Source organism: Falco rusticolus, chromosome 1, assembly GCF_015220075.1.
Source record: "Falco rusticolus isolate bFalRus1 chromosome 1, bFalRus1.pri, whole genome shotgun sequence".
NCBI classification, from domain to species: Eukaryota; Metazoa; Chordata; class Aves; order Falconiformes; family Falconidae; genus Falco; species Falco rusticolus.
The window spans coordinates 61635947-61780125 of NC_051187.1; the positions used below are offsets into that span (position 1 = coordinate 61635947).

The following is a 144179-nucleotide window of genomic DNA, read 5'->3' on the forward strand; positions in this document are numbered from 1 at the left end:
ACCATCACATGCCTCAAATAATGAAAGTTAATAACATCAGGAATAGCACAATTTGCACTGATCGAATTCAAACAAGAATGAAAATTCTCACCTGCAGATCTGTAAATATGTTATTTATTGTCAATGACATTAAAAGACTGATCCAGCAATCTATGAAGATTCCTTTGGGCCTCTTCATCACCAGGAGCATCTCCTCAGGCTTCTTCCATGCTGCAGTCCAACAGCTGTCTTTTACAGCATATCCTGACTTGTCATCACATTTGAGCTCTGCATCACACTGTACTTATTTTGGTAGAGAAGTAGGTGTGTGTTTGTGTGTGACAGGGGCTGGGGGCGGAGGTTTCACTTTGTACTTCTTGCAGATAGACTTACTGTGCCTGTTTGTTGACTTTGCTTATTTCTCTTATATCTCTTGGGGATAAAATAAGCACCAGCTTTAGATTTGATTTGCACTGTGAATTTGATTCTAATTGGCACCACCCACACCAAGGTTTAAAGTCAGCATTTTCAGTCTTCAAAGCCAGAGGGATAAAGCCAGGCTACTAGAATGAGATTTTAAACAGCAGGAAAAACTCCATTGCTGTGATAGTCTGTGATAGTCAGTGGCAAAAATGTCTGCAGGGACAAGGTGGGCACTGGAGATCTTTGAGCCCTGCTTGCGAGGTGTTCCCTGGAGTCTCCCTTCTCACAGCCTCTGAAGGATGTAGCCTGAGGCTTGGAACTTTTGGCCATGTAATGTTACCATTATGCAGCTCACAGGGTCAGAAAGGCTGCCACCCTTTGCTGAGGAGCCCTGCCAGTATAGCCAAAGGGAAGGAACATGGCTATGTATCACTTCTGCCCTGCCCCTTAGCTCTGGTGAGGTCTAGTTCTGACTTCAGTATTATTTAAAGCTGTTTTAGGATTGCTTCATGTTACAGAATCAGTGCACTCTCCTTTTGCGCCTTTCTATCCTGTCCATTACTTATTTGTTAAGAGATTTAGCTTCAAGAGAGAAAATATAAGTGCCCAAGTAGTTTTTGTAGTAATACTACAGAGCTTTTTTCTAAGTGGCTTTCTTGAGAGTATGTACAAGTAGATAGAATGCTTTCAATTGATGTTAAGGTTGCTAAGGTAGACATGTGCAGGCAAAGAAACCCCAGAGGATCATGCTTTTTTTTTTATTTTTTTTTTTTCCATGCAGCCTTTATAAACAGTGTTTGGGAATAATGTATCAAATTCCACATACTATATGCTGCATTCTTAGCTCTACGTTCTTAATTTCTAGCAGCCAGGCTTGCATGCTTAGATTTCTGTTATGCTTCAGGAATGAGTTCTAGTTGTTACTAATATAATACAGATAACAAAATCAAACCAAATATTTAAAAGCATTAGCCCCCCAAATAATCTGGTAAACTTGTTCCTACACTCTCAGCCAGATAAAGCTAGGAGCCAGGCAAATTACTGTTAGTGTTTTTCCAAATGAGTACATTGTACCAGGTTCTTAAATCCTTCCTGTGACAGCTCAGTAAAAAGAGACTGAAAGCACAGCTGCCCTGCTGCCTGGCTCTGAAAACACTCGATCCCAGATTGAAACGGGAAAATGCAGAGCAGTGCTGCTTAGATCAAGTGCAGGAACAGGCATATGGGCTACACAGCTACTGAACTACTGTTTCCATCTTCACCTGGCTTATAAAACTCCGAGAAGGGGTCTGACTTTCCAAACAGGTCCTTTTTATCCAGTTTTCTGCGGGCCATGCTCAGAGTAATCACCCTGTTTTCAGAGAGCTCTTGGGCAGCTATTGTTATCATCCCTTTCCCAGTCAGGAAAGGAGAGAGACCATGGGCCATGGTATGTACCACATACATACTGGTTCAGACCTCCTTTAGCAAGGGAACGCCACTGCTGGTTTGCAACGCAGTTGAGTCCTTACTTGGTCTCAGTGTCTCCTTCCCCAGCAAAATGCATGGCAGAATTTCAAAAAATGGGACACTGAAGTGAGTATGTGTGTGACCTTGGGAATCTGCTTTGCTTTAGGCTGCATGACCTGTGGTACTGAACCCCACATACTTTGGGGTCTGGAGTCTTTTTGTCTTGGGGGTGTTGTTCAGTTCTTTGGCATTCATGAAGCTGGTGGGAAAGTAATAACCCTGCTTCCACCAAGCGTTTGAAGTGTCCAAGATAAAAAAGCCATGTGTGAGGGGCTGCTAACAAGCATCTGGACTGATAGAGATCACCCTCCGTTGCTGACTTAACAGCTGACATTCTGCAGACTGAAAGGAGATGACCAGTTTTGTGGGGAAGGAGGAGTACAAAACATGACCAAAGATGAAAAGGAACTTCAGAAGCACCTTAAGGACCCAGCTGAGATCTTATGAAATCCCTTTGTGCCAGGCTGTCTGCAAAATGCACAGTGCAAGAGAGCATCACGCAGAGAAGACTCTCTTCACGTGGGACGGGAAGGGAAAAGCAGGAAAAACAGCAGTTCCCTAATGTCTCACAGGAAATCAGCGTCATAAACAGAAACTGAATGCTAAGTCATAGTCTCTGCTGTTTTTCATGACCTGCACAGGTTGATGCTTTTTTCAAGATACTGTATTAGATAAGGGTGCAAAAATCCACTACAGGTGTCACTTTTGTTGTGAAAATATCAGCAGTTCAGTTAACCAGAAACGATGGCCCTGCTGCATGCTTTGGGGGGAGGCATTCCCTCCCTCCTGGAAAAAGTGCCTTTCAGAAGGATGGCTTAACAAAATGTCTGCCCGTCTGCAAAGTGGTTCGTGTCAGCCAAGTGTCAAGTGAGGAGAGGAGGTAGAGCCACAGTTTGAGAAGAGTTATGCCCATCCTCACAGCCCGTCAAAAATACTGGCCCCTTATATGGCAGGAAATCCAGTGCGAGCTGAAGTTGTCAGAGATGATTCAATTCTTGCTGAGTGCTCTTTGACTCTTCTCAGAGTCCCAGAATGAAGCTGAGGTCAGGGACTCAGTGACTGCTGGCTACTAGCCCTGCCACAGCTCTGGGAACAGCAGCCTGTACCCATCTAATGTGGATCTGTAGATCTCACCATAGGACTGGCTGACTGCTTGCCCCCAGGTGCTGAGACTCCCCATCTCCAGTGTCGGGGACTGAGATGAGGTACATGTAACTGCATTGGAAGGGAGGATGTGCCTTCTGTCCAGTAATGAATATTTCCCTTCCATGTACGCTCCTACATAGAATGGGCTGAATTATTTCACATTGAGCCAGAACATCTAAACCCATTGATGACATTTCAAGCAAGTGCAGCACTTGTCACATTAATGGCAAAAGCTCCACTACTTTTATGTGTCTCCCCTTTAAGGCTCAGGTTATCAGCTGTAACTCTACCTCTGATTATTTTTGGTAGAGTAGCTCTCACCCACCTTATATGCAAGTAATATGTTTGCTGTAGACATGGTGCTGCAGTCTAATCCTAGACCCATAATTTAAATATAGTAAGGAAAGGGCCAGCCACCTTCAGGGAAGCCTTGCTTGTTTATATCAGGAAAGTATTTGGCTCTGTAAAGACTGTTGTTTATCAAAATTTTGAAATTGCATATGATTATCTTAGATTAAAAAATAAATTATTTTGTAAGCATTTTCTTGGAATTGGTTCAGATATTCAAATTTTCATTGGTCAGTAATAAAATTCTGATAATTTAAATGTCTGCAGTAAATCAAGCTTTTTTTCAGAAGCTACAGTTCAGACATTGTAATTTTAAATAGTTGTAAATATACCCACAGTAACGACTGCAACACCAGTTCCTTATACATAGAAATTAGCCATGATGATCAATATTATTCTTTATTGCTTTTGAATTGATATCAATTTAGAAATTTATTAATATATACTGTTACAGCTCACTGATTCATAGATTTTACAGCTAAAAGGGGACGTTATACCAGTTTGTCTCATCTCTTGTACAGCAGTTTTATACGGTTTCCTTATAGTAGTCTGTTCAAATAAGTGAATCTCACACTTGGAACTTAGGACCTGTGTGTTCTGTTGTCTTTACCTGGCTGTTTTTAACAAGCCCCTTACAATTAGCCAACAATTCGTCACTCAGTGCTCCGACTAGCTCACAACAATATTTTTGCTTGCTATATTGACACAACTAAGACGATGATTCCTTGCATACCTTCCATCTAAACTCAGAGACAGGTGTATTTTGATCACAATATAATCTTGTTCAAGTCTAACATTTTTTTTCTTTAGGTGCTGACTTGGTTTGCATCAATGGCAAGACACTAACTGATTTCAGCAGAGCCAAAATTTAATCCTTGTTTGTATTAGGTTACCAATATTACTATCCATCTGCATTCCTGCAGTCAGGGCTTTTCGCTAACAAAGCCAGTGAAAGCATTCAAAGGCTGCGTGACTGCAGTTTATTGTTATCAACAAGTAACAGGGATTTTTCTTTCAAACTTGAGCTACACACAGAAGTTTGTTATGTCATGTGGACATAAAGCATCTTAGTTATAAGCTGGGGTTAGCCTGTTTAGTCAGAACAACTGGCTAAAGAATTATAAATAAATTAGACTAGCTCTTGGTATTGGAAGTATTTTGTCCTGTTACCACTGAGCTCAGACCCATTCATGAGTTCAGCCCCTGCTAATTTACTGTTTCCTTTTCCTGTTTGTAAGCAGGGCACATCTCATGGATGCAGGCTTGATTCTTCAGAACTTAGAACTTGACGTAGCATGGATTACTCCATCAACAACAACTATATAGCTCATATATGTGAAGATGGGCATTATCTGTGAATACTATCTGGAGGGGAGCCTTGGTTTGGAAATGGCTTCTTTGGGTGTCCCCCTCACTCTCATTTTTAATTATTGCAACAATTTATCAATTAGTTTCTCCATTATTTCATAGAGCTTCTTGTCATGTGTCACTAGACAAGATGTGGTGGCCACTAAATTTTCTGCAAGTTATAGCAGAAAAGAAAAGAGACCTGTTCTGTTCCCACCCTGCCTCCCAGAGCGGGTATTAGCTGCAGGGTCACTTTTATCTTGTGAAACTTTTTTTTACCTGATTAAATTTCCTTAGCGTAGCAAACCTATATGACTTTTGTAAACGTGATTGTAGTTTCCTTGAGGTTTTATGTAAAAATGTATTCAGAACTTACTCTGTCTCCACTGGAAAGAGTTGTCTGCAGAAGTCTGTGGTGCCCTTATAACACTGTAATCCCAGGCAGCTCAGGGAAATTGAAGGAGAATGTCAGGATGGAAAAGCGCAGCTAGTTCTATTAAATCCTATTAAAAAATCATATGAGGAAAAATGAGGTTTAAGCCAGGCTTGGGGAAGCCGTTTTAGAGAAAATTTGTTTTAAATAATCCTTATTTTTACCATTAAGACTACCTCTGTTTTGCTGCAGAGTTGCACTGTGAAAATTTTCAGGAAAGAATAAGAAAATAGTAAAATGATCTGAACTCTGAATTAGTGCCTTTATGGTTATAATTTCCTTTACTTCAGTTGAGTTTCCCTGGCAGAGCTGCAAGGAAAACTCTACCCCATTAAATAACAGAGTCCACAGTACTAAATACAAGCAGGTATAAGTTCTCTCTCTATTTGCAAGCAATCCCTAAATTTTGTTGTTGAACTCCTGGCTTTTTGTGAGTAAATATTTCTAGAAAAGACGGCATCTCACATAATTTTGTAGATTATGCTAAGGGTGCATACATACACTACCACCCCCACCCCCACCCCCAATAGATGTATATGTGGACACCTTTAAACATCTGTCTCGGGAGGTAACAGTGGAATTTGGTGCATTCATTCCTGATTACTCTGGGGCTCTGGAATTTCAGGATCTGACTCCTTCTAATAGGGAATCTCTAGCTGTGTCGTTTGAAATGGTGGTTTAAATAAAAAAAAAAAAGCAGCAGCAATACAGCACATCACAATAGCAAGTTAAATATAGACAAGGATTACAGAGCCATTGTTTTCACTTCTGCTAAATAAGACAGTACTCTTAAAATGGAACACCACTTGACCTTTCAAGTCTCATCAGTCTGTGATTGTATTTAACTGTGCGGGGAGGAAACATATTCCCCCTGGAACTGTCCCCTATTGATATGACGATCACTACTGCTGGGTCACACCATGCACAGCAGGCAGAAACCCAGTGCTCCAGAACACAAGAGGAATCTTGCAGCGCATGGAGGAGCTCTGTCCATGTCCCACAATGACACACGCTCTTTTTTCAACTTCTCTCAGCTTGTGCTCTCTGCTGGCCATCTCAAATCACCACCAGTGCTCAAACATTCAAAAATCACTTACTTTGAAGTGGAAATTCTTGATGTGCAAAGCAAGAAGCAGATCTGCATTGTGGACAAGGTGAGTGTGTTATTCCAGCATGCTGGGGACGTGCCTGGTTTACACGGTGCCAGTTCAGGGACTCTGTTTTTACTCTGTTGTGGTCTTACTCTGTAATGGAAATGCTTTCATTCTTTTCTCTGGGGGATACTCAGAACTTCTTGTTAGTTGCAATCCTTGGCTAATGTTGTCCAAGATTTTTACAAATAATCCCAAACTAGTTTCTTTTAGATCTCCTGGCTGCTCTGTGGATTCTAGATATGTCCTCAGGCTGTCTCTTGACACTCAGATTACAGTGTTTATTTCAGAGCATGATACTTAAACATCTGCTTCAGAATGGATATTAAGTTTTAATACATTTGTAAAGCTTAGCATCTCTGTGATCCTATAGGTTGTTGTTATCTAAATGTACTCAACTGCACCCTACTTACCAGACTGGGCAGGAACCTGACAATTTTTTAAAAGACCCTATTTTTTAAAAAAAAGGCCTTAGCTTAAAGAGGTGGCTTTTTTTTTTTTTTTTTTTTTTTTTTTTTTTGTAACGTGAACCACAAAAAAATAAACTACAGTCAAATTGTATAACTAGGACGAGAGGACTGGGTAGGAAGGAAGTTTACAATGCAGTAAACAACAACTGAAAAAATGCTTCATAAATATTTTCATCACAGTTTCTGTGATTCATTGTCCCTCAGCTGAAGAGCTGGTCTCTTGCGTGCCGTGAAAATGAGAATCCTAATCTATTTTGACTATATGATTTGTCAGTAATGTAGTAGAGTTTTGAGACTTACTGTTTCACTAGAAGAAAAAAATAAAAATAAAAATATAAAATAAAACCCTCTCTTATTCTCAACTGGCAACAGCTGGGATCACTGGTTAAGTTTGCTTCAAGTGTTTAATTTAATGCCTTTGAAATATGCAGGGTGGAATACTACCAGAATTCTAGTGTTCTTGATCATTTTAAGGGTGTTTTTGCAATTTGTATGCCTAGTTAAAGGTACATGTCTCACTTGTTCATTCTTAACCGGGCAAAATATTTTTTTTTGAGATTTTTTAAAATCTAGCCAAAGGGGAAACATGTACAAAATAGTCAAACAAATATGATGACTATTAACGCAGTTCTACTGAAAGTGTTTGCTGTATTTAATTTACTGAGTGACTTTTATGCAGTTATTAAAAAGGGTTATCTAAATACTATACTGAATAAGGTTTCAATCCAAAGAAAGATTGAGTCTTTTTTCCTATAGTGTCATTAAAAGAAATACATTAACAGAAACAGAATTAGGTGAAGAGCCACATTTCAGTAATCCTTCCATGATGTATGGAAGAACTGTGGTCTGCTAGGACAATAGCAGACCTGTGTTTTAATTTTAATCCTGAATTTTGATGAGCCTGAACATTTTCTACACCTTCTCCAAACATGGACTCTGCCCCTGTAGAGGTGGAAAGAGAGTTATGAGTGGTGATTGCAAAGTACTCTGTCTCTCTATAGGGATAAAATACACTCAGAGGAGCAGTAACAACTGTAAACTGAAACTGTTGGCTCAGAAATCTATGTTCAATTTACATGGCCATGGCCAGCAGTACAAACCTTTTTTTTTGGCACAGACTGCCTAAAGAATTGGGATTTTGAATGTGCATTCACCTGGCTAAATCCGTTAATTTGCTGTGATAATCCCTTCCTAAGGCAACCCTGAAAGTAGAGAAGGCGAGTTCCTTAATCCCATGAACACTTGTTCGTATTGGTGAACTTCATTTCTGTTGATTATTGGAGCAAACAAGCAACCATTTTACTGGACTAGACTATCTTCTGCTTAATCAGATATAATATTGATACAGACCCAACATAACACTTCTAATGCCTGTTTTCTATTTGAAAGATGATTACGATTAGCTTAATTTCTTGGGGTTGCATGTAATTATTACCTGTCAGAATTTATAATAGGAGAGAATAGGAACCACAGATTTTTAAATGCATGTATTTACACTTTTACTTCATATTGTTAGTAGTTCACATTATTATGATTTAGCAACTGCGTTTGTAATACTCACAGATTAATAAATCTAAAGGGACAAGCTCTATTGTAATGGCAGAGAGAAGACCCCTTTCTTTCTCCACCTAATAGAAACCCAGGCAGAGTGATTAGATGATTAATACTATGTGGTTAAATACCAGTCACTGCTTCCAGAGGTTTAGTTTCTGTGAGACACTTGCACATGCATATGAATCCTATTCAGATTAGTGGGAGCTTTGTAAAGTCTGCAAAATAATTCTACATCTAACTAGTTTCAGTACTTAGAAAAAAAAGATATCTTGTACTCAATGCGGTGTCAGGGATTTAGAAGAGGTGTGTTTGGCTGTGTGATTTCGAGCAATCGATTGAAATCAATAGGCTTTGGATCCAGCATAAGTAACAGTGAATTAATTCTCCATCTGTAAAATAAAATAACGTTATTTCCTTTGGCTTTCTTACCCATCTTATACTTTGGGGAAGGATCAATCACATATTAAGTGAACTGAGTGGTTACTAGAAGGTCTTGATCGTCTTTAAGACTGGCTTAGAGAAACAGAATAAATACATATTTACCTGGTTTTTAAGCCTGTAAGATACATTCACATCATGCTGCAGGCTTTTACACAGTCAGGAAAGGCAGAAAAAAATATTGAAAGAAAGTAGAAGAGGAAAACCCCAGACATTTTGTCTATAGTCATCCCCTCCAGGAGCTGGGTCTTGAAGAAAAATACATAATCTTGCAAAACTTGAAGTAAATTCACAAGAGTCAGGAACACTAGCAGTTCATTTTGCACATGCGTACTTTGAACATAATATTCTTTATAGGAGTGTAATTTCTTTTATTGAATATTGACAACTTGCCCCAGGGACTTCCCCTACTATGGATATGACATTACTGCCAGTAGTTTGGTGTACACGAGCTTTTCCAGTGAGTTACTTAAAGAATTTAAAAGAGAAATAATAATGTGAGATCTTTTTCCCCGGATTTACTCTTGGTACAGAAATTAATTCTGAGGTGAGAAGTCATGGAGAAGAGGCCTCAGATTTTAGGGGTGGGGAGAGAGGGAAGGAAACACAGACCTGTCTCAAAATTGTTTTCCAGTTATTCCACAAAATGTCCTCAAACTACTTCTAACAAAACAGCAGGCACCAGTGATTTACAGAAAAATGGGGGCTACCTTGGACATCTGGAAAAAGGCTTCAAAAGGGAGCTGGCAGGGAAAACTAATTTAAACCTAGGCTATAACCCCATCCGTCTGTCACTAAAAGCAATATATAAATGCTCAGATACCCTGGGACTGTACTCACATGACCAGAGGTATCCACAGTCTGATGTGATGGCAGCAGGGGAACAAAAGCCAGTGACGTTTTGAGGAGATGTATGGGTGACCTCCCGCTCTGCGCACTGCCCACGAGAGGGCAAGGGTCCAGGCGTGTGGGTCAGCTTGAATGAGAGTCCTGGGTCTGTCTTCCTTCCTTCCTTCCTTCCTTCCTTCCTTCCTTCCTTCCTCCCTCCTTCCTTCCCTCCCTCCCTTCCCTCCTTCCCTCCCTCCCTCCTTCCTTCCCTCCTTGCTCCCTCCCTCCTTCCTTCCCTCCCTCTCTTCCCTCCTTCCCTCCCTCCCTTCCCTCCTTCCTTCTCCCTCCTTCCCTCCCTCCCTCCTCCCTCCTTCCCTCCCTCTCTTCCCTCCTCCCTCCCTCCCTCCTTCCCTCCCTCCCTCCCTCTCTCCTCCCTTCCCTGCTCCCCAGGGAGGCAGGCCAGTGTCCTCACGCACAACATGGCTTGGCTGCAGCAGAGCATCTTGCCTGACCCGAGATCCCTCTACAGCTGGGGCAGGATTTCGTAGAACAGAAAGGTGTTTACACAAGCAGGCAAAGGCCCTGCAAAGCTGGTGGCTGAAAGTCACAATTAGGCAACCTTAGCCAGGAAATTCAGCCCATATTTTGACAGTCAGTCGGGGTTGATAAATAAAGTTTGGGCATCTTGTGAGTGAATCTTCAGTCTCTTCAACATGCAAATCAAGACTGATTTTTTTTAAGGTGTTCTGTAGTTGAAACATGAGTCACACAGGTTTCTTGCTCAGGGAGTGAAAGAAGTATTCAGCAAGGAATAAATCTCTTCTTTGGCCAGTGTAAAACAGCAGGTGAGCCTAGGTGATCACAAGTCCCTTTTTTCCTCACAATTTATTAATTTCTGTGGACGAAATTCCTTCCTGTCTGTAAAGAGGAGAGGACATGTAATTAGTGATTTAGTTTTAGAAATATTTTCAGGGGAAAAAGTCCCCAAAAGTCTAAGGATTCTGGCTCCTATATTACTTCCAAAAAGCTACGCAAAACAACACAACATGCAAAATTCATCATGTCTTAAAAATGAAAGAAAATAATTCCTGTTTGCATTTTTTAACAAATAATCCACATTTCTCATCGTCAGCCACAACTTATGAAAAATACATAGGTACTCAAAAACTGTTTTACTTGTACATTATTCCAAAAGCCTGATGTAGGTTAGTTTTAAAGTTATCGATGTGCAGTGATTTGATTTATAAATGCTGTTAAGGCAACTCATAACTGTTTCTGTTATAGCATTCATTGTATAATATTTTTTTTCTTCAAATTAACTTGTAGTAAAATGTATTTTCCCACAAACATAATGCAATGCCATTAATTTTGCATGAGTTGCTTTTAAGGCAGAAAGTGTTACACAATACAGTTTTTACAGAATAAATCACCTTTGGGGAAACCAGCAGAGAAAGCTTTTTCCCCACTGAAAGCCTCAGAGCTCAGTAGTTTCGTGCTATATGATTTTGCAAGTCAGCTATAAGCAGAGGTGCAAACTCAGGTTTTGGCTGCTATGCAATGTCCCTCCCTTGCAGAGAACTTCTTAAGGCCTACAGAAGAGAGCTTGCTTCTTAAGGCATGCAGGAAGAGCCTCTTTTCTTGGTGTGCTGCAAAGATGATGGAAGCTACTTTCCTACTGTTCCTTAAACCAGCACTCCCTGCACCCAGTGCCCTCTCCCACTGAAATCTCTTTGGAAAACCCAGTTACTGATAGTTAAATGTTTGTGGTTAACGATATATACTGTAGGAACACTTAACTGTATTTTTGTGAGTGTAGACATACCATGCAATGCCGACAATGAAAATCACGTGAACATTGTTATTTTTCTTAAATTAAAGGACTCTTGCATAGGGCTTGTCCTTTTGTTACACAGTTTTGTTGTGCCCAGCATAACACAAGTCTATGCATCAATCCAGTCACTTACATCATAGAATCTTTTAGGTTGCAAAAGACTTTTAAGATCATCAAGTCCAACCACTAACCCAGGACTGGCAAGTCCATAGCTAAACCATGTCCCTAAGCACTGCATCTATGTGTTTTTAAACGCTTTCAGTGATGGCAATTCCACCACCTCCCTGGGCAGCCTACACAACTCTTCTTGCTGTTAAATATTGCACAGTATATGTATTATTACTAAAAGATGAATTAGGGCTTATTCTGATTACTCTGAAAGGCTTGCCTGTCTCTGAAGGACTTCACAAGCATTTTTGTTTGTAAAGCACCTAAAACAATAGTGTCCTTTTATCTGCACACTATGGCTTAACAATACAATGGATTTATACTGGCACAACAGCAAAACCAGATACATGCAGAAATGGTACCTCCAGTATCAGAAATCTATTACTTCTGCCTGCGGGTTGCAGCTCTGTCACAGAAAGTGAGCAGCCAAGAACTGTCATCACCAGTTCTCTTTTGCATAGTCATCTCTAGCAAATAAAAATAACTTCTCACATCATGACTTGGAGGTTAGAGATACCACATTCATTTTAGGTAAGCAAATGCAATCATTAAATAGGCAATGAAACTCTGAAAAGGAACTCTTTGCAGTACCAGGACATTGTCTTTAACATCAGGCTCTCCTCATTTGCTTCATTCTAGGGAAGTATAGTAAAGAAGTCCTTTCCCAGGAAAGAAGATTAATATTTTCATCACCTTGTGTAGTGATGTATTTATAGTATATATTTTTTCCCCTAAACCTTGCCATTGTAGTATTTCACGTCACAGGACTCTATATTCTTTCTTGTAGAGAATAAGTAAAACCTGTGCGTTTCCACAGCAGCCTCATGTCTTGCATAGGATTTTTAAGATTATCATCTTTCTCATTCAAGCATTCTATCATTACAGATGTCCTGCTTCTGGTGCCAAAAATGCCCAGAGGGATTGAATAACTAGCTATGTCGGAAGAGGGGGCTTCCATGGCAAGACCACATGCTGATGCTGAGTCCCACAAACTATGGATTCCCACAGCAATACGGATGAAGGAACCCAGACAAAAAACTGGCTGGACATAGGCTCATTGCTGTGGAAGTCCTCTTTTATACTTCCTTTTGGAAGGAGGATTTCATGGTGTCTTGTGTCATTACTATATGTTTTCACAGCATCCAGCACAATGGGGATCTGGTCCCTGCTGGGAGGCATGATGAGTAAATACATTACATTTACAAACATATTACAAAGTCTATACATTTTCTTGCCCATAAGAATTGAATCTTACACCTACCCCCTGGTGCTGGAGGTGATGACAGTAGTATTTTCTTCCTCAGTTATTAGTTACAGTTGGCAAAGTAGGTAAACATATTCAAATTCCGTTGAAGCAATGCACTACACTCATTTCTTACTGCTCTACTAGAAATTCACATAATTTTAATGTCAATATAGTTTCAAACGAAAAGAGGCAACTAGACATATTAATTTCTGCTTGCTCTTTGCTGTCACTTTTCTTGTTTCAATAGGGCTTTTAAAATAGAATACCTGGAGAAATGGCCTTTGATTTATCTGGAAGAGAGAGACTGGGGAGGGGAGAAGCTGGTAACTTTAGGGCATTTAGCATTTGTAAAGGGATAATTTAAAGAATTACAGAAGCTACTACAAAAGACTAATGCTCCAGCTGATACTAATTTTCAGAGTAGTGTAGTGCCTTTAAATGACATGTTTTATACATCTTTTATTTTAGATAGAAAAGTCTAAGCCTAGGGAGAAGAAAGAAAGGGTGAAATATAATAAATGATCCAAAAAATTAAACCTGATTCAAAGTTCAGCAAAACCAAGAGAATGAATTCTTGAGACACCAGTGGTTTTCTAGCTCTTCATGAGCATAAGCCATTCTGGCCAAAAGGAAAAGCTATGCTACCTAAAGCAATGAATATTGCCAAAAGTGTATCATCTCTAGAGACAGATTCCCAGCCAGTGTGAAAATGTTCTCTTTCCCCAAAAAACTTTACAACATTTTACCCCAGCTGTACATTTGCCTTATTGTATCAAAGGTAATTCACAGATTATTGCAAATTATGAATGTACTAGAGCTGTAGGTGTTTTGTTAGTCTAATAGTTAATCAGCACAACCCACGATGGAAATTTAGGTGTATAATGGCATCTCATATAGGCATTATTGTAGCATTAAAATGCTCCTGCTCATGATTTATTGGTCCATCAGAACATGCTTGAGGTTCTTTCTTAAATCAGACCTGTGATTTTTCACAAAATACCTGAGCCATGTAGTAATGGATCTATAAATATCTAGCAGTATATATGAATGCTATTGCTATAATATATCTGTCTATGTTTAAAAAAACCTGGATTTTTAAAAGTCCTTAAAATGCAAGCTTTCCTTTTTTAATTTATACAGCTCTTGTGCTCCAAGAGAAGTGGCAGTCAGAGAATCTGTACCAGAAGTACAGCAAGCATCTTCATTGCACTTGGTGTTGTGAAAAGTACTTAGTTTTCTAACTGACCTGATGATCTTTAATTGTTCTCATATGTGACCCTGATTTCCCATTCCTTCCTGCTTCCCCTCATGGACCACAGGGTGCTTGCCTTCTCTCCATCTTTCCCTGCCTGCTCTCCCCAACAGAACTTTGGACATACTGGCCAAATTTAAATACAACTGTGAAAAAAAAAAAAAGAAAAGAAAAAAAAAGGCTCAAAAGATTACTTAGTTCCTGCTTGTCTAATGAAGCTGGCGGCTGGGGAGTGCAGTATTTGTGAGCAGGGAGCCCGGGCAGAGCTCAGCCTTCACCCCTGCTCTACACCAGTAGCCAGCTCAACATGCACATTCCAACTGGGCGATCAGCAAGTGCGTGGCAGCAAAACAGCCCCAGTTTCTTGCCCAGTGGAAATGTCATAGGAGACAGGGAAGGGATATAGGGCAGCTGGAAAAGGCTTGGAAGTCCTTTATTAGTAGAAATTAAGGCTTTATTAGTCCTGCTACTCATAGAACCATTTGTTTTGCCAGTACGTGGTTTCCTATGAATTTTCTTCTGAGTTGCCTGACCTCACTCTTGCTTTCTGTTTTCATACAGTCCCCCAAATAGTCTGTGACCATTCCATGGTAAATATGGGTTGAGTTTCTTTGGGTGCACTGCTTGATTTTAAATGTTAGTAGTCTGCATAGGTATAAAAAGCAAACATAAATCTCTACAGCCATTTGATAGAAAAGGGAAGACAAATTTAGAGAGATTTCACAGCTAAGCTACTTAATCCATGCTAGGACTGGCAATCAAAATCCAAACAAAACCCTAAGCCTCATTTTATTCCTGAAAAGAATTGGTCAAAATTAGGTTTGAGCTTTTTTTTGTTTATTTTTGTTAAGTGTCTATCCCAAATGCTGTTTTCTTTGCAAATTACAGTGAAAAAAAAAAAAAGAGTCTTGAATTTGTGATGAGGTAGAATTTGGGAAAGATCGTATTACAAATTAATTTTGAATATTTCAATATATTATGACACAATAAGTATTTCAAGTACAATTTATTTTACAATTTAATAGTGTATTTATTTGAATGTTATTTCCTGTTGGGTTATTTTCCATGGCATGAGAAGCATAAGTTATATTATTTTACACTATCATGATTGATGTGTCATAAAATAATGCAAAAGTAATGAAAGTTCCATACCGATGAGGAATAAAAAGAAATGAAAATGACAAAACAAAATGAATTTTTAGCATGTTCCTGAAGCAGGATTTTTTTTTTTTACAAAAACATTTTCTATTTAATTTTCAAAATTTGAAGTCAATACAAATTTACACATCCAGAGTTGTGCCAGAACAATTCCAGTTCCCCAGCAGAAGTGTTGTGACAGAGGCTTCCAGACTGGTACTGTTAAGCTCTCAAAGGTGTATACAGCAACCTTACTCAGCTACTTACCTAACAAAAGGCTGAAAGGCATGGAGATGCACCAATTCTAGTCAGATTTGCTCAGAAATAGGTGAACATGGTGAATTCAGTAAACTGAGGGATAGCCTGCATGCCTTCTGTTTGCTGGTGGATTGCATTCTCTTTACTTCCACTCTCATCTTTATAAAAGGGAGAAAAAGCTGTTTCTGGTGTCTGACACTTTTTCAGAAAATTTCTTCTAAAGGGAGAGTATTTTTTTTTAATGTAAATACACAGCTAGCAGTGCAAAACCAATATAACATGTTTAGAGACAAACTTGGCTAGTGTAAATTGACATGACTGCACCGGGCAAGCATGTGTTTATGTGTATTCTTAGATAATTTGACCCATAATTACTGGAAATATTAGTCAGTTGGATTATTTCATATGCCAGAATTCATCTAGGAGATTGCTAAGTGATACAGCCCTCTCTACTCACGTATACTGGAACTGACCTGAGGTAAAACCATAGTTCTGAATATCTCCAGTTTCTGGAAAGACTGGCTTTAGATCAGAGCTAGCTGTTGGTAGGCAGTTCACTGCAGTTTACCAAGTGAAATATTACATTCTGTATAAAGCCTTTGTGTAGTTGCTGACAACACTTATCTATATGTAGTTATTTCTATGTTATTACCATGGTGAGCTCATCCATTTATATCTCGTTAGACATGACCAGCACACTGGTTTACCAAGCTAACAAGAGAGCAGTATGGGACACACTGAGAGAAGCTACAGTAAAACAGTACCCAGTTTTTAATATTGTCTTTGAAAATTCACAATAAGAAAAACTAATCTGATCTAGAAGCCAAATTCATAAAATATGGAGATCGATTTGAACAGGTGTTTCCCTGATAAACTTTCTGTGAAATTCTGTTTCTAATAATACAGCATGGTCTCAAAGTAAGGACAGGGTGCAAAAACATTAATGATGAAGTATTTCTTTAGTGCTGAATTTGGAAATTACCTGGCTTTCTCATTAGCTGGTTAACTGTTTTGGGGTCAGATCCTTGGCTGCAATAATCTGATGTCACGCTTTTGAACAACTTTACCCTGGCTGAAGATGGGGCTGTCTGTGATTAATGAGCAGCTGGAGTGGCAGAATTTCTGAATTTCTGCAATTATGGAAAATTACTGCCCGTGGGAAAGTAGGTGACTCAGCAGTGCAGTGGTACTGACTTGTCCCAAAGAGAAAAAACATTCAAAGGGAAATGTTGAATGAAAGATCACGTATTTGCTAAAATTCTATTATTCAAATTCTTATTGATATTCTGCTAACCTTTAACCTCTAAAAAATGCTTTAGTGGAAGAACTGTGTGATGCAATTACATACAGATCACCAGATGTGTTATAATTCCTTGAGTTATAAATGTGAAAGAGGTACAAAAGTGGATAACTATCTGATTAGCTTGCACTTACAAAAGGCAGTATTAAGTTCCCATAATGTCTTCCACTTATGCTATGACTCAAGGAAAAGCACTAAGTTACTAATACAGTATTTTAAATCTTAAAAAGAAATGTGATGCTTTGTGCGTTGCTGCATAAAGGAAGGACAGAACTGGAATGGATGACCCAGAAGGTTCTTCCGCTTTTGAATTCCTGAAAAATGAAAAGTTGCCTCAAATGGAAAAGTAAAAGTATTTTGGCTGTGAAGGTATAGGAAAAACAGGATTTGAAGTTTTTAAGTTGTCCTTTTCTGAATGAAAAGTGTAATGAATACAACCCACACCTGTAAAATCTGCATTTCTTCATAACATTTTTTGTGAAGAAAAAGTAGTCTTGAACCTTACACATGATAGCAACTTACTAGAAAGTTAACTATATTTAAAATCTGGTGTTAAACTGCAAGTCTAAGAAGCTGGAGGGAAAACTGGCTTGACCATCACACATGGAAGGTATTGTGCCAATCGAGAGCTGTTTTTACAATGAAATCTGTCTTGTTTTAAATAAACTAAGGGTGGTCTTTCACTGTTTTCCCTTTGAAAAGTGCTGAAATAGAGGAAAAGGAAGGTTATAACACTTCAGAAATACTTTAAAAGAATAAAAGGCGAGTAAGACTAATAATTGCAGTGAAATGTTCCAGGGTGGTTTATTCAGTTAGCACAAAGGGTAATAAGAGCAGATGCTGTTCCAGTCCTTACAATTCTTTAGCTTGTATTGACGTACAATGAAAAGAACAAAAGATAATTAATGGTCTATGAAGAGGACACTCTTAGTAGTAAGCTCATGTCTCAGCATCCATCTTCGCGTTGATCAATATTAGAAACTATAACTTCAACAGTTGTTTTATGAGGCCTTTAAAAAAAAGGACACAGAATTATCAAGATCATAAAAAAATGTATTTCATTCTTTTGTGACTATAGCCTCATTATTCTGCCTGCGAAAGGACACTGCAATTCTTCTATGTCATAGCCCATCCTGAAGGGGAAGGTATTTGTGTTATTTTTCAACTTGCCGTCTGTGTAGTTTGTCTCAAGTGCAAGGGTCCTTCTTTAAGCCAGCTGGCCCATAAAACAAATGCCTCCCTGCCCTCCTGGCTGGCTGTGTGCTCCAGGCGTTCCCTGGGCACACGCAGCCTGGGCAGTGTGGTGCCATGCAGCGCTGCCAGACTGCAGCCAACAACCAAGTACATGCCCTGCCTGGGACTGAGCTGGCAGGACTTAAACCAGCTCTAGCCTAAAGCAGCTTGGATGCGCTCGGGCACAGCAGTGCTCTTGCTAACAAGCTCTGCCTCTCTCATAGGTGTCATACAGAGCACATTCCCCTCCCCCCTCCCACCCCCCAGCTGCAGCTACAGGGTTCAAGCACCAGCTTTGGAGGTAGGGGAGATGGTATGTGGTGGTTCACATCACACCGCGTGGATATGCTCACGGTTTCCTCTGCCACAGCAGGCCATCGTAAGCACAGATCCTGGCAGGCACTTCGTAACTCTTAAACACCTAAGGCATGTGAATAGTTCTGTAGGTAGACCTAAAACACAAGCTTAAACTATTTTTTCCATACCTAAAGTCAGGTGATACAAATCCAACGGTTGGCATAGCAGGATTTGGAGGGGAGAAAGCACTAAAAGCCTCAGAACGATAAATGGGAGAGGGATGTAGAAGTAGAGCTGCTGAGAAGGGCTGGACTAGAAATTTTGCACTGATTGAAAGCAACGCTGCCTTGAAGTTGACATACAGATCATAGAATCATTTAGGGTGGGAAAGACCTTCAAGATGATCAAGTCCAACCGTTTCTCAGAAGTGCAAGATATGGAGACCATGAGTTCTGTTTTGAGCTAGTTCTGCTCTGTGACTGTGCTAAGCTTAACAGTCTTTCAGCTTCCCTTGACTTCATCAGATGATCAGCTCTCCAGAGCATGGGTTGGCCCTGGCTACTCTTTCCCAGAACCCAGCATGATAAGATGCTGACCTCTTGTAGGGATGCAGGCCCTGCAGAAATGTGGCTTATACTGTATTTAGACAGGCAGATCATCCTCCATCACATCGGAAAAGATCATCCCATCCTTGAGCTGGCAATGCCAGCTCTGAAAACCCGTACACTTGCCCTGTGCTAGGACACATGAAAGATTTCGATCTGCTGTCATGTGTGCTGTAAAGTCGTTGCCAGCTAACAGCACTTGCATCCATATCTGATGGATTCTGGGCTCCAGACCTCACAGGTGTAAGAAAGCAATTTCAGATATTTTCAGAGTTTTTGAAAACACAAAAAAACCCCTATCCGCCATATTCATGTCCACAGTGGTTGTACGCATTACAAGAAAAGACTCTTGCAGGCTATGGGAGATGTGCTGTTCTACTGGATGTTGCATAGAATGGCTTAAGTGCAATGAATACAGATAAAATGTTTTATTTTCTTTTTGAACTGAGAAAGATGAGATGGGTCCTTCTATTGTTCCCTGTAGCTAGGAAGGAAAGGGGCACAGCTGGCATCAGGAACTGCGAGGGCTATGTCCCTTTCCTGGCCTGGTACAGTTCAACACGGTTTGAGTGCAACAGAGACCTTGATGATGTTGGGGAAGGGGAAAGGGTACATCCTTGGTTTCAGGGAGTCCAGTCCCATCGCACTGGAATTGGCATCGCTTAGCAGGCACATCAGAGAGACAAGTCAGGGTTTAAGTAGAGATTCACTTACAGCACTTTTTGCAAATAGGGACTTTGCCAGTGCCCAGTAAAACACTCTGTAACTGTGGAAAAGAAAGTGTTCTCATCTAAACCCAAAGAAAAAGCTAGAAAAATCTGAACTTTACATACCATTTAGCACAGATATAATTTTACAGCTTTAGATTATTGAAATCTGTACTGAGCTCTCTGTCTGTTCATATTATTGCTAGAAACAAGTTGACTAACTCCTAAGCATTAGTGGCATGTATATTGTATATTTCTGTGGGGTGTCAGATTGTATAAGAGGAAAACTTTTCTTTCTATACTGATTTGTTGTCTTTGAGTCAACAGTTTTATTTTCTTGAATCAGTATTTCTCCAAACTCGGCCTTTTCAGTGAAACAGCAGGTGCTGACTGATCTCTACTAGCAGAATTTCTTGTGTTCTTCTCTATGATTTTTTTGTATGGTTATTGTCAAAATTCAGTAATATCACTAATAAGTAAAATAGATAAATATCACTAATAACATTTGGAAGAAGTGGGGCTACAGTCTAAAGATGGTGCCAGGTTCCAAGCAAGGCTCAGTAAGTCAATTAACTTAAGTGTAGAGTCCTAACTAATGCAATGAAACAGCAACTGGATTGCCCAGCAAACCCCATATAAATCTTTGGGTGGGAAGAGACAGACAAACTTCTGCAGAGCAGAACCTGTGTAACTGCCAAGGAGGCTACATCAGGAAACTGCCACATTCTGGTTAGACTGAGAGAACCTGGAGATGGGGTAAAAAAGACAATGGATGCCCAGCCAGGCAAAATGGTGCCATGGCTGTTTGTCTACCTCAACCCAAAGAAATTCTGCTGCTCCTCAAGATTTTGCTGTATGTCACCACCACTTCACACTGGTATTAGCCTATGCTGCACAGGTCCCTAAAGTCTCCAGGGAAGGTGGTTTTCTGCATTCTGCTGACTGCAGCGATGAGGTATCTCGCTAGAGCTGAAGCAGATACCCATAGTAAAGACACAGTTTAATTTAATTCTTAGTCTCTGTGCTTAAATGAACAATACAGAATCAGTGTCAGCTGCAAGGGGACGGTCTTGTTAACACCAGACCCTCATTTCTTGCCACCTCAATCTCAAGCTCAATGTACTACTTCCTGAAGGGTTCCATTGCTTTTCCTTGTAAAAGCAAGGTACTTCTAAGTTTTTGCTGTAGTAAATTCTGTCTTTGTACAGAGTGTATTAAGAAATCAATATACATAATAAAATAGAGCCTAAAAGGCCTCCAGACTACCATCTAACACTGCGACACTTGAATTGCTTCAGTGCACATAAGCAACAGCGTACAGAAGGAAACTAATTCCAGGCAGAAAGGACAGAACATGCCATCTTTGCTACTGGCCCCTCAAGAAGATGCTTTCCTGTCTGTAACAGACATGCACCAGCATGCTTCAACCTAACTTTAAAGCTAACCCTTCAAGTTTTCCCACTGGTTTGATCTTGAAGGCAGTTATTGCTTCAAGCAGCACAAGCAGCTTTCCCTCGAATCCTGGGATTATACCCTTCCACTGGCCAAACAGAGGTGGTCCAGGTAATGTATAAATCAAATGTGGACAACCCTTAATAACATATCAACATCTGAAAGCAAATTTTCTGATTTGCTTTATTCTTGCCTAAGGAACTTGCAGACAAATGGAATAATCTCTTCATTAGAGGAGGCCAGAAGGGATCCAAGAGTGAAGATGACAAAAACATTAATCTGCATGCATTTTGTTTTCTTTTCCAGGTACCTCCATCATCCACCCTTCTCGATGTGAAACACAAATTTCACAAAGCATGTAAGTACTATGGCTAGCAGACTAGAGGCATGGTTAGAGGCCTTTCAGCTTGGAGAGACTGCCAAATTTATTTTTCATGAAATCTCACACAAAAGCTGAGACTGGCTTGACAGCTCCAGTGCTAAATAAGAGCAGTGTTTGGACTAAGGTTCTACTGTAGCTATAGCAGACGTGAGAGCCTGGAAGAAGACTGCATAATTTATCACTGCCAGCCCATGAGGGGCAATACTTTACTGCTTTTTTTAGCATTACACATTGTCAATTGAAGACCACAACCGCATTTGCCCTCATAGTGTTACATTAGATAAGTTTCAATAACATTAGACTCCTGCAAGCTGGCCATAAACAGACCATGCAGACCAAACAACTACTCTAGTGGGGAACTCGAGCACAGATGACTAAATGACTTATCTGGGCTTGTGCAGGCAATCTGAGAGACTTCTCAACTGACTCAGCCACGTCCAGTTCCTTAAAGGTTAGGGCAACCTCCCTTTCTTCTAGCACCACTTTTTTTTATTTTTCATATCCCAGGGAGGGGGGTGGTGTGGTAGGGAAATAGCAGGGGAGAGGGCAATTTTTCACACGTACAGACTGTATATATGGACCTTGTACCTGAGAAGAAATAAGAGCAATCACACTCCAAAAAATCCCTCTTTTCTCCCTGCCAGAGAACAGAACAGTTTTGCTGGATACTTCCTTTCTGCCACCTCCTAGCCACATGCCTCCAGCTCTTACTAGAGGGAGGTGGTTGGAAAGGTGGGGGAAAGAGCAATGAAAGCAGCTAAATGCCAAAATCTGATGGCATTTACCTCTATCCACTGAATTTCTGCTCAGGATTTGGGGGAGTGAGGCCAAATATACCTGAAACCTCCAGAATATACATGTGCGTATAGTGTGCCTTGAGTTCTGAAATGCTAAAATGCTGCTGTATCTGTGTTTGTAGGGGTCCTAACTGTGCCACCCTTGCTCCTAGACTGAAAGATGTTTCTCCTAGCCCTGCCTGTGGGAAGTAATATGCTACTTGTGATGAGGACTGTTAACCCCAAGTGTCACCCACGTTTGAGATGTGTGGGTCTGTGCAAGGCCTATTAACTTGAACTAAACTTCTTAGAACTGCAGTTATTTAGTTGAGCAGAAGGTGCAACAAGAATTGAGGGTTAGAAGTGAAGGCCAGAGGAACTCAAATTAGGAACATGTTATTTGGTTCCAAGAGGCAGGATGGTTTACTGTTGGAGTAAGCATCTTAGATGATGGGCTTTCATTATTTAAAAAAAAAAAAAAAGAAAAAAGAAAAAAGAAAAAAAAGAGAGTATATTCAACCAAAGGCTGGATGTCTTCTAAAAAAAAAAAAAAAAAGACAAGGTTTAGTCAGACATTAATACTCAGACTTCAGAGTAGGATAAGTAGAAGAAATGTTATGCTTCCTCTCTATCCACAGAATTTTATAAAACACTAAAGCTGAAGGATTCTGTGGTTGCACAAAGGTTCAGTTGATGAAGCAAAAGGCTGTTGACCTGACTGCTCTAAAAACACTTGTTTTCACTCCCTTTAAGGACTTGCAAAATGCAAAATGGTAAAAGTTCAGAAAACCCACAGCTGAATATGAAAAGACTGAACGTGTAAGCTTTAATATTTCAATAAGAGGATGTCCTCCCATCAGTTTGTGAAATGCAGTGCATTTCTGCCTAGACTCTCTCTAAGTCAATTGAAACTGGATTTATATATTGATGCAGCTTAAATAGTTGAAGATCACTGGGGCAAACGTTTATGCCAATTTCACTGTAATGAGGTTTGTAATGGATTTGGGCTAAAATGGTGCAAGTATGTGTGTAAGCCATTTTAGTGGCATCTGTTTTCATATTTAGAGGTAGCTTATTCCTCAGATACTCTCAGTGATGTGAGCATAAAGGAAGACAGCAAGCAATACAGCAAAGCACGATGTGAATTGTGAACTGAAACTCTGACAGTGCAGCGTTCTACAGCACATGGAAGGGCTGGCATGTGCCTTCAATGCTTTTTCAGTTCTCAAGTTTTTATGTCAAATCCTCCCATTCCTGGGAGTACACTATATCAGTGTCCTGTATCCTCTCTTCCCATTCCAGCTCATTGCTTTGATCTCTCTTTTCCAGTTCAGCCTGGATGTTGCTGTCTCATGAGGTTCCCCCCTCCTCCTCCTTTCCCACTTACAAAGAACAAACCTTCCCTTTTTTCTCTTCATATAATTTGGCATATGACAGCTAATAGAATACAGTTCCTTCAGGCCGGAACTGAGAAGGGGCTGAAGCTGATCTGTGGATGCTTTTGGTTAGCATGCTATTTTGTAGTAGCTCATGCATTCATTTCTTTCATTTTGTGAGTGCCAGACTCACATGTTCCCCTATAATGTCTTGCTAAAACACACTCCTACGCACACCCCTTTACAGTCTCTCTGTCTTCATACATTCTCCTTTGATCGCCCATGCAATTAAGCTTTCTCCTCAGCTGGTATCTTGTCAGCCCTTCAGTGAGAGGAACCCCTGTGCAGCAATTTCAAGGCATCATCCCTGTCACTGATCAGTTTTTGCTGCCTGATTCAAGACAGGAGGAAAAAGACTAAATTATGAATTGCAGCACAGGAGGCTGTTAATTGTTAAAACAAAAGAAATGGGATGCAAGTGACACATAACATGTTCTTGCTAAGTAGTTCCTAAGTCAGTCAAACATTAGTTTGGATCTTTATTTATACAAAAGGCAGAATATGGACTTGGAAGTCCAGGAACAAATACTGAAATACTCCTCGGCCCTCACTTCAGCAAAATTGTCTCCACTGAAACAACCCCAGCAAAGCCCAATCCTGTTCTTTCTGTGTCCCTGAGTTCAGGGGGGTAATTCCAGTATTATCATTGGAGATTCGGGGATTTATGAGCTCTTACTGGTGAATAACAATTTAAGATAAACTGCCATTTCCATGAAAATTCAAAGGCTTTCTCTAGACTGAAGGCAGCTGTTTTGAATCAGCCCCTGACCACTGTATCCACTGCCCCTGACAGGGACCAGAGACACCAGCCAGGGTCAGCACAGAACAGCAGTTTCCCTGTTGCAGCCTTCTAGCCATCAGCTCTAGGGGCTTTCTGTAGCAGATGTTAGATCCAGGCTGCCACGCTTAATAGCAAACATCACACCTGCCCACCATGAATCTGTCTAATCCTCTTTAAAACTACTCACAGTTTTGACCTCAGCAAAACCCTCTAGGAAGGAGTTCTACAATATAAGGATGTTGTGGACAAATGTCTACGCTTCTGCTGCTTGATACTTTCTGCCTGAAATTGAGTGGCAGCTGAGTGCCTGGGTCTTACTGGCCATCACACTGTATTATCTAAGGTATGGTCAAAGAAGCCTCAATCAAATTGGTGCTATGCACTAAGTGACTTTACCAAGCCAAAAACCTGTTTAAGAAGGAAGCCTCTTGTCCCATTTTCTCAGTTTCTTATAATGAGTTAGGTGCCTGGCATTTTCTTTATATATAAAGATTATATTTTCAATGGAGAAAAAAATACTTTGTAGGCTAAACTTTGCAAGCTCTTGCCCTTGGCAATAATTCTTCACCTTTAATTTATTTTTATCTTTGCAAAATGTATTGGACTGCTGGGGGAGGAAATCTTATAGATAGGAAATGAAAAACTGTAATAATAATGCTAATTCAAGTATCACATAACTAAAATAAAATACCTCTAGAACAGGTAATATAGTGGAGTCAGTGATCATTAAATATGTTCAAGGTTACTGCTCAAAAGTTGCTGAAAAAGCTCTTGAAAGAAGAGGGGGAAAAAGATCTCAGCAATACTGTAACAAACTCATGAATGCAGCCTCCTGCCCCAGGAGGCAGCACACCTAGAGCTACCCTTTGAAGTCAGAAGAGTGAACTTGGGGAGGCCAGAAATTGCCCCCTAGGTGGAAGAAACAGGCAAGGAAGGAAGGGCAGGTGGAAGGGAGCATGGTGACAGGTGGGATGGAAGCTGAAGAGAGAACCGAAAACATCACGTGCATAGTATCCTGGTCTGCGGAGGGGAAGGAGGTGCTCAAGGAATAAGGAACATTACAAGCTGCCAGCTGTCCCAATAAAATACTGACTCTTATTCAGCTCCAAAATTGCAGGCCCCTCCATCTAAGCTAACAGATGTTACATAGGACATTTAAAATAAGCAATATCAATGAAATAAATTATTAAGAAAGAAATTGTCAGTAGATGGCACTCAAGAATAAACAGCATCATTTCCAGACACTGAAACTTTAGAAGTCTGCTATACCATCTTACAACTGCTTCAGACAGGCATTTCTGTAGCAATCCTGAGAGCTATGTTCCCTAGAAAACCACTGAGATATTTTCTAATGCTTTTCTGTAGAGAAAGGACAAAGAGAAAGACAGTGCAATTCCTTCTTCATGGTGGGGACTAGTCTCTCTTTTAGCCGCCTCCTTACAGGTTTAGGGCAGTGTGTTAGGATACATTCATCTGCCAGGTTTTACCTACTGCTCTCATCATGCATGTTCCCTAGAAGTCAGAGGAGAACAGCTAGCCCCTTAGATGTCATCACCCTGCGGACCACCTGGTCAGAGCATAATCTGACTCCCTGCACAAAAGCAAGGTCAGAGGCTCCTGTGCAGGCCCTTCCAACATGCCATTTCACTGAGTCTATCAAACACTCCCACTGACTTCCAAGTGCCTTGCATAAGGTCTTTATCACCTAATGCAAAGACATACCTTCCCATTTAAGAGGATAAACATAAGCAAAAGTACCATATCACAGAATTCTTTTCCAGCTGCATGGGAGGCCTGTGCATATTCTCCCTCCTTCCCTTTTCAAAATTACCTGTTACTGCCTCCAGCTCACTTCTCCTCCCAGTTGCCTGCCAGTAGTGCTCAGCTCAGCCAGGGCTGAACAACTGGAAGGACAGTGCAAGCAGGTTCTTGTTCACCCAGAACCCTAAAGCACATCTTCAAAACACAGAACAGCAGAAGCCAAGTTAGCCTGGTGAAGAGCAAGAAGGATCTCTCATTGCTTAGAAAACACAAGGTGAGCCTTATGAGAGGAGCTTAAGGCAGATGAGGTATTAAAACTAATCCTGTAGTGGAGGAGGTCCTCTTTTCTCCTTTCCAAAAAGTCTGCTAAGGGTTTTCACGCTCTGAATCTGAAACTTTCCTGTTTTTAATGACATCTGAGAGCTAGTAGCATGATTCCCAGAGCAAGAGCTTAAGCAATAACTCTGTATTTTGCCAGGCCTGTACTAAACACAAGAGCTGGATGCAGAGCTGTTGCTGGAAAGGATGACTGTTTGTACTGCATCACATAATTCCCTTCTAGAGGCTGGCTGTGATGTTAAACTGCAAGGCTCAGAGAGGTGAGAAAGGATGCTTTGGGGATTAGTCATTAAGAGCAGTACCAGGGAGAACGGTGACTGCTAAGCCAGTGCCTTGCCTAGCGGCTCTGTATAATCAGGACTGTCTGATAACACAGTCTTGCTGAGAACCTGCAGTTCCTCTGATTTCTCCTCACTGTCTGTTACAGCTGGATTCTCAGGTTGAAGAAAGTTAATGAAATCTGTCAATTTTGATGCCTGGAGAGACTCATGTGCCCAATGAATACACCTGCTGGGGACTCAGAGAGGCTGAATTATGCTATTTACAGCTCTTGCAGGCTGATTTCATAGCCTTGGCCTGTCAATCAACCTGGAACCCTTCATGTGTCTCACAAACTGAAGAGACCCAAATAAGTTATATCTAGGGCATAGAGCCTTCCAGAAGGATATTTCTTCTGTCCTGTATTAGATCAGGCTTGGAAAAAGCCAAAATTGTTGAAAGGCGGCCACAATCTGATCCTGCCATGAATTCCTTTGTGCTGGATGCACTCCCAGACAGAAAGACAGCTACAAAGTCTGTGGCTTTTAACAAATCTCCAGTTCCTTCCTCCTGATTTTTATGCTAAGTAGCTCACACTAGCCCAGAGTAGCATTTCAAATCCATACATGAATGAGTTTTCAAAGGGACAGGCACTATCTTGCTGTGCATGCTGCCTGGCTGCAGAGCTCATATGCCCAGCATTACTTCCCCAGCTCAGATTCATAGAGCGCACTGGGCTGGCAATCATATCCAACCCTTGTTTTAAATAAATTTTCTCCTCTCTACATTCATAACAACTCAATCGGAAATTAACAATGAAGGTGAATCACTAGGGATGGACAGTTATTTCAAATGGGCACTAAGAAGTACGGTGATTTCATCTGGGTAAATTGCTCATTCATCTGTGTTGACTTTGTAAATGAAAATGACTAGATTAGGAGGAAACACAATGATATTTATTTCATCTTATATTTATAATTTATTTTTATTTAGTCACTCAGCAGATAGCGATAGAAGACTGGTTTATGACAAATTTCAGTATCCCTCAAATGACAGAATTCTAAGCTCTTTATACTTTTCTATGCCTGTCAACACAACTTAGTTTATTAGAAACTCCTTGAATTTATTGTTACTGCCACAGTGAGGCTTGTAACTACTTAAATTCTTTACTTCTTGTTTCGCAAGGCTAAGCACAAGGTAAGGAACAGCTCCTGCCACAGAACGCAAACTAGTCACTACCATCTTCCTCCTCAGCTCACAATCAAGAGATCTAATCCATGAGGAAATTTCTTCCTGCCTCTGCAGGGTGTGCACGTCAGAACAGAGACCTAAATTCTTGCCTTGGCACGCTGCTTTAACCACGAGGCCAGCCTGTCCGGTAGGCTTCATTTCTGATCTGCACAGAAAGAAGTGTCAGGAGGATGACCTCCTCTCAGCTTATTTGTGGCATAGATTTCTCTATACAAAATACAAGAGTCTGTCTGCTGGTACAGATTTGTGTAACTTCAATTTATGGCTTAGCTGTCAAAATAATTGAAGCACACCTGTGAAAGCTGGGAATACTTCATTTCCTCCACAGTAGCCAGTCAGCAAATGAGAATGACATCATTGACCTAACACGATTGAAAGAAGAAGCTAAACTGAGTTATCCTCATGATTTTCATCTTCAAAGAGACTAAAAATTTACCTTATACTTAGACTCCAAATCTCCCCTCTGTTCTGTGTTGGAATTGCGGAAAACCAATTCTGGCCAATTTTCAAAAGGGGCAGACAATGCATGGAGTGTTCCAGGTGAAATCACAGCGGTGTAGCCCTCCACCAGGTAGCTCTCCAGAAGGTGTGCACTTGTGCACTTCACAAACACTATTTTGCATCCTGAGCTGTGATCATAACCCTCCCATTTGAGCTCTGACTCATGTGTCTCTTGTTGACACTGCTAAAGTCCAGAACTTATAGTTGGACGTTTCTAGCTGGGCTGCTGATGTCTAACTTCTTGTTCCTGATTTAATCGGACTTAATAATGAGATCCCGCACCAGACTAGGCACCTGCAGTTCACTTTTGCTAAGCACTTGAATTTCATTATAAGTTGTGGATAAAGAGATATTAACTCAGTCTGAAAAGCATCTGATCAGATATCACTGGAGTTCTGCTTTCTGAAATGTACATGTGGTTACAAAGAATATTTTCATTATGTACTGAATTAGGAAAAGATGGTTGAGGTTTGGCTCACCCAGCTGGTTTAAAAGCAGCGCACTTAGTAACACAGGACCTTAAGTAAGACATTTAGGGTCAGATTTTAAAGCATTTTGGTTTTCTAAAATAAAAATAAAACCAAAAGGGCAACTGGGATTTTTGAAGTTTCCTGATTCACTGAAATGAATGTGATGTTTAAAACTTAGGTCTTTAAGACATGATTCAAAACCAATGAGAGTCGTGTTATTGACTGGGGTGAGTTGTGTGCTAGACACTTTCTCCCTTTTGAGCTTCATTTTCTCATCTATAAAATAAGAATAATTAACCTACCTTTCATCCACTTCAGGATCTTTTGTCTGTTTTGGCTGTGATCCCACAAGAAACATTTGGGACAAAGAATGACTTAAATATATGCCTAAGGACCTACTGAACCAGAGGGAGTAAGGTGTCTGAAACACAAAACCCAGGCTATCCATTAAACGCTTCTAGAAATAAGATGACCTTCAGAAAAAAAGTGATATTTAAACCAGCAACAGAAAAAGTTAAGATCAACTCAAAAACTTTAATGGAAACGCACATTATTTCTCTTTTTTTGGCAGCTGCTGCATCTGATGTTATTGCATTTCATTAGCAGGATTACAGATATCATTTCAGATGAATATCATAATAAAAGAAAAGGGAGCACATCTATTGAGGTGTAGCTTGAAGCAGAACTGGTCCTCTCTGCTCTCTGGGATGTTGTTCCCAGCTGAGATTTACAGGGCTCTAACAATGCATCACAAATGACATCCTATGTAAACAATCAGAAAACAAATGTGAGATGCTATTTAAATGCCTCATTAAGAAAAGAAATTTCATAGCTAGATTCTTTGCTTTTTTTGCCTTTGCAGTAGATTTAATTGACAGACCTAGACGAGAAACAACAAAATTTGTTTACCAGAATTGCCTCTTATTAGTTACAATCTGTCTTATATTGGTGCCTATGGCTCAGCTGAGAAAAGGACAGTGCAAGGCCCTGTAGAAGTAATCCAGGCCCTAGCAAACATCTAGTCTCATGTAAAATGAAGAATTACAGCCTTCTGAACTGTTAATAGAAGATGCCAAAGTAGTTTTGGTTTTTAAAGAGCTCCTACATTGATTTAAACTCATGTATTACATTTTTTGTCTGAAGAACAGATGGACTTGCAGTGTTAATCTGGTGTCCACGAACAGATTCATGTGTGATTAATGTTCATTCAAAGAACTCTAGATACTAAAAGCCCCAGAGGGTCTTCATGATTGCGAAAAGAATCTAATGCCCCTTAATAAGGTAGATGCCTGTTGATTATGGCAGGGTGAAGATCTGAAGATCACTTCAGGCCTGGAAATGTACTCTGCATCTACATCAGGTTTTTCATAGGAGTCCCTGTGCTTTTGGACACCAGGGTTGGGCAGATGGCTTTACAGAAAGATCCAACAGGTTTTCTTACAAGAAGCTGCATGGAATGGGTCTGCACGAAATGTCCCAGGGACTTACTGTGAAAAAGAGCCAACAGGCACTGGATGACACAAAAGGAAGTGAATCTCCCATGCCAGAATGAGAGGACCCTACCTCCTTCTTGGAAATTTTGGGAGAGCATGAGAAAAAAATGACAAGGACCATGGTGTCACCTCTATTAGACAGGTTAGAGAAGAAGCAGAAGCTTCAGCTGCTAAGTTCCAACTTTTTGTTTTTTCTGCCTCATGGCTTCCCTGGCTATGCTTCCGCAGCTCCTGCCTTCCACAGGGCCAAGAGGAGGTGTGACATAACAAGTAGCTGCAGTTCTGGGGGTAGGATCAGGTGAGCAGGGCAAGAACAAGGGAGGCTGTTCAGACCTGAATGTGAAGGATGTCACTCTGTGATGACTTGTTTTGCATTTGGTTGCACATGCTCTGTCTCTCATGTTTGTAACTTGTTTGTTTATTTAATTTCCTGGGGCATGGGGTGGGGGGAGAAACCCTAAGAACAACCAAAATAAGGAATCTTTCAAACAAAACTTGATATCTGCCACTGTTTCAAGTTAATGAAAGCAATGCATCAAGGACAAGAAGCTGGACAAATAATTCACAATAAAGATAATGTAGTAGAGTGAAGTTCTGCCCCTTTCTAAATTTTCCCCGAATTGCAATGATATTGAATATATTTGCTGTTGGAAATTATTCAGCGTTGAAACAATTGATGTGCAAGTTATACTGGATCTCATTCACAAGCTGGGCTGATGTAAAGTGTGGGCTGACCTTGCCCACTGGCTGGCTTTTGTTGCTTCTGATGGATGTTAAGTGCCTTTGTTCATCTACCTCTATGTTCCAGTCTAGCATTTAGTTATTTCCAGTCCCTCAACCATGCTCTACCAACTGCCGTTGTTTTCAGTGAAGGACCCAAATACCTCATCTCATATCTGGGGAAACAGGGGTACAGGCACCTCTCAATCCTTCAAAAGGTTCTGGAAAGAGAAGCCAGGCTCTGAGACTATCTGATGTTTCACCTACTACCTTCCCTTTCTCATTATTTTAATCTCTTTTTTTAATGTTTGAAAACGAGCAAACACATTCACAAATAGATGAGGCCTCTGAAAGTGTAGAAGGTTTATCAGTCTAGCTAAAAGCAGATGGGGACTTATCTGGAATATACTAATCTTTAGGAAAGCAAGCCAGGTTTTCCTGGAGATAACCCTGGTTTAAGGCAGCAATCTAGATACTAGCCTGTTTTCCATGCACACTTACATTTTTACTTGCTTTTTGGGTAGTATGGCTTATACTTTTGATTTCCCATAAAAATGAACATAGGAGGTACCATGTTTTCCAGTCAAGACTTCCAGCTCAGAAAGGTAAGTCATGCCTGGCTTCAGTTAATGAGACTGGATTTTCTTCTTAAGATTGGCAGACTTCAGAGCCTGCCAACCAGAAGCTGCCAAAACTTCAGACAAAGAAAAGAAAATTTATAGTATAAATTATTCCATAAATGTGATTGGAAAGAAAATCTGGAGGTAGAGTAAAAAGAGAACTGTACATGGAAAATCACAGGCTTGAAAAAGAACCAGTAAGCCAGTCACTGAACACAAGACTGTTTTTTTCTGGGTTTGAAATATACAGCGTCGCTGTCTCCATAAACAACTATGAATTCTAAAATAAAAGCTGTGTTTCCACAGCATCAAAAATATTTTTGAAAACTTTCAACTAATTCTGCCTGCAAATAAGATGACCAGCTCCAAAAATTATTATCAAATGTCATCGAAATAGTGCAAAGAGAAGGTTATGCCAGTGGTTATTTGCTTTGAATGACATATGTTCCTCTGGTTTAAATACATACTAACAGGAAGGCAATTTATTTTTTTAATATTCCACCATTAGAGCGCAAGTTCAGGGTTCACAACCAGTTCAGATGAGTTGTGGCTATAACATTTACAGAGGAAAATCAGAGGTGTTCAAAGGCCATGAAGTGTTTGCTATCTAGATTGGGATGAAATGTCATCCCTCAAGTATGAGAATGAACATAGTCACCAAGCAAGATCACCTTAATCAAGTCCCTCATGGGCCATGTCTGTGTAACTGCGGAAAAGCAGTTTGCTGATCAGTTTTCAGCATGTTACCCTTCTTTCGACATGGCTGCCTTGTGGTTGATGTGCAGACAGCCTGCCTGGGTTCATTTCCTGCTGGGAGAGCTTGGGATGGAGGGTCCTGTGCTCTCCAGTGTGGGCTAGAGCATCACTCACAGCATGCACAGGAGGCAACCTGGAATCAACCACATTTGCTGTTTATCCTCACAATGTCTCTGTTCACTGGGAAAGTATTATAGTCTCATTTCACAGCAGGGGAATGGCAGTATGCAGAGAGAAAATTATTTGTTCTCTATCGCAGACCTGAGATGGGAAGAGTAGTTTCCCAAGCCTCATGGCAGTGCTTCTGAGGCACTGAAGCCTTTGCTCTACCTAAGTAGGGTGGGGGGATGGGGGAATTAAACCCACCCAAATAACCTTCTCCAGGAAGGACATAGGAACATGACTGACCCTCTGCCTTATGTGCTGATGTCTGATCTGCTGCCAAAGCAGGGCAGACCTGTGCGTTATCGCTCATGGAGAAACTACAGTTTAGCCCTGTTATTAGTGGGGATTAATTTTCAGTGTGTTGAATTTACCAATGAATTTATGAGAATTTGCACTAAGGAAGAAATAATGTCAGTTCAAATGTGTTCAGTTAATTGTTGATGACATTGGTGTGGCCATTAGATTAAAAAAAAGCATCACTATTAGGGGTTAGTGAGGGAACGCATCCTGATTAGATTAGAGGCTGGAGAGAATGCTATCCCCTGGACAATCAAATACTGAAAGAAAATTATACTTCATTAACGTCTCTTATTAGCTAATTGACTAAAGAATGCTTTTAAAGAAACATAGCTACAGCCTGGGATAGGACTCTCCTCTGCCCAGTACATATGAGGTGGAGGCACAAATGAGATTTTGAGCCATCTTTTCTGTACCAGCTGTGATTGTTGGACCACCGGGTACTTCCTTATGCTGGAACATAAATCAGCAGGGCCCCAGGCCTGCTGGAACGTGTGCCAGCACCATACCGTATTCAGACAGCATGCAAGCAGCATGGGGTAAAACAGCAACCTCACCAGTTCTCTGGTCTCTGCCCTCATGCAGCTCTGTGGAGAGCTGCTACCTAAATGTACTTAGCAGTCATGCTGATTGTGGCGGTATCCAAACCAGAGCTTTCCAAAGCGAGAAGGCAATGACTTGTGTTGTCAGTGTCCTGAGACACAGCATATCTGTAACACTGCATGGCATAGCACTGTTTGTTCTCTCAGAACCTGGCACAGGCTGTAGATGAACAAACGTTTTAAAAGAAACAACATTTTAAACCAGGCCTTTATATCTTATCGCTCGTGTTTTCTGAGACCACGAGGATAGTCAGATACTTGTGTTTAAATGTGCTGCTTTGCTGCCTGTGAAACCCTTGGCTGGGTTGGCCACTGCCACACCAGTAAAGGTATTTGAGCACTTTAGGATTCAGATAGACAGCAACTGATTTCATTCACCACCAAATGTTAAGCTGTGTTTTTTAAAATCCCATGGTAGAATATGGACGGGGAGACAGAGAAGGAAAGATATTTTTAGTTCCTGAAACAAGTATTTAGTTTGGCAAATCTATGTTCCTTAATGTGTGGTTTCTCATGTTTGGGTTGTCCTTTGTTTGAAGGCTTCACTGATAGGGTTTGTATTTAGGAATAGACATCCTCCTCGAGTTCTCACATCCCCCTGAAACCTCAACAATTACCTTTGTTACCCTTTCTGAACTTGTAGAGACAAGACATCAAGGGCAAAGATAGCTGCCAGAATACATACCCTGCCTCAATCAGCATAAATTACTCATCTCTCTTTTAATTCTGGTTGGCATTTTGGAGCCAGAACACAACTGTCTGCAAACATGAAGCAAACTCAGTGCTATTTGAGCGTGTGGATCACAGGACGCAGTCCTTCCTAGGGGTCCCTGGTCAAAACTCTCCAAACCCATTATGCAAAGTCCAGCTTCACCCACCAGCCTGCTCACTACCACCCTGCAGTGACCTTGCATGCCTCGGTGCAGTGGCTGTGTATCACACAGGCAGAAAAAGCAGCACGAAGGCCACATGAGGGGAACCAGCGCTGCAGGCACGCTGCTCCAGGCCAGGCAGAACGTGTGTGTCATGCTGCTGCGGCAGGACACTAAGCAGTGGGATGCGTTCAGCACCTCCTCACCTCCTTGCACGGATTAAGGGCAGTCCCTTATGGGAATGTGACTTCAAGCTCCAGGCTTGTCAGAGTACCTATTTTCTTCTTTCTCTGTAATTTGCTCTATGATTGTTATTAATGAAATACAAGGTGATCCTCATTCCCTTTCCCTTCCCTTGCCCACGCACATTAATTTAAATGCAAATCCACACAGAAAGATCAAAATTAATTATACTTTCTGCAGCAGGGTATGTGGAAAATTGAAATGCACAGGGCTGGCTTTTCTTTTTCCTTTTCTCTACTTTTTGGAAGTGGAAAGGAGAAACAATATAGCAGAACTATTAAAATATTAAAATCTAAATGTTGCATGCTTGCTTGCTTTTAGTTTCTGGTGCTTTTTGCTTGTCTGAATTTCCATGGTTGCTTTCAGTGTTAAGCTGTTTCAGAAGGCAAATGGAAAGCTTAATCTGCTAATGACATAAATTGACCTCTAAATGACAAATAACATTCTGTTCACCACTAATAATAATAGATCTTCATTAAGAAAAACTATGCTGACTCTTAATAAATTTATCTGTTATTGCCTGATAAAGTCTGAGGGTTTTTTTAAGGGAAAAAAAGGGTGGTGGGGAGAGGAATGTTTGGTTCCTGAAAGAGTTCAGGCATTTATATAAGTTTTTTCAATAAAAATGCAATCAGGTGGATTTGTGACCCAAGGTGCAGTGCAGACTCTCATGAGCTGGAATTACACATCTGGGCATAGTCACAGCAGATTAACTGCTCCCAGGAACCAATGTGTGGACAGAGCTATCCTGCTTGCCAGATCCTGGGGAAGAAAAGCTTCTTAAGAGGAATGGCTGCAGGTGTTGTATGCAATATATTCTTTGCTGTAGAGACATGAGGCATGTACTGAAAAGCCCTCTGGATCAGGCTCTGTGGGGCTTCAGTGGAGATGCCAGGGTGACAGTTACATGACTTTATGTAGGAGAAATGGATGCTCACGGATTTTAAGCATGTAAGACCAATGGGAACAATCAAATGGACAGCTAAAAAGGAAGCATTTAGATACCTCATTCAAGCTGGGGCTTACTTGCTTAGTAGTCTGTGGGAAGTGTGTGCTGTTCTGCCCCCTGGCCAGACCCTGTCCTTAGCACTGTTGGTCTTTGTCAATGCCTGGAGACATCCAGTCAGCCAGCTCACTGCTTGCTTTCCCTGTGCAAGCAGTATGGTTGTAGCTAGATGCATTCATGTATTACAAAAAACAGAAGAATGAAATGGATGCTTATGATCAGATAGCTCCTTTTTCAAATTCCACATCTCATTAAGAAAGTGGTTATTTGTGTCCTCGTAGCACCTAGAGGTCAAGGTGTCTTTGTAAAACATGTGGCCAGAGATTTTCCTTGGGAAGCTTACAAATTAAACAAATCAGAGAAAATACTCAGCGAAGAAGGCTGACAAAGGAAAGGGATTTGTGGTGACGCAAGTCGAGGCGGACTTAAAAGAAACACTGTGTCTGCGTGGCTGGGTTCGGACAAAATGGCCTTTATTGTTTATACAAAATATTTATATATCTTAGACAGTGCAGGTGTTAGACCCTGATAGGTTTTTGTGTCCTTCTTCTTGCTTGCTATTTGCTGTTGCTGTAGGTGCCCGTATGCTGCGGTTCTAAGTTCCGATTCTTCACACCCTGTTTACATACCTGACAATCTGTGGCTGTCTTAAAGGTACACGGCTCAGTCTTTGAGGTCCACTAACTTATCTGCAGACCCGCTGCAGACCCCAACAGGGACTTACCCCTTGGTATGGAGCCATTGAAAACAACATCCGTTTCAGTACTCTGCTGAAACTTTACAGAACAGGACACACTGGATTTGCTCTTTCCCCTGACTTTCCATAAAAACACACATCTAGTTCCAGACCTTGCATCTGCTCTGTAAATATTCTTACACACCATATCAAAGGTCCTTCTACAAGAAAAACACAGCCTAGCTGAACATTCCTGGATCCAGCAAGTGCCTTCCCAAGGCCAGCCCTGTGCCCTAAGGACTTAGCAGCAGGTGGAAGCAGTGTGGAGTTGGCAGCCTGGCCGGGTTCAGGAGCTCAGGATGGTGCCAAGCCCACACAGCTGGGCGGCACCCGGAGGGGGGCTGGCTAAAGCTGGTCTCTCTGCACTAGCCCTGAAAAGAAAGACCTGGGTGACTGTGCTGGCATTTAGCAGGTCAAAGCAGCAAAACATCTTTTGGTCTGTGGCCAGAGGGCCTTTTAGGTGGGACCATGCTGTCCCTAGGCTTGCTGCCGAGATCGGCAATTCGTGGTCTGGTTGTTCAGATTGCAGTACTCGGCAGCTGTCATTCATTACAGCGAAGGCAAGCATGGTAAGTAAATAGCTTCAGATGCGTTCTCTCTTAGTCTTGTGGCCCACTTTAGTTTTACTGTGGTTTCTTAGGTGTGCTTTGCTTACTGCCATCATGCTCAGGAATCACTCAAGTACAACGATAGCACAGTAAATCCCACAGCCCTTTCTACCAAATAAAAGCAGAATGAAACAGCTTCAAGTCATTTCAAGATCCTGCTTTCCTGCTGTCAGCTCAGTGAAGCAAGGGTATGCAAAATTCAGTCCAGCAAAGGCTGCAACTGTCGGCACAGTGATATCTCTATCTATTCCTGTCTTCTCGGAAGCGTTCCTGAGAACACTCAAACGTGCCTGCTGTGACCAAAAGAGACAACACTTATGACCACTGACGTTTAAGGTCACGGACATGGAACAACTGTATTTGTTCAACATTTACTTGTCAAGGAAATACCTGGGCGATATTTGGATATTTTTGGATAATCTCTGTGTCAGTATGTCTGTCTGTCTCTATATACTATGCACAAAACCACCATTCCCGTACATACTAATATGTGAATTTTTCCTAGCAGTGTCTTCTTACTGCTACATAGATATCAAAACTACCATCTGGTTAAGGTGGTGGAACGTATTTCAGCCATGCTTGGTTCACATGGGCAAGTGCTGTTACGTTTCTCAGCTAATGTGCAACGTGTTGTGATTATATAAGGGATATTGGTGCCGCAGTGATCCCCAGAGTTTCCTGTGTTTCTGCAAATTTAAACAACATGCTGCTGCTGATGGATTATAGTAATTTTGTTGTTCATATCATCCTATTCATATCGCAGCAGGTATTGCTTGTAATTATTAAGGCTATTTGTTATTAGAGATGCATGGGTGGTGAAATACAATGAGAAGCAAACTACTTAACTGATAATAAAATTAGCTGCTCATGGAAAGTCAGTCTGCTAATTATCTCTAAACTGTGTCTGTCAGCTCTGTTTTGCATTTCTTACACTCCTTATTCCCCAGTGGAATAGCTTTTGCAGGGCTGCATTCTAAGGAACACATCAAATTTCCCAGCTTAGAAGGGTCTTCATCATGTTACACCTTTTCTACTATACAGGTTCATGTAATTTCATAAATACTTTGTGACAAATAGGCATTTGATTGTGTAATTTAATACAGAACAGGCAGTGCATGAATGAATTTTTATGGAAGGCTCTTTATGAAACTTAGTAAAACTTGGACTGACCCCTTCAATTTCATAACTATTGGAAAATATCTAGTACTTAGATTTTTTAATTGTTAACTTTTCAGAGCCTTTTGTGGTATTTAAGTGGTGGAGCACACATTAAGATAAAGTTGAATTATGTGGATAGAAAGTACCTTTGGACCTTTTTAATACTGCATGTGGGCTTTTAAAACTGTTCTCAGTTCCTGTGATTGTCAGCTGATTAATTTACTCAAATTCTAATATAAATGCAGCGAAAACCCAAACTGTGGCAGTGGGACCAGTAGAACTTGGTTTCCTGTGCATCTTTGTATAGTGGTATTGACAGCTGGGCATGGCATTAAGGCCTTCATTTTAGCAAGCATTTCTAAGGTTCTTTAGTAGCACTAGTTTTCTTTTTATATCCAGTATTAATAAGTGTTTTCATAGTTGGATATGGTCAAATCAAAGGCAGATGTCAGTTTTTATATATCCTGTCAGTTTGCTTATATTTTAATTTTTGTTTTAAAAACTGGCAGGTACAACAATTAACCCATTCAAAATTAAATATTTTTCCTTATGTCCAGTTTAAAAACCAGATTATATTAAAAGTAAAAATTGAGTCACTTTCCAAGAAAATACCATCCTGTGTTGAATAACTATGGTGCTTTAAATATAATAGCATTAAAATATTTTAATGGGTTTAAAATAAATATATGGATTTTTTTCCACAACGTTGGAACAGATTGCTGACAGAGAAGATGAAATAAGGTAAAAGGCTTAAGACTCATCATGAATTGCTTACACTGCCAAACTAAAGGAAGCCTGTACATGTAGAAGGAGCATTGAATCATAACAGAATGAGTTATACAACTGTAGGACAGTTTGGGTTGGAAGGAGTGTTCAAATTTGGATTATCTAGTTCAGCCCCCCTACCATGGGCAGGGACATCTTTCACTAGATCGGTGAAGAAGAATGGTGTTGATGTCACTTAACATCAAGGAGTTTGTGAATAGCCTTTCATCTGAGGAATGGGCAAAGCTTTCAGGTGCCTGTGTGCATGCAGGTGGGAAGTGACCTTATTGAAGACTGAGACAAACATCCTTCAAGACGATAGCTCAGGAGGGTAGAAACAATCAAATAAGAGATGGAAACCCAGGAAGACATTTCAATAGCTGTTCTACACAAATGGTAGAAATCTAAGAAATGTGATGGAGGAACCACAGTATCAGCTAAATAGGCCTATGGTTTGAACCATGGTGGCCATTCTTATTTTATAGTCAGTCTGTATCTGCTTTTTCAAGTCAAAACCAGTCTGGGATATAACTGGGTTGAAATTCTGTTTTTGCAGTGTTGTTCCAAGTACAAAATAGCTACAACCACAACCACGTATGAATGGAATATGAACAGGAAGGAAGCTGAACAGCTCTGCTGATCACAAGGAATATACAGGGACTGTGACCTACCAAGTACCACGTGGCTGAACTCTGTTGTACCATCACAATGTCAGAAAGTAAATAACAATACATACCTGATCTTAGATGCAACAGGAGTTATAAGATAAACTTCAGTCACCCATCCTCTCGGATTGCCGTTAACATCTGCAGGAGGCACCAATGGAAAGTGTCAATAAGAATAAACGGGGAAGTATACCCTACTAAAACCAAAACAACCCTAGAAAAAAGAAACCCTCCAGCTCTAGGTTGGAAACAAAGCAAGCTTTGCCAGTGGGAGTGCAGAGAAGCCTTCAGGTGCTGCACACAGCTACAGCTGTATCTCTGTTTTCAGTGAGTGCTCGTTTACTTTGGGAGCATGCACTCTCCACATGCACTTCTGAACTCCCGCTGACAGCAGGTGAAATGAATCTGCCAGATAGTACTGGCTTTAGGTATCCAAGAGAGCCATCAAACCCTTATTCTGACAGGCAGTAGCAATAATTGATACAGTTGATAATTAGTCACTACATTTGGCTTCTTTTCACGATTAGAGAAAGGAGAGCCCTCCTCCTGTATGAATGGTGTGAATGTGTGTTTGCTAGAGCCAGGCTGGATTGGAATGGCTTCCCACATTGCCAAATAGAAATCCTAGTGAAAGCTCTGGAGGATGTCCATGGAAAACATTTGGTCATAGGAAAAAGATAGGTAAATGGTGACAAGTGGGGTCCCCTTGGATGACTGTTTCCAAGTGGTAAGCCAGTAAATCTCTGATACCTAGGAATGTGTGAGGTTTCCTCTCTTTGAAATGAGTCTCATCAGGCTGGGAGAGCAGACCAGCCAGACCTCTGAGACCTCCCAGGGCGACCAAGTTGGGTCACACTTCTATCTGGAAAGCAACACTGGTTTTTGCAGGACCCCAGGCAGCTAAGACTTGGGAACAGCCTTGCTAAAGTCTGCTGGCAGTAAGACTGAAAGTGGGAAACTTTCATGTTCAAATTAAAACCAACATACTTACAGAGATGTGTTTGGACTTTGTCTCCCACTCCATTTGCATAGTGTTTCTGCTTGACATAAGCTAGTGGCCCACCATCAATAGTAAGAGCTGGGAAGGAACATCCCAGCAGTTAATTCCAGGTCCCTCCAGCAAAATACACAGAGCACCCCAAGGGTGGTCTGGAAACCAGGGAGACACAGCGATGTGGTAACAAGGTCACTGCAGAGAAGCAGCAGCAAAGGCACACTTCCATCTATCTAAATCTTTAAGTATATTTGAACATAATGGCGTACTGAGGCTAAAGGACTGGAAATGTGGGATGACGTGCTTAAATGCACAACCCCTGTTTGCCCTTGTGAAGATTATGAGCCGTATCTAAAAGCGCATTGCCACAGGATCAGGTAAATTGGCTTTTATTGAAACATACTGTAATATAGGGGGGAGGGGGGCTCTGGGAGGAATATTCCAATTTAACACAAGTACATTGTATTTCAAGCTCCCAAATAACTACTGATATCTGCTGTCCTGGAGCAAATCATATCTTCCTTGACAAGTCAGACAGCTGCTCTTTCTCTATCTTCCTTTTGTTATCTTTAATAGCCATGGATTGTTGTGGTAACTTGAAAAAAATGTTTACAACTTACTTGATGGATGTCTCACCTTCTGCTATTAGGTCTGGTTCATGGGTTCATCTAATGCCTGTTCTTACCTATAAAACTCAAGTCAAGTGCTTCTGAAATGAGTGTGCCGAGTGCACTGCATGGTGGGTGCAGTACACACTGTGTACAGCTCCCCTTCCCCTCCAGCTGGCAGCTCGTGGGGTGAACAAGCTCTCCTGATCATCCTGAAATAGAGTTAAGGTAGAAGAAACCTCCGGAGCTCATCTGGTCCATAGGCCTTTGCTCAGAGCAGGGCTAACTTTCAAGTCCTGTAAGGTTGCTCTGGGTCTTTCCCAGCTGAGGCCTGACTATCTCCAGGGAAGTACATCCCACAGCTACTCAGGGCAAATGTTCCCACGTTTGATCACGGTCAGGGTGAAGAATTCTTTTCCATTTGTTTAAGCTACAGGAATACTAGTATCTTAAATACAGGAATACTAACAATTGTAAGACAGGTCTAAAGAAAACCATGGCTATATTTGACCAATTTTACCCAGACTTTGGATTGAAAAGACACAGTACATCTCCTTCAGGCTATCAACTGTCCTAAGGTGTCAAAAGAAATGAAGACAAATGCAATAGAAATGGCTGTGGGTGGTGATAGCGCAACATCCTTGCACCCTTGCTTTCCTCTGTCAGACTTTGCTGCCCCCAAATCTCAGTCAACACCATGGGCTGTGTAAGGTCTCTCCAGGCTGCTCCAGGTCAGCCCTGAAATGTGCTAGATCAGCCCTAAAAGCCTTCAAAAGCAAACCGAAGTGTGTGGGTTAAGTGAAGTTATGTGTCTTTGTGATGCAAAGGAGAAGTGCTTACACTGCCCATTCAGCAGAGCTGTAGGGGCACAGCCTTCTGTATGCAGGCGCTACAAATGTCGGACAAGTTAACAGTTTGAACAGCCATGATCCCTTCTGAAATCTTTCTGTGGCAGTTACCCACTTGTCCTGACACTGAAACAAATGCAGCTGGAGACCTGTACCTGTTTGAACAAAGTGACAGGTCTCTGTCTAAAATCATCAAAGGACACCTAAAAACAACTGCCAACTGCTATTGTGCATTTAGGAGCAACCTTTAAACTAGACCACTGAAAAAACTGCTTCTAGGATACATCCTTAAATTGATGGGTATCATGGAAGCATCAGTATTAGCTCGCTGGGTGCCTCTGCTTTTTGTGTCAATGTTTGCCTAATTAATCCATGATTAAGAACTAATGCTACCTGCACATCCCTAGTCATGTTTTATGTTCCTAAATGAGGAAAACCAACCCCTTTGCACCAGAATGCACAACAAGCATCATTCTGGAGGAAAGAGCAAGACTGACATATTTAACATGGAGCTTTGGCAAATACAGTAACAAACAGGGTCCTCTTTATGCTTCCCAGTGGTGCGTGCACATCCCCACTTTTTGTGCACTGATGGAGCATTCAGCATTGAGATTGGCCCTTCCAACACTCAAGTGGGGAGAAGGGATTTCTGCTCTAATGTGTATATTTGTGTGCTCCTTGCTCTCTTGTATTCCCTTTGTACAGCTGAGGCCAAAAGAGAGGATTATTTTTTAACCTCACATTTGTAGCTAACAGCTAAAAAGAATACTAACAGAAAGAGAAATTTAGATCCTCCACCATGAAATTAACAGCCAAGCTTTGTGATTTGAACAGGTCCCCAGTGGTACCCTTCCCGTGTTGGCCTGCAACTAGAACGCAGTAAGTATTCATATAGTTGAATACAGCCACCTAACATACTACTAGTCCTCTGGCAAGTTCTCCTCCTAACAGCATTGTGCTCTCTATACATGTTATTGGGTGAACTGCTAGCACTTTTTCATTAGCTGATAACAACGATGAACTTATTAGCTTTCTCATTAATAAAATAATCTAATGGTTTTCAGAACCACTGAGTAAAAATGTTTCAGAATACAGTATATAATCAGATAATGAAGGCAAGGCAGTTTTAAAACCATTCACTCACTTCCCTCACTCACTGCATTATCCATTTTAATATTTGCTCACACCCTCATCAGAAGATGCAACTGGCTGCAGGAGGCAGCCTCTTTTGTTTTGTGCCAGCACACCAGTTCTTGGTGGACATGGCAGTGGGAGATGAAGCTGCCATGGGCTGTATGGCATTCGGTATGTAGGCACATAGCATTGTAAAGCCCTAGAAAATGAGCTCAGCACCTGGTGGAATTTAGCATCCTCTCTGACTTAAACAGTCAACAAATATATGAAAAGGGAGACAGAATACATAAAGTGGAAAAGAGAAAAGAAGCGTTGCAGCCGTAGCAACACCACATACCAGCAGCTGTTGGGGTTTCCCAATAGCCAGCTCACTGCCTCTATAAGAAAAAGAGAGTGAGATATTGCTATTCTGTGTCTCTGCCTGTACACTCTAGGTCCATCAGGACTGGAAGGAGATGCCTCAGAATACTGTGGAAAGTAATGTAATGCTCAGGTACACCTGGTCTGCCTAGGTCAGGCAGCTTACAAAGAAATCTTGGACTGTGGGCCTTTGAGCGAGAAGTTGCATTCATCATGATGGTGCCACCTATTGTAAAATAGCCTGAGAATGCAAACACTTCAGCAAAAGGTATCAGTGAGGGAGACACTGCATAACATTGACTTTCCCATTAGTCTTGCAAGACAGAACAAGAAGTGCTTTATGAAATTGTCTCTGTGATTGCATGGCATGTCTCTAATGGTTTAGATTAACAGAGATAGCATCGTAACAATTGCTGTGCATTGCCACCCAGTGTCATGTCAGCCTAATGCTTTTGTTACAGTAAGATGAGAATAACTCATAGCAATGCTCTAAGTTGCTAACCTGGAGAATAAGTACCAAGTCACCAAAATAAATCAGAATACAGGTTGAGCCTACACCTTGACCGTTAGCAAGGCAGCCTCCATGTTATACTGAGCCTCTAAGAGGGTGCCTGTTGTTCATGCCATCTCCTCTTCCCTTTTTGTCATTACAGATGGGCCCTATTTGAAGGATTCCATTAACATACAAAGCCTTGCCGTTTCCTCCATCATTACACTGTATTTTACAGACCTAGGTCAGCAGGTCGGTTGGACCACGGTAAGTATGTCCTTGTAACAACCAACATGATACGTCTTAATGTACTGTAATATCAAATTGCTCCAGTTTCCTCAGCCTGTCCTTCCCTATGTCAAATGGTGTAATTACTTTATCAACAATCAAACCAGAATTAAAAGGATAGTGAGCCAAGTTATCAGTGCACTAACTCCTACATCCCATTAAAGATTAGAAGGTGGACGTAACAATATTGTCTGAGTTAAAAAAAACCAAAACCCACCCAAACACCAATGTTTGAAAACAGTTTTAGCTTATCTAGGTTTTATATGCCTGTGCAGGACCTGTAGCCAAATACATTTCATTTTCTGCAAGACTCCTCAGTTTTGAAAGTGGAAGGATATTAAAAAAGAAAAAATGGATTTCTGGTAATCCTGTTACTAATGCAGGAAAATTGTTGGATGGGAATTCTTACTCTTTGCTTACCGGAAGAGAGAGAGTGGTGAGGCCAAGGATTCCAGGCAGAAGATGCCCAGCCAGGCTCAGATCACAAAACTTTTGAGTCTCTGTAAAACAAAAGCATTTTCCATGAGCAACAATACCTGTATTATGCTATAGGTAGAACCATGGACTGTTTTTACTTCTGGCCTCAGTTTGACTTCAGTTATTTTCCAGTAAGCAGTATTTGGAAGGTCAGAGTGGTGGGAAAGAAGCAAATGGGGTTGTGGGGAGCTCTGACCGTACGGGCTCATCTATGCAAGGAGGAAGTGAAAGATTCAATTCTTTCACATCCCAAAGGCAGCAGAAATGTTTGCAAAGACAGTGAAAGAATGGGAGATGAAGAGACCTTTTCAATGTCTTGGTGCAGGCACAGGTGGCAGAGCTGAAAGTAGTTCCACTACTAGACTGATCCAGCTTTTGCTTTAGTTTGCATGTACTACAACATTAGCTGGATTAACACACAGCCCAGGTCTGTACATTGGGTAGCAAAATTCCCAATTTCTGCAGTGAGAAACATGAATAAGATGGAACCTACAGTTTCTGAAAGCCATAAAAGTCATGATGGGACTATTCATAGCAATGGAAAACAAACTGCCAACTGCTTGCAATTCCTTTAATGAGGCAAGTGAGTTTTTGCTAACTGGCATCATGGCTGTAGGCCAAATTATTAGATTCTTACCTCTGGCAGCCCACAGATCCCACACTGCTCACATGAGGTGACCACAAGACCCACTAACAAGCCACTGTCCTTCCTTGGCTGCACCTATATGGATGGAGCTTCTGAGTGTCATGTCTTTAAGCAGCTTGCAGACGATAGCACCAGTTCCACTTTCCAGTAGGACATTATGGGCTAGGAAGAATTACTGTAAGACACTTAGAATCGACAAGCTATTTTACAGCTCCTTATCTCAAGGTGGATGTTACTGCCAGAACTGCCCTTGACTTTGGGAAGAGTCAGATTCTGGATCAGCACTGTAAGGCCACATATTCATCTCACCTGCTGAAGCTCACATGCATTTCTCTCTCTCTCGGGCAGCAGCTGGCCCCTAGCATGCTGCACAGACTCTGCCAGGTTTTGGCCCCCTATCTATCCTTCCCAGTTCTAACAGCAGGACCCAAATCGCTGGGTGGTGACAAGCAGTTTACTTCAGTGGAGTTAGAGCAGCTTCCACTCTGTGACCTACCTGTTTCAGTAGAGGTCTGAGAGTTTACCAAGGCTTGACCACACTAATTCCGATACTGATTAATGGTCTACTGGGGCCGTACTGATTAACGCTAGTTTGGGTCCTGTTTCCCCCCCAATGCATTCCACTACCTCAACAGCGGAATATCCTTGCAAAGCAAAATTGTGAGTAGTGCAGCCTCCTGTTTGCTGCAACTCAGTAATCTGCAAGAACCGTATTTATTCTCTCTTTTCCTGGTAGTTTATGTAGCCTAAGACAGTAACATAACTAAAGCTTAATATCCCATTATAAATAGTGCAGTTATGACTAGGCGTTGATATTGCAGGCAGTGGCATTTTTTTATGATTTAATCTGTGTGTGCAGAAAGTTGACTCCATGAGTTTCTGAATATTCATCTTATCCTATTCTGTTCCATATTCTAAATTGTCTCCGTTCTCAGTGGGAGAAATCTTCTTCCAAGCCACATCATTTAAACAGTCAAGAATTTTTTATATTACAGCTAGTCTATAGCAATACAGAAAAAGTCCATAGAAGAATGTATTCTTCTAACAATAGCAATTAAGAATGCATTTGTACACAGGATATATAGTTTTACTGTCATTTTTACTGTTCCTAGAGCTCCCGTCACCCTTGATGCTCTATCAGATTTATGCACACAGTGAGGGATGCTTCTGATTTAAAACATTGACATTTAAATAAACAAGGCACAGAATAAAAATATTCTTATCTTGTCAGCAAAATGATAGCTGAGGTACAAAGGGCCATGTTCAGGTCTGGACTCCAAAAATAGGCATGGAAGCACATGGAGATATGTTGGTGCTCCAGAGGTCGATGCATTGGGCATGGGTCTGTCTAGGGTAAAACTAAGCTCAGAGGTGGATCTTCTGGGGTTTGCCACCTCATTGGACATCAAACTTGAGATGCTCACTTAAGGATCAAGAACACTAAGACCCCCAAAACAGAGGATTTACACTGAGACAATATTATGTTTTTTAAAAGGAGAAAGTGGTATCCACCTCCACCTCCCAGGAGAAGTACCCTCTCCAGGCATGTCGTAAAATAAAAGATGCTGCTGTTGTCTGTTCCAAACAGTTTGGGTCTTTAAATCTAGGACCATATTTCTGAATCAAGAAACCTCAGCTTCCCTTTTGGAGCATGCACAGTCCCTGATTAACAGTCCTTGTCACACTCCACCTTGGTGGCTCAAGAGTTTGCTGTCTCCTGTTGCCTACTTGGTCCCTCTGTCAGAGCTTGGTCAGAGGCTACCACTTTGTAAGCAAGGATGTTTCCTTCTCATCCTCAACCTTCTTATAACATAGTTGCACAGTGACAAAAATATTTTTGGTGTTTTGTGCTGTGAAAGGCCAGACATACCCTGGGCTCAGGTTATACCACAGCTCTGAGTTTGGTTAACCAGATTTCAACAAGTTCTGGAGGCTGGGTTGCTCTGTGGGAGGACGCAGGACAAACTTGTGTGAGGGATTTGCAGCTCTCCTCCACTGGAGCAATTACTTGTTAGTATCTTTTGAGAATGAGGACCTTTCCTGGGATAATATACATAGAAATCCAACCTCAGCTGGCTCTCTTAGAAGAAAGGAGGCCCTCAAGGCTTATTTCCAGAAAGCAATTCAGGGAGAAAACCTGTTTCTTAGTACCATGGGTTTTGTTAGAACTCTTTCTCTACTCTGCCTTCTTTTTTATAAAACAAATATTATCTGAAACGCATAATTTGCTTCTACACAAGATTACCAATTCCTTTACCTTGCCTGGAGGGGACAGTTGAGGTTTGCTGACTGACTCCGCAGAGATACTAATGGGAGCTGAGTTTACAGATCTTTCCTGTATGCCTCCTGCAAAGACTGTACCCAGGGGGTGTTTGAAATTCCCACCACTGGAGTGATGGGTTTTATTTTTAATCTCTGTCCAATCTTGGGCCTAAGCATCTTTGACAGGGACCTATTTTTACATATTGCAATGTGACATGTGACTTTTTGAAACACAGATGGCATTTTGCTGCTAAGAATGCATATTGCTGCTGTAGTCAAAAGGAAAAAGAAAACTATTCTTCCTGCTTAAATCCAGACTTCTGTTAAAGCTTTCCTCATTTGAGCAGTGATTGCAGTTTCTGATTTATCAGCTTCTGTTGTCTAGTTGCTTCCCAGGCAAGCTACCAGAAGGATCAAAATAGAAATGAGAAAACAGCACAGAACTGTGAAAAATATATTTTACCTCCAAGTCTGTAAATTTCATAAGATCAACCCTGAAACACAGTGCTTCAGTAAATATTTTTCTGTAACTGTGATTTAAAATTAGGGATTGCTTAAATACTTTGACTCCTGAAAGCCTTAAAATACCAAGGCTGACAGCAGAACTGTTCCATTTCAAATTTTCTGATGAAAAAAATGTTCTGCTCTATTTAGAAACATAGAGACTAATACTTATTTAAACCTGAGAACATCTTTGAAATCTGAAAATCCACACTTTCACTAACTGGTCTGTTCCATTTTTGTTGGCAAGCAAAATTATCACCAAGTTAGACATTATAGAAAATGAACAAGAAGCCAAGACATCTACGTTTGAAGCTTTGTGCTTGTAGTATAGCAGGTGTGCGCAGTGGGGAAGTGCATGCTGAACTGAATAACGAGGTGCGCCTGTTCTCTCAGGGGGAAGGCAGTGTTTTGGTCAGCATGATTCTCTCCTTTTACTTGCACAACACACGCGTACTCAGGTTTTTCTGTCCTGTGGGTGTAGGAGGGTGGTGAATAGGGGAGGAGCAGTTTGCTCTGACTGTGGCTGGCAGTCACACATGAAGTCTGTGGGGTAAGTGTGATAAAAACCAGTCTGGGAGTATTGATGGGTTTGAAATTGAGGTTTGCTGACTGTGAAACTGCTGCAGACTCGTTTGCTCCATCTTGCTTATACTGAGGTCAGCTTTGGACTTCCCATGGGGAGCAATTTAAGACATTTTCTGTAATTTGGCAATGGAATAAGAGACTTCAATAAAGGTTTATAACCTCTCAATGGGGTGTAGAAGTAAAGACAATTACAATAGAAGAAAAAAGACAGGATCAGAGGAATCTGAAGGCATGGGAGGGCTGCGAGTCCCAACAAATTAGTGGGCCTGTGTGGAGAAGATACGTACAAGAAAACTCATATAATCACTGCTTAGGAAGGAATTTGAGATCAAGGTAAGAGAGGGAGCTGAGGATCTGTAGGATGTACTGGTTGAGAATGCCAGTGAATATATTTCTCAGTGGATACCTATCAAAGCTTGCATATTTTGTGGCCAATTGAAACACACTTAGTTGTGGGAGAGGACCCTACAAATTGAATAACACTTTTAGGGATTTGTGGGTACCTGAAAAACTTAGCAGCGATATCAAATAAACAGGATGTGTGATTCTGCGTAGATCTGTGGGTGGCTTAAGAAGAACTACAACGAAGTGCCAAAGACAGAGAAAACTCCAAATGGTTTTTCATTGCTAAACTTCTTGGATCAATAGATAATTTGATCATGGAAGATGACCTCCAGGAAAAAAAAGAAGTCACTATTCACTGCAGTCACTCCAGCACCTTTTCCAAGCACAATTATTTGTAACACAAAGCACCTCCATTTTACAGCTAATAGTTTGTACTTGGCAGAGGTTTCTGCTTGAACACACAGTAAGTGTTGCTGTACCTTGGTACAGCTGGCAAAGTCTTGAGCTGATCCCAGTCAAATGCTACGAACTTTCCAAACATTGTAACCTTTCACAAAGGCAAAGTACACACACAAGACTGGTCTTCTTTTTTGTTTAATTAAATCTAATAATTTTCAACCTCCAGGGTTATCAGGAGAGAACAGCTTGCATTTGCCTGATTTCTTGCCATGGTTTTATATTATTTGTGCCTTTCCTTGGGCCACGTACACTTTTGGCTCTTTGTTACTGCCCAGTGGCAGCATGAAGTCAACTGATAAGGGAAGAGCAGGTTTCTGAAACCGCCAAGCTGGCTGAGCTGGCTGATGGGGATTCCTCAGATGCTGCTTCTAGTAAGGCAAGCAGTGTTGCAATAATTTCTCTTGGTGTCTGCAACAAATACCATTAGCTCACAATGAACCATACTGCTGTGTCAATTTTTCAGGTGCCAAAGGGAGTTAGGGAGCTACTAGGAAAATTAAATCTGATGGGTGAAGGTTTTAGTTCCTGTTGAGCACAGTACAGGCTGAAGAACCTATGAATATGTGTTTATAGCGATACCCTTGAGTTTTTACCACTTCAAGTGCAAAAAGAAGGTAGGGGGAATTCAGGAAATGTAAACAGAACAAGCTGTTTCTTTCAGTTATACACAGCTTCATGTTTAAACCCTTCCTGCTAGTTCAGGAACAAAGAGCTACCTGATGTATGGTGCTGTTAAGTGTAGACCCTTTCCTATTTGTATTCAGAGTAGCTAGGGAGGTTGACAATTTGTCTATGTACTCAGATTTGAGAAGTTTTAGTCCCTCTAGACTCATACCAGGGGTAAGGAGAACACAAACAGGAGAGTGAACCAGAGAGTGAACCAGTGTTTGAGAGGACAAGGTGCCCCTTTGTCATTCTTTGCCCACCTTGTCTGGTGACCTTGACAAGTCACTGAATTTCTCTATATCTCAGTTCCCAGATCTGCAGCAAGAAACTAACAGTATTTCCCCCTTCACAAAGTACTTTGAGGCTACTAGATGAAAAGTGCTGTGGAAGAGCTAGTTAAGGTTATTAGTAATAGCCAGGTGTTAAAAGCATTATTTCATTTAGGTATCTACACAGCAGATGATAAATACATATTTTAGAATGATACACGTTATATGGCAGGTTTCAAAATGCTGTCAAAGGCCTGTAAAGATCTGGCAGCAAATCTGAACTCACGTTGGTGTTTGGTTACAAACCGAACTTGAATGCTTTGCTGGATATGTATGGGTACAAACATATATAATATGCATATACATGTGTGTGTATAAGAAGAGCATTTGATAATTTGCAGTGATTTTCCATTTTGAGTAAGAAACATGCAAAGGCTTGTGCTCTTGGGGAAGAATCTTGACCAGAGTATGAAGTGATCTGATGCCAAACCAGTGGTTTCAGACAGCTCAGTCTCAGAAGAGACAGGAAGAAGCTGGGATTTCACCTCCCTTTTCCCACAGGGGAGCACAGGTCTAGCTCAGGGACAGACAGCTTCCATCACTGTTCACTCCCCAGCTCCTGAAGCTGGCCTGAGTCAGCTGCAGTTTGCCTATAAAAACCTATAGCGAATCCATCCCTATCTCTTGTATTTGCAGTAAATATTGAGCTGCAGCCTGAAATATTCTTAGACATCAAGCCACTGCAAAATCTGCCCAGACAAGGGAAGTTTCAGGTGACTCTGCGTGTGCTATTTATTGTAAAATGGATTAGCCAGTTCCATGAGAACGGGAACAAAAAATCATTGAGTATTCAAGCAGGGCTTAAGAATTTTACTACCTGATGCAAAACTGCTGCTGCTGCAGATTTTTGCAAACATGAAAATACAAAAATTTTAAACAGATGAAGATCTAGAGATGCTGCTAAAATTACGCTGTTACCATCCCCAGGTAATTATATGGCATTTAGTGAGGTAGCAAAGCATATGAAGTAGAAATTAGTCCTGAAATTAATAACGTTTCTCAATGATCATTAGCTCAAGAGTACTTAGGGCTGGGATTGTAAAAGGAGTCTAAGGTAATCAGATGCTAAGTTTAATGTGATTTTGGGACTTAGGAGTGGGTTCAGCTGGCTGTTTCTCTTCTCAAAAATCCCAGCTGCACTCTGTACACTTGCACATAGTAATGGTCCGTCTGTCTGATATCAGCAGATCCTCTTCATATGGTACATACCGTCTCAGTCTGACCCTGGCTCAGACCTGCAACTAGTGCCTTTGTCTCACATTATCAGACAAACTAAGCTCTGTCCATTAGATAATTTATATACTGCAGCTGCTTTGGCTTCGCCGTCAAAGTTACCCAGGGCATGCTTGAGCTATTTTTTATCTCTTGCTGTGCCAACAGCTTCAGGCAGTGGCCCAAAATCATTGTCCTGGCTGCAGGTACTATCCTTGTACCACACCCTCACTTCACCTGCTTCAACCCAGACATCCCGTTGGTATTTGAAGAGAAAACATCACAACCAGCACCAATGAACTGGGAAACTGCCCCTGCATGGCATGGAAAGAGCTGCAGGAAGGGATCAGTATGGAAAAGGCTGTATGGCCTTTCCTCAGCACTGCTGTGCTGCTTGTTATAAATGAGATGTTGTGATACTATGCCAAAAGGCAACGTGATGCAAGATAGGGTGTTTTGTGTGGTATTACAGAAAGGGCATGTTGTAAACATTATAGAGAGGAATTAGCTGATGCCCTCATATGAAGATCATTAATCCGTGGGCTGTTCCTTTACAAACATTCCACTGGACTTTTTTCAGACTCTCTCCACTCCACCCCCTCTGTTTATAGCTTCCTTTTGTCCTTTTCTGCCTTTTCCCAACTGGCACACACAGTACTATTAACTCGCATCAAACCCCTTTCCATTCCCTGTAGTAGACCTGATGGGATGGTGTCATGGCACTGTGCTAGCTGCTCCTATCAGCCAGAAAATTCACCTCACATTCCCTCAAATGACTTCAAAGAGCTTCTTTCACCTCTGCTGAATTCATATTTTCCTAAATATACCCTCTGCCTTATAAGGTCTGGGATTATAATTCTCGACCCGGTTGTTACTCAGTTCAGCAAGGTGTTACTGGCATGATCCTCTCAACAGTTAAAGAAGGCGGTACAATCTGGCTCATGCAAGATGAGATGCCTTGCTGGTCTGCGAGTTAGCTATCCTGTATTGTTTTCCCATTTGTCTCATCATTTCTTGAATGATGGAATTTCCTACCTTAGCTCTCTTTTGACATATTACAGATATCAGTTTTGTTGTTTACGTAGTAGATGTTACCAGTTCATGTATTCCTGAGCCAGGTCCCCAAGGACCTGATAATTGAGACACTTAAAGAAGCTTGAGTTTAACATCATCTATAGAGCTCATGCCCGGGAAAGGTTTGATTCAAGAACAGCACTTACTCTATGCCACTGAGAATAAGAGGTATATAGAGTATATAATGCCAGACACTAGAGAGGAGAGAAAGAAGGTAAGAGAACTGGGCACTGTGCATGATATGAAATAGAGAGTACAGATGTGGAAAAAAGCAGCAGGGAGTTATATCTGCAGGGAGTTAATGATGAGCTCAACAGTTAAACACTGTTGAGCTACGCACATAGTAATAGAGATGTAATGCTCCTCAAGGAAAATATCTTTGTGTTTACTATGGGCCACCATATTTAGCTGTACCAAATAGATCAAAATAATCTAGGAGACCTACAAGATGGAAAATAAAAAGTAATTTTCTTCTAAATATTGGATTTTTTTACATTTATACAGAAGAAAAATACTCTGTGTTTTAAATGATCACTTTTTTAGTTTTTATAATTTTTTTTATAATTCTTTTTTGTGTGTGTGTCCAGAAACAACAAGATACAGTGTTATTATTTTCAGGATTTTATTCAAAATTTGATTATTATTTTTGCAGAATATGTCAGCAGGAACTAGTATCTTAGTAATTTTGTGGGTTTTTGGGCATCTGTAAAAATGATAGGTTGAACTGATGCTTCATACAACTAATAAGTCCCCAAGACCAGCAATTAAGCAGCTATAGGATGAGTATCCTCATACTCATCCTTCCTACTCAAGTATGAAGTTCAAGGTATGCCCTTAGACCTTGTATTCACAAACAAAGAAGGACTGCTTGGGGATGTGAAGACTCGGGAAAGCCTTGGCTGCAGTGCACGTGACATGCTGGAGTTCAGGATCCTGCATGGAGGAAGCAGAGCAACAAGCAGGATTGCAACCCTGGACTTCAGGAGAGCTAACTTTAGCCTCTTCAAAAACCTACTTGGAGGAATCCCATGAGTTACGTCTCTAGAAGGTAAGGAGGTCCAAGACAGCTGGCTAATATTCAAGCATCACTTCCTCCAAGCTCAAGATCAGTGCATCCTCATGAGCAAGAAATCAAGCAAAGGGGGCAGGAGGCCTGCATGGATGAGCAAGGAGCTTTTGGCAAACCTCAAACAGTAGAATGACGTTTATGGAATGTGGAAAAAGGGACAGGCCACTTGGGAGGAATATAGGGATGCTGTCAGATCATGCAGGGAGGTGATGAGGAAGGCTAAGTCCATTTGGGATTAAATCTGGTGAGGAATCTCAAGGACAACAAGAAGGGCTTCTTCAAGTACATTAGCAGGAAAAGGATGACTAGGGAAAATGTGGGCCTGCTGCTGAATGAGGTGGGTGCCCTGGTGACAAAGGACACAGAGAAGGTGGGGTTACGAGTGCTGCCTCTGCTTCAGTCTTCACTGCCAGGGCCAGCCCTCAAGAACGCCAGACCCTGGAGGCAAGAGAGGAAGTCTGGGGAAAGGAAGACTTTCCCTTGGCCGAGGAGGACCACGTTAGGGATCACTTAAGCAAACTTGACACCCACAGATCCGTGGGCCCAAAGGGGATGCACCCCTGAGTGCTGAGGGAGCTGGCAGATGTTACTGCTAAGTCACTCTCCACATCTTTGAAAGGTCATGGAGGACAGGAGAGGAGCCTGAGGACTGGAGGAAGCCAGTGTCACTCCAGTCCTCAACGAGGGCAAGGAGGAGGGCCCAGGAAACTACGGGCTGGTCAGCCTCACCTCCATCCCTGGAAAGGTGATGGAACAGCTCATCCTGGAGGTCATCTGTAAGCACGTGGAGGAAAAGAAGGTTATCAAGCAACAGTCATCATGGATTCAACTAAGAGGAAATCATGCCTGACCAACCTGAGAGCTGTCTATGATGGAATGACTATCTGGGCAGATGAAGGGAGGGAGGTGGATGTTGTCTACCTTGAGCTTAGCAAGGCTTTGGACACTGTCTCCCACAACATCCTCATAGGTAAGCTCAGGAAGTGTGGGTTAGATGGGTAGACAGTGAGGTGGATTGAGAACGGGCTGAATGGCAGAGCTCAGAGGGTTGTGATAAACAGCACAGAGTCTGGCTGGAGGCCTGTAGCTACTGGTGTTCCCAGGGGTCAGTGCTGGGTCCAGTCCTGTTCAACTTGTTCATCAATGACCTGGATGAAGGGGCAGATATACTGCATATGTTCATTGAGAATCAATAGTAAATGAATGGTGCTTGCCTTTGACTGCCAGTGGTTAGGACCAATTTTAATTTGGTGTTAATTGAAGACTACTTTCACTTCCACCTGCTTGAACTCCTGAGATTTTTAGCAGTTTCTCTGCCTCCCCTTCTGAAACTCACTTTTCATTTCCAATGAATTTTAAATCAGTGAGCCAAAGAAGGAGACCAGAGGTCGCAGCATGGGGGATGCAACAGAGAGAAACCGACTGAAGGTCACCCAAAATGTAAAAAAAAACCAAACCCAAAATGCTACAGCAAATTGAACCTCATCATTTGAAACGGAATGCTGCTGATCTTAACTATGTTCCAGCAGTGTGACACAGTTACGACAAAGGCTAATAATGCAGTCTTGCCTGCCAGGCAATACCTAATTTCAGTGCAAATCTCACAGCTGACCCTGGACCACCTGCCTCCAATGGGTGATGATGTCTTTGTGTCAGATATGTCTGACACACAGGTAAAATGGGTCCTTGTCAGCCGCCTGTAAAGCACTCTGACACGCTGCTGCTGCTCACCTCCACAAACTGACTCAAGAACTGCCGTTGGTGCTCTCAGCTGCTTCTCTGAATTGCTCTGAGGGGAGGCTCTGCATTCCTCCTCCTACACCCAAAACCACCTCCACAGGGATTCAGGTATCCTGTGGCTGGTAGCTTTGGCTGTTAAACAGAGACTGGATTTTTTACTAAACCCTGAAGCTTTCCTTCTCCTTCCAGCATCTGAAATCAGCCAGGGGGTAAGGAGGGAATACTTGGTGCGGTGACAAGTAACCACAACTTGGTGCTAAGTCCTGTCAAACTTTTCATGGCAGCTCTGTAATATGCTCACGCCAAACAGATGATAAAAGCTGGCAGTTACAGGTATAGTTTGTGGTGCAACTCATGGCTGAGAGGAAAAGCTACAATGAAGAAAGCAGCTCATTCCAAACTCTTACACTGACCTGTCCAGACCATATTATCTGCACCTCTGTCTCCTGATACCACCATTGCCTATATTTAGTGTGTTAGGTTTTAATAGTGGAGGCTGTCCCTTACGGTGTTTGCAGAGTGCCTAACACAGTGGGCTTACAGTTAGGAATAGACCCATACAAGTGCTAGGACAAACTCTAATAAACCCTTGGCTGTGGTGTGTTCCACAACAATGTGGGCTCTTACACACTCCTTGATTAAATGTTTTTGTACACAGACTTGCACTTGGGATCATGCAGAGTCTAAATGGAGCACAGAAATCATGGTGTCATGTGGAACAAAAGAGAATTTGAGATTTCCCTGGTAAAGAATGCTTAAGTCTGTTACTTTTGGAGACAGTCCTGCTATGAAAGGCTGAAATTTCAAAAAGTTTCCCCCTGTAATAGAGGAAAAGAAATTGTTCTGGGGGTCCCAACTGAAGAAAACCTAATTGCAGAATAGTTCTGCAGGAAAACCCTTCTGTTTCAAAGCTCTTCTGAAAAGTGATTAGAAGACTAGTCCATTGGGGGTCAGACAGCCTGAAAATACTACTTTTGAGAAAAGTAGTCTAAATTCAGTGATGCTTCCTTAAGCCACGGGTATTTATCCATGACAATTCTATACCAGTGCAACTAGCCACCTTGAAGCCAAACGGCCCATTAGTTATGAATCTTTATCCCTTAAGCAATACTACGTACTTGAGTTATGATTTGCCAGTTTCTGGTCATTGTGAACATGTAGGACTACACCATTTCTATTTTGTTCTGAGGTTCATTCCCGTGGGGACAGACGGTCAAATCCAGACCCCCACATCACCCTGACCACATTTTACTTCCTCCAGCTGTTGTAGCTTAAGTGTGTGCCCTGAAAAAAAGCAATACAGGCTGCACCAAACCAAAGCCAGAACATAAAACTGAGGCTGGCTCATGGCAGCACCATAACTCCACCTTCTCTCCCTGCCTCCATACGTACTCTCCTTGCTCTGTGGCTAGCAGGGGTGACAGTGAGGCTGTGAAACTATTTCTTTCTGTTTTACAGGGCAACTTACTTGTCCAGTCTGCCCACCACAGGCTACTTCTGCTGCTGCCTGCACAAGGAGTCATCCCACTGGTTCACTGAATAAAGGCTGATAGCACCACACACCAGGCAGGCAGGTCCTGCTCCTCCACCCACTACCACATTTCAAACAATGATCCCTCCCTTCCAGATGACTCTGCTAGCAACCAGGATTCAAAGCTGTGCTTGTTTCTGTCATGCTTGGTTGGCTTTGTGAAAAAAAATTATATATATAAAAGAAAAGGCAGATAGCAAGCTGCCTTCAGCAGTTGGGCTTTGATTTTCTGTGTTATTTAGATTCCAAATAAGCATCTGCTGGCACAGCCAAAAGTATAAAGAGGAGATAACTGTGATTTTGACCATGTTCCACAAAGCATTCCTGACTGGGTTAATGTTCTGCACAGAAACTTTCCCTCATTCCTGGATGGATTTTACTCCTTTGCTAAAGGGAGCAGAAAAAAACCCAGGTGTAATTTAAGTCCTAAAAATGAAGTCAAAATGACATTTGAAAGATGAACAGATGTTGTGGGTAGGGGTATTATTTTTCTCATGTCTTTATTGGTACGATTTCCTACTCTGATACAGCTATTTTCTTTTCCACTTCTAGTTTTTTCTAACAGAATACACCGGGCCTCTTCTAATATATCTGCTCTTTTACATTCGCCTCTCAACTATTTATGATCAAGTGGAAAGTAGGAAGAATTTCCGCCACCCAGTGGTTCAGTAAGTGACACTTGTGTGAACTGTTTTCCTGGGGGACAGGGAGCCAAAGGGATGGAGGCTGCATTTCCAGGGCTGAGGATTTTACAGGGGATGTGAGACTGCACGTCTGGTCTCAGTCAGTGGGAGTTTCAGATTGTTCTTATCAATAATGTTGATATTTTATCAGCACTCATAAATCTGACCAAAAATGGGATCCCGGTTGAAATGGTCATTGTACGTGGTCACAATGGGAGCTGTAGTATTTTCCTCAAATAGTTTGAAGTCCAGAAATATAGCCTGAACAGGGTGAAATAATAAATACAGTGGTAGTTAACCAAAGTCATGCTTGACAGAGAAGAGAGGGCAAGACTTCAGGTGTCTCAATCCCAGTCTCTTTACAATGCATTCTCACTCATAAGATTAGTAAGCATCAGCCCCCAGCACAGAAGATAACACCCCTCCCCCCCCGCCCCCCCCCGCCCTCCTCCCAGCTCCCACCTAGGCACAACGAGGAGGAATCTTGAGAGGTCTGCATGTCATGAGTCAGGTCAAGAAAAACTGAGAAACACAAAAGAAGCACCACAGGAATTCAGAAGTGGTAATCTGATTTTTGAAACTAACCTCTTCAAACTGCAACTGTTCCCTACGGCCATATGTAACATATTTGAGTTCTGAAAGACTTTTAAGGAATAGCACAGTCAAGTGACAAACAAAACCAAGAGCTCAGCCGCCGTTACTGGACAGCAAAGAGCACAGGTTGTATCTAGCTGTACCGAAACAAATCAGAGCAGCTCATATATAAGCACAAACCAGACAGCTTTGCTTCTTTCCATCACTGAAACAGGAATGCTAACAAGGAAAATTAATCTCCTCCGATATAATACAGTAGGAGCTGACCACAAGGAAATGCAACCTGCTTAGTCTGCTAGAACTCAAGAGGCTGCCAAAAAGCAATGAAGAGAGGACAGTCAACCAAGATAGCTTTTTATGACCTTCAACAGTCCCTGCCATTCCCAAGCCTTTTGAAGGACTGGAAGAAACAAAACAGACATGATCAATGGGAGGGATTAAGAACTGTTACAGGCAAGAAAGTGGCAAACAGCTATCCATGATAACTGCGAGAGGCTCAAGGCACTGCCACCACCTACTGTACCCTTCCAGGGAATGGTGGCTAATGCACCAGGCAGGCTGGGAACTTTCACACTTAAGGAAGTTCTCTTCAGTGTGGTTGTCCCCATTCCAGGAGATCAGTGCCTGGTGGAGGGGTGGAATGTGATCAAGGGAAGCCTGTCAGCTGTGTAAGTTGGAGCAGTGGAAATGGGAGGGCACACAGGGAACTAGGAGCCTCAAGGAACTGTTCAGCTTTCCCACAGCATTTTTCTACACACTGATCGCAGAATCAAGGCAGCTGGCATACAACAGAGAAGCACAGTGAATAATAATACCATTTACAGATGGAGGAACAGAGACTTGGAGAGACATTAAGGGAGCCAGTGGAGCTGGGAATGAGAGCACAGAGTAGCTGAATTCAAATCCAGAGCTGCAAGATGCTTGCCTGCCTTCTATTGCTCATACACTTAAAAGGAGAGTTTCTGGTAACACAGAAGAGACAGCAATACCTTTGCCTTCTTTCAAGTGGTCAGGGGGTGTGCAGAATGCTTCCAGTGACTGCTCCTTAATGGGTTCATCTAAGGTCCCCATCCTAAGTAAAATTAATTTTAAAATTCCTAGCAAAGCTGGAAGTTTGCTCCAGACTTTGGATAAGTCGTTAATTGTTTGAATTTTTCTTAGCTCAATTCTCTCTGGTTTAATTACTTTGAAATTGTTTAATCTTTGACTCTGGCTACCATACAAGATGCATAATAAAAGCATTTGAGATTTCACATGCTGAAAACCACTTTTCATTTATGTCTTATAATTGGTTTGCAGTGAGACGGGCTCTGGTAGTACAGTACATGTAACCAAGATAAAATGCCACCAGGAATCACTCCTGACATTTGTTTCTGAAACTCAGTCTCTATGAGCTGCAACTCATTCTTGGAAGCAAATCAGCAATGCCTGTTATTGTTTCATAATCTTCCTCAAAAGGGAATCAGTATAATAATTTCTACAACAATTACCTCATTTCTTTGTAACGGGCAACAAAAAAGCCATCAGAATGGATTAACTTTGCAACAAAATCTCATTTTGCGTCCACAAGGAAATGAAATACAAACTACCTCCATGCAGCTACTTGAGCTGGCAAAGGACAAGGAAACCATTCAGAAGATATTTAGAATGTTTTTAAATGTCAGGCACATCCTACAGGAGCACTCAGGTAGCCTTAAAACACGGGAGAGATCTTTTGGAAAAGCACAGCAGACGCCTGCTTGCATACACAGCTGTCCTGTTTTAATGTCTTGTCAGGGCTATGCATCACATTCAGAGCTCGAGGAGCTCTTTTCATTTCAAGGCTAGTAAAAAGAAGTTGCTTCCCTGCAAAATGAAATCAACTTTGTATAACACTGAAAATGATTCCATTAATCTTTGGTTCCAGATGCTTCAATTAAGGCAATATCTTAAATCTCATGATTTCAGTGTGACTGCAGTTTTGGAATATTAGTCCTTATTCCTTTTGTGACGTTAAATTGTGAAATAATAAAAAGCAGTCTTTCACTTACCTTAATTTCCTTTTTTTTTTTTTCTTCCAGCTTGGCCTGCTTCTGCCATTGTTTACACTACATCAGACATCTTCTGGAGACATTATTTGTTCACAAGTTTTCAGGAGGGCACACTCCTCTGAAAAATATGATAAAGGTGACAATGTGTTTATGATTCTGTGTAAGAGAGAATATCCTCATATCAAAGCAGTCTTTGGAAGAAGATAAGAAAATTAAAAAATAATTTATTTTCTAGCTCCAGAAATTACGGTTAATCAAAATACAAAAATAAGAAAAATTTCAGGGCCATGTCCCCAAGGACACCAATTGAAATCAATGTCCATTTTAGCTCCTGCATGTCAATGTCCACCTTGACTCATCCACCCAAGGGGCTAATTCTCATGTCCAGGATATTTTTCAGGCTGAATGCTATTTTATTATGAGATATGCTGCTGTGACATCTAGCAATGCTGACAGAAATCACACTCCACATCCTCAATGCAATATAAATACAGAGCAAGCAACAGGCTTTGCATTAGGAAACAAAATTCAAATTACAAGTAGAAAAAAACATACTGTTTTATAGATCGAGGCCTCAGGAAGGAAGATACTGAGCTAGCCTAAAGTCTGTCCTGCAAAGCCTCTTGAATTTCGACTGTGTGTCACTCATAGGCTTTCTTTTCTTTCCTTTCATGTACCCGGTCTTGGTCATTTTGTATCACCTTTCCTCCCACCCCATTCGGTGACCCGCCCTGTAAAACTTCTACAATATATTGAAGATTTTAGTGAAGGAGATAAATGTATGGCCATAACAGGTGGCTCAATTCAATTCCAGTCAGAAAGGAGTTAATAGGATACACAACTAGAGAAGTTTTACAATATACAACATGTAAGAGAAATAAAATAAAGTTAAAAAAAAAAAAGAAAAGAAAAAGATGAATATAAGTTAAATGGCTTTGGAACCAGAGTACCATTTCCAAAGTGATTCATGCATGTGGGAGTTAAAAGACCCACAGTTACTGCTAGTTCCTTGTGTACCACGGGAGCGCTGCATAAAAAGATTAAAAAGAGAATGCCTGACTTGGCAGCCCTGCTTATGGGGTGGAGCTGTAGCCAGTACCAGCACACTGCTCTTCCCAAGAGGGAACTGAGAATGGGATCCTTAACTCAGACACACAGAAAAGCTTTATGCAGTCTCCAGGGTGGTTCTGGTTGGTTGGCTGGTGGGTTTTGGTTTTTCCTTGTACAAAGCATGGGAGCAGTGACCCCTATACAGAGCAAAACATGATCACATTCTCTCTGCTTGGGCTTTCCCAAGCCCACGGCTTCATTCATCAAGCAAAGGCAGCTGGGGTGCTGCTTTTCAACAAGAAGATGAACTGGGGCCGAATCCAATGGAGTAGGTGCAGTGTGTAACTCAATTATCTTTATAGGAACTGTGAGCCTTTATTTTGGTAGGGTTAAAGCAGGCCAATTCAGTTTTACCTCAGTTTGCCTCAGCTGGTTTAGTGTTCTGTTTGGCTAGTTCAATCTTGCTTGGAAATGCTGAGTTTAAGGTATAGTAACAGCTCAGCTGTGTTAACCAGCCCGAGACTTTTAGTAGTACAGCTGCTCTAACAATAGAGAAATGTGCCCTTCAGCAGCAGAATCAAATAAGAATTTCCTACAAGAGGCATAAACCACATTCAACATACATAAATACAACAACATACGTAGCCACACAATCTGTGACCTTTTAGGGTTCTTTTTTTAGTGGCTTCGTAGCATCTTACAAAGATCTATATTCTGTGACTCAAGAAGCTGCTGCAAAGTCTTGCAATGGTCATCTGGGTTTTGCACTTAGAATTTATATTTATAAAGTTATGGTTTGAACTTGCTTATCACCCTTTCTAACAACAACAAAAAAAATCTTTTGTCCATTCCAGGGCTGTGCCTTTTACTGGGGGTTCACTTCCTGGATTGCATACTACATCAACCATCCACAATATACGCCACCATGTATGTATAAGTAGCACACAAAACTGCTTGGTTTTAAAAAATTTTTGATATGCAATCTTAAGTCCTCCAAAAGCAGTAGATGTCCCCAACATGAGATCATATGACTAAACTAGTCAGAGATTAGCTTTTACTCCCTGCCGGAAGGAAGACTGTCATGTGGGAGGCTCTCCTGCTGTGTCACTGAATGTATGTTCCCATTCAGCAATGGTCAGTCGCTGTCGAGTTTTATGAACTGGAAATATTGCCCAATGGAGAAAACACAAAGATTGATACATTTTGCTCATCTTCACCATATATGTACTAAGAATGCAGGAGAGAACTAGTGCCAGCTCCATTTTCTTGGAGGCGATATTTGTTTGCTAAAGATACATCCTTTTCATGAAAATTAAGATTTGTGAGTGTGTGCGTGAGAAACCAGTAAAAGTCAATCAGATACTGATGCTGATAATGAAAAAAAATCCTGGTTTTTGCTTCTAGATGTCGTTTATCATTTTGTTCTTTCTCATTATATTTTATTGTTGCTCTGCTGTTTCTTCATTATTTTTTTTCTTCTTGTTTACTCTTTGAACTTTTGCTTCTTTTGAGCATAATTAGCGTAAGTTTTTTCCTGCTACTTTACTTTCCTTGCTACACCTTAGTTTTCCTTTTCCTCTGCATGTTATACTTATTTATGCACTTTAGGAACAAAGGGTTTGCTTTGCCATTTTTATTTACACTCAGTTAAATTACTGATTTTTTTAAATCAGAAATTTCTCCTACATGGCACCTGTTTTCCTTTCAAAATAACACAGAAGTTCTGTTTCAAAATTATGTGATTCTTTGAAAGACAGCTGAATTTAGTGTGGCTTTAAGAGTAACGCTGCAAACAACGTTGAAACTTTCCCAGACACAGGTTTTAGCAGTCCAGATCATCAAATCACTAGGTGCAGCTTCTTCATAAAGGAAACCATTAGTTCAGGACACAGCATTCCAACACAGAAAACATTCATAAGTACTTCTAATTGCTTGCCACCACCTTAAAATGACAATTATAGGTCCATTGGTCTAATGCTGGAGATCACCAGCCCTCTGGCATAGTTATCTAGATCAGTAAAATGTTGGTGGTTTGTTTTTGATGCGGCAGCAGGTGACTTCCACAGCCATACCCAGAGATGGCGAGTTTGGGGACAGGTAAGGAAAGGCAAGCAGGGAGTTGCAGAATGCTATGCAGGCATGGTAAATTAAACCAGGCTGACAAAAGGCCCATGGAAAACATCTGCTTAGCAGCTACAGACTCGCAGGTTGACATGCTCTGGTTGTTCTGAGGAGGAGTTTTAGAGCATGCCGTTGGAGCCATAGAGGAGTCATGTGCCAGCCAGAGAAAAAGGGTTCTCAAAAGTAAAGGTTCGATGAGACTTGGTCAGGGAAGTGAGGTACGTACGCGTGGTCTGTGGCCCTCAGCCACGACCAAGGTTTACTTGAGAACTGTAAACCTTTGGAGACAAACATGGTACAGCACTACAGTGGTCTGTGGACAACATCAAAAAGGAGAGGGCAGGTAAAGAGCACATAAAAATTGAAAAGGCGAAATATATTTCTTGCATGGTGAGACTGTGAAGCAGATAGTGGCTATATAGTAAAACCTTACTACTGTGTCACTACTAAAAACAAAAAAAGTAATGGATAGGTTATGTCTTGGGTTCTCTGCTCAGGCAGATAAAACGGCCTATGGATAAGACTGTGATACCCAGCCTGGTTCTGCCACTGACCTTCACTTCATCCCTCCCCTTGCCTTTCCAAGAACCTTAACACCACCAACTGCATTGACAAAGCACTTAGATATATGAAGCTGAGAAATACCAGAAAAAGTTAGGTGAAAACTGCCTTGAGATTAGTGGCGAAGAGACTGGCATTTCTAGAGTGATGTTATTATTTGCATTCTCCTCATATTGTGTGTGATAATATCCATTCTTTCTGCAGACCCTGTCAGGAAAGAAGTATTTCTGCTCGTCAACACTAGATTAATTTCACCTATATCAAACCATGTGCTTACTGTAAAATGCAATTTATAATTTTGTCCTATTTTCTAGCATTTGGCCACAGACAAATTTCTTTTGCTGCTCTTGCTTTTCTGGTATGTACAGAAATAACTTTTATTGATGATAGCGAAATAGGAGTAACTCACGATTTAACAAAATGCAATAACATCACATGCATTTGTGTGTACATATACATCCACACTCACAACCCTGTGTCCTTTGACTGGATTTAGTGATAATCGATTAAGATTTCCAGGCCAGGAAGTCTCCTAATACTATTTACCTATACAGAGCTTAATGTGAAATACTGTATCTGACTGCCATGAGAACATCATCAACAATATTACTACTCATAATTTTGTGTAAAACCACTAATATTTAGACAGATTGAAAATTGCCATTTTTAAAACACCGAAGAATTACATCCTAAGCAGACTTTGCAATAGTGCTGTGTACCCTGACTAATTTAACCTCAACAGCTATTAAAACCAACAAAACCAATTGCTGCCAAGGCGGGTTAAGTCAAGAGAAAGCACAGGTGACAAAGGGTGGCCGAGACTACTGAAACTCATGTTTGAATGAAGATAACTGTATAGTAAGACAGAGACTCAGTAAGAAATTCTCATGTGGAAATGTATATTCTCTTCCACCCTCTGCGGGAATTGCACTTGGAAATGCTGAGTGTTGACTTACCCAAGCAAACACGGGTCAGTAGCCAAAACAGCCTCTTTGAAAATCAGATACAGATCAGTTTCTAGAAACATAACAGGAAGGTGGGACAGGTAACATGTTTAGGTTCCTTCAGGCAAACACTCTTCAAAAAATCATTCAAATAACTCCTTAGCAATATTTAAATGCTTTCGCAAATTGAGACGCTTAAAGATCATATTTTTGGCAGTGTTTGTTTCTGGGGTTGTCCACGCAGTTCTCAGCTTTTCCTGCCGTAATAAGCTAAAGCAAAGACAAGCAAAATAGTCATATGAAGAAGTTCATACCCTCAATGAGGCTCTACAGTTGAAAGCAATAATCCTGTACTAGGAGACAGGAGGTTTTGGCAGCAGTAGGCAGTAGTGCATCCAGAGCCTTACTGTCTGCCCTTCCTAAGCTCAGGGGTTGCTTGAAACCAAGCAAACCATTTGCCTGCATACTCAGTGTTACCAATAAAACTTGTCCCTGTCAAAATCTCTGCATAGAAAAAGCCTCCTTGTCTAATGAAACATCCTTCCCCCTGTCAGTGTAACACACCCTGCTATAGCTTTTAGGGAAAACGCTGCCATCAAGCAGAGAGATGAGTCCTGCCGGGGGAATTTGCTATAACTATGGCCATCCCCTTCAGATCTGCATCAGCACCTGCTCTGTGGTCTGAATTCTTGCAGCTTTATTGAGAACTTCCTACCCATGGAGACTCAAAACGTTTCCCTTTCAGATCTTGTTCTGGCAGGTTCCCAGACAATTAATTTGAAACAGCAGTCTACAAAATAAAATAGTTTGAAGCTGTTTTCACAGTTTTCTAAAACATATGAACAAAATATTTGGAAGATTTCTTCTTTTCCCCTCTTTTATGGCTTGTCTTTATTACATATCCTGATTTAAGTATATACATCTGCAGCTGCTGTAAAAAATAGTACTGAGTGATTTGAAGAGTGTCAACAAGCCTGTCTGAAAGATTCTCATATTTAGAGAAATTACTCAGAGCTTTGCAGGGACGTTGTTCTCATAAGATACACATGGAATATAAAGAGGGGGAACAGTATGTAGGCTTCAATATTTTATCATCATAAATATGATAAGCCTTTTTTTCTGCTGTTCCCCACTGCCCCATATTTTATATCTGAGACACTAAGGACTAGCTTACATTTAGCAGTACATCTTGATATAGAACATTAGCAGCCACATTTCTAAAGCGGAACAGAACTAATTACAGCAGAATGCAGCTGCAGAGTCAAAGGTAAGCCAATAAAAATCCCTGCAGAAATGCCCTTTGCTTGTTTTACTTAAATGGATTATAGAATTAGTAGGTGTTAACTATAGTGTGTGACTCTCTCTTGCTCCACAAGAATATGAGCATTGCACATTTCAGTATGTTTCACAAAAACACTTCTAGCTTTGAAACTTTTTTCTTTAAAATAATAGTAATCAGAAAAAAATCATGTTTCTAGCTCATAATTGGAAGTATGCAAATTAAAATTACTTCTATTGCTATGGCTAGAATTACAGCTTCTGATATGGCATTTTATAATAGAATTTCCTTTTCTGGCTATTTAGTGTTTTACATCTGGTGTTTGTGATAGATGAGAGCCAGTTAATTGTAATTAAAAAACATAAAAGGACTGCAGGATTTGACCCAAGACTACATATCCATGCAGAGTAACAGCTTTGCTAATAGACCTGATTTACACTTTCCTAACAAACCCCATAGAAATCTCTGCCAAAAAAGGGAAAATTTTTCAGCATTGCTATCTACAATGTTCTTCCAGATAATGGCACATTTCAATATAAAATGAAGTTACATATTTCTTTCAATTGGTTTTAATTGAAGTTTGTTATGGATGACTTTCAGAATTAGCTTAAAAATTACAATCATATTTCTTTTTTTCTGCATTAGTTTTGTGACTTTATACTTTTAAGGTTTCTAGGTTTTAGCACTCTTCCTTTTTATTTTAATTTTTTTAAGTTTTTCCAGCTTTGCAAAATTTAGAATGACAAATGATATAAGAAAACACAACTTTTTGACACTGTGGGTTTTTTCAGTTTGAGAGGAGAAATCAGTCTTCAAACCCAAAAATGAACAAAAATGTTCAGTTCAGCCTGAGACTGAAATGTATATAGCATTTTGATTTTCTTTGTAAAGCAGGGGAAACATGAAAAGCATAACATTAGATTGTTGTACTGACAGACTTTCTTTTTCAGGAATAGAAACAGGTTTTCCTACCAGTTCCCACTTTAAATATGGGTACTAATTGGTTTTGATTCTACAGTAGTTGTAATTGATGAAGTACTGAAAGCCACAAGCAAATGTGAAATCACCTTGTACTACATGCTGTATAACCCACCCGGGAGACATGGTGTGTCTTCCAAAGATTTAAACCATATAAATATTAAAGACCAAGTTTGAGAGGTTGGTTAGGGCTGGACATGGTATAACCAGAGAGCAGCAGAACCAGGAATAATACCAGTCCTCTTCATTTATCAATTCCTGACTGCTATCCATTTGACCAGCCTGCCCTTCAGAGAAACACTGCCTTTTTATTCACCCTGTATTTCCTTCCTCTGCGACATACCTAGAGAACTGGTTTCTGTGCTTTGTAACCAGCGTTAACAGAGGTGCTACGCTGAACACCTTTGAAAGTGTGTGTAGGAAGAGGGTAGGCACATTAACTCAGGACATCTTTACGAAACCAGTGGTCAACTTTTCACTTGCTGCTTTGCAGTCTGGGTTAAATCCAAATCCTGACAAGGATGTTGAGTTCAGAAAAGTATCTTGCTAAATTCCTTAAACCCCAGGGAGCCTTTTGGATCTCCCCCGACCAAAGCATGCTGCACATGCTGCGCATGGGAACCACGCTGAAGGCTTGCCCGCACTGAGCTGTATGGAGTTGAAGCATTGACTTAACCCAGGCTGCACCCACGATGCTCACTAGACACTTGTGTGTTTGACAAAGATCACAGAATGTATTTCCCATGGGCGAGTCATTTCAGAGTACATATTTTCTGGATACAGAGATTAAGTTGTAATAGGGGATTCTGATTATGCACTGAATCGCAGTTACCACAGCATTTTAAGCATATGACTGAAAATATGGTTTTAATGTCTTGCAGATGTGCGAAGCTGGAAATCACTTTATCAACGTAGCTTTAGCTCACCAAAATCATTCAGGTCTGTCTTTGTTTCCTGTCTATTTAAGACTGAAGTGTGTTTAACCTATCCATCTTCTGCTAGTATACAGTAATTTATATATCTACATCCACAGAATAAAGAAAGATGAAGTAGGTACCACGCCATTGGTATAACATCTTCAAAATAAATGTGGTGACAAGGATACATTAGCAACAACGTTGTTGCTCCAAAGCTTATAAAAAATTTATCTTAATTAGACACAACTGCAATTTAAATATGGATTTAAACATGGAAGTTCTCTAAAGCATCCTGTTGGCTGACAACAGAGGATTCCATTTTAAATGTTTCAAAAGCTTTTAAATTAGATTGCAGAGTTTTTAGATACGTGCATCTCGTGCAAAGATACACACACAAATACACAAAGGCAGACTCATGAATACCTACATAGGCAACAATGTATAGGCATGCGCTTAAAAGGCTGCTCCAAGCAAGGGTTTTCAGGATCTTTCATACCATGAGAATTAAAGTTACACTATATACACTAGAAAGTAAAATATATATTATCAGATAATAATAGTGTCATTTCCCACTATAACATGCTATTCAAGAAAATACTTCACCACAGTGTGATTAACTGCACACACTGAAGTCAGTTTCTATTCTGGAAAGCTTTTGATGTGCTGTGGTTAGGCAGGTGCTTACGCTGTTTGTTGCAAGGGGCGTAATTCAGGTACAAGCAGCAAGAGCCAAATAATTAATCTACATGTTCAGTGCCTACAAGTATGAAAGATAGCATTGTTACCAGAACTTAAAAATGAAACATGCATGTGGCATTTTGTGTGAGCATTACCAGTGACTGTAGAGTCATCCTGTTAGCTCTGGAGTTGTTTTCCTGTTCTACTCTGGGATGAAGGATAAGGACGTGAGAAGGGACAGGTTCATGTCCCCGAGTCAGGCTGCGTAAGACACAGCTGCATCATTTATATCCCAGAAGAGTGCCCTTAGCCCTCACCTGCTGGCTAGTCTGCATTAAACTACTTGTCTCTCTCTTCCTCTGAACAAAGGTTGCATCCTTTGGACATGCCAAACCTTCCTGTAGAAGCTGATACATGGCTCACTAAGCAGTATTCTCACTAGGATAAATACAGCTTTTTCTGTCTCAAAAGATTTCACAGAAACTTTTCTAACAAGTTGTACTCTGGGAGCGCTGGGCAAGGGGAGGGCTGTTACACAGACAAGTTGTGATAAGGCTCAGTTCCCCTTTCTATATGGAAACTGGTTTTATCAAGTTGTGTTGTTTTCTTTTTTCTTTTTTTCTTTTCTTTCTTTTTTCCTTTCATAAAGGCAGTAAAGCCTGTTTTCCAAGTCCAACCTACAACCCCTTCACATGGCTTTTCTTGCTGGTATCCTGTCCCAACTATACATATGAGGTACGTGACTTTCTTCTGCTTATATGTAAAGAGTAGGTGGTTACTGTGTTTCAGCCACTGGCTGCAAAAAATCTGCACCTCCATGCAGTTCCCTCTGCACATCTATCATTATGTTCCGTATGTCAGAGTCTCCTTGCTCCACAAATGTTTCTCCACCAGTCCCTTCTCTTCCCTCACATCAATATCATGACTGTTGTGTATATTCCCCTCCACTGCAGACTCTCCAGTGATCCAAGAATTTACCACCCATGTCTTTACCCCATCCAGCACACTGGGGGGTTCCTTTCTAGCTATTTTTCCTCTCCCTCTTCCAGTATAAGTGTCATGCTCTTCTTCCAGGGGAAGCTTTTGAAAACTTGCCCTTTTGCTTTACATAAATTATACAATTAACAGTGCGTTTTTCTTTGCAACAGGTTGGTTCTTGGATTAGTTTCACAGTGATGACACAAACCCTGCCAGGTAAGTTTGAAACAGAATGAAGATAGCCTGTACATTGTTGTATGTGGAAGTGCATTCTGGAAATCTAAAATTTGCCAAAAAATTTATAGCATACGAAATACTGACATCAAATCCCCTTTGTGATGTGACTGTATAAACCTTCAAAGTGCTACCCTCAGAAAGCTGCAGAGTGTCATGCTAGTATAACACCTTCTTTTGATCAAAACCAGCTCTCTGCTTTTTGTGAAATATTGTTGTTTCTTCTGTTTTCACAGTGAAAGCAGACTTTGAAATTTAGAAAAAGAAAAAAAGTTGTATTCTTCATTACAGTCAATCATTTTTGATACAGGAATTTATTTTTTTTTCATTGTAAACCTGGAATAATACTTCTAATAGGGAGAGGAAAACAGAAGTATTTAGTATTTCAAAAGAGGAAAGAGACACGTTCCTGGCAACATTTCCCCATTTGCTTATATCAGGCAGCCAGCTTGTAACAGCAGTCTGCTAGTAGCATTTGCAACTCCTGCTCAGTACTTTCCTGCATCTTTAGAGACTTAAAGACCCATACAAATATGGTCCCTGGGACTGAGATTCTCCAGACCATTCATTTTTTAATTATTTTTGCATTCCAAACCAGAAACTTATAAAAGCTACTTGCAAAAAGTAGCCTCGTGGTTTAAAAAATGAAAAAGAAAGAAATTTCAAAAGTGGATTAAAGTGCATCATGAAAAAATTAAACTTTTAATTTTTTTTGAAAAAATAAAACATTTTTGTGCTTTAGGCTCTGGTATGGAAATGACCTGAAAGTTTGGGGACATTGTAGGACTGCATTTACAAAGGCAGGGAGCAGCAACATACACAGCACACTCATCCTTGCTGTAATTGTCCCAAACATAACTTGACCAGATAGCCTAATGAATGTTTCTGATGCAGCACCTCATTTTAAGGAAGAAAGGATAATGAATTTGCAAAAAGTACCTGTAAAAGCATTCCCCATTTGGTGCCACTCATCCCAAAGGAAGAGGCACTCAAAAGACCACTTACTGGCTCCTGACAACCACAGTAGGGGCCTGGGCATCTCTGGTTGTTGTGAGACCTCACTGCCAGGCAGCCAAATCTATTTGTGCACCTACTGCCTGCTTCCCCCAGGGCTGAGCTCTCCCTCCATGCAGCAGGGAGTTACGGCACCGATCCCAAGTTACAGTTCGGAGCTGGAGGAAAAAAACAAGAAGTGTTGCAGGACAAAAGCAAACCAGAAAAATAGTCGAGGTCATGGGTAATTCTGTGTTGAGATGGCACCATGCCCAAGGAGGCCTTGGGATTTATGGTGAAGTCATAGGTGATACAGGGCATGTCTAATAGATGTGCATATTGTCTGTGTGAATTCTGATGCAGAGGCTGAGCCTCAGGCTATGGTATATCAGTAACTGCAAGGCTGCAAGAGCAAGGGCACAGTTAACCTGTATCTGCCCACAGAAGGGACTACTGCAGACTTTTCCATAAACCCTCTTGTATGCACAGAAACAGCCACTGAAAGAACAGACATGATCTTTTTTTTTTTTTTTTTTTTCCCCCTCTCTCTTATTCCTTGTAGTTGGCATTTTTGCTTTCCTGATGGTCATCCAGATGTCTCTCTGGGCCCAGAAAAAACACAAGCTATATCTGAAGAGGTTTTATCCAGAGGTGCGGAGAAAAGCAGCTATGATTCCTATCATCTTCTAAGCTCTTCACAAGAACTGAAGCCTAAGTGTACAGTTCAAGAGCTAACTCAGAGTAAATGAGCCATTTCATTCAGTAACCAAAGTGGATCAGAGGAAGAACTACTGGATATCTTTTTCAGAAAATTAACAGTTCAAGACGAACAGCTTTTAATTAAGTGATAAAATGTAGCTCTTGAATTCTTGGTTCCTGCTAGAAGATATGATTTAATTAGATTTTCTGTAATGGAGCTAATTGGGAAGGGACAAGAAAATTGCTTATATTGAATGTTAGGCTAGATATTTAACTGGTGTAAATGGGCACAGATGCTGTTAAAATTAATGAATACAGCTCATCTGCATGCATTCAGGTCTGGTGATTTTAAGGTTCAGTGTTAGATGTTGACGAGAGCCTTGGATTTTTGCATCAGATGTTTCACAGCCCTATTTTTATTAAAAGGCACAGAAACAGCACATTCTGCCTCGGCTCCCCTAAAGCATCACATCAAAGAACGACCACTATGCTGTTGACACAGTCTAGTCCAGCTTTACAAGGTTTTTCTTTCTTTCTTTCTCTGTAATTGAATCTCATAGCAAATTGTTCAATACAAGTTGGCTTAAATTGATCATTGCAGAGAGGTCTGGCTTTCTTTCATTTTCAGGTAGGCAGATCAGACCTATGATTGCAGGATGGGACTGTTTATGAGGTGCTTCCCATCTTGCTACTAATTTGCAGCATGTCCTTAGGAACATCATTTAAGTCCATTCCCCTTTCTCACATTGAAAAGTTCTGGAAATAGCAAAAGACTTTCTGGACTAACAAGCACATTAAGATCCCCTTGTTCAGTGCCCAGCTGCATCCAGACACCATTCACCTTGTTTGTATTAAGCACTGTGAAATCCTTGGGCAGAAGGTGAATCAGAGTACAGCTCATTATCGAAAAAGGAAAGAGATCCTGCCAAATACATTTCAGTCTGTATCTGAACTGTTTCAGATGGACACTGCTGAAAGGTTTCAGCTCTTGCTTCAGTTTGGTCATTCTCTATCTGCTACTTTGCTTTCCATTACGTTATTTTTTAAGATATTCTCTGGGCTTTTTATTCAAGTCTTGAAAACTCTTTTAGCTCCATTTGCAAATCAGAAATCAGTGGCATCTATGTCATGCAGAAGTATAACTTTAGTTACACAGAGAAAAAAAAAAACACCCAAACCCAGAACTACTTCAGCCAGCAAGTATTAAGATATGGAGAGTTGGGGCATTAAGTCCAGTTTTCATTCTATTTCTGTTGCAAATTTATCAATGTCTTTTGACTCCCTTAGGCTACTGAAAAAGCTTGCCTAAAGAACTTCATAATCATTAGAGAAACACTGCAGTGCACAAGCAAGGCAGGCAATTTGTCTCCTAAAGGCACTGTTATCTTTGCACCAGCTCAAGCTGGTTCTAACAAAGTTAATTTGCCCAGTAAATTGGGTTCATATCCCTTTTCTAATGTCTAACTTGCAACACTTGCCCCTATTAGCCACGGTAACTCAATTTCGTCTTAGTAATGTAAATAAATCACTTTCCATATTTTTGAACTTGTAACCTGTGAACAGCTAAAACTTTTTACTCCTCTCAATGGAAAACTCAAGTCACAGTGAACATTCAGTTCTCTAACCCAGACTGCTAATAAAGATCTATTTTTGAAAAATTTTCTGTGCTCTTTAGTCCTTATATCTAACAACAATATTTCTGAAACTCATTTTTTCCAAGCCAGTGTTAGATGTGTGAGTGAAGACTGCTGTCTATTTTTTTGATCCAGCTACTGGGATTGTTTTCATTTAATGTTTACTGAATGTCTCATTTTAGCAATGTTCAAGTTTAAAATAGTTCATGTGGGAAGGTAACTTGCCAAAATTACTTACTTATCTGTTCACCTCTTGATTACAATAGCTGCAGTTTTAAGTCTGTTCAAGGCATGTTTCCAGAGAGATTCCAATCGCTAGGAGCACGGTTCCTATTCAGTAGTCGGCTTAGGCAAAGGAAATACTTCAGGAATTGTTTACCTTCCTGCTTATTAGTTGATCATTTGATACATGGAGTGTGTGGGAGAAGGGTTTTGGCTCCTGTAGTAAACTACAGTTTTAAAATGGGGTTAAGAGCAAACACTAGCTAAGAATAAATGAAGATACATTACAGAAGACTGTCACAGATAAACATGGCAGATATTTTGAGTTTCACCAATGGGGTGTTGACCAGCTAAAATTGTTGTCAACAGTGTTAAATGACTCCACAAATAGCAATAAATCAACATCCTGTACCTTCACAGATCTTTCTGTGTTCCTCTGCCCTCTCTGATTTTCAGGGCAAGTTCCATGTGATTAGAACAGGTAAGTTCATAGAATCGTAGAATGGTTTGGGTTGGAAGAGCCTTAAAGATCATCTGACATGGGTAGGGATACCTTCCACCGCACAAATTCCTGGCATGGGGGGCATGTTTTGCTTTTAAACAAAAAGTATATGAAAATGGTCAGCCTTTGTTTTGATGAATATTTTGAAGGCCTTGCTTTTTTTTTTTTTTTTTGGGGGGGGGGGAGCAGAAAACCCCCAAGCAAACAAAAAAGCCTAGACAAAAAGTGAGTATATTAACTACATAAAAAGTTGCAATTGACAGTGATTTTAGCCAGAAGCACCATGAACCTTTTGAACCAAAACAATTGTTGCCACAGAAACATTTTCCTGAGAGTTTTTCATGCCTGTGCTGATTACCTGGGGGAAAATAATGCCTTACTGAGCTCTAAATATACTGGGACTTCTTGTATTAGGGGCTGATGAGGAAGCAAACAGTTAACTGCAAATTCCTTTGGCAATATTTTCTCTTAAGCACAGACCTAAATTCTTCAGAGCCAACAGCAGAAGGAAGGCACGGGCAATGCCACACTACTACCAGAATGTCATCGTGTTTCAGGGTCAAAGGGAAGGAGTCAATGCCCAGGATGAGCCATCAGATGCAGCTGGGGTAGTTGTTTCCCACTTTGGCCAATCTTAATATAGAGCCGCTTCACAGGCATTGCTAAGGCTGTCACCATTCCAGTGCACTGGATACACCGGTGTCCCTGGAAAAGGGAAAATTAGTGGGACAACATGAATTACATTTTGCAATCCTGCTTCTCCATGAGGGCCATGAAATCCACTACATGCATCCAGTTTGCCCCTTTGAGCTTTTCTGATGCGTTTTCCCTCAGTTTCTGCATCTGAAAAGGTGGCAGACTGCAGGGCAGTGATCCGCTCCCTGTGGTGCTCTGCCCTTGCTTTGCTCCCAGGGCCAGCCTGAACTGTCCTGTGGCTTCTGTCTGCCCCAAAGCTTTCCTGACAGCTTGCAGAGGTGAGTTACAGCATCTGTCACAAAAGGCAGGAGGCAGCAGCACTGTACAGCAGAGAAACCGAGTGGCTGACGTTGGAGACACGTTCTGGTTAGACGTGAGGAGCTGGTGCAGCCAGTGGCACAGCTGGGCCCCCAGGTGCAGGGGCAATTCCTGCTCAACACTCCTCAGAAGCTGGGCTGTCTAAGCCAAGAGACCGCAAATAAAGCAAGATACAGAGATACTGGGCCTACTAAACAACAGTTTTTGCAGGGGTTGTGTAAAAATAAATCAGTTGAAGTACTAATGCATTCTTACTGGCCTGCCCGACCAGGACTGTGCAGACGGCATTGCTCAGCCTGTGGGCTCAAAGCATATCTCAAAATAGTTGCTTCCTAGTCCACCTGGAGAGACTGCTCAACATCCAGGTCCCTCTGTGTTCACCCTGCAGCTTACAGCTGGGTTTCTGCTGTGATCCTCCAGATGGGCGAGGCCAACATTTCCCAAGTACTTCCCAAGACTTTCAAATTTAGGAGCCTAAAATTAAACCTTCAGACACGCAGCTCCGCATGTTTGTGGCCTGCTCTTGCCATGAAATGCCAGCCTGGAAAAGAGCGGGCACCAGCTCAGGCTTCTTGGTGGCACGGGGAGATGTTGTGATGGGGAACTGAAGTGGCAGATGCTCCTGCACACAACTTGGCAGCCTATATTTGGATTCCCAGTTTGAAAAAGCCCTTAAGACCCAGCCATATGCTTGTCTTATAAGATGGTTACCACATCTTCGCAGCTGACAGAACTGAAAATTATCTCAGTGATTTCGTATTTCCATAGGGAAAGCAGAGCTCAAAAGGACACCGAAAGCAGAAATCAAAAAAAGGCAGATGGTCATCCTTTTTTAAAGATGCTATTACCATCAAAATATCTTGTACTTTCCATTGTTTTGTATAAAGAAAATTACTCTAAATTGGCTTTTATCACACTAGGAATTGAGATAAAGCAGCCCGATATCAAAGTAGTTCTGTGAAAGAGAGCCCGCAGTGATCGCTAAATATAATAAAATAAAAATCACTGAATGTGAAGACTTCTAAAGCACACTATAAGAGGAAGAAAGCTACAGGAAAGCAAGAGACTATTTATCTATTTATAGTTTTAACAAGTGCTGCTGAACTAAAAATTAATTCAAACCATAAAGAGTTTTTCAGCAAGCTAATATTTTCCACATGATGCTTTATTGGCTTTCCCTTTTCTATATTTTCCTAAGCACAAGCTTTGTCTTCCAGCGATATTTCCTGTCATTAACATTCATGAAAGCTTTTAGAGAAACTCACTGTATGCCTGTTCCAGTGTTCCACAGATAAACGTAAATGAAGTGTTGTGCTGTCATTGCACACAGATTAGTATCTACATGAATAATATTTTACTATGAAAACCCAGGTTTATCATAGGTGAGTGTATAAAGGCTGCTGTATAGCTACGATTAAAGGCAATTTTCACATCACACATATTTAGCATCACAGAAAAATGTTTATTTTAATGGTCTCTGCACATCTTCAGCCATATGTGACTCAAATATACAACTCTTTCTACAGGTATGGGAACCAACAGCGATCTGTCCCAGACCTTTATTATGGTCCCAGTGTTTGGTTATTTATTTGTCTAGTACACCAAAGGCTGGCTTTCACCCGGCTCTGCCCTGTGGGAAGATCTGAGAAAATATTTTCTTGTCTATCTTGTCTGACTGGACAAGCAGATGTCCAGGTGAGGAGCATCAGTCACTGAGTGACTGCAATAATACACACTGAATTTCCTTGCAATGTAATAGTCAATCTAAAACCTCTTTTCCAAAGGAAAAGGCAAGTTAATGGGTCCTCAAATATATGCTTTTAGATTTAAAATATCTAGCACATATTAACACCTCCCAGAATACCCAGGCTTCTAACATATACCTGCTTTTATCTAACTTCTAAAGCCTTTGAAGACTGAGGAACCAAGTAAGAGGAAATAATTTATAGGTAAAAGAAATACGATAAGGGTGTTCAATAATACTAATTAATTCCTTATTTTAAAAATCAAACTTCACATCTTTTGTCAAAGAAATCTGATTGTTAGCCAGGTTCCTCCTAAAACACAGTATTATTCCTGTGAAAAAGTAATATAGCTCTACTAGCAATCCCTTTCATTGTTCTGAGTACCCAGCCATACTCAGTAAGAAAGGCGTTTATTTTAAAACTACAGATTTCACCATTTGGGGGCTCTTTTGAAGCACTACAGGACAGGCTCCAAAGAAAACAGATGATATTAAACATTCTTTTCCTTTCATTCATACCGAAAAGTTGATGAGTTTTCAGTTGACTGGTGAAACATTGTGACACTAAATTATAAAAGAAAGAAATATTTAAAGGATTGTCCCTCTCCTCAAGACAAGAATAGAAAAAAAAAAAGGTACTTTTTGTCTTTTCTATTAATAATATGAGGCCATTTCCCAGGTTCAAGGGCATCCTTGCAGAAGGAAACATTGATTAGAGAGCTGGAAGGACCAGAATGTGGTCACAGCGTGCTTTCAGGGATTAGCAGCTATGTCTTTTTGGAAAGAAATTTCACTCTTTCTGACAACTGAGCTTGACAGAAATGGATTAAAGATGACACATCTCCAATGTTGTATCTAATGAAAAACAAAGTACCTATTCTTAAACCAGCAGGGAATATTTGTCACATATACACACACTGTATTCTTCCACTCTCTGCTTTACATCATCTCTTTGCAGAAGGTGCTTTGCATTTGGACCTGTATGCTTTTCATTCTAACTCTTAATTACCTGTTAGAGCTTTGACATACTCAGTGATACTGCGAGAAAATCAGCTGTTGATTTCAAAACACTAAGGATGAAGAACCTATCTATACACTGTCAACCAATTTCAGCCCTATTGCCCCACACATATGTGATTATTTAGCTGCCATTTTCAGATATCCTTCCAATAACCACATGAAGCATTACGCCGTTCTTGTTCACAGACTTGCCAAACATCCCACCTTAATCCAGTTGCAAAGCACAGAGCTAAATCATGAAGATATGAATTGCAATACTCTTCACTACCTGAGCCCTAACTCCTAAACGATTCTCTGTGTTTCCTTTGCTCCTAACCTCTGCAGCGGTGAAGCTATTCAGGAACTTCTCTCTGCCAAAATACAGGTGTAATTCTTCCAGGTTTGCAACAGTATCTTACTATTAAACTACAAATCTAAAACAATAGAAGCTGCAACACGCTCATGTACGTTTGACATGCTTTCTTATTCAGAGGGCCCTAGCAGGTAAAAGGAAGATGGATATTGTGCTCATATGGATACAGGGACAAACTGAACAGGGCTGTAGTAATCAGAGTCGACGGATACTCTGGGGCTCAGTTCCTTGGGCACCTATCCCAGGAGAGGGCAGTGCAATAAAGATTTACTGCAAGCTAATAGAGGCAATGCTGATCTTAATTGTGGATCTGAAATTAAATAAATAGGTAATCTATTTTGATCATATGCAAATGTTTGCTGGACGCTGTACCTCAAACATTTTTGTACTTGGTTTGGAAGTATCAATTTTAGAACAATTCTCACTCGCACAGTATAAGCATGACAGACTTGCACAGAGTAATGCAAGTTATGCAGGGAATTACTGCATGTCCTGTTATTATATCTAGTTACTTGTCTTCATTTTTTCTCAGGGAAATTAAGTGCTTTTCCTACCAGAGAAGTGGTGGCAAATTTTCCTGCCCTTATGAACTGCAATACCAAATCATTAGGGCACATGCAAGACCTTGACGAAGTGTGTCAAAGTGCATGAGCTTCACAGAGGGAGTTCAGGAGTCATTCACAGATAGGTAATAACAGTATCCACAGACTGCCCTGCTCCAGTGCTGATGGGTCTGAGCCCACAGTGGACCAAAGCCCATTTCCACCACTGCTTCTCCTTCTCAGAGTCCCTTTGACAATGGGCAATGGCCCTGGCCAGCAGTTTCAGTGCACAAGTCCTCTTTGAACTGCTCAAGAGCTGAAATGTCACAAGCTGGCCACAGCTACACTAGAAGATGTGCTGTAGGTGCAAGGCCAGGATGCTGAGGCCAGATGCAAGATGGACTTAGCCATCTAAACAAGCAGCCCTCCAAACAGTTTTTCATTCTCGAGCAAGTGATTGATGCTTGCTTCTCATCCCTTAGGCAACTTTTATGGTCCTTCCCAGCCCGTGCTTCATTAAGGCACACATCTGATTTGTTCTCAGAGGTAGACGACTGCCCAGACCAACAGAAGTGAGCACAGCAGCCGTTGCCATCAAACGCTTAGAAAAATGACTACTTTTATTTACTGGCAAACATTTTTTGTAAGAGCACTAAATCTGGGCATGCACAACAGGCAATATGGGGCAATCTTGCCTACTGCAGATCTGGAGCCTCAGGACTGCAGGTGCATATATCATCCAAAAGGAATATCTAAGCAAGCAAAAAGGAAATACCTCATCTAATCATATTGTCGTGTTGTAATTATATGTGAATAATGCATTATAAAACATGTTGACAAGATCCCTATTTCTCAGCAGCCCTTTGAGCAGTCACTTTTCAGATATCATTGACCAAACAGAAATAAAATCAAATCCTTCAGCACCCACAAATGTGCGGGCTGACACTCACAATCAATAGGCACTTACAAAGAGAGAAAAACTGCAGGAGTATTCTTATTGGAGATAAGGAGCAGGGGGAGAAGCAGTTTCTCCCCACCTTCAGCAGAGAAAATAAAATTGATTCATTGGTTACAGTGCGAGATGATGAGCATCTCCAGCAGAAATTAAGGGCACAAACAAGGTCACAATACATAAAATTTTCATGCAGCAGCAGGCAGGACTGGCTAAACTGACTGCCATTTTAACTGCAATTGTCAATAAAACGGTCACATTAAGAGGCAGGCTGAAGGATGGTCAAAGGTTAAGCCAGGCAGGCTAGTGAGGAAAACACAAAACCCGTCCTCTGTCACAACAAATGTCTGCAGACAGAGCTTCTCCTGCTGCTGTTCTGACTGAAAGAAGGATGGAAAACTCAGGGCAAGTAGGGGTCCTGATGCCTTGAACTCAGGCAAGCCCTGTAGGACTAACCAGTTGAGGCCAACAAAGTTTAGTGGCACCAAAAATCATGTCTGGTTTTGCTATTACTTCTAGAGCTTCTAATGAACTTCCCTGCAATGTTTCCCCTCCATCTTAATTTCCTTTATGCCCAGAGGATATACTATATGCCTTTATGTTGAAGCAAAATATTCTACAGCCGCAAGAAATGAAAGCCATCTGTTCTTTGAAAGTAAAGTGTCTCAGCCAGGATTGTTTTAGGGTTTTTTTTTTTGCTTTCTTTCTTTTTTCTAATTAACACAACTAATCTATTGGCTTGTTTGCATTTCACACAGAACTGAAATACTAAGCTTTTCAGTATCAGCTAGGAGAGAAAAAAGTTAAATCAATCCAAAATGACTGGGTTTTTTCCTTCCAATTTTTTATTTACAAAAATGTTGAATATTTATGTTTGCATTAGAAATCAAAATGTACAACTTCCCAACTTCCCCTGCCCGCCCCCCCCCCCCCCCCCCCCCCCCCATCTCCTTTTTAGGAGCGAGTTGCTCACAGTGCTTCTTTCCCTCAAACCAAGCATCACTTCATTGCTAATTACTGTAAATTAAAAGTGAAAGGGGCGGCATTCCCTTATTTTCAGAGAAAGAACCAACTGAGCTGAACACTGCAAACTGGAAAACATAGTGTTTGATTTCCCCAGCAGAAACACCCTCTGACTTGCTTTGTACATGGGAGTCTGACATAGCTTGAACTGCAAGTGAACCAAGCCTGATGCTTCAGAGCACCGAAAAGTCAAAACGAGCAGCTCAGGAAGAGTCAGCATGCAGCCAAGGGGGAAACAAATGTAGCTGGAAAGCTCTGACCTTTTCTTCAATGAATGTAACATGGGGTAAGAGTATGAAGGGAAAAAGACTGTACCATAACTGAGACCTACTGTACACCCAATGTTTTGTTCTGAAAATGGGCTACCTTTATACTTGAAGTGGGAGTGTAGGCATGGGGCCAGTGTCCAGGTTGCTCCATCCATGGGATGGATGTAGGAGAGAAATGGGTGAGAAAGAGGCTGCCTCTCTCCTTTCCCCCAGCTGATGCAATGGAGTTTGTCACTAGCACGGGCTCACTGTCCAGGGGCCAGGCGGAAGCAGAGGGTCTCTGAGACCCCCTGGCTCCCAGGGATAACCAGGTGGTGCAATGGGTCATGCATCTCACCACACCTTGCTTGGGGCTCCAGCCCCAAGAGGCTTCTCTGTAGTGTCACCAGACTGCATGGCTCCAAAGTGACCTCAGGGCAAGAGGGTTCAAAGGCATCAGAGACACAAGTGTCCCTTTGCGGGACATTTAGCAAACCTTATCACTCCAAGTGAGCTAATATCTTTGAAGATCTGCCTTGTCTTTCACGTTCCCCTGCCCTCGATGATGCCATAGCATTGTTCCTCCAAAACAAAAGCTGCCCACAGTTGCAGATGGCCATTGTAATCTCCCTGAGTGTCATAAATAAAAAAGATGGATGCAAGCAGACTAATGATCTACTTTAGGACGCTTGGTTATGATGCACTGAAAAGAACAGCTGGTTGTCAGCAACATATTTACCAGGAATTTAAAAGACAACAACAGCCATATAATCCAGAGGATTTAATGACAGAGTGGAATGAATGATGAATAAATGCTCCTTTTGATAAACTCACAAACATTTGGGGGATGCAACAGTGATTTATATTCTTCTGGGAGAAATAAACAAATTAAGGATTTCACGGCTTTGTGGAGACCAGATTTTGTAAATGTGAATTTCTGTGTACTTTCAGATTAACCTTTTCTCTCTTGGTATCAAGAGGGAAACAAACCATGGAATTTTCAACTTGCAAGAAGCTCCAGATTTTTGCTGTTCAATTTGCTTGTTATTCTGTGCTCTTTAAATCAAATGAGAAAAATCTGTTGCACACTCAGAATGTATTGTGGAATAGAATTTTGAACCTGGTCTGTAGTGAAACTATGAAAGACCATACCAAAAATTTTACCTTTGTGTATGTCAAAAACGTTTGAGTAAAAAGTTCAGTTTTCATACTGTCATCGCGTTTCCTTGGAACATGGTAGAATCACTGCAATTCACAGTGCAGATTGTGACAGTCACATTTAAAAATGACTTATCCAGACTAATACAGATAGGCAATGTTATTGATGGGTAAAATGAAACTTAAAAAATAGAAGTACTTTTTCTGAATTTGGCTGTTGGATATCTTCTTGCAGAATTTTCAGATGTCAACAAAAGACATAGAATTATTTAGGCTGGAAAAAAGCTTCGAGATCAAGGCCAACCATTAACCTAGGACTGCCAAGTCCACCACTAAACCATGTCCTTAAGCACTGCATCTATGTATTTTTTAAAACACTTCCAGGGATGGTGATTCCACCGTCTCCCTGGGCAACCTATTCCAATGCTTGACCACCCTTTCAGCAAAGAAATTTTTTGTAATATCCAACCTAAACCTCCCCTGGCATGACTTGAGGCTGCTTCCTCTTGTCCTGTTGCTAATTATCTGGGAGAAGAGACCCACCCCCACCTGCCTACCACCTCCTTTCAGGCAGTTGTAGACAGCAATAAGGTCCCACACAAGCCTCCTCCTCTCCAGGCTAAACAACCCCAGTTCCCTCAGCTGCTCCTCACCCTTCACCAGCCTCATTGCCCTTGTCTGGACACGCTGCAGCACCTCAGTGTCCCTCTTGCAGTGAGTGGCTCGAAACTGAACACAGGATTTGAGGTGCAGCCTCACCAGTGCCGGGTACAGGGGAATGATCACTTCCCTGGTCCTGCTGGCCACACTGTTTCAGATACAAGCCAGGATGCTGTTGGTCCTCTTGGCCACCTGGGCACACTGCTGGCTCATGTTCAGCCGGCTGTCAGCCAGCACCCCCAGGTCCTTTTCCCCCGGGCAGCTTTCCAGCCTCTCTGCCCCAAGCCTGTAGCGCTGTGTGGGGTTGGTGTGACCCAAGTGCAGGACCTGGCACTTCTCCTCATTGAACCTCGTGCAGTTGGCCTTGCCTCATTGGTCCAGCCTGTCCAGATCCCTCTGCAGACCCTTCCTGCCCTCCAGCAGATCAACACTCCCCCACAACTTGGTGTTGTCTACGTACTTACTGAGGGTGCACTCAATGCCCTCATCCAGATCATCAATAAAGATCTTAAACAGGGCTGGCCCCAGTACTGAGCCCTGGGGAACACCACTTGGGGCCAGCCACCAGCCAGACTCCATTACTGCCACCCCTTGGGCTCAGCCACCCAGCCAACTTTTAACCCAGCACAGAGTACCCCTGTCCAAACCATGAGCAGCCAGTTTCTCCAGGAGAATGCTGTGGGAGATGGTGTCAAAGGCTTTACTAAAGTCCAGGCAGACAACATCCACAGCCTTTCCCCCATCCACTAGGCAGGTCATCCTGTCATAGAAGGAAATCTTGTCTGTCAGGCAGGACCTGCCTTTCATAACCCCATGCTGGCTGGGACTGATCCCCTGGTTGTCATGCATGTGCCATGTGAAGGCACTCAGGATGATCTGCTCCATAACCTTCCCCAGCACCAAGGTCAGGCTGACAGGCCTGTAGTTCTCTGGATCCTCTCTGCCTTTGTAGATGGATGCCACATTTGCTAACCTCCAGTCTTCTGGGACCTCTCTAGTCAGCCAAGACTGTTGATAAATGATGATAAATCATTCCAGAAAATGGCCTTGTCCAGCTCCAAGGAATGCACCAATAATAGAAGGTACAAAGTGAGTCTCTGGCCCCACCTGCCCTTGAGTGTCAGACCTCTTGCACTTATGCTCCCCAGTCCTCTTATCTCTATACTCTCCAAAGACAGAGCAGCAGGCAGCATGACATAGCCTCTTCTGGCTTCAGCAGCAGCCGTGTACCAAGTGCTGTCAGTTCTCAGCTCATTAAACCCAAGTGTGCAGAAGTTGCTCCCTCCGTATGCACCCCCCAGTAACGCAAACCATGATGTTTGAGCAAGTGATGCATTATGAATCATGGTCATCACATTCAGTGTATCAGATGGGTCCAACCCTGAAGTAAGAGATCTCTCTCCTATCCCACCCTGGAGTGCTGGCAGGACTTGAAGCACGTTCCACATGGAGCCTGTGACCAGATCAGGCTCTCGTGAGAATTTCCGCTCCTGCATGTATCACTTGGTGGGGGGGGGACCGCTTTGCCCAGATGGTGCTCAGCAGCCTATTATGGGGCAGGAAGCCCTAGATACATTAGATGCACAAATCAGACATGGCCAAAATGCTGGGAGGACTCTTAGATATGACCATTAGGTAGAGGATCCTGCTATTTACTGACAAAATCTTTTTCTCACTTCTTAGCATAAGATGTTGCCATCTTTTGCTGAAGTCCTTGCTGAAAAACAACTCCTTTCATACTGCCTCATCATCAGATACAAACCTTCAACTGTAAACATGCGGCATTTTTGCTGTGCTGTCATTGCCACCACTGTGCTGAAGGCAGTTATTCTGTACCCTGACTAACTGCTACCCGCATAGTTACTGATCTGCATTACACAAGGGGACAGAGTGCTCTGGTCGCTATCCTGAGCCAAGACACAGGATCATACTTAACCTCATGTAGACTGCAAGCCTCACACAAATCAATGGGCCAAGACTTTTGCAGCCCTCAGTACCTGACATTTACCACCGAAAGCAGTATTAAAAGTCTTCCCCTGCCCATGGTATTCAGCTATGTGAAAAGGCCATTCTTTTAGCATTGGCAAAAAGTTCATGAACTCAGCAGGGGAATAGTGTTGCAAATTCACCAGGGTGCCTATTTTTCTTTCTGTTGGCTGCTGAAGGAAGCAATGACCTGTGTTTCCTACCACATACTCCGTTCCCCCAGACAGCTCACAGCCTCCTCCTCTTTCCCATACTTGCACCCATTATTGCTTTTTAGTTGCTACCTTAGTACCTGAAGCACAGATCAAGACATCATTGTGCTAGATGCTGTAAGCAAAAATAAAAAGGAAAACAATTCCCACACCCATCTGAGCATGAGGGGAAGCAAATAATACAACAAGGTATGAGGACAATAAGTCGAGTTACGGAGGATGATGTGGAAATTAAAAATCCTTCTAGATTTTCATTACCAAACTCATTTGGTAAACTGGACAAATGATAATTTCTTGGAGGGGAAACGAACTTCATACAGTTAAGTCTGTGCTGCAAAAAGCAGAAGAATGACCTTTGCTTTTAATGTGTTTGTCTTTCCATATCCATTCATAGACAGTGAACGTAGCCTATTAACACCATTGTGTAACACTAAAAGTCAATTTGACTTAACCATACTTGCTGGCACTGCAAACTTTCTGACTATCACTCAATTAGAAAAGAGACATTAGCTCAGGTGTTGCCTAGAATCCAGCTGCTCTCTTGCCTTTGTAACGAACCCAGAATTCTGCTTTAATTCAATATTCTGTAATCACCTGGGTTTAAATCAATCCAGGGTTGTCAAAAGCATATGGGATCAAATGAAAATGCAAAATTTAAAATACAAATAACCATTGAAGGTAGATTTTAACTGATAACACTGTGTCGTTATGGCAAAGTTGATGTCATTTACAGCAACATTAAAGCAAGTGTTATTAAGAGAAAATGAGGCATTTGTCAATGAGTGGTTTTACTGTCATTGAAGGTCTTGGAATTAACACACTTGGAATATTTTGACTGAAACAAGCTCATTCAAAGGCTCTTTCTAGCTCATTAGCATCTCATTAGACTTCGAGGATGTTTCAGATCTTCTGTCCTTAACTAGTAAAGGAAAAAATCAAATTCCAGTAAGAATGGTACAAAACTGTGGAAGTGTATTATTTACTGTTGCATGTATACTGTTGCAAGTACTCAGAATAGATAGATCAGCCTTTTTGCCAGAAAATATAACACTTACTTTCTATGGTCCCAAAAGGAAATATGAACAAAATTCTGATATCCCCAGCCATTACTGAATAATTTTTGATTATATTAATTGCCCATTACCTTTTATAGGGCTATTTCTTCAGTGGGAATGCATCCATTGAGATTAGAGGTCTGTCTCCAGCATCATAAAGTTAAAACAAGCTCCTAGTGAATATCACAGATGGGTATATGCTTATTGTGAGAGCATTTTTTGAAATATTCAACTGCAGCAGGAAACTTCTGAAAACCAATCTGTTTGCAGAGCCCTTAAAAAAATGTATTCTGTCTCTTCTCCTCCAACCACCTCAAACACCTATAGTATCTTGTACACACAGGTACCTCAGTACAGAAAACACATGGGAAACACCACCTACTTTGTGCTATGCCAAGAAGGACAGGCAGATTTCCCCCTGCACGGACAGACATCTGGGTTTTGCTCCCAAATACTGGTGCATCACAGACACCCTTCCTGGACACTCCTGTTTTCTCCTCTACTGCCTCCCAGCCCAAATCCTTGCATTTCCCACTCTCTTTAATACAGTGCTTCTGGACAGAGCTGCCTCAAAAAGATATTTTTGCAGTTCACTTCAGGGGGACTTTTCAGAAAAACAGGTTTAAAAATTAATGTCCAGTTCTACCTTCCCACTTTTTGCTGTTCCTAATAAAAGCCCATGTTACACCCAGACTGCCTCCCTGCTAAAGTTACAAATGGGAATGTGGTGGTGTCAGTGAAAGGTTCACGAGCACACGGAAGGTTTGAGGCACAGCTGTGGGCAGCCTGGTGCGCAGCAGAGAACTGCGCTATGGCCATGCTGCATCAAGTGAAAGGCCCGTCTGACCCATCCCCTTGTTTTTAAAAGCATCCAGAAAGGATGCCAGAGGAGGAATGCACAATGACAAAGGGATTGTATAGGCCCGAGGACTGTGCCTGGGCAGGTGTATCTATGCAGGCAGAAGCATAGGCTCAGTGTACAGTCCAAAGAGCCAAAGCCAAAATATTTCTGGGACAGAAAACATATAACAGCAATAGCACATATGCTCAGGCAAATACACCCTGCTTAAAAGAACTGCGTCTTGCAGGCTCCAGTTGGCATGCATCTGTCTAATTCAGAGTACAGCAAAAGAAATAAACTGTGGTCTTATCTGGGGTCTTACACCTACCAGCCGTGTGTTAACCAAGATGTACACCCCCTAACCATCATATACATTCATTAGAATATAAAGTTCTCCTCCTACTATGCTGAAACGTGTGAAGAGGAACTACAGGTTTCTTTCCCAAATGGTTTGCATTCATGCTGTTATATTTACAGGTTCTAAGTGGCTTGTGCCAAGTAGACAGAGCCGGCATCCTCATTTACTGAAGTCCAAATGTGATGAGATACAGAGAAACTATGAAAGTGCCCTTCCAGCTGGCTTACAGACAGGGTGAGACAAAAGAAAAAGACATGAAGATTCAGGTAATAGTAATAAATGTTTTAAGTTGTAGAAGACTGCAATGTAAGTACAATTGTGCTGAAACGCACACTGAGCAGGCTCTACCTTGCCACTGCGAGTGACATCCCTTTCGGCTGAGGTCTGCTCTGTGGCTTATTGCTCAATTATAAAGTTAATCAAAGAACTAATTGATCTTGGTCAGCTTGGTCTTCTGAGCCTTTTCCTATGGATTAACTTTTATTAGAGCTAACAGAGGACATGAGGAAGGCTATAAAGGGCAAGGAGATGATAAACCTGGTATGTGAGAGGAATTATAGTTGTATGGCATATTTGTGAAGACAAAATTGGATTCTAGAAAGGAATATGACAGAGCCATGTACCTTTTAAAGCCCTATAACCCGTATGGCATTAGAAACCTTTCTTGCGATGTTTTGCTATCTCTTCTGTTTCTCTGACTGTGTTTGTAGCTTTTCCAGCCTGTTTGCAACAAACCAGTGCCCCACAGGAATGAGAGACTTTGTATCTGCCTGTACCTGAAACTAAAAACTGTACCTCTTAGAACAGAATGATCTCAAAGAGAAAACATAGGTGTCCACCTGATATTAAATATCTGCATATATAAAAGCATTGACATGAAGAAATAATATGACAGAAAGAGCTCAACAATAATAAAGGCTGTGCAGAAGAAGGATGATTTAGTAAACATGCTGTTAAAAGTGAACTTGCATTATTGGATGTGGGCTTTGAAATTAAGGCATATGATCAAGTTAGGTGGAAAAACAGCAATATGTTACAGTTCCTCACACTTTTATGTTATATTTTCTCTGAGACTAATATGGAGGAAAAAAATTGCTCTATTCTTCAGAACAATGAGGATATTTCATCTTTTAAAAAATTGTTTTGGAAAGTAAACATTCTGCAAATGCCTTAGCTCGTACTGGATAATGATGAGCAAGCTAAACAGAATTTAATTCTTTCTAAAATGTAAATATAAGGAGGCATTCTTTTCTCTTTCCAATTATCATCCTATGCTAGAGTTTGCCTCCCTTTTGGCTGTACAAATGATATTCTCTTGATGAAAGGGAAAGCGCTCGTGGGAGCTCCCCCCATGTAGTTACAGAAGAAGAAACTATCTTATTTGATGCCCAGCAGCCAGGATTCAAAGGGAAAATATTGAAATTGAAAGTCCTCCCTGGCTATGATTTTTGCTTATTTCTGGTCTGGTATGAAATGAGAGCTACTGACTGGGAAATACACCACTAGTGTAAAGTTCAGAGTTGGTTGTTTGGGTTACACACATTCACTTCTGAAGACTGATGCAAAATAAACCACTTTGGTGGCCCCGATTCCCACCTTCCAGGAGAGGAATCATTTCCCACATAAGACAACTTTGGGAGACCTTGACTGAAGTTAAGGGGACAGTTCTTGCCAGCTCTGTGCAAAAATATAAACCGAACAGTGCATAGGTGCAAGATGATCAAAGAAATTACGAGTTTGCCTCTTGAGAATGAAGGAAGAGTGTTTGTCTTACTTAGTTTAGAAAAGTGGAGGCTGAGAGAGATCTGATTGAGCTCTATAAATACATCGGGGTAAGCATCAGGGAGCCAGAAGAGCAATTTAAGCTAAAGAACAATGTTGGCATGAGAACAAACGAGCATTAATTGGCATGAATAAATTCTGGCTAGAAAGCTGCGGGTGATTTCTAGCTATTCGAGGAGTGATTTCCTGGAATAGCCTTCCAGTGGGGGTAGAAAAAAGCAAAAATTAAAAAAGCAACAAAAAGCAAACATCAAGGATATTTAAGGTAGAGGCTGATGCATGCCTGACTGGGATGAGACAGCATGGCCATCTGCGATAGCAGCAGACAGAATTTAAGTGATCCTTTCCTGCCCTACTTTTCCGTGTTCATTTTCTTGGTGGGATTACCGTTTACAGAAACTGCTTTGCTTTACAGTCGGGGATGTTACTGATGCTTTCAAAGAAACGTAAAGATGTCCTACAAGCACAAATGCCTGCCTTGGTGATACAAAGCCTATGAATCTTGGACCAAATCACACACCCCTGGACAGTACGTGAGTATGCCTACCACAACGTATATGATTCACTCAAAGTTAAATCTCTGCACAGCACAAACAGTGGTTCTAAGATGCTAATGTCATGAACAGAAATATACAGCAGAAAGGACAGCCCTTTATTCTTTAATTAACTCATCCAGTTCTTCAGCCATATCATACATCAAGCCTGGCCATAAAAATGGCAATTTTATAGTGTGTAAAAAAAGAATAAAATGATTCACAGAGATTGAAGATCCATTTACAGCAAATGTGTATGCCTTTCTGAGTACAACAGATTCCAAACAGATACATTACTGTGATCCATAAAACTACTTCGATAACTTATTTACTGTAATTTTGGGTGACACTGTCACAGATTAATGGTTTTCTAAAATGCATAGGTGCATCAGGTCATCATATCGTTCTTGAAGGGAATTGTTTTTGTCAGATATGTCATGTTGGTGTGTAGCAAATGGCCATTGTAATTGCTTGATGTCCATTATTTTGTCCACAGATTGTTAGGGCAGAAAATGAGCGTATGAACAGTAGAATAACCTGGACAACTTAAGGCAAACCTAATTAGAATATTTCTTGCCTAAACTTTTTACCCTGAAAACTTGAAAGACAAGATTTAAATGGAATGTAGACGTGACCAGTTAAAAAAAAAAAAAAAAAAAAAAAAGATTTAAGATTAAAATGAAGATGGGAATAAGAACATAAATGCTGTAATCGCTGAAGAGTACCAGCAATCAAAGTCTAATATCCTCATATTGTGCCAGATAATGAAATATTAAGCTGGAGATAATAAGATTTCTTTCCACTGTATAGTCTTCAGCATAGTTAAACCTATGAATGCACAGTTGAAGTGTTTTATATAAGCAAAAGGTTATATGTCAAGGATTCTGAGGGGTGAAAAGAAAAAAAGAATCTCAGCCCATTTACTACAAACTAGAGAGAACTGACATCAGTCATTCTCTTTTAAAACTGTGTCATAATTAAATGCTTTTTAAGAAAGACAGCTTCACCACTGTGCACTGATGGGGACTGGGGATGTGGTGGACACTTTTTGCCTAGATTACCTAAGGAAACAAAGGCAAGGTAATTATGCTGTATGTACGTGTACATCTGCCCCTTCATACTCCCCTGTAAATGCAAAGAATTCCATTAAATTTAACAAAAATGCAGGGATATTGAAGACAGTAAATTCCTACAAACTTTCACAGAACTGGGAAAGCTAATAAAGAGAGATATATTAGTGTGATGGGTTGACCCTGGCTGGATGCCAGGTGCCCACCAAAGCTGCTCTGTTGCTCCCCTCCTCAGCTGCTCGGGGAGATAAAATATGACAAAAGGCTCATGGGTCAAGATAGGGACAGGGAGAGACCATTCACCAGTTACCGTCATGGGCAAAACAGAAGACTGGTATTGGCTCCATTGGACATGGGGAAAGATTCTGATATCTCACAGAAGCCACCCCTGTAGCCCTCTGCCACCAAAACCTGACCATGCAGACCCACTACGATTAGCTGTCTCCAGCTAAAGGAACAGATAGGGACAAGTCACCTGCATCAGTCTCCAAGAAGCCAACACAAAAAGCCATAAGAAACCAAGCTAAATTCATCCCACCACCAACGGAGCTGTGAGGTCTTTAACATGCCAGTGAGGTGCAATAACACTAAAATAATTACTGCCTTGACTGTCTATATTTCTGGACTTCTGTGGCCATTCACCTGAGGGGTTTTACATTTAGAGCTGCAACGAGGAGATGAGCCCACCATGCTCACTATGGAGCAGAAATAAAAAATGAGCTTTAGATTGTAAAGAGAAGTCAGAAGAGAAGCATTTCAGCTGGGATCTTACAAAACCTATAGGACTGTGGCAAGCACAACTCAGCAAAACACAGTTCTCTGCTTCCTTGAACTTCATGTGGAAATCCAAGACAATCATTTCAGTAAAAACTACAAAATGCAACACAGGAATTACATACACGGCCCTTGTGTATCAATTCAAATGTCCACAGAGTGCGTTTCTACCTCTGAGCCTGACAGGAGGAAGATCTTGCAGAAGAACATAGAGGAGAACATCGACAGAGTACCTATTCCTCTGGGACTCCCACCTTCTTGCAGTGTAGAGAGTTGGATCCAACAGGTTACAAGTGGACCACTGCATGTAATAATTACCAGTGGGCCTCTCTCCTGTCAAGGTCTTTAACACCTTTTTCCCCCAATCCTTCTTTTTCACTGATCTTTGCTCACTTTTACAAAACCGGTATAGATGTTTTTCAGATTTTCAAAAAAGTCTTTGAAATAATAGATCATCAACCATTAACACCATGCTCTACCAACAGCAACCTGCTGTACAATGAACAAAAAAAGAACAATCTTCCACACCATTATTTAAAATGCATTACATTGCTAATGCAATGAGATAAGCAGTGCTTTCTCATGGAATAGCTTTTGAATAGAAGTTGTCTTTTACATGTTCATGAATGCCTATGAACCCTTTAACTATCACAAATATTCACAGCACATCTCTGCTTCATCCCACATTACAAAATCCCATCAATTAATCTTTTTCCTTCATCTGTATTTTTCCATGGTCCCTTTTGTAGAAAAATTGTGTAGAGTCAGAATCGGTCATATAACCAACGTCAAAGTCGAGGACAATAAGAGCTAAGTGGATTTTTATTTTCTAAAAAAAGATGAAGATTGTACAAGCTGGATGGGGAGGCATCACTGAAGTGCACTTTGGGAGTTAACACACTGAACCACTGTAACATACAAGATCAGACATGGAGTGGGGCAGCACTGAATGCTACATTGCCATTAGAGCATTGAATGTCAACATAAGTAACGTCATATCACCAACAAATAATACTCTACTCATGGAATGATGTGTGGATGAACTTAAAAGTTGTACTTTTTCTATTTTTTTTTACTTCTGCTAAACTTTTTGTTAAGCAGAATCTGACAGAATTACTACTTCTTAACACATTAGAAAATGTGCACAGAGAATGTGAATTTATACTTGTAGCTGAACTACCTTTCCATCAAAGGCAAAGCCAGGTTCTCTTAGGAGCATGTTTGGTCTTGCAAAACAGCAAATATGTTAGGGTTTTTCTTCTCTTTCTAAAATAAACCAGAGTAATGCACAAAGAAGGTGGCAGATGGTTGCTTCCTAATCTGCACATGAAATATCTTGCAATTACAGAATTTGTTGCTTAATGTCTCAAAGTCCGCATTAATTATACACACTAACAGAGGGGCAGTACTGAAAATGACTGGATCTGGTGGTGAGGCTGAACAGTCTTCAGTGTGGAGTTTAATTGTCATTCCTCATAAAACAGGTGAAAAGCTAAGACAAAGAAATTTTGCCAGATGGCAGTTGATAACACAACATGTTGTGTTGCTTTTTCTGCTCCTAACTGCCAGGGGAAAAGCAGGCTGCAAAACCTCCCTTGGGTTTGAGGATGTGGGATTTTTTAAAGCATGGGATAGAATTCATGCTTGGTTTTGAGGTGACAAGGTCTACATGAAGTACTCTGTGAGACTTCAAAACAAGCTATAGGTGGTATTCTAAATGCCATGCAAGCCCTGTCCTGATCTTCTGCCAGGGTTAAATACTCCACAGCTTACTATCAGCCACCAAACTACAAGAAAATGTACTTTCAATACACACATGAAGGAATCAGACTAGTTGTACACCCATACCCTTGTGAAGCTGCAAACCTGCAACAGAGAAGCCAGCTGTTTTATGATGCTGAAAGGAAAAAAAAACCCCACCAAAATACCATGGCAACATTTCTGTGCTATTTAATCACATTTACTGAAATTTTATTAGGTGCTTTTGAAGTAAAATGGCAGGAAATAATCTGTAAAAAGTAATGTGCTTTTAAATACAAAGGCCTTGAATTTGAGTGTAAAAAGGAAAGCAAATCTCTAATTTAGTGGAACCAGTATGACTAAAAATAATTGCATTTGTAAAGTGAACATTTGGAGAAAAAAAAATGATTAATGTGCTTAGTAATATCATCCATCTAATTTGTATAATGAGCATTTTCATTTAAAGCCATGTTTCCATTCAAAATACAAGGAGATTAAAAAGAAATAACTCAGAGTTGTTAGCATCATCTACCCATATTTACATCAGCATCCTGATTCTGAGTACGACATGGCTTTATGGCTCTGTTTGCCATTCAGTCTTTACAAAAAACCAATAACGACAAGTTCTAATTAAATTTTTTAATTTATAAACTCACATACATGCCATGAAACATTAATTGTGGCAAATCAAAAGAAATACCAGACATTTAAATACTGATTGCTAGCAATGTCAGCAAAAGCACAGAAGTTAGCAATCTATATGGATATAAATTAATATTCATTAGTGCTCTATTAACTTTCCCCGATAACAACCTTGGAAAATGTTACTTTGCCTTTCCCTGTGTGGTTATAACTTTAGAGTCTCAGTTTAATTTTCACTCCATCCCAGACTGCCCCATCTCTTTTTCTACAAAGGGCTTGGTCATTATTTTCATTATAAGTAGTGGATGATACTGGATCATGAACAGAACACCATAGCTCTTCGAGTTTGCCTCCTAACAGATTCCAAAATGAGAAGTCATTTAATCTAAAGAAACAGAAGTGCTGTTGCTTAGAACATGCCTCAAAAAACCTGCAGCACAAGACCTGCTGTCTCAGAGTCCACCCTGCTCCCATGGCACGGCAGGAGCATCTCTTCCTCCCAGGACTCCACTCCTTGGGTACTACAAGGAGACCAGCATGGCCTGGCCAGTGGCTGAGCTAGCAAACTGAGCCCTGCTGCAGGAGAGAAGACACCGGCCAGTGTCACACGAGACAACATGTTGCTACAATCTGGGGAATGCCTGTGTGCTTGTGCTGGGTGACTGATGCCATCTCCAACTCATGTGTCTGCACCCAAGTCCCATAATCTTAGTGCTCTGCGTCTCACACCAAAGACAAGTCCCGACTGCCTCAGAGGTGGGTAGCAAACCTGCACCTGGAGAAGGTGTTTCACTTCTCTGGTCCGCCTTCAAATTAGCAGTTTTCCCCTAGCTTTGTACTTGACCTGAAAACACTGTACACTGCCAAGACACCTGCACTGAGACGGCATTTGAAGGTTCACAGCATCTAGAAAGCCCTGAGGGCCCCGTAGGTGTCTAGGATAGACATCACCCAGCACAGATGCTGCAGGGGGTCTCAGAACCTCCTCACTTTCCTGCCAAATCCTGAGATGTGCTGCATGTGGCACACCAGTCTCAGAAATATAACACTGTGCTTCACCTGAGAACTTATTCATGCTTTACAGCTACACTGTACCTGCATCTCATCCTGTGTCCTGCTGCAACTGGAGTAAGAAGCGTCTAAAGGGGTTTTCCAGGAAAGCAGCCACTAAACTCACTTAAGTTTTCCCTCATGAAGTCTTAATGCTTTATTAGTTTCCATGAACTGCTAAAGTGAACAATTAACTACATCTACTATAAACTCCAAATTTACCCAAGTCTTGTGGGCAGGGAGGGAGGATGATCCAGAGAACAGGCACAGGTCAGCTCTAGTTCTAACTTTTACATTCCTTCCTGTTCTCTATAATTCAACTATTCCTATAAGTGTGTGTGTCTGATCTAGTTCATTGCATTTCAAGTCAAATTCAAGAGAAGTTCCACAGAAAAACTGAACCTCATTTGTATTACTTTTTTAATGCAGTGGTTGGTTAGAATAACTTCATTCCCATGCACTCTCTAAAGGTTTTTCAAGCAAAATATGTTTTCTATTTGCTGGCTAAATGAATGGAGAGGAAAAGAAACTAGTTCACATTCAATCCAAATTACTGTAAGGCACCAAAAATGAGAATTCTGTTCTCAAATCTCATTTTTCAAGGAGACTTCAATAGGAATTTAAAAAAAAAGAAAAGGTAATTCCCACAAACTTCCTCTAAGTGTGTCACGTTCTGTTTTCTGAATGTTTAATAACACTTTCAAGCTTGCAGACTTATTAAACAAGACAAGGACATTGAATTTCTCCTGCGTCTCTAGCCTTGCCTATGCCAGAAAAGTTTAAGTGGTTTTTATGTCGGCTGACTGAGCTGGTTATAACTGTCTGTGCTCCCAGCACTGAGAGACTGAACGTGTACAAGAGAGTCACAAAAACACAATCTGATAGTTTATGTGTTAGATGCCCAAGGTCAAGGGTGCAAATCCCTTAGTCTGAGTGGTGCATCAATGGAAAATTAATGGGGCCGTTAAATGTTAAGGGAGGCTTTAGTCACGTTATTGTGCTTGGTACAGGGGCACAGGGCTGAGATGTTATGGAGGGCAAAGCAGATGATCTAATGTGTCCTCCTGGCCTTAAAATTTATGAAAATGAATAAAGCCTGAACTTAAACTCTCATTTGGTATAAAAGTGTCTTTTCCAGTATGAATCAAGTTGTGTGGAAATATTGCTAAAATTATCTGAAATAAGAAGGCCCCAATTTCAGCTCTGCAATGTTTTAACCATATCTTACTGAGACAAACTTAAGAAATTTCTTACACTGGCAAACCAGTTAAATCTTTTCTTTAAAGAGTAGCCCTTTGCTCTTCAGGGTCTTTTCAGCAGGGACCTGCCCCAGCTGTGTCAGAGCCAGTTTAAGCAGCTGAGCATTTTGGCAGATGAGCTGGGGCGCTCCTCACCGCAGTCCTGCAAGTTGTCCCAGCCTGCTGTCCCCCTGGGGTTTTGCCACCACCCCCTAGCTTCCACGGAATGATGACAAGTGGTGATCCTTGCTACAGGACATTATCTTTGGCAGAGAAGATAATGCTGGGAAGAGCAGCCTCTCCAGCCACCACAAGCTTGTGAGACTGCAGGGTGGAGTGGGAAGATCCACTTCTCATGGCAGAGCTGACGGTACAGGTGCCCTCCCTTGCTGCCAACCCGTGCTCCCGAATCCAAAAGTCATTAACTTAGACCATTTCTATGATCCTTTTCATAGAATAATGCTGCAAGAAGCTATCCTACCTCATGCTGGGGCAACATTCTGCCACGGCTGGGGTGGAGGAATTTCTTACACCAACTCTGCTCCAGCAGAGACCATATCCTTCACATGCACTGCAAGATAAACAGGAGTGCTTATTGCTGCAGTACCCACTAAAGCTTCTTCTCCTTTTTCCTCCCACTATCCTTTCACAAGGAGAGAGGAAGAAAACCAACCCCCACAGACCTTAACTTCTGCTGCTTTTTTGCAAGTGTAGTTCCCTTTAAGAAAGAAAGGTCAGCCAGGATAGGAAACTAGACTGTCATTTCTAAGGTAAAACAATGAAGACTCTGTCATGGCCATTATTCAACTAATCAGGGATAACGTCAACGACCTCATTCTGTCAAAAAATATGTACAACAATGACCTCTTCCTTTATCAGGAGCAATGGGATATGACAGCACAGCCATTATTTCTGTGTAGATAAGAAAGCATCCCCCTGCCGCACCCCTGAACAGTGATGCATGCCCGTAGCTTTTTCTAATGTCTCCCATTTCTCATGTCTGGCATATTTTGATTCTGATATTAATATTTTATTTGAATACCCTTGTAATAATTTACAGATATACCTCATTAATGAAAACTGAGTGTTGGTGGTGGGATATGGTGTTAATTTGGGGAGTGCTGGCAGCCCCATTTGCTTTGGGAAGGACAGATGGAGAGCATGGCCTCGTTGCAGTTTGGCTGGGAAACCTGCACACAGAGTAATCAAACCACCTCACTGCACAAACTTCTCAGATAATTGGTAGTGGCTTAAAGCTTTATTATTCTAGTTCAGAGTCCATGACCCGCATTCCCAAAATGATTAATAAATTTTAAGCCATTTTAATACATTTGCAAGGACGATTATAATTTTACAGACTTATGCTCTGCATAAAGCCAGGCAGATACAAATACCAAATAATCTCTGCATTGATCATGCAGTTCCTGACTGAGCACTAGCGGTTGCTTTAGAAAGATGTCACAGGAAGTGATGGATCATTCACCCAACTTGAGGTTAGTTGTTACCTCCCTGTTAAACATTTCCACTTTATTTATAGACTCATTTTGGCCAGCTTCATTTTCCAGCCAATTATTTTCACGATGCCTCTTTTCTACGGATTTCTAGTATCAAAAATCCCTGCTGCACTCCCCCCTAACTCTATTTCGCAATTCCTGTTTGTCAGAAGCTGAGTGGCAAAGACGTTGTGTGAAATCAATGAAGCCCAGAATTTGGGAAAATGAACCCCAAATTGCCTTTTTTTTTTTTTTAAAAAAAATAATCTTTAGTGAACAGGAAAAGAACTGGAAGGTTGAGAAGCCAGAGGCATGTGCAAAGAATCCCGTCACGGTTTCTAAATTGAATTCCTTAACGCCATTCTCATTAAAAAGTTTTTCCTGCCAAATGCTGTTTGCCTATGCCTTCAAACTGTCTGCATTAATGATGAGTAACTCTTCTGCAAGGTATTTACATGTTGCCTTGTCACTGCCACAGACAGCAATTTTATAAAGTGTGAAAGAAAGAAAGAGGGAAATCTTGGGGAGTGAATTCACAAATTGGGCCTCTGTACTCACTGCAAATGACCATGTGATGTTGTAGGATAAATGCTTTCAGCACATGGATCAGGAAAACATCTCTGTGGACCTATTATAATGATTTCACACAGGTGGGTTTTTGCTGAAGTTGTCAACTCACATTCTGTTTACTACTCTTGCAATTCTCAACTTCTTTCCTTAAACACCATTTTCTGAGATACTCAGCACCATTTTAGTCAGTGGGAATTACAGTGTGCATTCTTGGATGCATAATCTTGTGTTGACTATGCTAAAATGTAGTTGAAACCAAGCAATGGCACCGCACATTCTCACTTGCCTCATACAACTTGATTGTCCCCATTGCTATTTTTCACCCTACCGATTCTATAATTTTCAACTTTTTTTTCTTTTTTCCAGCAAAGGCTGGACAGTTTCTTCCAGACCACAGGCACAGATAATGTAAACTAATCAGTCCAAATAGGTTCCTGGGGAACCTATCACATACGCAACCATCTTGTTGTTGACTCCCTGTTTACTAATGCATTTGCGTACCTGCCAGTAAACACACTTGCAATTGGTTCAATAACAGAGAGATGCAAGATGAATGAGATGCATGTCAGCATTTTGTAGAAATTTGCGGACATGCTGACATCAGATAAAACTGTGTTCAAGCTCAGTGTCAAGGACAGACTCACACTTCCCAAACCTGGCAGTTCGTTTCAGCCCCAAATCCAAAGTTCTCTGAGTGGGAAAGCCATAGTCATGCTGAACTGGACATGACCAAACAATCCTTTTCAAACCAACAGTGTGAACAGCAATGTATACCATGGAGCTTCACCTGCTCATGGCCACTTGCGCAGCCGCAGCTCCCCAGGCACCCAGAGATGCACCTCCCTGATGTGCTCCTTCCTTCTTCTACCTCTCTTCTCCCTCCAGCACCTGCCATCCCAGCTCCCAACATCCCAACAAAAGCAGAATGTAGGCATTCCCTTCTGTTTCCACTTCTATAGATGCTCACAATGCACATCTACTGATCAGTTCGGGCCTTGACTGTCCCAAAAAAGCCTGCCCGGAGATGAGAAACAGTCACTTGTGAGATGAAAGATGCAGGCTCAATCTTACCCACTTGCACTGTGGCTGTACTTTATATTGAACGCCTACTGGATAAGCTACACAAAATTAAGCACTGCTTGGAAGACCACATACGAACTGGAAAAAACAAAGCCACTACAGATGCCAAAATCAGTTTCTTTCACACCAATTATAAAGCTCCATGCCAATATGCAGTAACAACAGGTTGCCAATTACTCACATTTAAACACTGAGCAGGAACTGTGGATATATATTTTACAAGGCTACAGGTAAAAAAAAAAAATAGAAAGGAATGGTGAATACACAGGCTGTGTATGTTGCTGGCACAGTTTGAGCAGTATATTAGACAGATAGGATGTGTATTTATGACAGCCACAGTGGTCCCTACTGACCTGAAAATCTGTGACTCAATCAAACAAAAACCTGGACAGTGCTTCTTCGGTTGTTGCACGATGGGTGCAACTTCAGTGTAGTTTCTGGAAATTTGTCTTGGCTAAGCAGAGACAGGAAGCAGCGGGTCTGGAGAGATGCACATACAGACCCACCTGCCTGCACACATGCTGACCCCATGCAATGCAGATTCCCCAGTACCGGCAGGATGAGACCAATCTGGAACTTGCAGCAGCAGAGCTATATCCTGCACAGACACATTTTCAGACTTCAGGACTGTATCATACTAGCTGAATGATGCACTTTTCAAAATGAAATGGACTATCCCTGCAGGGTGCTGCATGGTAGTATAAGCATACTTGGAGCTTCAGCAGGCTTTGCGATATGCTGTGTTGGGTACACACATACTTTGGGTAGACACAGCCCCTCTCCATGGAAAAGCAAGGGATAGATGGAGAGCTGGATGGGCACACAGAAAGAAACCTGGCTGGAGTGTGAGTGCACATTTGTGCAATGTACATTTGTAGATATGTTATTAATTTTACTGCTACACTTCAAAATTGAGTACGTTTGGAATACAGATATGTACCACCACAAGTCATGTGGAGTAAATTCTGAAGAAATGAATTAAAAATGCAGTTAATTTATCCATGGGTTAGAGCTAGATTTTACTTGCTATACAGATTCCCAAGGAGACTCATTTAGAGAACTAATGAAACATGAATGCCTGCAAAAGATTTTTAAGAGTGGTACTTTAGGAACTATTTGGCTTTGATGAAAGGTTTGACTGCCTGATAACCCCAGAGCCTGCAGTTATAGTACAATATTTATAAATGGAAGAGACATTTACAGCCTCATAAAAGCTTCTGTTTATTGTTATCAAATTGCAGTGTTGCACTGAAACATTAATATGTAGCTTAACCTGTTTCTTGTAGCTTTGTTATGAGAAGAGATTAAGTAGCTAAGCAGGCACAATGGGCAAAAGTTAGCAAATACCAAATGACAGGATAATGCGTGACAATGAAAGAGGGCAGTCCAGACATTGCTACCAAACCTGTAGCCTGCCTTTGGCTCTTGAGATATCCAGCTCAAGAGCACAAACATGTTGCAACTCCAGTGCAATGTTTCCCGTGAACAAGAAATTGCTTTACACTCATTGAATCCTCTGAGGCTCTAGGACACAGCACGAGTTACAAATCTCACTAAAACGGGTCTGATTACTGGGGAGTAATTGGGCCGATACAGGCCCCTGGACATCTGCTGCTTAACAGATGTCCATCCATTTCTCCCTTGGCCCCCACACTGACTTGCTTTGGCACCCTGCTCTGCTTCTGCTCCACCTTCCAGAATGTACAACTACAAGGACTGAATAAACCTACAAGAAACAACATCTTATATGACTGGGTAGACTCAGATCTGGATCCTGAAATGGGTAGGGTTTGGTGTGGGAGCTGAACAATGAAATGGACTTTTCATCTGTTCCACTGGAAATAAAATGCCATTAACAATCTATCAGGAATCATATTTTCTGCTGAAATATCTTTTGGGTATCAATTTTGCAGCCAGGTCCATGAATTCCTAATGAATTTCTAAGAAACTAGAGTTCCTAAATCCTGTAACTATTTTAGAAGGCTTAATTATTTTTTTTTCTACCCACTGAGAATGAAAATCTGATGTTCCGTATTTCAATCACCTTTTTTGCTACAACCTGTTAGGCAAAACATCAGTGTGACACTATCAAGGTCCTCAAAGTCTTTTCAGCATACACACTCCGGGGTCTCTAATACAGCTAGTGCACATGCTGTGGGAGGGTTTTATATTCCACGTTCAGCATTCTGGATTACAAGTAGTGAGTCCTACAGACCAGAGATGCAACACACTGCAGAAGTGCTCCTCATGGGTATATATGTAAAGAGCTGAGCAAGGAAATCATAGAAAATTTTATGCCTCAAACTATTCCACAGGCTAATGGCAAGAAAATAATGAACTGGGGAAGTCATTAAAAAAAAAAAAATGAACTCAGTTGAAATATTCACTTTTCTTTATGGAAGGACCGAGGTTCTAGGAACACTGCGAATACTATGAGTATATAAAGCTAACTGCTGAGCTGCCTACTCCAATGTGTAAACCAGAAGGGCTTAATCACTGGTCTTCATTTACAGTAGAGAAGACAGCAATCCTCAAATCATGTCCATGCACAAGTACAGGTAGATTTGGTCAGGAATCTATGGGAGCACCTCCGCTGCCACACACCACTGGTTCCCACCATGGATGTAGATAATTAGAAGGAGTTCTCAGATTTATAGGACAACAGGGAAAAAGGCCAGAAGAAACTCCCAGCACTGTCTATCCATTTTCCTTCCCATCCCTCTTACAATTATCCTTAACTATGAAACACGTATGTCTCATGCTTGTCCTCATATTTAAGGCTTAGTATCTTTTCTTCCCTTCCTTAGGAATCTAAAGACAATATGAGATTTTTTTTTTTTTTTTTTAAAAAGTAAAATATTCTTTTGGCAATGGTAATTCAGACATAAAAATCTTAACTGCTTTTTCAATTCACGCACTGCATCCTTTTAGAATTGCTCCCTGCTGAAACCAGCACGATAGCTGCAAATTTAAAATTGGTTCTTAATTTGAAGACCTTTGAGTTTTGATACTCTAGACTTGCATTTTCAAACTTCATGACATTTATACCAAGGCACAAAGTTTATTTGAATATATTTGTCATTATCAGTAAAAGAGCCTTCAATACATTATGTCATGATTAATTTGAACACAAGTCCCTGAAACAAAAGAAAAGCAAGGAGAATGCTTCTAACTCTTAAGTTTTAGTACTAAGCAGGTTTTTTTCTAATGGAAATATCCTACCTTTTCTACAGATTACTTGATAATTTTAGGAAGATGGAGATGAAGTGTTTAATGTCCTTGTCCATTTAAAAGCTTTTCTCATCATCTCAAGCCCCAAAAGGCTAGGTTCTGATTAGTTTGTTTCCTAGTGGCTGAAACATTATAAAGCAAAGGTTTTACTACCGTCACGCTGTTACCCTGTTTCAATGCGGATACACTTTGCTCAAAACAGTTTGCAATGAAGACCAAACACATAAAACTTTACTTCTAGCTGTAAGTATAGTAGTGTAGACCACAAACTAAATGTGCACACAGAGTGCCCAGAGATGCTTTCTTCCAGTTCTGACTGTTAATTTGATGCTAGCTCACTTGTGTGTACCACCAAACTGCTGTCATGGGCATAGATATACTTGCCAGCTGTATTGACTCTAATTGCATTCTGCAGTTTCCCTCCCTTGGCAGGCCTGGGGATGCCTTCCCTACATCCCCAGGAACAGTTGTCTCCACAGCACAGATATTCCGTCTTTCCAGAACATAGACATCATCTGGCACTCCTGGCTCAGGAAACCACAGCCCTCGCTGCTTGCTTCCTCCTGGGAATGGCCCCTACAGGCAGTGGTGTAAGATCACTGGTTCAGCCTATGTGACAGCAGCAGGGACACAAAGGTGTCACACTCGGCAGGTAGCTCCATCACCGTGCTTATTTCAACAGCAATTGCTACTGCCAGCCTTGTGCTCCATAAGCTGGTCCCAGTGAGCCGTACACACAGCACAGAAGAAAGCTTTGCTAGGGGCAGCGTGGGCTGAGGCCATGCCTGGGCCTTAGACACGAAGAACAGAAATGAAATAGGCTCCACCCCACAAATTCCTCCGGCAGAAGCTGGCAAACAATTACGGCAATTTACGGCTGCCAACCCCAAACATAATTAATGTGCAATTGCAGCCAGATGACCATCTTAAGGGAGAATGTGGTCTACTTAGCTCACTTACCCACAGTAAAAAAGACTTTATTTTTAGGGATCACTGCTAATGGCAGACAGTTTCTTGGGGGCCATCAGGACTTAAGCAGATGTGGGAGCAGATGGTAGGACAATAATGCTTTTTTGGATGATTGACTAATACCTTTTGCCAAATGCCAGTGGTAATAAAGACATTTTGCCCATCTTAGAACAAGCAACAAGGAATTTTGATCCCAAGAGGTGACATGAGCTGAATTTTACTTTTCTTTGTGTATTTGTGAGCACCAAGAAGTACCCATGAACTGTACTTAACAATGCTTTTGCCTTCTTTCCCTCCACCTGAGAAACTGTAATTCTATATATATTTTGAAAAAGTAATACAAATATTTGATCAGTTTTGTCATGTCTTGACTCTGTTGAAAGCAGGATGACATATATACCAAAGCAAGGGAGTAAAATCTGTCCGGCAGAAGGGGAAATTTATGGCTGCAATTTTGCAGAGGGGTCCCTATGATGCAGTAAACTGCAAGAATGAAGCATGAAGAGTTTATTAAAGCCATAAGAACCCTGAGATGAGATTACAGCCTTTATACTCTGCCACGCTTCAGATTTGATAACGCATGTCTCCCACCCACCCCCTCCCCCTACCAGCTCTCCTGGCAAGGCGGACAGAGAAAAAAACCACAGTAGATTGATTTTGATTTCGCATGTAGCATTCTCATTAATTTTCAGGGCATCAGCTCATGCAGATCAAAGTGGCAGAAGACGCTGACATCAGCTTTCATATCTGAGAGCTTATCACTCCCTGATGATAAAATTGCAGGATTATCAAGGAGTGCATCTGCAAGTCTATAGCTACTGTAAAAAGCATTGTGACATATAAATGCACAATGTGACACCATTACTGTATCATCTTTACTGGAACACTTAGCAAAACATTTTCAGTGTCATCAAATGACAGTCATGCCTTTGATTTTATTTCTCAGTTTTGTAGCCTTGGAAATTATGATTTGGGGGCTAGCACACTTTTTTTCTTTGTCCCGGCTGCCCCCAGCTCTGACATGACCATCTGGAATGGAAAAAGTGCCATGAAAGATTTGGACCAGCACAACCAAGGAATCCTTCAACTTTTTCAAACCTGCTGATGGAATGTCATTGTGACAGCAACCGATCCCTTAACATCACTATTAGAAATGCTTATTTTATCATTCCAGGGTTGGTTTTTTTTTTTTTCACATTTGATTTGCTGCTACACAGAACTTCAGGAGTAAGAGACATGATGTTCTGTGGCCTTCACACAAGCTATGCCCTCTCGCTTGCTTGTTTTCTTAGCAGGGGGGCAAGTCAAGGAGAACACCGTATCTTTCTTTAGTCTTCCTCTTTAATGCAGAGGACTGATACAGTTCTAAGAGCTCTTAGGGCATTAAATAAATGGGAAAACAGTTTCCCAATAACCCTGGAGTGTAACATTCCTGATACTTGCTTTTTGGCAGCAGAGGGAAGGGTTGCAAATTCTCTGCTATGCAGGGATAACAGTTACATTTGCAGCCACTCTTCACTCTTCTACGCCCTCCAATTCAACAACGCAGGCTTTGGGACGAGATTGCAACAGGAATACAGGGGAAGGGCTATCTAAAGAAGCCTAGACATTTAGGTAGACGTTTCAGTGAAAGCCTGGTTGGTTGTACTGCTCTAAGTAAATTTTAGAGGAAACAATCCTGTAACATTTCTCCCCCTTCTGGGAATCATACAGGTTGGCAGATTCATCCTTTCTTGATAATTGTGGTACTGAAAAAACGTACATCACCCAAGGTCAAAATGTGTTTGTAGATTACAAATACTGTAAAAGTAAGGGTAGAAAGAACACTTGTAGCACACATCAGATAGGCTTGATTCTCACCAACCACTGCAGCAGAGGAGGCGGGGGAAAGTTATGTTCTTGTTTACCACAAGCCCAAATCAATCCAGAAATCTTCAGTCAGAAATACCGCGTGAAGACCAAACTTCAAAATGCAAGACTAACATCAAGCTGTTCTGAAGCTCTTAATACACAGTTCTCACCCTCAAAAAGGCATGAGTGAGCAGTCCCAATGAATTTTATTTTTATGGCTTCAGCTTTGGTCATGCCGCTCCTTACGTCCTACCAACTTGGATAGCACATATGTGCCTACTGCAGTTGCTTCTGCACAGTTGCACAATGTAAAGCACTGCATCTCCACTCTGTTTTAGTGTTTTTCTGATTATCTTTGATCTCTGAGGAGTGCAAAAGAGTTATCAGTACTAGTCAGGATGTAGATTACCTGTCTCATAGTGAGAAACTAAAGATGTTTGATTAGGTTTATCCAAGACAAAACTGTGATTCACAAAGGCAAGAGGTTTGTTGTAGAAGCAAACTGGAATTAAGTTTCATGTCCTCAGGGACAGGGTAAACATCACTTGCAAATGAAGGCCATATGCCACCTCAAAAAAATACAGTGTAGGATAAAATTACAGACCAGAAACAATAAAATCACGATTACCATTGTAATGGTTCATCTTGATATTAAAATAAGGTATTTTTGGTAAGTCTTATCAAGCTCACTGTACAGAAGCTACTTGTGTTGCTGATAATAGTGTGTCTGTGAAGGCTTCAGGCTGGCTGTAGGCTGCAGAACACACTCAAAGAGTGCACGCATCCAAAATACGGACACATCCAGATGCCCTAGATGTTAGCCCAGAGTGAACTCCATAGCTGTTGGCTAAACTGCCTAAACTTACTTTGAACTCACCCATCTACCCATCTACCGTATGTACCCCAGGTATCCTAAGGACTCATTTAGATGAATGATAAAACCAATCCCTTTCCAAAGAAAGGGACTAACCTTAGCAATAAGAAACAAACAGAAAGCCCATCTCGCTGATTAATGGAAATAGCAGTTTGGTTTGTGATTAGAAATAACATGCCACCCAGGGGATAAAAAAAACAACAACAACAAAACCCAAACAAACAACAGAAGCCAAACAGCAATGAGTGCAATGCTAGGGTAACCTGAAGAGGAATTATGTAAAACACCTTTCTGGAAAGTCATTGACCACCTCCTTTATATATGGTGTGAGGTCACAATCACCAAAACACCAAATAATGCATACCTCTTTTCTTTAAATGAAAAGAAGCAGCCTGTGATACAAGACCAAGATGATGACTACTTAAACCAATTCTAGACAGAACTCAGACTGAAGACATAATGAAGAAATGCCACCCGGCAGAAGTAATAATACATCCTGTCATTACTTGTAACAGTCCAAAAGCAATTTATCGACTAGAACTGGGAAGAAAATACTTCTGTTCAGTGTGATCTTCTGACATTGTGAAATACATTTGTATTTTAAAATAGCAAGAGATTTCTTGTGAAACGTAAAATTGGGGAATACCAAAAGGCTGTGTTTAGATAATGTTGAATCTTTTTGTTTAAAAGGATAAAAGGAAATTTTAAATCAACATTGAAGCAGTATAAAAGAAAAGAAAGAGCATTTTAGCAGAAAATGAATGTTACAGTACAAAAGTCTTATTAAATGAAATAGCATGAAAATTAAATGTTTTAACTCATTGAGACAAGCAATTCAGCCTTACTTAAATTATCTGAGCAAGTTATTTGCTTCCACCCCTTCCCATTGAAAATGGCATCAAAACGTAAATGTGAAATTTCTACTTTGCTGAAACTGCACTATTTCAGTGGAAAAAACTCATTTTGACACATTTTTCTTTGCTCTTTTTTTCTATGTATAGAATATGGAGTCTTCTGCAAAAAAAAAGCTCCACTACCCTGTTCATGGAAGAAAACTGGCTATGATAGTAAGAGCCCCATTTTTTTGCAACTCATACCTAAGGAACGGAAGCTAGTAGATGGTGAGGTCTTTTGAAAATGGTGTCCCTTTTATCTTGAAGTATAAATATTTGCCGAGAAATCTTCAGATCATGCCTGGGAAAACGCTCCTTGTAGTGAATTTTGAGAGCTACACCATGCTTGATGGGACCAGATGCAACTCAGATGTGCCGATGGGCTTTTAGTAGTAGCAATCCTAGTAAACATCACTAAAAGTCCAAATCAGATTGTGACCTTCCCCAAATCAAAATATAACAACATTAAGCTCAACACAGTGTACCATAATGCTCTTTTACAGCCTTCTACTTCCTTTTCCAACTTGTCAGCTCAGGTGACGCTTTTTACAGCTAACCAGTGACATTCCGCTGATAAATCCAAATATCTCAGTGATGTACTCAGGCTGCAGAGCTTCTGGCCACTTTGACACACATAGTGAGAGGGTCCTCTTACTTGGCAAAAGGATTTCATTGTCAGCTAGGTCCCTGTCATTGTTTAACTCTTAGCTGGCAATTAAGCACCACTTAGGGAAAAAATAACTATCACAGCTGAAACCAGGACAGGCAGGTGAGGATCTGTTAAGCTGAATGAAAATAAAAGTTGCCACTGAAGACACCACTTGGAATTTTAAAACCTTGATCATCCCAAGTCTCTTGTACCCATCAAAAGGTTATTACTTAACCTGCAAAATGGTGTGTGACTAAAAGGTCAAGCTTTTAAAGCAGTGCACATTTTAATGCTATCAGTAGTGAACCTGTTGAGCTAATGCCCATATTAGGTTACTGAGTCAAGTATTCTAGCCTATTAATATATTATAGCTAAGCCACTGAATGAAGATCTTTGGCACCTACACGATGCACTGCTTGAGCATACACCCTACATGCAGGAGATGGCAAACAGCATGACTTTCAATTTACTGAAGAAAAAATCCAAGATGCAGAGAAGACTTGCTGCCACATGCTTGCCCAAGATGACTTAGAATCTCATGATGCTGGGAACTTGACCCAGCAATCCTGGAGGCTGCCCCTTCTGAGGCACAAGCTCTTAGCCAACACAAAGTCCTGACCTGAACAACAGAAAGGAGCTTCCACATATCCAGGCATGTTTTATGGAGAAGAGAGAGGAGAGAGGGGATACTACAGCTCATGGCAGTACCATGGACTGACTCCAGGAGAGCAAAGGGCAGTCAAGACAGCAGAAAAACATGATTACAAATGATCATCACTATTTTTCAGATATTTTTACACTTAATTTTCACCCATAAAAGTGGTGTCTTTTTAAAGACACTAATATCATCTGAATTTTCAGTTCTTGTAAAGAGTTTTCTGCCATGTTAAATGTAGGAAAGGTTCATTCTCACAGTCATGAAAGTGACCCAAGCCAAAGACTTTAAACTCCATGTTGCAACTTTTGTGCCTTATGGATAACTCATTCTTATTCTTTCTTTCCTCTTTTCCCGTTGAGTTTATGTTTATACTATCTTTCAGGTTTAAAATTGGATTAATGACTAAAGAACCTTCCTATTTTTACTCCGTGTGAGATTTTTCAAAATAAGATGTTTGGTGGCCTTAATTACTCTTGACAAGGTTTGTTATACATATCTGTTGAGATAATTCAGTTACATTGTTTTAGGTGCTTTGTCTTAGTACCATTCTTTATAATTACTTCTGAAATCATAAATCTCTTGTAAACCTGTCTTTTGTTTTCATTTTGCTGCCTGTTTGAAAGCCATTCACACTGAAATGGTCTCATCGGCCTTTGTAAATTGAGAAAGAAATGTTAAATGCGTATTTCATCCTCTTCTTGATCAAACCCATGCATTTCTAAAAAGGTTCCATGTTTTTCTCTTTTTGCTTTGCAGAAGTGCCTTGTGAGCACCAATGTTCTGGTACTATACTAGAACTACAGTAAATTTATATGGATTTCCCAACCATAGTACTTATAATATGGGTCTAAAAGAGTTTCCTCTGGCTTCAGTGCAAACACATTACATCACAGTTGAAAACTGTGAACAAAGTTATATAGCAGCTTCAGTCACACACAAAGAGTTACTCAAGCCCCTCAAAAAGGGTATGGAGGTGTAATGCAGAGTCGCTCTGTCCCACTTGATCCCTCCTCCAGCCCTTCTTAATTCAGCAGCCACGTAGCTCTGCAACAGCTCTCTTCTCTCTTTGGGCTGATGCTACAGAATAGGGAAATCAAAATGACAGCTTGATTCCCATCTACTGCAGAGACCCACCTTCCCTCCCAGCAGCCATCGCAGCTTGTGTGGCATCCTGAAATGGTTGTTCCATGAATGACAGTAAGGGATGTATTGCTTCTCTGACCAGCTCACATACAAAAATAATACGACTGATGTCGTATATCCACAAGCACCAAAAAGTCAGATCAATGAAATTAAAATGGTTCAAGTCTCCCATTTTTCTTGGCTTAGAACTGCATATAAGTGTATTTTGAACATTGTTGGAACATGAGCTGGGACAAAACCAAGTCTACCTGTGATGCAGCTGACCTGACTCCTTAAGAGACACATAAATACAACGTACATATGAGCCTGCCCATAGTCCAGAAGCCAACCTAGCCAGCACAGTCTGTACTGTATTTGCAGTTAAGTGTTACGTTATACAATAAAAAATAAATAAAAAAGATCATTGGCTGCCTTTGATAAGCTGGTCCTTATTTTTTCTAATTTAATGCATTCCTTCGTGGCATCTGACCTCCTCACAGACCCCAGGAGATACTGCCAAGAAATGCCACCTTCAGAGCCTATGTAGTGGGACTGACAGCAATGAACTCATTTTCCACAAGAGAAGGGCTATCTTGTGGCCACTGATGTGGGCTGCCTTTGGGCATGCATGGTGGAAAGAGGGAAGGATTACCCTCCCACTGACCTGACACGAGCCATTGCAGCAAACAGACCAGCAAGTGACAGTACAGAGCTGTTCCACCTCCCCTTTTCATTGATGTTTGTATTTATAGCCTCAGTGGTACCACAGCTCTGATGCAGGATAAAGCAGTATGTGGTATTTCTTGCAGAGTGAGCCAGGAGATCACAGTACACCTCCAGAGCCAGTCAGTGCACATAAGAGCAGCGTGTACAAACCCTCAGGAAATCCTTACCCAGGCCAGCCTGCTGTAGATCTTGTACAAACTCACAAGCATACACTTCAGGCCTGCAGTGTCTCACTTGCACACATCCACTCCAGTCTGATAATCAGCCCTTGAGCATACTGCCACAATCTTGTTTTTTCCAAGTAATTCACATCTAAGCTACTGCCCCTCCAAGATGTCAACCCGAAATGAATGATACAACTTTGTGGTAATTTCTCCTTCTTTTACACAGGGAAGTCCTAAGCAGAAACTGAGCCCAATGAAAACTTCAAATACGGATGCAAGACGAGACAGCAAACAAAACAGTCACACAATAAAGCTGCTAGAGAATTCACATGTGCTTGCAGTCCCTTCTCAGGCAAACTCTGCTCATCTATTCTTACAGCACAAATTAGGAATGACCTCATATGGCAGGGAGTAACAGGCTCTCTCTGTTCCAAGGAATATTTAATGATGCATTCAAAATGGAACAGCTGTAATTAGAGGGAAGAAGAAAAAAGCAACTCGGTTTAAAAATTCATAGGTCATCTGTTCTGCTGGGGTGCAATAAACACAGTCTGACTCACAGCTGGGACATGGATAATGTTTCCTAGATCCCCTGAATACCTGAATCCTGACCACAAATAGTTCAGTAGATCTAGAGTTAGAGGTCAGTGTACACATGTAGACATGCACATCTTCATGCTCTTTCATTTCTTATTGTCCCATTTTTATTCCACCATGCAAAAAATAGATGCTCTCCAACTGGATTTTCTCTCCCCAACAGGATCTTACGTCAATGGCGCCATCCCCTCCTTTTTGCTACAAGCAACCACCTGCATATCTTCTCTCAGTGATCACGTTTACCCATTAAGGCTCTAACTTACTTAGAGAAGTGTTTCATATGTATGTAAATCTGTTGCCCAAATGCGATTCAACTACAGTGCATTTTCTTCAGGAGTTGGTCTTACATATTTTTCCCTGGAATGGACACGTGTGAAGTGGTAGGTTGCTAGCCAAGTGGTCACCCCCGGGAACATAGCAAGCTATGCATACTACTTCTCATTACTTTAATCATGTAAATGTCTGAAATGAGTTTATATTGGGCTCTTGAGACATTGGATAGGAAAGATAATTGCATAGGTACCTGTCCTTATGCTAATTAAAGAGAGGAAAACAACAGGGCAATAAGCTGGCCAGACAAGACACAGCAAGCATACAAGTTGGATTTTGCTCACCGAGACAAAAAGTCATCTATGCTCCAGCTCACACCTACCGCATTCCTGCAGCAGCTACCTAGTTAGGCGCATCAATCCAGACAGCCACTATTTAGTAACATCCCATGGAAATTATAGCTCCTCAAGAAAAAAAAATCCAAAAGGGTTTGAAAGAAATGACACTCAAGTAACTGCTAATACTTATCTGTTGTTTGGGCTTTCTTTTTATTGTTTATTTGTTTGTTTTAATTAAATGTATTGAAGCCTGCAACTGCTGTGGTTTAACCCCAGCTGGCAACTAAGTACCATGCAGCTTCTCGCTCAGCCCCTCCTCTCCCTGTGGGATGGGAAGCAGAATTGGAAAAAAGGTAAAATCCATGGGTTGAGATAAGAACAGTTTAATAATAATAATAATAGGAGGCAACAAGAAAGAGAGAAATAAAACCCAAACCAGACAAGTGATGCACAACACAATCGCTCACCATCTGCTGACTGTTGTCCAGCCAGTCTCCTAGCAGAGGTCAGCGGCTCCTGGCAAACTCCCCCCAGTTTATATACTGAGCATGACTTTCTATGGTATGGAATGTCCCTTTGGATAGTTTGGGTCAGTTGTCCTGGTTATGCTCCCTCACAGCTTCTTACGCACCTCATCATGGTCAGAGCATGGGAAATTGAAAAGTGCTTGACTTGAGTAAGCACTACTTAGCAACAACTAAAACATCAGTGTGTTATCAACATTATTCTCATACTATATCTGAAAAGCACCATACCAGCTACTAGGAAGTAAATTAACTCTATCCCAGATGGAAACAGGACAGCAACACAGATTACAAACATTCAAAACTTCAAGTTTGAAAGAGAGTAGATTTAGATTGGATATAAAGAAGACATTTTTTACGATGACTGTAGAGAGACACTGGAACAGATTGCCCAGAGACATTGTGGATGCCCCATCACTGGAAGTGTTCAAAGTCAAGCAGGGTGGGGTTTTGAGCAATCTGATCTAGTGAAAGATGTCCCTGTCCATAGCAGGGAGGTTAGACTTTGAAGGTACCTTCTAACCTGAACCATTCTATAATTATATGATCCCTACCAAAGACAGGAGTACACACAGGGAGGCAAGTGTGCTTTGCTTGTCAGTTCGTCAATGGAAACCCTAAAATTTATTAGAAAAACAAGTCAGCAAATATGGGAATTATTTTGAGAACTGAATTTCTTAACTAACTCTGATAAAAATGTTAAAACTATGCCAATCCAAAGGTAATGAGTATCACTCTTAGCAGGAAGAATTCAATTTAGAGTAACTATCAGTGCAATCACAGCTTTCAAAACAGACTCAGAAAGGAAGCATGCCTACAAGAAGACATCTACTGTAATCAACTTTTATCTGTAATGAGTATGCCATCATCTCAGGTAAAGAAAAAAAAAATCACCTTCTCTAAGACAATATAAAAAAAGACCTTCAGTAGAAGTGGAATATGCAATTTGGGTAAACATGTTGTTAAACAATAACATTTCAGCTACCACGGAGAACATGGCAAGCTGAAGGCACTGAAATCACATACTATAAAAGCAAATAGACTCAGAATATCCCAGCCTGTTTCAGCCATTATAGGCTGCCACAAAAAACATGAGAATAAAAATCAAAGCCAAGTCAGAAGGGTGTTATGAGATACGTGATAATTAAACATCTCCTATAAGACTCTTTTTTCCACTCCTACACACCGAATGTCATGCCCCAAACACATAAACGGTAGCCAGGAAGTTTTTCTCCTGGCGATGTTCTTGTGTGGATTTGTTACTGGAGCTTCTCTCCCATATGCCAGACAGCAAGTAACGCCGTTTCATGTCCTACACAACCACTAGATAAGTGACTGAAATATCATGGACACTTATAGTCATTTCAGTAAATATAGCTGCAAATAAAGGTAGAAAAAGATGTTTGGGATGTTGAAAGCACCTATTCTTATCCAGTGTTATCTACCATTAAAACTACTGGAACTTTATTACAAATATTAGTCAATACAAACATTGTCTCTCTTGGTTAGCAAGCCTGATATCCCTCTGCTCATTTTTTTGTTCCTGAAAAATTTTGAGAAAAGTTTTAATTATTATAATCATTGATCCTTAGCATTTCCAATCAGATATTTGCTACTGCCTGTCCTTGCTGTTGATTATCTAAACTACTGGGCATTGCTACTGACAGACTGTGTGACTATCATGTTTGGAACAGGAAACAACAATGAAGACACTTTACAAGGTGCTGTTGGGAACTGCTTTTTGATATACTGAAGAGAAACCTTGGCTCTATATTTAGCTTTGTTGTTGATCCGCCCTGTAATACTGAACATAGCGTCTTCGTTTCTTTTTCTGGAGATTATGCCCTTCAGAATAAAGTCTGTCTCTTCCCAAGTATCTGCTGCAGCACTTCAGGGAGTAGATCTGATTTTGAAGGAAAACAGTAAGGAGCAAGTGAACACTGAAGATGCAGGTAATTCAATTCATGATAATATGTGCTGTACTTTCAAGAGCTACAAACATTTCCAACTCATACAGAGACTTCAATACTTATGACTATTTAGTAATGTCTCCTCTGCTAATCTAGATGTTCATTCAAAAAAAAATATTTCCATTTCTACTTGACAGTGTTTATACGAAGGCATCTGACTACCCACAGGTATGCTTTATATGCTGTGGGTGAGCCACTGTTTCAGTTCTGCCTGCTGTGTAGTCATGGACTCCCCAGGCCTTTTAGTCCTCCACACTGTCACGGGTATGTGAAGCATGTGCTTTTACATCCCAAGACAGAACTGGTTGCTTGAGCCTGACAGCTCCTTTCCTTTTCCTGCACAGGAGAATGTGGCTTCAGAACCAGCTCTTAGAAAAAAAAAAAAAAAAAAAAGGGTGGGGAGGTGGGGATGGGGAAGGGAATAAATTGGTTCAATGAACAGGAAACATCCTTTGGAAATGTGTTGTGTTTTCTGTTCAGTAACGCTGTTATCTGTTAATGAACATCTGATACTGCATGAAACAGGTGATACCATCTTCACTTTTGTGCCAGTAGATACCAGATGATCACAAGTCTATGCCTGGGCATACTACCCCTGAGGTCTGTACTAAAGATGGAAAAAGAATGGTTCAGAAAGGAACACACTTGTGTTATTTACTGAGTTGTCAAAAGGACAGCTCTGCCTGCAACCAAGGCTCCTCACGACCACCAACCCCTGTGGCAGATCTTCCAGCCCTTTTTCTTTCCTTTTCTTTTTTTCTCTGGGAATTTTTTCACAGAACAATTCTTCACCTAAGTGGCTAATCTAGAACCTGCAAAATCCAGTAACATTGATGCCGTTAAATGCCTGGAACAAGAAGCATCAATCTTCTGGAGCAGCCATCTCTTCAACTCTAACTACATCCATATGACATTTCCTTAGTAAGGTCAGTGTGAAAAGACTGATTTATAAATGGACACTGACTAAAATGCTTTCCTAGGACATACAATCTGCTGTAGCATCACAAGATCTATTTTATCACAGGGTTTAACACCAATGAATGATTTCCAGCTCATTGGTTGTCACTTTTTCAAGTATGTCCCCTTCTCACCTCCAAGGGTCTCCCATCCCTCAGCCACAGCCCAGGCTTTGCAGCACTGAAAAATCCCACCTCTGCCAATAGCTGTTCAGCTTTACTCCTTGAAGTAACATAAGGTAAAGAGGTATGCCCACACAAAATACTGTCCCTCTGCCCCAGGTGACACATTGATGTGCTGAGGTAGACAGCAACGACTACTGAATGATGGAAACAGCAAAATGCATCTTTGGCTCAGTGAAATGCATTACCCTGCTGTCCCTAATCACACACCAACAGAGAAAATAGCCAATTGCTGGGGTTTTCTCCATGTAGCCAGCAACACTACAGTGGGATTACTTGGCTGAAAGGTGAGCTGAATGCATCTGGATAGAACTGCATGCTATTATTTACTAGAGGATATAATTAACAATCACAACCTAATTCAGGGATGGCATGGGATTCTTTGCCATTTGAAGCATTTAAATGAGGATCCAGTGCCTCCTTATAGGAAATGCAGTACCTCTGCCAGAACTACAGGGTCTGTGCAGGATTTATGAGCTCTGATCTATGAGTAATACTGAAAGTCAGAAAAAACTCTCTTATTTGGCTTTGAAATCTTGAATCCAGGAATAAAAAATAGGACCACATCATCATGCACATTCTCTGTTTCACCTCTATTGTTTTCCTGATACGTTTTAACCCCGTGACCATTCCTTCTTCACTGGCACACTGGAAGGATCAGAGGAAGAGGAGAGTCAGTCTTGTTGCTCCTGCAATACACAGTCAAGCCTGTCAACTATTTCTCCATCCATTGGAAAACACTTGCAAATCTCTAAGTATTAGCTAATATCACATCAAAAGAGGCAGAAAGGGGGTCCCAGCTATGCAAGATTTATAGTTTGTCAAGAAAAGAATGTCAAAGTCTGGGAGAATGGGACAACTTCTACCCAGACACAAGAAGAGGAAAAGGTTCTCCGCTTTACTTCCACAGGAGTCCTTGACAGAACCAAAATCCGAGCTACTGTGGTATTTTCAGGATACTGTATTTGTGTGGTTAACAGTTCTGCAGCATTTCCAACCTAGGAACAAATAAAGAGGCTACTGTGTGGAGGTATAAGATGAAGGTATATCTTAGTCACTGATCCCTCTTTCCTTTCCTACCAGATGAAGTTTTCACTGCAAGTGCTGAATAGGAATGAAGAACAACATGCCTTCACACAGTCAAAAAAAAAAAAAAAAAAAAAAAAAAGAAAGTAAGTTTTGCCTATTAAGGCTTACCTAAAAGTGTTTTTAAGAAAAGATTTTGCATTGGAAGAAAAAAAAATAAAGAAATTTATAGCTATCCATTATGTGTTCTAGGCAAAGGAAAGAAAGCAAAAGGAACAAAAAGACAATTACTTTATTCTGGAAGTAATGCTGATCCAATCTGATGTAAATCAAGAGAAAACAACTCGACATACATTTCAAAGAGTAATTGATTAAAAGATTAATTTATTAATTCTGTGATGCTGCTTCCTATCTTCCTGTGTTGTTTTCTTTCTCGCCAGCTCTTACTTTGCAAAATTATTTTCTATTCAATTGAAGAATTATTTCTTTGGTTACTAAGACATGAAATGCCACATAGAGACAGACCACAGACCACACCAAAATATTTCTGCAGTCAGTGTATTCTTTGAACGACCCAGTCCACAGGAGGTCAGTATGTGTAAACTCTGCAGAAATCTCATATACACAACTAACAATGTCTCAGATTTGCACGGGGATACCTCACTGACAACACAGGCAGTCTGATTTGCAAAGATGTTTGGGACACACAAGTTGATCTCCATCGGGATTCCTGGAAATTTGGGCTTTTAAAGAGGCTTGTCTTTGGGGACCTGTGCTTGACAGTGCTAATGATATGATTTCAGCTCTGTGGCATGCCTTTTTCCATCTCCATGGCTGCTGCTAGGAGATGAACACTTTCAAGAATCAGCCTCATTAATTCCCAGAGAGTGAAGTTTTAAAATATTATGTAAACACAATATGGAAGGAAAAGAAGTAATATATAAGGGTAGAAGCCAGAATACATTTTGCTATTCCAAACTGTGGGACAGGTTTGTCATATGCATCACTCAAATCAACTAGCCCTGTAAGTTCAATTTCCCATTTAATCAAGGACTAGAGTCACCTCTTTCTCTTTGGGCTGCTGGATAACTTTGTGGCTACCAAGAACTGATTTGGGTTACAAAAAGAGGGTTTAAAAGTCAGCACATCAGATCTAACCTTAATTAGAGACAGTTGTTACTTCTTCTCTATCAGTAGCACTGTGGCCACAAATGGAAATCTATACCATGAATCTCATTAATAACACACTATTGAACATCTTTCCCTGTCCACGGCAATTCACAGTACCAGCTCCTTGCTTTATTACTCTGCAAGTTCAGATGACATACCGCAAATAGCGACTGTATCTGTATTACAGTTTGTATCACCCAGAATCCCTCCTTCCCAAACGTTTTCCAATGTGTGATGTTCTTAGATGGTCATTGCCACATCCACTGATCACTTACATGCTCAGGACTAAAGTTTGCTCCTCACAAACTGGCTGGAAATCTTGCTGCTTTCAGTAGAAATTGCAGCTGGTAAAACTGTAGGCCCCATGGGATTGAAACCCAAGCCTTTACCCAGGCTGTATACAGATATAAAAATCACATATCTAACTGAAATCAGTGAAAAAAGCATTAAAGTACAGCCTTCAGGTTTCTTTAGATGAAAAGTGTTAACAAAAACTGCTGGGGATGAAATATCTTCACTGAGAAGTGATGTATACAAAATCTTATACTGGAATTTGAATATCAAATTATTCAGTGCCCTCAGCTGCTGGGGTTATGCAGGGGTAACAATGCACATTTCAGAAAGATGCGTTTTGAGTAGTTGTGGTGGTGGGTGTTTGTGTATTTTTTAAACAAAACACAAATCAGTGTTTCTGGAGTGCATTGTTATTTGAACAGACAAACACCTTGAATAAATAACAGTGGGTTTAAAATGAAGGTATTTAACGCATTGAGCACTTATGTGTGAGAGCATTACCTTTGGAGGCCATCCCCTCTCCAAAGTTTATTACATTTTAAAATAAATCAAGTTTGCTTAATCTATAGTTAGCATCTGCATTTAATGCATTTTTCCCCCTAAACAAAGATAAATACCACATATAACAAACTAATGGTTTAGCAATAGCTTTCACATTAATCACCCAAGTACCAGATTGGTGCCAATCCATTTATCTCCACTGTGATACTTTTAGAAGAAGGATGGATAAATAAACAACCACAAAATATGGAGGTGCTTAGCTCGAGTAGAATAAACTCCAGTGTTGGTGAAAAGGAAAATATGAAAGAGGCCATTAAACACATGCTCACACAAATTTATTTACATTTAAAGAACAAGGGGACCATTTGCTGTAACTAAATGTAAGATAATTAAAAGTAGGAATTACCAATTAGAATATATATATTAGCAATAAGTACTCTTAAAAATACCGCAGCGCTGAATGTGCCAACACTATCAGTCCATTTTATTTTTCAAGTACTGCTATTTCTAAGAGCTTTAAATAGAATTTTTAGTATACAACATAGTTCACTGATTTCTTATGAAGACAAAGCACACTTAATTTCCCCTTGAATTAAATGTCCAGTAACAGGCAGTACATACTAAGCAGCCTCCCTTTCCAAATGCTGCTTGCTCTCACTCTGTATTGACCTAAATATGCATGCAGGAATCTAAATTTTCTTAGTGTTTCCATAGGTTGAGTATAACCTGTATCAGCAGCTACAATAATACAGCAATAATTTGTTAAGAAACTACTACAATAATACAGCAATAATTTGTTAAGAAACTACTACAATAATACAGCAATAATTTGTTAAGAAACTACAGCGCACCTGCTAAAGCAGCCAGGTCTGATGGTTGCAAGCTGGTGCCCAAAAGCATGGGTTGCCTTCCTTCTGTAGATGATCTTTAAAGGCCTCTTCCAACCCAAACTATTCTATGACTTGCTGTCCATGTTCTCTAGCAATGTCCAACCCCTCAAGATGGTTACCTTTTTTCCATGGATCACTTTATAGTCCTTAACATCAAGGGACACTTCCAGCACAAAAAAATAAATTTGTTCCTTTGAAGCCAAACTGCCTGAAGACCTACTCAGTTGTGCTACTTACCACCCAGCTCCTGGCACAGGCAGGGCCAGCTTTGAGTTTTAGGTGTTGCCACCAACAGAGTGATGAGGAAACTGGTGTCCCTGTCAAAAAATAATCACACCTGGGAAGCAGCAGGAGTAAGAGTCTGGATAAGTGACACATAGGTACCTTCTCAGTTAGGACTGAAACTGCAGGATCTGCAAGTGCTTCTTGGGTAGGTAGCAGCCATGGTGGGTTCTTTCCATACCCTGCTCAGAAAGGTCTGGAGAAAACTTTACACAGTCCACACCTAACTTCTCTGCTGCAAGCCTGATGCATGGAAAGCTGCCTTCCAAACAATTGCTCTGTGTTTTTGTACATCCCCCACCTCCCTGAAGCCTAACCAAAAGCATGAAGAACAGCAGAAGGTGCTGCCAAAGGCAAGGCTGTGGTGCAGCACTGCCTATGCAGCTACCTGCTGCGCTGAGGCTCGTGGGGCTGAGACAGGACAGGGCAAACACAAGTAACACCCAGAGACCAGGCAAGTCTGCAGCCCAGCTCAGGCTGGGTACCAGGCTCCCTGAGCCCTGCTCAGGAATAACCTGCTAGAGTCCCTCCCCCGCAGTTCATAAGTAAATATTCTAAAGTACAGTAGCCTTGTCAAATAAACAAGGTCTCCTGTTCTTGCAGGCGAGAGAGATAAAAGAGCATCAGTTGCTAGCTTGTTTTTGCATGAATGCAGCCACATGTATCTTCCATTACCACAAAAGAGCTTTACACACATATACACACTGAGAAAATACTCTGCCTCCACACCTCTACTGAAAGGAGAACAAAAGTACTGAATGAATGGCAACCCTAAATACAGTGGTTAATAGAGTATCATGTATAACTGACAAGCAAGATAATACGCCTGCAGCCAAAGAAACACATTTTTATTATCAGTAGGTAAAAGCAAGTGGATGTAGTGTTTCTTACAAATTCCTATTTAAGCATTTCATAAAACCTTGATTCCCTGTAGTCCTGTCCACGAAAGCACTTCAAATTCATTTCTGCTAGCAGCCCAATTCACTGTTACAAAAGCAGGCTTTAGTCCCTGAAAAACTGCAAGATTAAGACTATTGCAGGGTCTTTCACCAGCAGACAAAGAAAATCTCATCCATGAAGATTTCCTGGATGAAAGTCCCCATCATGACACAGATACATATGAAGATAATGACACAGGTCAAGGAGGAACACTACAGTAAGACTGCAGGAAATGTGTAAGACAAGGTGCTTTGCCAAGAAATTACCATTTAGCATCTTGCAGAAATATAATGCCACCATAGCAGCACCTCAAAGCTCCAGCAGAGGTATGTGCTGCAGGCTAGGAGGTTCCTAGACCCCACAGATCTTGTAATCTAAAGAGACAGAATTAGATAGTGCCTGGCAGGGGGTAGATAGGCAAGAGGGTAAGCCAACTGCTTATAGTTATTTTATATTTAGGCCCAAGCTGCAAGGTGCCCGGAGTGCAGGCTTACGTACTAGTGTTGTCTGCAAAATAGTCAATTTGCTCCTGGTACCTACAGACCTCTTGAGTAGTCCGGCCATGAGCCCATATGGAAGACAATCTTCATAAAAAAGTAGGACCAGCTGTATTTACCTAATTTAATACCATAAAATGCTCTCAAATAAATTGGAATCATTGTTTTACTTTTAAACTCACCTGTTTTCGTGTCTTTGAACACCTATATACCTTTCAGTATGGGTTGGGGGACCATACTACCCCCTCTGTTGACCACTTAAAAAACTTTGTCCTGTATGTTTTTATCAGGATAAAAGTCTTCTCTAACTAGCTTACAAGTGCTAAGCTTTCAAATTTCTCCAGGCCCCTTTCTGTGGCCTCATATTTCTTCTCCTTACCTCTGAAGTCCATTTATTTACTCACAAACCAACTCATGACAACATTTGTCAATGAATTTAATGCTCTAGTTAGCAAGCAAGAAGCTTGTTAGCTAACATTTATTATAAATACTTTTCACTCAGCGGGCAATGGACTATACAGGCATTTGACTAAGAGATAAATTGCAGCAAATAATTTTAGGTATTTTTTTATTCACTGGAAGTAGTCAATCTGAGTTGAATGCAACAGAATGATTTTCATGGTGACAGCTGTAGCAAAAAGGCTCCTATAAAAGATATGTTTGAACATAAAAAATAGTTAATAGGAAGTGCTGCCTGTAGACAGAAGGGAATACGTAGCATTGTATAAAGTTCTTGTTGTGCCAGGCAAATGGCTGATGGTCAGCAGCCGGATGAACGCAGACCTAGACCATCTGAAACATTTCAAACAGCGAAGAAGGAAAAACTAAGCTAGGCAGCTTATAGGGTTATATAGAGGGTCTATGGAGATTTGGCCTCTCATTCACACTGAAATCAAGATGTTATGCTACTAAAATAGTTTTGAAAATCATACTAGGTATATATCTGCTTCTCAAGGGACCCCTAAAGGCTGTGGTGTCTGGCCCTCAAGTAGGTCTATAGTGCTTCTAAATCCATTAAGGACTCCTGAACATCTCAGAGTATTTCTAAATTGCCATTCTCATAGCGCATTTCCTAGAGGAAACTCTTGAGTCAAAACAACTTCTGCTGGAAGCACGAAAAGAAAAACATTACTATGATGCATGGAGCATTAGTTGCACTGCAAAAAGAAACAAAATAATGGAATTGCACTGTAATGATTTTCAAAACTATTAACTTTGTTAACGAGTCATTAAAAATTTACTCCTTGCACTGATTCAGTGAGAGAACACAGTCATTCATTAAAACCTCATCCAAAAGCCTTTAATCCAGCTGCCTCTTGAAATGTGCGGACAATGCATGTGTTTGGTTTTAAATTACAAAAGTTTGGAATGTGAAGAAAAATCTTTTTGGAAGGAATAATGTAGAAGTTTCCTTAAAGTGTTTACTACAGTTTTATTGCAGATGCATAACAGCAGTTAAAAAACAACAACAAAAAGAGATGGACTTATGTCAGTGGGACAGATATACATTGAATACTCAGCCATTTATCATTATTGAACATCTCTGCTCTGCTGCTAATCATACATTCAATGCAAAATAATTAAACATGAGTCCACAGAACAGGAGGGATGTAGTAAAGGACAGTAATATTTAGTTTTCCAGGAACACTAGTTCAATTTTAAAGGGTTTTGGTTTTAAGGAGTACCAAAAGACAGTAAGTTGGCAGTCCTGCCAGCTCCAATGATTTAATTATAAATCCAGTGACATTTCATGATCAAGCTGTGGCTTCTGAAGCCCTCTACCATAAAAAAAATATCTCATCTTTTCTTTTATTCATATGTGACTTGCCTTTCAGCTGGCAGAGGAAAGCTTAAAAATGTAAACCCTAAAGAAATACGCAAGAGAAATACACACACACATATCCTGGAATCTCAGGATTTTAAGGCAATCTCATGATTTATGGATTTTTTTTCAGAATTTCTCTATTTTGGAAAGTAGGCAACTGTTCTGAAGTAATCTATGAATATGAGTACAGCTTTACAGTATCAACACCAGACACTGTTGTATTTTAAATTAGATTATTTTCTCTTGAAATACAAAGAACTAACATACAATGGTACTGTAAGAAAAGTCGTCAGGGAATCAAAAGCAGGTGCTTCTCAAGAGCGTACCAGAGGGAAGATGGCCAAGCTTCAGGCTTAATGTCCTCAGTCATGCTGCCAATTTTGTTTTGTTGCAGCTTAGGATCCTAGATCAAAAGTCCTTCCCAAGACAGAAACAGGAGCATCTGCTGGAGTTGTCTACTTAGACAAGTCAAAAGAGATAATCGGAAAGGAGAAAGAAACTGAGAGGCTTTTCAAGTCAAGGAGTATCAAAACCAAAATCTGTAAGTCATGCTTAGTTTGGTTTAGTGTTTCAGCACAAGCAAAAGGACAACATGGAGGACTGCAGGAATGTCCTTCCCAGCATCAGTTGGAAGTCACAGTCACAAAAACCTCACTACCCTCCACCACTCTGGTAGGGTTTTAAACTGGTTCTCTCAGGGTACGCTATAAGCAAAAGTGCAGATTTCCATGACTAGGATTGCAAAAGATAAAAAGATCTTTAGCTTTGGAAATGAGAGAGAACATGAATTACTAAAAGGCACAATGGTATTATATACTAGTTTCAATAAAAGGGTTGTAGGTCTGTAGAGAAGCTGATAAACCTTCAAGAACTGCCCACAATATCCAATATGAATTTTCTTGTGTGTCCTAGAAATTCTTTCAACCTAATGGGGATGATTCTATGTATTTTTCAGTAAAAAATAAAAATAATCCTACTAGAAGAATACAAACCTTCAGAAAAATATAGAGGAAAATATTACATGGAAAAGACTGCACAAATCTCATGCAAAGGTAGGTAGCATTAAATAAAAGGAGTATTCCGGTTACCTGAAGGTCGAGCTACACAGCTGAGCTGCTTTAATCATCCTGACAAATGGATAAACTATAATTAATTACCCATCTCACCAGCTCAGGCCATAGATGAAGAAAATAAACGTTGCTAAAGACCTTCCCAGTCACATCACCAATGAGATTGATTAAGAAAGTCCTCCCCTTGGCTGTGGCTTATAAGGGCCTAAGAACGTTAAGAACAGGAGGGTAAGGGGTAAGTACTGCTGCCATCATCTTTTTCGGACAAGAAGGGCAAGACTTCAGGATGGTTCAATATGTTTGGGTCATGGACCAGTGCATGTGACTGCTGTGCCCCTGATCTTCAAAATGCATTTACCTTTGCTAAATAGCAGCAAGATAGTAGAAAAATAACAACTTCATGAATTCCACTACATTTTTTTCCTGACATAAGAAGCAGCAGCTGGGCTAGCTCCCTTTCCCAGTAGTACTTCTGGCCTCTCCCTTTGCTACTGCAGGAGTCTGTAAACCAAAGGCCATGAAAGCAAACATCAGCCTCTCCAAAGCTGTCATTAGAATTAAAGTCAGGACCATTAACTAAGCATCTGTGTTGGTGTAAGGCAGCGTAAGACTATTGGATACTGGGTTGAGATGCAGATCAAGATCTAAGGTCCACTAAACTCAGTAAGGCCCAGAATTCTCCTCCAAATACGTTCCTGCCTCTGACACTGAGGCCCTCAGCAAGTCGTTTCACTGCTGTTTAACGTTGCCTGTGCAGCACCAGTGCCTATGATATAACTGTGCAGCACAGGAAGGAACCATCTCTTAACCATGCTTGTACAACAGCTAGCACAATGAACCCCTGAGGTCTACTCTGTTCCTATCAGCAGTGACTAAACATATTTAGCCTTTTTGTAGGGACCTTCGAAGTCCACTACCCCCATATTTCTGTTTTATTTTCTCTGCCCCTTTCTTGGAGTAGCTTATTGTGAGCAGGAGGACAAGATTTCCAGATCTCTCCACTATAACCTCCATTCGCTCCTCACTTAAGTCAAGAGGACTTTTCCCCAGGAGATGCACACACCTTCCAGTGTACCAGCACTCTCCCAGCTGCTGAGCTGTATTGTGGAAATCTCTCACAATAAACAGAAGCAAACATGTAACCACAACCAAGGAGACACTTTCCAAGACCCGATATAATCATTGTAAACATGGAAGCAACTGTGTGAATAAATCATAATTAAATGCCATCATCTTTAGTTACCATGTTTTTCCCAGCATGTTTTATTTTGGTATGTTGTGTTTTCAACTCCTTTGGGTTGTTCTAATTGCCAGTGCATGAGCTGCTCTTGTCAATGACAGGTGGGCTGATCCTGGAAGATGCTCAGGGCAGCTGCTGATGTGCTAGGTGCCTCTAGTTTCCATCGACATTGCATGGGAACTGAGCAAGCTGAGCATGATGTAGGATGAGACCCCAAAAGCATTTTGAAAATAGATGTTTCTCCTCTGACATCCAGCAGGGACAACACTGATAATTAATTTTCTATCACTCTTAGAGCAGTTTCATCCTTCTTTATTTTCCTTTAACTGCCTTGACAGTATTTCCTAATCTGATCAGAGTGGAGCAGATTTTAAAAGATATATGTTTTGCCTTCTGCGCATACTGTTAATTGTTGACAAGGCTTAAACAATTTTGTTAAGCAAAAATGGCTGCTTGCTTTGGACCATTTCATAATGTGCAAAATACAATGTTCCCCCATTGCTGTGTTCCAATTCCTGTGCACATGAAGGATAACCACAAGATTAAAGTATCCTACTGGAAACCAAGGTACTAGTGTCTGCCTCAGGACAGTGCTTGCAGCTCCATAGGTAATCAGAGAGCATCTTAAATTCTCCACTATTTCCATAGGTTGACCAAGCAAAAATAAAAAAAAATAGTTTCTTTCTCTCAGTATTTTTGCCTTATCTACTTGTCTTAGCACATCTTCTGGGACAGGAACGTCTTTCACCGCGTGCATAAACAATGCAGCATCACTCAATATACCAGATCCTGGCTCAGCTGGTAGCCTCTAGCTGCTACAGCAGCATAAACAGTAAGAATTATTGGCCATATCTAAATGGCATTTGAAAACTGATCCTGCTGTAACTCTGCTGAAAACCCCTACTGCTTCTGCATTAGAATTAATCAGCTCATCATCAGATATATTCCTCTTGAATTTTTCATCCCAAACTACAATGCATAGTAATTTCTTATTGCTTTCTGCTATAAAGGCTGCTGCATTAGTTTCAGCATAAACAGGACAAATGAGCTTCAGTCCATGTCCCAAAATACGTACTCCAGATGGACTCCCATTTTAAACATGAGAAATAAATGTCCACTGAGGTCAAAATGACAACTACAAAGTCACGCAGGAAGTGGAAGCAAAGACTGGTTGCTTTGGTCTGAGCTGATCAGCATAACATTGCGTCTTTGCATTAAAGAATCTCCTCCCACCCTTGCACACATCATTGCAGTTTGGTCTTAGCATAGTTTTAACCTTCAAAAATGGTACTTTTTCACATTTCCATAAACTTTATATCAAGATATGATTTCCAAACGATCAAAATATTTTCTTTTTGAAAATGCCACCTTTATTTCAGCATTTTTAAGCAAAAGCAAAAGAACAAGGCAGGAGCAAATTATTTGCAGACTCAGGCTGCATTCAGTAGGTAGTTACAGTTAACAAAAAGCAGCATTTTTTTCATCAGGTAAACTATTCAACCAAATCAACTGTACACATATCTGCTGTGAACACTTTAATTCTGCTTCTTTATTGGGTTTTGAAAGGAGTTATTGAGTTCCTTCATTGATTTTTAGTGAGTGGAACAGTAGTTTTTGTTGGGATCTTGACTGGGCTAATTAATAAGCTCTTGGTAATCAACAATAGCAGTGGTAAAAAGGTAAATGAAACGTAATCAATGCAAGTCAGAGTAAAAAAATGCTTTCAGAAACTTGTGCAATGCTATCATAGCTACAAGCCAAGTGTTACTGCAGAAACACTTGAGAGCTGTTGGAATAATGAGTGTTACTGGAAATGTAATGACTGCACACTGAGTAATTAACATGTTACATGAATTACTGATACATCTAAGGATACATGTTTATTTTAGCTTGCTGGGCAAAATTAAATAAAATAAAGCATTCTACAATTTACTCGGTATGGAGTTTTTATTTCCTACAGCTTTGTTATAACTTAAGATTGAAGATGCAATTGCAGACATGTACTCTGCATGCACTGTTAAATCAGTAGGGTTCAACTTAAAAACTGTATCAAAGACCACAGCCTGAACTCTCTTTGCAAACTATTAATAACTATTGACCCATTGTGTAAACAACTTGTGAATGGAACAATACAGTATAAGTCATTGTATTTTGTTGGTCTAATGCCTTTTAAGTCATGCCTGACGCAATCTTAGTCAATTCACTCAATAAGCGGGGAAAAAAAAAAAGTCATGGTTTAGGGCGAAAATAGTCACTTTGCCCAGATAATACAGATATAATGCAGCTGTTCAATGAAGTAAAAGAGAGTGCTTGCTTCCCTCCCTTCTCAAGGCACATATATTTTTAGGTATTATTAACTGCCATTATGAAATCTGCTGCAGGTGACAGTTCAAAACCTTAAGCCATAAGGTCAAGGAGGAGAAGCTAATGTAGTTACTGTGGAGCATGTTGGGCAGATGCAGAGTTTATCCCTTCCACGCTGTTGAATAATGAGGTTTAATTGTGCAAAAAATGTAAGCAAAGGCTTGAAAAAGAAAAAAAATAAAAAAACCCAAAACCCACCACACCAAAACTTTAGAAAAGCATTTTTCACTGAAAACAGTTTCTTTTTTATGGGAAGTTGAACACTGACAATTTTCAAGCGCTACTGACTAATTGGAAATGCTGCTGTGGCTCCTCATGGGTATTTCTGTGCCAGAGCCTCTCTCCCTCCGGGTCAAGGGTTCCAGAGTGGACCACATTTCTCATGAGGTGCTGAAAAGTTTCCCCTCCCTGAGCTGCTGTGGCCTCAGAGCCCTGCATAAGACATGGTCCAGGGGGGGAGCTCTGTCCCCAGGAGGGAGTGTGAGGCTTCACTGCCACCCTCTGCAAGACTTACAACAAACTATCAGAAAAAAACATGCCCTGCCTCTCACCAAACCTCTGTCCCTTTGCAACAAGACTCGCCCTCAGACCCAAACAGGCAGTTTTTCCCCTCTCCAGGTTTTCAGCTTTGCTGCTGCTTCTGCTTTCCTGAGCTCAATTAAAAGATTCAAATGGATGCTTCTCCTGAAACTTTGAACACATTTCAGACTTGCCTTAAATGAAACTGCAAAAGGAGATGGCAGATGAACACAAAGACAGTGTGCCCGACAGCAACAGCCTTTGCCCATCCCATTAATTGTACTAATTGAGACACTGGGAAGTTCCCCCTCTGAAGTCTGCTAGTCTACTTGTTTGCATGGAAAGCACTCTTAATTTATCAAGTCAGATTGCAAAATAAGAAGAAAATACATGCAAGAAAGCCCGGCAGTCTAGCTCCTGACCACAGCACACAATGACGTCCTCATGCTTTCCATGGAGAAATCAGCCAGTGGATCGCAGAGTATGCTGAAACCGTCAGACAGATCCTTACAGGCCAAGAAATTGAGCAAGGTGCTGTGGAAGGGAAAATTCCTCTTGGCACCTGTTAGGCTCCTGGCTAGGTCAGGACCCTACGTTTGCCACCTGATTTGAAACAAGAGAGGCTGGAAATGGAAAAAGTGGAAAAAACCCTATTATTGCTTGCTAACAGGAAGATGCAGGATGGGGAAAAAGGATACAAATGAGGAGGGCTGAAATAGGACTTGGCGTTAAAAGTGCCATATTCCTTTGAGCTTTTTTTCTTTCATTTACAGAACAAGAGTCGGGGCTCTTCAGTCAAAAGTGATAAATGCCCTTGCTCTGGCTCTTACTCACAGCCTGTGCTATTATACACATGCATGGTTCAGGTAGAGCACAGCTTCCCGACAGGGAGTGAAAGATAGCTCCATTTGCCCATATTTCAGAGGCAGCTGGCATCACTACTCTTATCTCATGGAAAGAAGCAACATTTCAGCCTTGCCAAGACAAGTCAACGCAACTCACCTTGATCCCAAACAGTATCTGCCCAAACTTACAGACATAACCTGGGCTTCTGCTCTAAACTGGCTCCCAAGTATTATACTTACTCCCTTCTCTAGGAAGGAAGACAAATAATAAACTGCTGCTTTACCCCATAGCCCTCTGTAGGGCTCATCATGCCCCAGTCTCCACAGAGTATTTACTCCAGGAGTCCCTGGGGTGGCAGTGCCTGGGATTAAGGAGTGGGTGGATGTTGTGGTTTCACAAACAATGAAGGCTTCACCCACAGATGAAGCAGGATTAGGCATGACTATAGGCAGAGCTGGCTTTTAAAGCAGCTGTTCTGCTACTTGTATCCTAGGTGAGACACTCAGCATTTTGAAAATATTCTTAATGTGATTTGCCAACTTGCAGGGAGAAGGAGAATCAGACAACTGTAACTATGGCAATAAGATCAGTACTGGTGCGGAAGATCTAGCCTTTCCCAATGCTTCAGCAGCTTCGTGCATGATGCCAATTACACAAATTCTTCATGATTCCTTCAGACTTCTACAACACTGAATGCAGAGACCCAGCCTCTAATGAACAAGATTCACTTAAAATTATGTGACATAACCATTGTTGTAAAGTATGTTAACAAATTTGGCCATTATTTTCCCAGGCTGCATAGCCTTTTCCAATCCATCACCATCTTTAAGGACTTAGAGCTAGTTACTGAAGGCTGAGACACATGCCTGTGTCGTAGTGGGTCAGAGCATGCTCTGCCAGCTCACCCTATGCATATCTCTTTGTGATGCTAGGGGACTAGATAGTTCCCCCAAGGTGCCAAAAATCTGGTTCCTTTGAGTGCAAAGCTCTTTAAACAACCATTTCTGGTGTGGGTGCTATAGATGTCTGAAAGCCAGGCATACAAGGTGATTAAGTGGATGGGTGTTTGTTAATTGCATGGTCATATCTGCTCATTCGTTCTTGCAAAGACTGGGCACTCATTCATTTTCCTACCATGAATGACTTCAATGATATTCTTGACTATTCCGTAGTGTGAAATAAAAAGCATGTGCAAACATCTCTGAGGGCTTATAGCTAACACTGGCTAGCTATTTTTCAGCAGAACTGTTTCCATTAGAAACAGCTAACGGCCAGAACTGAAAGGCTTCATGAACCACGTCCCTTTTGATGAAGGATGATCACTTGCTTTTTCTCTGCCTGGCTGGCTTACCTTACCAGATCCACAGCAGCCCTCCTGTGACCTACTGGATTTCCCAGTTCTCCGCTACCAGTACATGGAAGACTTTCAAGGACCACAGACCTGTGGTGTTGCTCATCCAATCCATCTGCTGCCCATGAGAAAGGTAGAGTCCCAAACCCCTTGGTTTCTCACAAGCTAGCCGTGGCCCCAGGCCCAACACTGATGCTCTCCAATGACTCCTCAATTCTCTAGCTCAATAACGTTTTCTGCAATCTCTGCTCGCTGCCCAATGCTTTATTTCCTTCAAAGCTTTACAGAAAAAAACAAGACAGAGGTGAAAGAGATGGAGGTCTTTATTGCCTGTGAAACACTCAACTCTTATAGTACTTTTTGCAGATCAGCTTCCTCCCACAGTTTTAGCCAAACATCACTCATTTTTTCAGTTCTGGCCCAAGCTGTTATGCCACCTTGCTTTGTACTGTTAAGTAGCAACTTTCAACCATGAGCTACGCAAAACCTTTTACTCAAAATACTCTGAGACTGCTGAGAAAGATAAATGATCAAGGTTTACAAAGTGCTTTGATGCTAATAATCAGATGGAAGAGACCTTAGGACCATAAATATCATACAAAAAAATCAGAAACAACCTTTTAAAATTGTTTGGTTTTTAAAAAAGGATTTCTCTCGAGTCCCTGTAGACAGAACTCATGCAGGGGCAAGACACCACTCCATTGAAGAGACAACGGCACTGTAATGGCAACCTAAAAAAGTTATGAACAGGAGACGTGGCAACCCAAAAGCTGACAAGCCAACATCCTATTTGTAAAGCCACTGTCCCCATCATATAACTCTTCTGAAAGAAAAGGTCAGAATTCAACAGGAAATATTTTTGAGCAGAAGTGGCTTAGAGGGGTGAAGTGGGTATGATTTAGTTACAGAACAGACATCTAGCTCTCATCAGGTTTGGCTATATTACTGTACCACCTAAGCCAGTGAAATTACTGTGCTGGACTTGGGACTAAAATGTGAGAGGAACTTGCGAACATCCTGTTATTAAAAAAAGCCGTATTTACTGCAAACATCCTTGAACCAGCTTCATGATGGGCCTTGCACTGCCAGTTTCAACAATTGTTCTTATTTACTGTCATCTACATCCCCCTTTTAAAGCAGATTATTACTCTTACTGATCAACTCTTCTTACTGTGCTAAAGTTCCCTGATGCAGGCAGATTTATTAGGTGTTTTTTGTAAAACTCGTCTTCTTGTTACTGTTCAAAAAGCAGCTGTTCATAATCCCAAAGCTTAACAATTACATTAATTTTAAACTAAAGGTTGGAGTCATAAATTTTCTTCAATATTTCCTGCAGCTAAAGAAACTCAGTAATCAACACAAAGAAAACACTAATGATATTTCATGACTTCTTTATTTTCTTGTCACACATACTGCAGTAATGTACAGAGATAAACAAGTGCTTGCTTTTCAGATTTCATTTTGAACACAGAAACCACTGTAGGGCACCCAATAAAATTTGATTTTTGGCTTATGCTTCACAATCAATAGTTAACCCTCAGCTGAACAGTTGATACAGGGTGCTCTGCTTAACCTTTTCTTTGCTGTCTCGCTCCTTTTTGTGTGCTATTTGATTCCAATTAAGCTCTGACTGAATGTATCAACTCTGGGCAGGATCTCTTTCCTTAAATTAAAGCAGCACTTTGCCTCATGAGCTTAATCAGGAGCACCTTGAGGAGGAATCTATGCTGTTGCAACTGGGCACCAAGTCCTCCCCTCCCAAGCATCTCTGAGTATAGACCAGGAGAACTGGGGCTACCACATGCAAAGCGATCAATCACTGACAATAACATGAATATCGATGCCAATAACAACAACCTGTTCTAATGAAGAATGGCAAAAATTCAGCTTTTCAACCAGCACAGCACAAATAAGAGTTATTCAAAAGCTCTGTTCAGAGGAATTTGACTGTCTGGTCTATCTTCTCTGGCCAAAGCCTTCTTTAGGGTCATCCCAAAATTTTCAGAAGCCAAGGTCAAATCACATGCTTGGTGTCTGGTATTTTGATTAAATAAATGTTAGGCAAAGCACCATGAATTTTTCACTATTGTGAAAAATGTTCTGCCTTCTGCCAGTCCCCAAATTAGTGTTTCTGTGACAGGATTGCAGAGTGCATGTGTGAAGGTCCCTACAAAGCAGATGTACACTGTTGCTGTAACGTGACCACTTATTTCAATCAGGATGTTTGCTTTTAGCAGGACCTGCTGAAGATGCACAGCTTGGATGGAAAGGTTAGCCAGCCCTAATGAAAGCTTGCATTAGACCCACTGTCATCCTTCTTGCTCAGCTCTGGTGCAGTTCAAGCAGCCTCATAGAGTGGACAACCAGCGAGACAGACATATCCAAACTACCAATACAACCGTTCTCCCTCTATAATTGTGTAAAACTAAAATATATTTCTGTTAAGGTACTCAGAGACACTCAAGTCTGAAATCCACTGAGTCCATGTTAAAGATTCCTCTAAAAACGCCATAATTAAGTGCTTGACTTTAAGTAAGCCTTACAAAGCATGACAAGGGGCAGCAAAGGGGTATTCACACAGCCTGTGTTAAGCAGTTATCTTCAGATGCTTAATCCAGGAGTCTGGTGTCTGCAGGCTCCCTTAACATCAAAGGAAAGAAGCTCAGATGGAATGACAATGCCACAACTGTGGCAAGATTGAACAACACCTCATCTTACACCTGTAGATTCAAACACAAGTGACTAAGAAAAACAGCAAAGGAACAAAATAAGTCTGAAATCAATGTTGCCTTGCAGACAATCATGAAAACTCCACAGATCAAATTGCAACATGTCAAAATCACATCAAGCATTGCAAGCTGTTTCTACAGTAAATATTTCCAGTTAAGAAACACACTTTGATTTGGGAATTATATTAATTTTATGATTGATTTTGCCCTTTTTGGTTAAAATAAGATAAAATGGCCAGGTTATAGGTAACTATTACACAAAAAAGTGAATACTTCCTCCACTGCCACACAACTCTCACAATCTGCAGCTAATAATCCTCTGAGTGTTGCGGTAAAGGAGTGTTACAAAATACTTCAGTCTCCACAAAAAACCTCGGTAATGCTATGGACATGCAGTCTCGCTAGGAACATGCAGTTCTGGCTTTTTATGCCCATTTCTCTGCTTGCACAAGCAAAACAACAGCAACAAAAAACCCAATATGGAGTCTTCCCTACAATTGAAAAGTGTCTGATTAGCTATAAGGGGATGTGAGAGGTGTACGCTATATGTTTATCTACCTGTCAAGCCATCCTCCTTTCCACACTCCCTACAGATCAGCAGGGAAAGACCACTTTCCTTCTAAAATAAATATCTTACAGTTACTGTGTCCTTAATGCTTTGACATTTCAGGGCCTCTGTGGGGACATGTGATGGTGAGCTTGTCAGTCAGTGCCCTTTTTGAGGCAGCATGGGATGCCTCCTTAGCAAATCCTCCCTCTGTACATAGAGAGCTTTGGCTCCTTAATGGCACGTTTAAGAGGTGTACACAGGCACACATAGGGGTTGCACCCCTATACAATGAAGCAGAAGCGAGGTTGCTCATTTAAAAAGAGGTGAGGGAAAGCCAGGGTCTTTGATACTTCTTTCTGGATCCTTCCAGCCTTTCCCAAGAAGTGCCTGCTTCCCAGATCGATACCTGGCCTTGTAACAGCATAATCCCCCACCACACCTGGATGCGAACACAGACACACAAGTATGATTGCTCTCTTGTGTATTTATTTTTTTTCTATAGTACTACAGAAAGTTCACCTGCATTTCATGAAACAGGAAATTTCATGGAATAGAAAACACTGAACAGCTGTACTACCCAATATGATTTTGCTGGTTTGTTCTTGGGAAAAAATATTGTCTTGCATATGCCATCATTCAAGCATGCATTCAGCATCCAATTTAAGGGCGCAAGTGGCAGAAGTAGGGGAACAGTTTTGTCACATGGGCTTTGCTTAACCCTTTTGCACATCTTTCTCTGGAGCACACCATTTACAACTGCCAGGCAAGAGGAAAGGCTCTGAAAACTTTTTGGTGCCACTTCCTTCTTTTCTGAAGTTGCTTAGCAGTAGACTACACATTTGTTTTAGTTAGCCTCAGTCTTAAGCAATTTATTACATTTTGTGTGTGCTTTTATTTTTAGCAACAGAGATTAAATGTCCCTTCTGACAGAACCACAGTGTGGAACCTTGGGCAAGTCTGGTGATTTTTGCACCAGATCCTGCAAAAAGGGACAGTCCTTTCCTGGCCTCTGTCTGTCATGAGTGTATACAGCTCAGTGAGCAAGGCTGCCTTTAATCATTAGTGAACTCTGTGCTTCACTCACCGAGAAACTGCTCTCATTTGAGATCTTAAGCATTATTATAAACAGTTTAGGCAGGAAAACACCCTGAGGAAAGTCTGGTAAAAAGTTTCCAAATGCTATGGGATTTTTTTTTTTTTTTTTTTTTTTTAATATTCTTAAGCCCCTTCTGACAGGAACAAGATGGTATTTCTGCCTCAAGTTCAAAGTGACAAAGCATTAATGTATGCAAATATGCAGCCTACAGCTTGTTCATTAGGAACTGGAGAAGTAGAGGAGAGTATGTAGGCTAAATGTCACTAAGACATATAAAACTCTTTGTGGCTGTATAAAACTCTTCACCATATTAGAAACAGGAACGTGCAAAGTATGAAAAGGAGAGAATATGCAACTGCTCCACTCTCAATTGCCTAGCGATGGGTGTGACAAAAGCCAGGAATGCTTATGGAGATGGAATGCCATGGAGACTGTAAACTTCTGTGAAGAGACGTCTATAGCAAACTTGAACATACTAAGAACTAAAATTGCCTGCAAGATTTCCTTGTTTTGCATGGACGCTTGACTCAGAAGTTTGTTCTGCCTGGGTGTATTTGCTGCACTTTGCAATGCCTTGAGGTACTCTTTGCCATCCTTCCTCGGTATAGGTTCAGGTTTGATCACTGCTTGTAGCACAAGTAGCACTGGTGATGTTGCTATGAAGCAGAGACAGTGTGTCCCAAAGGACTAAGAAAGTACAATGAATAAATGAATTCCAGTCTTGGATTACCACTTTCATGCCACAACCTTGGGCTTTGCTTCTATCAGCAGGTATCTGCTGAAGAAACTGGGTTTGGCTTTCCCCTCATCAGCCTAGTTCAGTTTTGTACTCCAGCCAGCACCTTATATGTAATGGTTTTCCAAATTCATGGCCAAGGGCAATACACAAAAACAGACCTGCAAGCTGAATGAATAGCCACCAATTCTGCTAATTGCCAAATGGGAGTGATTAATCATGTAAGTCAGCCACATTATTAAAATTCACACATTTTTGAGGCTATCCAAACAGTCATAAAGCTTAAGTCAAGTTCAGAAGGCAGGAGCAGGCAGAGGGAAATCCTGTTGTTTAACATTTTTAAAACAAAATCTCTCTATTCAGAGTGCATTTAAGTGATATGAACTAGCCCGAGGTTTTAGTAGTGTTGTTGTATCATTTCACAATGGGAAAACAGCAAAGAACCTAATTTTCAGCTGACCTTACACATGGTCATATTAATTCTCACTGCCCTCCTTCCAGGCCCTCGTGTCTGTGCAAAACCAAAAGAGGCAGCATGGCTCACTGCCACAACCCACTGCTGCAAGTCGTTTTATTTTTCATCAAAAAGCTGTTTCATCCATTTGCATCACTTATTTCGCTGAAAACGTGAAGACAGGCCTGCACTGTCCTGAACAGAACTGTTCCAGTTTTGAGTATTGCCCTATTTTTTTTTAAAACATGTCATCAAATCAAAACAAAACTCTGCCAGATCTAACACTGAATTTTTGAAGAAAAATTCATTTTGAAATTCTTTTGTTATCCTGCTTGAAATAAAAATAATTTTTTGACTACAAACCGCTTACATAACAGAAATTATGTCAAATACCTTCCCAGTTAAGCAGACGAAAAAGCATGAAGTACGCATAACAACTCTTATATTTGACTTTTAGAAAAATACATATTTGTGAAGAATTAGCTGGGTGGGATGGTCAACGAGTATTTCTGGTTTTAGAGCTGGCTTGAAGCTCTGTTCGGGTGGTCACACTTGTAGAGTTATAAATCCGGAAGGCAGATTGCAACTCAGATACACTATTTGACCTTCCTCATTCATCTTTACCTCCTGCTCTCAAGAGATAAAGGGGTGAGGTGGAAGGAAATTTTATAATATATAAATTATTATTTTTTTTTTTAAATAGTTTTCTAGTTCTCATGATTGAGAGAAAACCTCTTGATCTCTACAGGCATGAAGTCCAGAACATACGACACGCAGAAAAACAGGAGACAAAGGAAAGGTCTTCTTTTTATATCCACCCTATCTATCCCAAGGGAGCTGACACACGTTTGTATGTCTGGTGCTATACTTACTTCTTTTTCACTAGACAAAAGGCAAAATCACAGACGAGATGCATTTCAGCAGTTTTGTTTTACTAATCACACAGCCACCAGATGGATCTGAGGTAGCTTTTAACAAGGGTGAGCACAATTAATTTCTGGTAGAATTTCAGTGAACAACATGCATGTGTATAACAAACAAACGTACGTAGACACACTGCACTGTATAAATTAGGCGTATTTAAGGTTTCAACAAAAAAATCTGAATGAGCCATAGGAATTAGTAAATCAGGTTCACAAGTCTCTTCTGCATGCTTTCCTGGTATCTAATAAAGGGTTAGCTTTTCTTGACTGTAACTCCTCTATGAGCTACTAATAAGTAAAAACTTGTAGCAATGCAGTCCTTTTGACACCTCTGCTTCTATTCCAAATATAATGAATTGTCCAGCAGCTTCAAAACTGTTAGACTGAACAGGTGGAATAGACACATCCAGATAGCAGAATTATTAAGTCCCACTACCCTGCCTTAGCAACCAAGAGATCAAGCACCGACAGCTGGGGCTTATCCTTCATGACACTTTGCATATGGGATATACAAACCTTTTCCCCATATATATCACACATATACAGGGAAGCAAGTACTGCAGAGGACACAGCTAAGGCATCAGTGTGAGCTAGGAAAACAATACCACTTCTCCTTACGTTCACACAGTGTGCCAGAAGACCCAGGCTAAATACTGGGACAACAGTAAGGATTCAAGTCAAAAGTGCATATATGCCAATTCCATTTAAAATGACTTGCTACCATTTTCTCCCTCTGTTTTAATGAAGTTGGCTGAATCCCTGGAGTTCAGGGTTGTTAGAACTCAAATGTGTCAAGCTTAGTATGTATACATGTGTTGTTAATGTCTGCTACAAGATATATGGCCTCAATGAGTACTATAGTAGACCCTGGAAAACTTGATGGACAATTACTTTTCCTTTTGGCTTCACAGTTTATATAGGAAAAGGCAGCTCTTTTCTGAAAGGATTTTACCCCAACTAGGAAAGATTCAGGGTAGGAGGAACACACTGCAGTCTGTGTTATGGAGCAACTCTACCACAGCCAGAAGCTGAGCTCCTGAAGAGAACTGTTCAAAAATGATGAACATTTTATTTCATCAACAGCTTTGAGATTTCCAACTCTGAATTCATTAAGCAGCAAAATTAAACATGACATTCTTGGAGAAAAAGAATCACTTTGGATTGATCTAACGTTGAGCTATGAAATTCTTTAGATTGCATTTATACATTGCATATAATTTAAAGATGAAGTAATTAAAAAAAAGTCTCCTCAGAGCCAAAATAGGATGTTTTGACATTGTTCAAGCTTTTCCTTCCTCTTTCCTTCCAAAATAGCAGCACAGAAATCAATGGACTTTCAGGAGGTATTTGGATCGTGATGACACTATAATGAATACATCAGTTTCACTAAAGTTTCTCCAGCTCACCTCATGCTTGAACCTTCAAAACTCATTTAATGCAATAATAATTGTATTTTACCAGGACTGAAAAGATTTCCCAGATATCCTGAAGCCTTCTTCCATTGCTCCAAATGAACTCTGGGAGATGCAAAGCTTTTAGCCACGTAGCGTTCATCACCCATGTCCCTCCTCCCAGCCACCGTAAAGAATTCTCTTGGCTAATTTTCCTCTTATCCAATGCTTCCTTTGCAGTAGCTGATTTTTTTCTTGATCTCTTTGCCTGCAAGATCTTTCCTGATCATTCACCCAGAGTTCCACATCCAGCCAGACCTGCGCTCCCCCACAGCTGGCAGTGGAGTAACAACACAAGTGCTGCTGATGGCAAAGGAGGGACAGAACTGCGGCCTGTAACTGGAAAAACGTAAAACAGCCAGCAGGGAACAGTATCCCCCAGGAAATCTTTCTTTCATTAGGTGAGAAGGTCATGCTCTTATTAGCCTCCAAAGCTGATGTGCAATTCCCCTTCTGGGCTGGAGGCTCACACCCGTGCAGCCGTGGCCTTTTGCTGCGCAGCAGAACCTGCTATTGAAGCCAGATCTTCCTCTGTACTAGCGTATTCATGCTCCACATGAAAGGTATATAAGGATGTGCCTCCAGGATGAAATATGCTTTTTTTTTTTTTTGTTTAAAGCTATTTTCCTCATAACTGCCACTGTAGATAAGCTTTGTCTTTTCTTTGTCTTGGAAGAGAACTGCTGTTGAAGGGCACTTTTGCAGCTTGCATGATCTAAAGCTGCTTCTGGCTGGCAGAGGTCTGAGCTACTGAGATAGAAAAGTCTTTTCCCCCTACTCTATTTCCTCAGCCCGATGCCTTGATTACCATGGAGTACAAAGTGCTTTCCTACAGAATCCCATGCGGCCTGTTAAATCTGCAATGGGGGCAAGAGATGTCTACCATGCAACCTTCTGATACTTGCTATGAAAAGGAAATGCCTCCAACTAAAGAACTGGGTTCAGTGGTGTCCTCCTGCCCCAGAGGTTACGCCACAGCATCTATTTGCTCTGCAGTTTGGACAGCTTGGGAGGAGAGGCCCTGCTGCCAGTGGAGTTCAGCTGAGTTAGGTGGCATTCAGTCCCAGCCTCAGGAACCACAGGATGAGTAGCTGAGGCAGAGGCAGCATTCCCAGATGCCCCACGACTTGCCTGTGAAACACCAGAATCAACCTAATATTTCTAAAGGCTTCAGCAAATCCACATTCTACACTCTCATGGCTCAGCTCTAAATAAATGATGGAAGACCCTACGCACTAACGCCGTGGGTCTTTGGGAACAACACAGCTGTCTGAAAGGAGAGTTAAGAGGCATCCTAGTCTCAACACAGGTTTCTAAGAGATTGCTTTATTTTTTTCCTCCACTCCCCACTCCTTGAGCATGAGACAGATGAGAATGACAAACCTGTAGACCCATCACTTCCTTTGCCTTCTTCATATGAGATTTTATCATCAACTGTACAAAGCAGGCAGTTTTTCCAGCTTTATAGCTTCTTTAATACAGAGTCTCTATTATACCACACCTAACTACCACTCAATAAACCATGGCATCACTGGTGCATATTCTACTTGCATGAACAGGCAAAGGAGCAGATCAGAAACTGAAGAGTCAGGACTCTGCATGTCTTCAGAAGTCACGAGTCAGCAATGTTGGTGTCAACTCCAGCCCTGGATCCATAAAAACATAGAAATGGGCTTGAATTTCAGTGCTGGCTGAACTTTTCAAGACCCATCAGCACTCTTTAGATATGCCAAACACCAGATGGGACTAAAATGCTTTGAGACAGTTTCCCCTTAAAACAGTTCCCATCCCAAAGGATGCATAAACCCTAACAAAACAAAAAGTCTGAGGTGACTGGAATCCAAATCTACATTAAAACAATTTCCTCAGTAACCAAAAGTCAAAGCAGCCTTCAAACAGTGCAAACACACAAACCTTTCACTCCTTAAAACTTTTCAATTAAAAAAGGACAAACATACATTTAAATTATGAAGCGGTAAAAGCCTTCTGAAGTGCCCAACCCAGCGGAGCAAGCTTTAACTGCAATATATCTCACTTATGTAACAGCACTGCCTGCAAAGTTTCAAGGACAACCATAAGATATAGTGGAAAAGACCCAGAAAAGGAATAACACATTTTGCTTTTACACTGCACCCAGGGCAAGCATGACAAGGTTTCTGTTTGCGAGTCCATGACACAGCACCCAGTCTGGACACACTGGGGAGGGTACAAGGCCAGTTTTTGACCTCTGCTGCTGTTGTGAAATCCAAGCTCCACTACCTTTATACAGATACTGGTCTGATACTGGGCATGGTAGTAGCTCTAGAGTGGTTTTGCAGCCACAGCACCAAGGTCCCCAAAGGCAGGTGAGGCTGTGTGCTAAGCTTTGAGGTGGAGCCTGCGCAGCAGCAGCGGATGAGGCAGAGCTCAGTTCATTCCTTGTAGCAGGGCCCAAGCCAGCTGGGCAGTGCTTCAGAGTGGAAGCATAAAGTAGCAGTGCCATCTGCTACCATTGGAGTAAAGGCTCATTCCTCGATTTCACAAAGCCTGGGGAACTGCGGGTTAGAAAGAAGCATGCTGCTGACAAAAACCTGCTGTGGCAACACACGAAGTTGCCTTGGATGTAGCATTTGGGCTGGGAAACCTGAGACTGAAGGAGCAGAAAAAGCAGAGATACGGCTGATGACACAGCCTGAAATGAGAAGTGAACCTCCCTAGTGCCAGAAGAGTTACACCTTTTACACCAGTGAGAGGCTGAACAAGTGTCTTGTTACCACTATTACTTTACGTTGTCAAAGAGACACTATGAAACTGAGTCCTTTGCCTTCAATGACAATGGTGTGGGGTATACCATTTTGTGCACTGTGTCCTGTCGCTGCAGAAGATGGGGCTTTGTGCTGTGTGGATGGTTTCTCCAGGTGCGTACTCTTACATACCAAGCCTGGTGAATAAATAGGCTGGAAGTGCGGATACTCATCCATGTAATAAAATACAGGCAAATTACTAACATTGAGACTGAAAAATATTCAGCTTCAGGCAGAGAACAACATTTCAGCCCAACATTTAAAGTTTATCATTAAGAAACTGAGAGGGATTAGTGGATTATAAGGAGTAGTAGCAGACATGCTTTAAGAATAAGGCTCACTGCCATGATTAAAAGGCATTTGCCTGACTCCACGAAGACCTGTAGTCCTCTGTGTATATGCATATGCATGTATATTCTCATTTTTATGGAAGATCACTCGTCTTTCTCTTCCCAAGGATTTCATGGCTTTATGTACATTCTTGTTACACCGAGAATCTGCAGTAATGTTACCAATGAAATTGTCTATGAATAATACATTACTGCATCACATAAAATAGTCAATGATTTCTTGAGGGATAATGAAAACTAGTAGTACTTACCGGGTGTTCCGGCCAGACAGTACATTGCTAACTAATTTATTTTAGTCTTTGTTAAATAAAATATACATTTCATTCATCTCTAGCATCATATATCATACAGCACTAGAGCAAATGGGAAGCTGATCTGAGCACCCCAAATGGTATCTATAGCCCAGAGCTCAGCTCTGCTGCAGCACAATTACAAGGGGACATTGAGGACACATTGGTATTCTGCACCGGAAGGCAGGAGCCACCACTCAGCTTTCAGCCTGATACTCATAAAACCTGAGTTTCATGAGCAGTGCAGAGTCTAAAACAGCCACTGTCATGCCTATTAGTCAAGAGAAATAAGCAGACATCCCTAACCAGCCAGATCTTTGCAGGTAGCGGGGTATGTTCAAACGGCCCAAGATAATTTAGAGAAAAGTGGTAGAAGTCAGCCGGTGGATCCTACCCCATGTTTTACCAGGTCTGCCTTTTCTACCTCAGCCGCCTGCTAGCACCAGATGTGTCAGTGAACGACTGTATTTGACACTTCAGATATATAGATAACTTTTGGTTCAGTCTTTTCATGCTCAAGCACTTAGCTTAAGCACAGTTAGCTTCTGCAAAACCTATGTGGAGAAGAGACCACTGTCTAGTGAGTGCATCAAGCCATACTGGCAAATGGTGAATTATATTTCCAAAATACAATTTTTGTTTTAAGTGATGATTCTGCAGGGTGCAAGCACAATTGCTGAGTAGAAATCAACAAAATAAAGTCTGGTTTGGAGGGTTTATTTTCTTTTTCAAAAATAAAGACATACCGGAAAACTTATCTTATTAATAGAGCTGGCTTTCTGAAATACTTGCCTCTTGGTTGTTTTTTTTTTTTTTTACTTTGCAAAATACCTCTTTTGCAAACAGCATTTTCAAGTATTCTGCATGTTCCTAGGTTCATTAAAATGAATTAACATCCTAGTCCTGACAGTGGACTGTCTCCGTCAGGGCTTAGAACTGTCACTGCTTTTTGTGTCCGGAAGCAACAACAGCATGTGCTGCACAGGAGAGCCCAGCCAGAACCCAGCAATGCAGGTACTGTGCAAACCCAGAACAAAATCCTCCTCCAGACAGCTAGTCCTGACCTGCTGGGAGCACACATATGGGGATATTAAATCCTCGATATTTGACTTCCCGGTATCTGAAAATACACAGACCTTTCCCTTATTAACACTTGGGAAACAAAATGCTACCAAATGAAATAATCCCTACTTACTCTTCAGGGAAAAACCGACACACTGACATTACACTCCAGTGATTATCAGACTGAAAACTGGCAATAATTATCCATACTCTTCACACGCTATTCAATTTGCTACAAAGCATCAGAATGTTTTGTTATAAAATACATTACAGTGTAAGCAATGTTCCCTTATTTTAAATATATCCAGCTGACACATTTCTGCCTCATTTGCTTCACCCATAGGTGGAGTTGGCTAGAGTGATTTGCAGATAAAACCTTCTAAAACCCAAAATAAGTTTTTCAGTGGCAATATTTTCATTAAAAAAGTGTTTTCTTGTGGTTCAGGGATTTGTTTAATTTTAGAAAAATGTTTCAAATAAAAAGAAATTCTATGCTGATACAAATCAGAGATGATAGCTTAGGTTTTCAGGTTTTGTATTTTTTTTTCTTTCCCTGCCATCTCCTTTTTATCATTACAAAAGTGGATTGAGATAAAAGATAAAAATTAGACACAAGAAACAAGAGCCTCAGGGGAAAAAACCAAAACATTTCAGCCCCCTTCAAAAAGCAGCTAAACAAAAATGTTGCATTTCTATTTAATTCTAAAACAACAGTTTTCAATTCAGTCCATCAAAGAAACAAGGAAAAAGCATGAAAAAATCTGAAACTTTTTCCATAGTACTTATATTTTTTTCCATAACAGCTCAACCCACTTTTTTCAGGAGAGCGTATTAAAAGTGTAATTTTTCTTTTAGTAACTGAATAAACTAATGTAGTTAGTTTCTTCAGCTGCTCCAAATGCACTTGCATGTGAGGCACCTACAAAATGTCCTTATAGAGGACATAGAAAAAATTCCTAAGAAATGAATGCTTGATGCTGGTCGTAGAGCAACTATTCTGATTCAATACCAACCGACCCTCAGACACACAGTAATTGCTCAGGAGTGGCATCCACCTCAGAGTGTGTTCCTAGGGAATCTGGTAACTCAAAGACGGACCTGTCCTGAACAGGCTAAAGCATTTGCAGAATTGGCTGGGGTTACTGTGGCAGGACAGGAGTGACCACATGCATTTTTGGTCAGACTACTATGGTCAGGTTTATGTTCTCACCCTCCTGACTCCCATCATAGCAGCAGAGTCTGTACAATTCCCTGTGAAGCTTTATATCGCGATTCACATGAGATGTTTATGAATTGCCACTATCTAAGAAAAACTGGCCACTGCAGGCAACTGGTTGC

The 144179-nt window shown here is 41.0% G+C and overlaps 1 protein-coding gene across 3 annotated transcripts; it reads left to right on the forward strand.

The window, feature by feature from the left end:
* Nucleotides 1-6003: 6003 nt before the first annotated feature.
* TECRL (trans-2,3-enoyl-CoA reductase like) lies at nt 6004-73792 on the forward strand. Of its 3 annotated transcripts, XM_037381733.1 has the most exons (12): nt 6004-6339; nt 21419-21470; nt 43058-43102; nt 44371-44474; nt 57947-58062; nt 60732-60837; nt 62606-62678; nt 64748-64791; nt 68516-68573; nt 69879-69964; nt 70378-70423; nt 71997-73792. In XM_037381733.1, the coding sequence occupies exons 1-12, from the start codon at nt 6106-6108 to the stop codon at nt 72122-72124; spliced, it is 1092 nt and encodes a 363-aa protein (XP_037237630.1). In that variant the 5' UTR covers nt 6004-6105; the 3' UTR covers nt 72125-73792. The 3 variants fall into 3 exon arrangements, with proteins under 3 accessions (XP_037237630.1, XP_037237637.1, XP_037237646.1); XM_037381740.1 differs by lacking the exon at nt 43058-43102; XM_037381749.1 differs by lacking the exons at nt 64748-64791; nt 68516-68573.
* The last annotated feature ends 70387 nt before the right edge of the window (nt 73793-144179 follow it).

What these genes read in the sequence shown, in the direction of transcription:
- TECRL (XM_037381733.1), top strand. Translation starts at nt 6,106, where the DNA reads ATGCACAGCAGGCAGAAACCCAGTGCTCCAGAACACAAGAGGAATCTT. An exon ending in TGGCCTGCAACTAGAACGCA is followed by an intron (nt 43,103 to 44,370) that starts GTAAGTATTCAT and finishes TTGTCATTACAG; the next exon opens with ATGGGCCCTATTTGAAGGAT. An exon ending in TTGCTGCTCTTGCTTTTCTG is followed by an intron (nt 64,792 to 68,515) that starts GTATGTACAGAA and finishes AATGTCTTGCAG; the next exon opens with ATGTGCGAAGCTGGAAATCA.